Genomic DNA, 144,179 nt, shown 5'->3' with positions numbered 1-144,179 from the left:
GTGTGTGCAGTATTTGTGATCAGCTTTTCTTCTAGGCATTTAAAATCAATTCTCACTGCTACCTTTTCCTAAATTTTTTTTATGAGAAAGTAATTTTATTAAATTATAAAAGTTTCCATTTCCGCCCCTCCTCCCAACACCCTCCCACTCCCCCCAATCCCTCTCCTCCTCCCTCTCCATCCCTAAGAGCAGTCAGGGTTTCCTGCCCTGTGGGAAGTAAAAGTTCCTCCCCCCTCCCTCCAGGTCCAGGAAGGTGAGTATCCAAACAGACTGGATCCCCAAAATCCAGTATATGCAGAGGAAACCAGTCCCAGTGTCATTGTCAATGGCTTTTAAGAAAGACTCCGGGCCAGCCACATTCAGAGAATCCAGCCACATTCAGAGAATCTGGTTAGATCACGTCCTCGTTCAGTCCCAGTCCAACTGGCCTTGGTGAACTCTCATTAGATCAGTCCCCTTGTATCAGTAGGTGATAGCATCCCTCGCAGTTCTGATTTCCTTTTTCATTTTCTTCCTCCTTCTGCTCCTCATTTGGACCTTGGGGGGCTCAGTCCGGTGCTCCAATGTGGGTCTCCGTCTGTATCGCCATCCATTGTCGGATGAAGGTTCCCTCTGGTCTTGCCTTCTTTGCTCACGTTCTCTTTCCTTCTGCTTCTCCTTTGGGCCTAGGGAGTTAAGTCCAGTGTTCCAACGTGGGTCTCTATCTCTGTCTCTGTCTCCATCCATCGCCAGATGAAGGTTCTATGGTGATAAGCAAAATATTCATCAGTATGGTTATGGGCCAAGGCTGGTTCAGGCACCCTCTCCTCTGTCCAGAGAACAATCTGGGGATCTCTCCTTGGACCTGGGATCCCATTTATAATCAAGTCTCCTGTAAACCCTAAAATTACTCCCTTAGTTGAAATACATCTGGGTCAAGTGCATGACCACAGTCACGCGTGTGCAGGACTCCTGCTCATGAGGTGGGTCTTCGGCATGGTGTCTGAGCCCAGGTGGTCACTTCACTCCCAGGTACATACCCGTCTTCTTCTATTGCCCCACAAAATTACATAAGCGGTTACAGCACAAGCCAGTCAGCAGTGTCCGTTGTTAACTGTACTGAAAATGGTAAACGGTGTAGGACTGCTCTCTTTGCCCGGGTGTGAGAGCCCACAGCAGAAAGTCCTTTTCAGCCACAGGCACCCCATCCTTGTATCGCGCTGTGCTCCAGGTCTGTGACTTCCTTACTGCCCCAGTTTGCTCTCTGCCGCTGTCATCAAACACTGATCACAGCCCACTTCGGGTGCCAAAGGGTTTATTTTTCCTCGTACACGTCCCAGGTCACGGGGCATCACTGAGAGATGCCAGGGCCGGACTTCCAGGAAAGAAACCAGAGGAAGGAACTGAGGCAGGGGCCATAGAAGAACACTGCTTACTCACTGGTTGACTCTGGCTGACTCGCCATCGCTTGCTCAGCTGGGACCTCCCACAGCGATGCTTATTCAAGAGAACGCTCTACAAGCTTGCACACAGTCCAGTCTGGTTGGGGGTATTTTCTGAATTGAGCTTATTTGTGGTTGTAGTAGGGAGCTGCGGGCAGGCCTGTTTTTTATCCTGCCCAGCTCCCGCACGGCTAGCTTAGTCCCAGAAATAACAACACACAAATTGTATTCATTTAAGCACTGCCTGGCCCATTATCTCTAGAGAGTTAGTTACTGACTAACTCTCATATCTTGATATTAACCCATTTCTAATAATCTGTAGCACCACGAGGTGGTGGCTTACCAGGAAGGATTCAACATGTCTGACCTGGTGGCTGGCTCCATGGCGTCTGCCTCACAGCCCTCTTTCCAGCATTCTATTCTGTTTATTCCGCCTACTTAATTTTCTGTCCTATCAAAGGGCCAAGGCAGTCTCTTTATTGACCAATGAAAATAACACAATAGACAGATAACCCTCCTCCATCATGTGGTAACGTGTGTGTGTGTGTGTGTGTGTGTGTGTGTGTGTGCTTTAAAAAAAAAGCTTACCTGAAGATCAGAGAAGCAGAGCAGTTAACTACTAATTCTTACCTCTATGAAAATCCTCAGATTGTATGGGGTATCCTGTCTCTACAAGTCTTCAGTTTGAATGCTCCGAGCGCCCATCTCCTCCCGTCTTATAGTCCTCTCTCCGCCCAGCCATATCACTTATTTCTCCACCTCCCTAATGCTGGGATTAAAAGCCTGTGATCCCAAGTCCTGGAATCACCTTTGTGTGAGCTCTGTTTCTCTTTTAGACAGATTCAATATCGTGTAGCCTAGAGTAGCCTTGAACTCACAGAAATCTGTCTCCCTCTGTCCTCTGAGCACTGGGATTAAAGGTGTGTGCCACCACTGCCTGACTAACTAGTATGGCTAGTTCTGCACCCTGATCTTCAGACAAGCTTTATTTGTTAAATTACGAACAAGATATCACCACATTTCTTTTTTTTCCAGATGATTCTAGCCTGTATCCAGCTGACAAAAATCTAAGCAGTCTGTCTTCCTTGAAGAACCCCACCATAACACACAGTAGAGCCCAATAGTACATTCCTGAAATCTGATATAAGCACCCAGTACCATGCCTCTCCAAAGTACTGTAGAAAAGTCCAAAGTGGACAGTAACCTCCGAATTCAGACCCATAGGGAACCTCCACATAATCGAACAGTCTCAATAAATTTGTATGTGTTTAAATTTCCAGTGCATACCTTTGTGACACACATTTCCTCTAAAGATCAGCATTAAGTTTCAGACATTTCCATCTAAATTCTTAAAGAGAAATACATCTACATACCCGTATTATCTTACTTTCCCTACAGGCTACAAGTTACTTTAACATTATAAATGTGATTCCTTTCTTCCCCACACCCCAGTTCCTGAAGTTCTTCTTTGCACAGCAAACAACAGCAACAATTGAAAACTTCCGAACCACACTCAAGGTCTTCTCCTCTGACATTATAGACTCAGATGACTTTGAAATGGCTTTAGATGCTGGTCATTTCATTTATTGAGTCGATAAATAATTGCAGCTTTGTAGCCGGATGGTTGTTTAGTGCCTGGTGCACATTACCACATTGGCTCCCAGCCCCCATTAGCTCTGTGATGCTCAGAACATCACAAATTTTACAGATGGGAATGGCATGCCCAGGGGAGCAAACTGTTTGCAGAGATTTTCAGGTAGAAAGTCCTGACACTCCTGCTGCGCACCCAGTAACTGCCCTCAGCAGATCTTACTCATCAAGACTCTTTGCTTTCCATGCTCACAGAGGCCCTGTGCATCCACAGCCCACTGCCAGCCACTGCCAAAGGATGCCATGGCTTTGCCTCTGAGGGCGCTTTCTGCTTTTGTTTTTGCTTTTGCTGCCTTCATCTAGATCAGTGATGTTACATGAGATTATATAAGTTAGAATATTGCCTTTAAGTACATTTGAGCTTTATTTTAAATGAGGGAAATAAACAACGTAAGAAACATTTAAAAATGACTCCATGCTATGGTATAGAGGTTAAGGCCTGACAACATTTTAATTAGTAGCTCTGAAACGACAGCACAATTATCCTGTCTCTGAGTTGGTAAAGTTGTTCATTAAACACGGTGGATAAACAGCCCTAGCCTTGCCTAAACCTTCATCTGAAAAGCTCTCTTCCCCCGATGTTTCCATCCGCCTCTGCGGTCTGCTAGGTGCTGTTCTGTGATCTCACACTAGTGTGCACACCATGTATTTTCTTCAGCAAGTCACACCAAACCTCCCCTTCGCTTTCTCATCGCAATTACTCAAGAGTAGTCTTCATAGACGGTCCTGTCCCTGATTTCGCGCTCATACTCACTGTTGTTTCTTACTTTTGTGCTCCTGGAGGGTTTTGCCTTCTTCCAATGCCATTGAATGTGAATTCCTACACCTGAAAATGGCATCTCTGATGCTGATGCTGATGATGCCCAGGGTTGGTGCTCAGAATAGTCCTAAAGATAATGTTGACTTTGCCTGAAAGGGGCTGTTTCTCCTAATGTTCAAAAGCTTTTTACTTCCTTCTGTTTCCTGTATTACATCATCAGGCTGAACAGACATTTACAGAGGCCTGGGACATGATAGTTTTCCCCCAAATGGTGCCCCCCACTTGGTGAACTGATTCTCAAGCAAAGCTGTTTTGTCATTTCTTAAACTCTAATATAGATCAAATTTAAATGACACAGCTGAATAAAATTGAACATTTATCAAATTGGTAATGGGATAGCCACTCCATTATGAGCACCCAGACACATTAATGATAAGATTAATAATTTGGCTACATAAAAACTTAGCGTTTTCTCTAAACGACAGCAGTAACTAAATAATCCAAACAAAATTAATAAGCAAGTGTAAACACGTGCTGGTAGGTTCTGACAGATTAATGAATAAGATATAAATGTACTGGGAAGAAACAAAGAACAAGAAACAAAGGGCCCAAAGAAACTTTAATAGACACTTGTGTGTGGAAAGTGCTGACTTCCTTACTAAAATAACCCCATGCACCCCATGTGCACCTCCGAGAGCAGAGGGTCTCATGTGTGCACATTCTTCACGTGGCAGTGATGCTGGAGCACCGCCTCCACTTGCTGCTTTAGAGATGTTATTTTCCAAATCCTTAATAGGCTCCTCCCTGTCGGTCCAGCAGTCCATCCCAGCAGACTAGCCTAGCAAAGCTATGCAGGGTAATCATTTACATGGGGATTCATAAAACTCCACATGGGAAAACATAAATAGAAGACTTGATACTAAGAGCAACAATTAGAAAGTGATGGATTTTTCAAATTAATAAATGTTATATATTTATATAAATAAAGGACTAATAAAAGTGGTTGTCTAATTATGTATTGAAGAGGGACTTGTCTGACTTAATTGACGGGAATGCTTTAGAGTATTAAGAAGGCAATGCCTAGGGAGAGCACTGATTGGTTGTTGAGTGTAGAAAGGTGTTTTTAGAGTTCCTGCGGTGTAAACCTATTAGCTAGGCCTCTGCGTGTGTAGAACTGTCCATAGAAAACATGTAAATCAACATGTTGTCAGTACCTGAATTAGAAGTTGGGTTTTATTCATTTTTAGTTGTGTTCTGATCATCAGGGGCTGTGCACGTGATAAAAGACCAATACATCTTAAAAATAAAAACATTAAGGATCATGTTTCTTATTTTGGATGGAGCACTTCTTTTACTGGATGAGATATTTCTATTCCCATGTCCATAGATCTACTTTGGTTATTCCCAGTAAGTGTTTACGAAAGGCTACCTCTCAATCAGAACTCCGAGAAAGGCTTAAAGGTAGGTAGTCATTACCTTTTCCTTTAAGACTGGCCACAGAATCTAGACTTAATGTCAAAATGCCGCCCATCAGAGACCTTTATTTAACCTCTCACTCCCCAGCACTGAGACTGCCCTGCCCTCAACAGGTAAGACCTAACCCTCAGAACCCCACTCAGGGGAAACTTATTGTTCTAAAAAAGATTGCATTGAAAATGTCTTGGCTGATTCTATTAGGCTTGGAAATGGCCAAAAGCAACTTTAATTTGGACTTCTTAGGGAGACCAACTTTCTCCTTTCTCTGGTTTAAAAAGATTTTATTGTGAAAGTAACATTATTCAAAGAGTGGATAAAGAGTTTGTAAATTTCTTCTAGCTTGAATAGTAACCATGACCTTTTTAGACTGCCCCCAACTTCTTAGTCCTGCATTTCCTTGAGGCATTTTAGCAAGCAGAGGGCAGCTTCAGACAGGGTTTCTCTGGCTTTCTTATGGTAGTTGGAGTCTTGGTGTTTGTTTTTAGAAAGCTAGAATCTGGTAGCCACCCATGAAGACATCTCTAAATACTTCTACAAAACTTAAGAGTGGCAGGAAAGACTTTTACTTTTAAATAATACAAGGACTAAGTACAAATGCTTGATACTTAGCTCACAGAAGGTGAGACTATTGTTGTTGGGAGAAGACTTCAGCTCTGTACAAGGAAAATACTACAAAGGTGAATGTATCTAATTGCCTTCCACGTCGATGCCTTACTAGCCCTTAGGTTCTCAGAAAGTATTATAAAGTCATCTTCGTCATTTACAGGTCTGTCTGGCAACAAAGATAACATCCCAGGATACAGAGGAATAACAAGGGGCATCCTAAGAGCTGCCGGTTCTGACCCCACTGGTCATTATGGAATCTCCAAGCTATCATTACAGAAAACGTCTCAAGTGTGCTCAGATACACAGCTCTCTCCATTGAGATATCACGTTCACATATCTTTCTTCTCTAGTTCTGGCTCTACATGTCTACTTTTGTCCCCCACCCCCCAAAATGTGAGTGGTAAAAATTATTGCCACTGCTTAAAATTTCTTAGCCTCTCCTGTTTCTTTGAGGAATTTTAGCAAGTACATTTATATGCATCATAAAACTGTACCTTGCCAATTAACAAAAGTTGAGTATGATCTATATACAAGTTAATTATTATAACCCAAATAAACTCTTGAATCTTGTGAGTTCACCCTTGAAATAGGATGAAATTTTAAAAATATAGTCCAACTACAACATAGTTAAAAATTAGTTCAAATTTTTTGTTGGGATTAGTAGAAATGGACAAGTAAGTAGATCTACTCTGAAGTCTACAGGCACTTTTTTTTTTTAACTGGGTAAAAAATTTTTTTCTCTTGCTTGTTTTTTTTCTTGTTCTTTCTTTCTGAAATAATCTCAAACAAGATTTTTTTTTCTTTTGTCACAGAGTAACTTGTGCATCCCCCTCACCAAGTTTCTTCTGCCATTAGCCTTTTTCAAGCTTACATTGTCACTCACATATCTTCCTGCTGTCGAGTGTTTTTCTAGAAGTTTTTAGGGGAAAAAGGCTGTACAATGGTGACCCATAATCCAGAAGCATGCTAGAATTCATTTCCCAAGCAAGAAGATTCTCCTAACCAGAGAGCAGGAAGTCTTCACTGAAAACACACTATCAATCACCGGTAAGCACACTCCTCACATCTCTTCTTTCTGAGTAAAAGTCCTATCTAGAAGCACGTGAACATTTAGCTTTCGTGGATCTTCAGGGCCACATCAACCTGGAAGAATTCCTGAGGCTTTGCTGTTTTGTTCATTGTTTTTATATCTTTGACCATTTAAAGCGTACAGTTCATCTATTATATCTTGACTCTGAATCTTGGATGATCTGCTACTTTCTTGGCCAGATCTAGACCATGAGTTCTTTGGGAAAAAAATGAAAATAATATGTCCACCAAAAAGGAAGAATACCATGTCAATCTACCTCATTGCTAAGGGTCTTAATTGTTAACATTTGATTCTGCTAACAACGGACAGCTTTTGTCCAGCTGTCATGCAAATTTGTTCTTTCTAGTTTAATATCAACATATTCTAGGAGGTTCTGTGAGATTACACTGGTGTTGCCATTTCTGATCCAATGTTCAGCCAGCACTGACCCTCTCTGAAGGTCCCCATATGCATCATTCATTCCTGTGATTCACTGAGACTTTCGATTTTCATTATTCTTTTTCTGCATTTATTGCTATTGACTGACTTTTTGCTCCAAGAACAACGTCTGTTCTTCCCCATTGATTTATTCATTCCTCTAAATTTTTGTTGACTAATATGTTTAAAACATCATTTATCTTGATACCCAAATTTTTCAGTATTTAGACCTCTTTCAGATGATTCCTGTGTCCTAATTTGGTTCCCATGTTCTCTTTATTATTTTCCATTCTCTGATAAACAAAAAATCGTGTTTCAAACTTGTCCTGTATTTTCCTGTTCCAGTAATGAATATTAGAACTTCTTAAGGAGTCTTGATTCATTTGGCTAGAGAGTAATATTTAGAGGTTAGGGCATATCTATATCTGTCTATGTCAAGTACATCTGTATCTATATGCCCAAGTTCATTCTGCAGCATTCAAGTTCAATCCAATGTGTCACACTTTTCTTTTTTTCCTCCTGTCTGTATTTGTAATCATCTTCCCTAACAATGCTTTTGCTGGGTAAAGAAACTTAACTCTATTTTCTACCCTCTCTTCCAGCTACACAGGGCCAGAAGAATGTGACCAAGAAGGGCATACACTAGCTGTCTGAAGGCCATACTTCCTACTTCTTGTCTTCCTCATGCTGGCCACACCTAGAAAATCTAGTCTGGAATTCCAGTGCCTGCTGAAAGAGCCACTGCAGGGAATCAACCAACCACTTCCTTCTTCGAGTATAATTAGGTCTTCTTCTTGGTCCTCTTCACAATCAACTTGCACAGGGTTGTGAAGGACAAAGGAATACAGACCTTGATACTGAGATCTGACATTACTTATTGTTGCAAAACATAGCTCTGATTAACAAACTCTACAGCACATAATGTTCTGTGGGTTCCTACAAGGATTAAGTCTTGGGGTTCACCAAAGGATGAATTTCCACAGGGGAGAGATCACTAAGCTCCATCACTGAGAAGTGTGCTTATATTGCTTCTTTGAGGGCATCACCTTCAAGTTTAGCAGGCAAAGTATCCATAATGTTTTACGCTCTTACGTTTGCAAACCCAGTTCTAAACAAGTCCCTCAGACAACCCCAAGTTCAATAACTTGTCTAGAAATCCAGGGTGAGGGGTAAAGCAAATTGCAGTGCCTTGTGTAAGCCAGCACTACGTTTCTGAGGAAGTAATGATTAAATTGTCCCAACAAAAGCATTAAGACTTGAATTCCCCAAGATTAATATTCTTTCCAGTGTGTCTTGTTTTCTGATAAGAAAGACTAACGGGAGCACTAAACTCAAGATCACTTTCTTTTCTTCAGAGGGAGACTCTAGTCATGAAAAGTGAGTTTATTCAAATTTGCACAACTTTGTAAGACATGAAGTGACTGAATGAGACACAGTCTCTCTGGGCACATGAATCTTTTGGGCTTCTCTTCCAGTTAGGATGCTCCTCATCATTGGTGCCTTTCCCTCTGGGAGTAGGCCCTGGGGGCATTCTCTGCAGAGAGCTCTTGACACTGGGAATTCCTCCTTTTGGTTGATCAAAGCTCGACCAGTCTGACTCCACCCCAGGAAGTGGAGGCAGACACATCTGTTCAGTCTGGCTTGCTGCCAATAGAGGATTTATTCTGGGGTGAGTGGGGGAGCGGGACTTTTATGTCAGGAGGGGATTTATTGTTGGCTGACAGGGTGTGGCGAGTGTCAAGGGTGGGAACCACTTCAGCTCCTTGGCTGAATGTCTGACTTTTGTGAGGCAGAGTTTAATTTCTGTATGTGGGTTCCAAGATTTTTATGAAGGGTGAGTGATGAATCCATGAGTTTTATTGACAAACTGAACAACTTTAGGGAAGTAGAACACAGTGTTGCCCACAGGAAGATGTTACAAGAGAAGATTTGCTGGTTCCATGCAGATCAGTTAGGATCCAACAATGAAGGGAACATTGTGCAAACTCATTCATTAGTTAGCCTAGTTCCACAGATCAAGCCAGAGGAAAATGAAAAAAAAAAGCCACTTGGTGTTTGGAATTCTGGCTCTTTGCTGGGGAAGCCATTGATCATCAGAACACATTTGATTCCAATGTCTTCAAAGAAAAGATGATACCCAAAGTAAAGATGATGAAGGAATTTATCAAATTCGGTAATTTATTAAATTATTATGAGTTGAAAGGGCTATAGGACATGTTCAACATCCACAAAATTAGTCTGCGATTAAATTATTTCAGGTATGGTCATGAATTCAGCCTTGCCTCAAGACTTCAGTAGACAAACAGGAAAGAAATGCCATAGAGATTAATTTAATTTGATTCTAGACTAAGAAAGAGCCAAAACTTTGCACTTTAAGAAATCCTTTATTTCTGTCATCTTAGTTTTAAGACTATTAGAAATAGATGGATATTTTTGTAGGAATGATTTATCCATCCCATCAAAGATTTCATTTAGTACATATAAAGAACCTTTTAATCATCAATACTTAGTCATGGGTTGAGATATACATAAATTTACTTATTATTATGTACCTTGACCTTCATATACCATTTAAGCTGAAAAAATAAATCCAGGAATTCAGCAAGGTCAGAGCCCATGTTTAATTAGGTAGACTTATGCTCTCTTATGTGGGTAAAATGATGGTCAGACAGTCAATGTGGTTGCACGTCCATCTGCTGTTCTTTGCCACTGTGTATTTTTGTGCAGATTCTATCATATCTTGAAGACTTGCAGGACAGTATTGCCAGAAGTCTTAGTTGTATGAGGGAACAAAAACATCTGGAAAATAAATCATCCTAAGGGGAGTAAAGGCAATGCAATGCAGGAAAATCAACTGAGAGAGTCCGAGGGCACCCTGGAATCTGTGGCTGCTTTGTTTGCCACCTGTGAGGAGCAAACTGGAAAAGTTCACAGAAAATATTTGCTGTGGGAGAATATGCGAGTAGGAGAAGCACTTTCCATACTGGAATTTTGAGCAGAGGTAGGTGACAATGGAGAAATTGATGGCTTCAGCACCTGCTAGTCTCAGCCGGTTTGATCCAACAGCATGAGACTCCACGTAGCTCAGCTACAATGGATGGAGGCCTTGAGTGGCCTCAAATTCTGGATAGATATATCTTGTAGATTTTCTGGGCAGGATAGAATTCAAAGACACACAGAGAGAAAGACTAAATGGCAGGAATACAGCCATTCCGTCAGCATCAGCATCAGCAAGAGTGGAAAACATCACCTCTGTACATCACCACACATGCACTATTGGAAAAATTCCAGAAACACCCCAGAAAGGGGACTTTCGCAAAGAGGACTAAAGTTAAAATTGTGACTCAAGGAAGAGTCTGAGCATATTATTTCTTTCTGGTATTGCAGTATTTTAATCTCAGTGTAATATGAACTGGGAAGTGGAAATATGACATATCCACAAGAGATCCTGAAGCAAAGAGGCTCATGACTTTAGGAGAACGTCCTCTTTCTCCAGGATGGGAAGTACCAGACAGGATGACTGTACAATACAGGTAGTCTGCATGTGTTCCACCGGAGTCCAGTTTCACATAGGATGAGCACACATACGGAGTGCTCGCCATGATGCATAACTGGAGGATCTTGGGCAATGTGCTGAAGTTTCTATTTTAGTGAAGTAAGGAGAGTGAGGGAAATCTGGTACATGCATCATGAGGAGAAATTGCTTGAAAGGGATCGGATACTAAGTTAGGTGGCACAGTTTCTCCGTTCTCTGTCTAGCTCTGCTCTAACTAGCAAAGAGGGTGCAAGAAAGTAACTTCATCTGAGATTTCAGATTATCAGGTTTCAAGATAAATTTATTGAACTGAAGGCCTTTTAAATGCCCTCTTTGAGGCAGTGAGATGGCTCAGTGGGCAATAAAAGTGCCTGCTGCCCAAGTCTGACCATCTGTGTTCAATCCCTGAAATCTGTGGAAGGAAAGAACCAATGCCCAAAATTATTCTCTGACATGTATAAACATGTCATGGTCTACAATCAAACATACACAAACCAAGCGCGTGCGTGCGCACACACACACACACACACACACACACACACACACACACACACACACAAACACCAAGATACAAACACCAAATGCATGTGCACACACACACACACACACATACACTATAATCATAATAGTATTCAATAATCACCAAAAATTCAATTTTGCCCACCAACCCCGTGAGCCGTTTCTGCTTATGCTGGTGGAAGAATGCGACAGCCAGAACACGATGTCTCCACAGCAAATAGTTTGCATCAATTTTAAGGAGCTTTCTGACTGTAGACCAGTCAACTCTGTGTCCTGCAAGCACCCATGAAGCAAAGTGTCTGCATCACAGAGTAGGCATGTTTTGTTTTGTTTCCCTCTTTCTTCTACTCCTTCCTATACGCCAAGCCCTGGCTTCCTTTTGGGTCACTGAATAAATGTGTAGGCCTTCTCCAAATGCTATCAGATTGGCTAGGCACATAGTCTGTGCTTTGCATGTCCTGCCAAGATAAGCTTGGTCATTTACCTCTGTTTATTTTCATTTTCCAGACATCAGGTACTGTTTGCATTCCAGCACCCACACAGGAGTAACATCTCCCCAATTAACATGGCAGTGTTTCTGAGTGTTGCTTAACTTCAGTGAACTTGGTGTCAAGCCAACCAGAGGCATCTATCAAATAACAGCCAGGGGCACTGGTTTTTTTCAACTGTTTTCAAATTCCCCACAGCGATAATTCAAATGGAATTTTTAATAAACAATCTCGTGATAGAAAGATGGGGAACGGAAAGAGGTGGGAGGGAGGGAGGGAGGGGAGGGAGATGCACGACTGCTGTCAGAGGAGCCCAAAGCAAACCCGAGCTCCTTTCACCTAGGGCTGGGCTTTGGCGTTTTAAACCTGAGGTCATCACACCTATGGCCAGCACATGGCTAGGCTTTGGTGTTTTAAAGGAGATGGAAATATGAGTTTTGCTCAAACTACAAGTTCAGTATTTAAAAACCGATTTTAGGGTGATTCTTTTATCGCTTCAAGAACATCAGGTTTGTATGACCTCAGCTTGTAGGTGTTTATGATATCACCTTCTGGACAGGGCATTTTGGTAAAGAGTTTTGCTTGCTCAAGCATTTTCATTGGCTCCTTGATCTTGCCACATTTTCAAAGTAGCAAGCAGAGCCGATTTGTTTTATTTGTTACTGTTTTTCAGCTGTAACTAACCCTTGCATGCAGTTGGAAATCACGGTACACATCATCATCCATAAGCACACTGCTTCCTATAGCTAGAAATTCATTTTGAATCCTGTTGAAACTAGGTTGAGTGCATAGTTCACACCTTTGAAGCTAAATACTTTTCTGTTGACTGCCACAACCTCTCATTTCATGTTTAGAATGGGATGACCCCTACCATTCTTACTTGAAAATTATTAAAGAAAATAAAGACTTCATCATGTGAAAATTGAATTTTCCAGTATCTATGCAGTGAGAAGAGAAAAAAATTATATCAAAGTGAAGACAAAAGAACTTTTATTTCACAATATGGAAAACACCAATGACAGGGAAAGGAGTAAAACACACTGCCCGACAGGAAGTGCTGTGGAATGTGCTTTCTCCAGCATATCTTGTATTATGATAATTGGAGATGCATGTAAAGCTGTTGAGAATGATTTAGATGTGAATGAGGATGAAGGGTGAAATGTAATCAAGCTGACATATAATTGTATATTAACACAAGCAAGGTGGTCTAGACATGCGTGGGTATGACTGATGGTTTTCTGTTTCCATGGGAAATTAGTAAAGAAAGGAGAAAGAAAAGAAGAAACAAAGATCTTTAATTACCTGCTGTATGCCAGCCTTGTCTTGGCAATTGCTTCATTACATCTGTGCCCAAACCTTCCTCAACAAGTCAGCGTCATACTTCCTTTCAGAAAAGAGGAATCTGTTGGGAGACATAGAGCAACTGGTTTGGGATCATAGCTAGCAGATGGCACTGGTAGGACTTTAGCTGTGGCCAGCCTGACCTCAGTATTATGTCCTCTACCTGGAGTGCCTGTGATGCTTTTTGTATTAAAATCTCTCAGGCCATTCTTTCTCTTTCTAGAGAAATCACACTGAAATTCATCATCAGTGCACGACCTATGTGACTCTGAAACACTATAGCTGATATTATTCAGATGTTGGAGCATTAATCAACTACTCTCCAAATAACTTCTTTAAAAAGGTTTTTGAATAATTCTTTGAGAATTTCAAACAATTTTGAAGAAAATCATCCCCTTCCCCAACACATCTTCCCAGAACTTCTTCCCCTACCCCCCATCCATACCTCTCTCTCTCTCTCTTTCTCTCTCTCCCTCCCTCCCCCTCTATCTTGCCCTTTTCTTCTCTCTCTTTTCCCTCTGCCATCTCTTTCTTTGCTCTGCATGAGAGACCTTCCCTGGAGTATTCTTCAGATGGGTAAAGTGTCTTGTGACCACCAGAGTGGAGAGCCATGTGTAGCCAAAACACACACACACTTGTGTGGGTTGCATGATTATTTTATGTCTTAGAGGAGATTATGTCTTAGAGAATATTTTGAGGAAATTGGAAAGCCTGAATGTGAAATATTGATTTCTATGAGTTACCAGGTTGAGTGTGTGGGTAGAGCAGCATTGGGTTAATGACTAGGTGGATGTGCCAGGATGAGTCAACGGATCCATTAGAACACATTGTCACAATCCTATTTCTGCTGCCATCCCTGGAACATAAAAATAACATTTAATAAGTTTTGTGCCATGAAATTGAGAGTGGAATACTAAAGAGCTGTCATTATTTGGGGGAAACAGGAATGGTGACTGATAAGATAACTATTGCCTGAACTATTTCAGTTTGTGGAACTGGCGTAGATAAATTCTCTCCTCTATGTTCTAATTACTGTAATTTGATCATTATAATGATTATAATTTCATATTCACTGTATATGAGATAGTCTCTTAGCACTGCCTGTCATACCATAGTGAATTTGCTTGAAAGATATTTTGGGGAGAGAAAAGTATTATGTCTTATCAACAATGCCTTTAGTAGCTTAATTATGATATGCTTTCAGGACTTTTTTCTTTCAGACTTTTTATATCACTTCTTGAGATGCCGCTCTCCTGAATGAGAATATTGCACTACTAAGAGCTATGCTGAGACATTATTTTTAGTGAATTGCCAGTTACATTTCTAACATTTTATTGAGAAAAAGATTTCAAAGCAGGATAATCTGCCAAAAATGCTTGCTAACTTAATAATAACTTGCCCATATAGCATAACACTGCATATTTATGAAAGTAACAACAACTACGGACTGATTCAGAAAAGAATTCTGGGAAAGATTATGAAGAAAAGATCAAATTGTAAAACACGTGTATTAAATATATATTTTATGGTTCAAAATATGTGGATAAATAAATAAAATTCAGTTTCAATATTTGCATAAAAACCGATGTGAGGCAATTAAGTAAATAGTAAAGGCATTTCCTGTCCGGAACTGGTGTCTGGGGGGCACGAGGGAAGAAGACCCCTGCTTCTCGGTTCAGATTCTCTCACTGTTGCTGCTGGTCCCATTGAGTATAATGTTCTATACTCAAACAGATATTCAATATTATCTTTCATTTGAGTTATACACATAAAAGCTCCCCAATTTTGTCACTTCCTCACATATAACATCTCCTAAGCAGATATTTTATTTGGGTGCACAGTATGAGCAATGATGTTTGTCCAGTTGCTACCAACTTTATCTAGTGGCTACTTATTTACCTATTGATTGGAGATACCATCACAATCACATATAATTCTCACTAATTCCCTTATTAATTTTTGTTGTACTAGTTCTTTGAAGTTTCATAGGACGTGTTTTCATCGTACTAACCACGCCCGACTCTTCTCAATTCCACCCCCTTTCTTGCCCTTCAAAATTTGGTGCTCTCTTTTGTTTTTTTAAAATTCTTTGGCTTAGTTAGGACTTCAATTGCTGCGAAGAGACACCATGACCACAGCCACTTTTATAAAGCAAAACATTTAATTGGGGTGGCTCGCTCAGTTTCAGAGGTTCAGTCTGCCAGACTCTCTGGCGGTCCTACCTGGGAGTCTTGGGACGGGGTGAGGTGGAGTAAGGAATAAGGGGAAATAATGATCTGCCAGGTTAGAGGTGGCTGGGCAGAGGTGGGTTTAGGTCGGGCTGTGCTGAATCACTCATATGTGAAAGTCATGGCCAAAGACATGGCCAAAGGTAGGCTCAGGAAGTTACACTGGGCTTCATGCCCAGGCCTCATGAGGCCCAACACAGTCCATTTTCATCATGGCAGGGAACATAGTGTCATGCCTGCAGATGTGGTGCTGGGGAAATAACATCTTGAGCAAAAGAGACCCCACAGTGACACGCTTCCCCAACAAGGGCACAACTCCTAAGAGTGCCACACTCTTTGGGGGGCATTTTCTTTCAGACCACCACATTCCACTCTCTGTATCCCAAAGGGATAGCCATATCATGAAGCAAAAAATTAAATGTATTCTGTATAACTTCAAAAGCTCCTACAGTCTAAAACAGACTCAAACTTGTTTCCAAGTCCAAAACCTCTTCTGAGATGCATGGCAATCTCTAACTGTAATGCCCCTGTAACAATCAAAATCAGAAAGTAGATCACAAACTTACAACATCTGGCACAGGATATACATTACCATTCCAAAATTCAGGGAAGGGAGCATAGTGAGGAAATACTGAACAAAAGCAAGACCTAAAACCAATGGTGCAAACTCCAAACTCTGGAGCTTCATGTCTGATGTCAAAATATTCTACAGAACTCCAGCTCTGCTCAGCTTTATTGACCTCAACATGTTTCTTCCTCCTGGGCTGTTTCTACTCCCAGTTAACCGTTCTCCTTAGCAGATATTCCTGACTTTGGAATCTCTAACATTTTGGGTTCTCCAAGGCAACCCAGGCTTCCATTTTACAGCTTCTGGCACTGGCCTCTCTTCAGGGACATGCTGAGGTCCTGGCCTCAGCAGCTTTCTTTAGGCACAGAGGTAAACTCCATAATCCGTTTCTTCTAACCCTAACTCCAAAGCCAGAACCACTTGGCTGAAGCTTCCAAGTTCTCCTGCCTGCTGGGGCTGGAACATTGTCTCCTCATTCAGTTACATCTTTACCAGCTTTCTGTCCTTTCCTGCCTAAGTTTGGTTATCCTGAAGCTTTCCCTCTAAATCAGGCAGGCCTCAAAGTTAGAGATCTTCCAGCCTCTGCCTTCCCAGTGTTGGGATTAAAGTGTTCCCCACCACACCGACTCTAAGCTTTCTTTCAGTTTCTTTTCACAAACGACAGAAATCTAGCTGAATGGGATCTTGCCAGGAGGTCACCATTCCTTTCATTGCATTTATTAATTCATTTATCTCCTTGAACACAGAACTTAACTCCATTCCACTTTCTGGTGCCCTTTTTCTCCTCATTGTTTTTTCTTGCGCAGCTTGCTCCTTTTCATTATATATCTTCATTAGAGTTAACACTAGTGACCACAGATAGAGTCTATACCGGGATTTTTTTTGAGATTTCTTCTGTCAATGTAATTAATGCAAAACTCTTCACTTTAACCTCAGGCAGACTCTTCAGATGGGGCAAAAGACAGTCACTTTCTTCACCAAAATGTCACAAGAACAGTCTCTAGGCAACATACTAAAATGGTCCTCTGAAATCTCTAGAGTGAGAGCATCATAGTTCAAATAACTAAGTACTACTTTCTTCCATGTTCCTACTAGAATGGCTCATTAAGGAGTGTTTAAAGCATTCTGCTATAGAACCTTGGGTATGACAATAACACACGCACCTAAAACTGCCCCAGACAGGAACAACTGGAGGACCACCATAAACAGGCCACCCATGCACACTTAAGCTTTGCTGGGGCATAGATGATGATGGTGATGATGGTGATGATGATGATGATGATGATGATGATGAATGAAAAGTATTCCACTGTTCCCAAACATTGTTACTTCCGAAGTACCGATGTCCAAATTCCTCCAAACAAACATATGGTCAGGCCTATCACAACACCCCACTTCCTGTACCAGCTTCTGTCCTAGGGTTTTTATTGCTGTCAAGAGACACCATGACCATGGCAATGCTTATAAAGTAAAACATTTCATTGGGGTGGCTTGCTTAAAGCTCCAGAGGGTCAGTCTATGGTCATGGAGGGTGGTATGGTGTCATACAGGCAGTTGTGGTGGTGAAGAAAGAGCGGAGAGTCCTACATCTTGCAGTCAACATGACATTGACTGAAAGTCACACTGAGGGAAGCTTGAGCAAATGAGACCTCAAAGTCCACCCGACAGTGACACTCTCCCTCCAAAAGGGCCACACTTCCTAACAGTGCCACACCATTTGGAGGCTATTTTCTTCTAAGCCACCACACCCTTCAATTCAAATTTGTGCATCCTAAATATTATTGTATGTGTGGTTTTCTATGGAAGTGTGATGGACTTACCAAGGCCTACACTTCAAACAGGAAGCGAATAAACCAAACACTGCCCCAACTCTCCAGCAGCTAACAGTTACATAGCTCCAGGTTTCTGCTCCTAGTTCTCCTCTCCATCCTGAGGATTTTGTCCAGCTTGGGCCGGACAAGTCCTTCAATAGCTGTGAGTTCATATGTGCACTTTTCCTGCTGTGTAAGAACCCTATTTCTTTGCAGTCATCCACGACCCCTGGCTCTTATACTCTTTCCCGTTTCCTCTTCTGCAATGATCCCCGAGTCTTGGGAAGTCTGTCGGACAGTTTTATGGAAACTTGGCACAAGATAAAGTTGTCTAAGTGGAAGGAACCTCAATTAAGAAAATGCCTCCATAGAATAGGGTTGTAAGTAAACAACCTATAAAGCATTTCTTAATTAGTGATTGAGGGTAGAGGGCCAACACCACTTGGGTAGTGTCATCCCTGGACTAGTAGGGTTAGGTTCTATAATAAAGCAGACTGAGCAAGTCCAAAGAATCAAGCCAGTAAGCAGCACTCCTCCATAACCTCTGCATCAACTTCTGCCTCCAGGTTCTTTCCCTGTTTGAGTTCCTGTCCTTACTTCCTTGGATGATGAACAGTGATATGGAAGTGTAAACCAAGCAAATCATTTCCTCCCTAAATTGGCTTTGGTCATGGTGTTTCATTGCACCAATAGAATCCCTAAGTAAGACAAGTTGGTCCCGGGAGTGGGGTATTGCTATTACAAATCTGACCATGTTGCTTTGGGAAGGATTATGGAAAGACTTTGGAACTTTGTGCAATTAAAGCCACAGACTGTTCAGTTTTTGGCGAGCTGTTCTGTGGAAGCATGGAAGATAAGTCTGTTGAGGGCAATGCAGAAGATGGAAGCCTGGCTAATAAAGTTTCAGAGACATGTTGATAGACTCTATTGGGGGCTATTTGTTATTTTAAAGGACTGAATTTTCAATGCATTTGAATTTGTAAAGACTGTGGAATTTTTAAAAATTATTTACATATATTTTTAGATTTCTTTATTTTGTGTACAGTGTTCTGTCTGCATGTGTGCCTGCAGGCCAGAAGAGGGCACCAGATTTCATTACAGATGGTTGTGAGCCTCCATGTGGTTCCTGGGAATTGAACTCAGGACCTTTGGAAGAACAATCAGTGCTCTTAACCTCTGAGCCATCTCTCCAGCCCCAATTATTTATATTTTTAATGTGCATCTTTGGGATGAATAAGAAAGGGAATGCGTGGCTTAACAGTGATGTGGTTTTTGTGTCAGGTTGACAATGGGTCAATTTTGCTGGATTCTTTTATATAAACTTGACACAAGCTAAAATCATCTAAGAGGAGGGAATGTCAGTTAAGAAAATGCCTCCAATCTGGGCAGTGGTGGTACAAGCATTTAATCCCAGGACTCAGGAGACAGAGGCAGGTAGCTCTCTGTGGAGTTTGAGGCCAGTCTGGGCTATAGAGTGAGTTACAGGACAGGCTTCAAAGCTACATAGAGAAATCCTATCTTGAAAAAAAAAATAAAAAAGAAAGAAGAAAGAAAATGCCTCCATAGGACCATAAGATAGGTTAAGCCTACAGGGAATTTTTTAAATTAGTGATTGATGGGGAAAGGCCAAGCCCATTATGAGTGTGAATTCCTGGACTGGTGGCCTTGGATTCATAAGAAAGCAGGCTAAACAAGTTACAAGGAGACAAGGAGCAACCCAGGAAACATCACTCCTCCATGCCCTCTGCATCAGTTCTTGCCTGTCCAGATTTTCTTGAATGATGAACAGTGATATGAAAGTGTAAGCAGAATAAATTGTTTCCTCCTCAAATTGCTTTTGGTCATAGTATTTCACTGCAACAATAGAAATCCTAAGTCTAAAAAGGAATTACAATATATATTGCCTTTAAGAGCTGAATACCGCAGTCTCTAGCTCTATACTACGGCTAGTCATGAGTCATGATGTTATTCAGCATCTGCTGCAAATCTAAACATCTTGGCTCAAGATTGAAAGATGCATTGATCTATGGGTACAATATGCCATTATAAATCAGCTTCATTCTATGATAATTTAGAAAAATAATAGTAATAAGTTCTCTCCTAGACATTATACATTGTTTATACCTAGGTTCTTAACTCAGAAACAGTAACAGGGATGGGTTTCTATTTGTGAAGTAAGGATTAAATCCAAGTAGAAAGTGGTTGGTTGTCCCATAATGTTCACGTCGCTATTGCATCAAGGAGCATTGCTTGCCAGGCCCATGATTACTATATCTCTCAGGATTCATAGCTCTGGATGACTAATAATTACTCTTCTCTTTCAGTAGCTTGCATAACATCTTCCAACATTATTAAAACTAGCCAGTGGCATGAAACTTCCAGGTCCATACCAACTTGATTTTACCATGTTCTGTGATTCAGTTACATGGTGTATTCAGCAAGAGGGTCATATTATTTTTGGTATGCGGGGCACAGAACCAAGTTCCCTGTGTGTTCTCTATTATGGAATCACTCCAGCTCCCTAAATTTTTTTTTTAGAACTAGAGATCTAGTTCAATTGGCAGATGCTCGCCTAGAATGCACAAAGGTCTGGGCCCACTCCTCAACCAGGAATAGTGATACATACAAATCCCTAAGGAGGTGGAGGCTGAATTTCCTTGTTTATGATAGTCTTTAATAATAACAATAACAACAACAACATTATTATTATTATTGGGCTGGAGCGGGAGGGTCGGGAGCCTTCCTTAGATATATTAGATGTTTGAGGCCAACCTGAGCTACACGAGACTCTGTTTCAAAAAGAAAAAGATTATGCTTTTTTTCTAAAGGTAAGCTTTAGAAATAACCAGATTTTCTAACTTAAAAATGGCACTGGATGGCCAATCAGGAAAGGGGATTGAGATTAAATAGAAGACTTCAGTCTGGATTGTTGATGGTACTCAGTATGGACTATATTTGTTTCTCCTTTTCCTCTTTCCCCATCTTTGGGCTTAATTTACCAGAAGTGCCCAGGAATGTTCAATGCGCTTTTTCTATACTTGCTTGCATTTTTGCCTTAATGTCTTCTACAGAACTAGGTCCTTTTGGTGTTTTAGGGGTTTTTTCCTGTTTTTTGAAGGACTCTTGACCCTTTGATCTTGGTGTTGATGGTTTTAAGTCTTTTCCATTTTGGTTTGATTTTTGTGCATTTTTGGCTGGGGTATCTCATACTGATTTCTTCACTGGAACTTTTTCTTCAGCTTCCTCATCATCAAAATCATCATCGTCATCATCTTCGTCATCCTCATCATCCTCATCATCTTCATCATCATCCTCATCAAGTTTTACTTTCTTCTGTGGAACCTTGTTGCCTCCTCCAGGAGCAGATGGCTTTCCAGACACACTCAACAGCTTTACGTCCTCCTCGTCTTCATCTTCTGACTCTAGCACGCTGGAAGCAATCTCTTGTTTTCTTAAAGCATTTTTCTTTCACTCTTGTGATGCAGAGAACTTTACTGCTTTCTACACTTGTGCATATGCCTCATCTCTTACCATGTTTTAATACCTTTGTATCCTTAGCTGTTCAATAATTTTTTTGAATAAACCCAAAAATATGGCACTGGAGTCATACAGTGGTCTGCTACTGTAGTCCATGCTTCTCTCAGGAGGCTAAGGCATGAGCATCAGTTAAGTGCAGGAAGCAGGTACCAGCATGGGTGCCATAGAAACACCCATACTCACAACAAAACTCAAGCTGATTGCGTTTTTAATTGGACTTATCTAAATTTATGAGTTGACTTAAGGATAATGCTCTTTTTGGTACTGAGTATTCCTGTCTTTAAACTTACATTGTGTTTTCAATACGTGGTTCTTGTCTTCATATATGTCTACCATTTGTCTTAAAATTCTTACATATTTCATACATTCTAGTACTTTAAGAGATTGAGTCAAAGACTGATGAGAAAGCCTAGAGCAAATCAGTGGTTTCCATGTAAGCCTGACAACCGAGTTTATTCAACCCCAGGAACCCACACAAAGGTGGAATAGAAGAATGGACTCTGCAAAGTTGTCCTCTGACCACACACATCCAGTGACCTGTGGACACCTATACCCAGACATGTATCATGAACAAACATACACCCATACAATAATTTAAAAGTCACATTAAAAAGAAATAGAGTCATAAATCTCTATATTTAAATCTAGTTGTGAAAGTTATAGTTTTTTCCCTTTATTTTGTAGTCCTCAAAAATTTTAGATTTTCTGGTTATTTGTGAAAGTTTTCCAATTGCTCTCATGGACTTTTCAGGTAGATAGACACTCATATTATATGGAGATTGTGATAATTAATTCCATCTTTTCTATTTTTCATTTTGCTATATTTTCTTATCTAATTGCAATGATTGAGTTCTTCAAAAGTCTTTAGAGTTAAGCCATAGAGTGGGGGTTTTAGTAGCCGTGTCTGTGCGTAATTTTAAGACCTTTATAAAATGAATTATTTTTCTTGGTATGTATTATACATAAGCATTGATGTTTTTGTAACGTTTTCTGTACATTCTGATCACATTCACCCCTATTGCCTTCTCTTGTCCCTCTCCCATTCCTGCTGATTCCCTTTGGATTCCAACTATCTCCTTTTCTACTGTTCTACTTTCATCTTCCTCCCTTCCTCCTTCCATCCTTCTTGGAGCATGAACAGCACCCCAGTGGCTACACACCTGTGGAAAATGTCTCTCCCTCAATCCGAAACCACTAATTGCCTAGAAATCCTCAAAGAGGAGTGGGGACTCATGAGCCCCTCCCAATCCACGACATGATGTTTATGGTACCAAACTTGGGCATGTAACTACAGCTGCTGTGATCTCACAATCTCGCAATAATATTCATGTCTCTTTTCCACCCTTTCTCCCAACTCTTATGTTCTCTTCACTCTTATATCATGAACCTTGGAGGGGGTGGTAGAGTTGCCTCATTTAGGGAGAAGCATTAAAAAGTCATTTATTCTCATTACTTTGACCTGTTATGAGTCTGTGCAGTGAACACTGCACATTGCGAAAGGAAGTATGAATGTATGGGCATAAATATAAATATTTAGAATGCAGCTCCATGGGCATAGATATATATTTAGTAAAACAGTAGTGGCTTCTCCACTAAAGCTTTTGAACTCATCAGTCATGGAGACAGTAATGGTTCTATACATTTTGGCTATATCAACATGGTCTTTTAAAGACTTCACTTGAGGCAATATTGCTAAGAAATGATTTCAGAGATTTAGAACCATGTTTGATGTATCAAACTGAAGCTTTCCTTGAAAGTCTATTTTCAATTGGTTCTTTTTCATTCAAGGCATTTCTGAAGAGAAACTGACAAAATAGATTTTTTTAACAATTTACCAATTAATTCTCCTTTTCTTCCACTTATGATTCTTGGAAATGGTTATAACGTTCATCTTTTTATTTTGCAGTGTAACTCTCTTCCATTTTTTTTTACCTTTTCAAAAAAAATCTCATTTTACATATCAAGCCCAGCTTCCTCTCTTTCCTGTCTTCCCACACCTTCCAACTTCTCTCCTCCCCACCCTCCATCCGCTCCTCAGAGAAGGTGAAGTCTCCCATGGGGAATTAACGAAGTCTGTCACATCTCTTGAGGCAGCACCAAGGTCCTCCTCCTTGTTTCTAGGCTGAGCAAGGTAACCCTCCATAGGGAATGGACTTCAAAGAGCCAGTTCATGTAGTAGGAATAAATCCTGGTTCCACTGCTACTGGTCCCAAAAACTGCCCATGCCACACAACTGTCACCCACATTCAGAGGGCCTAGTTTGGTCTTATGCTGGTTCCCCAGCTGTCAGTTCAAGGTCAGTGAGCTCCCACTTGCTCAAGTCAACTGTTTCTGTTGGTATCCCCATCAAGGTCTTGGCCCCTTTCCTTATAATATTGCTCCTTCCTCTCTATAACTGGAACCCAGGAGTTCAGCCCAGTGCTTAGCCATGGATCTCTGCATCCTTTTCCATCAGTTACTGGATAAAGGTTCTATGATGACAACTAAGGTAGTCATCAATCTGATTACAGGGGAAGGGAAGTTTAGGTATCCTCTCCACTATTGCTTAGATTTTTAGCTGGGTTCATCCTTGTGATTTCCTGAGAGTTTCCCTAGTGCCTGCTTTCTCACTGACCCTACAATGGAGGGAGCCTCTTTCAAGGTATCTCTTTCCTTATGCCTGGAAGAACTTCAGAGTCACACCAGCCTTCACCAGAGAAACAACTAGAATCCATTCTTTAAAAAGCCTAACAATTGTAAACTCATCCCTTGCATGTGAACTTAGGGCTGACTTTGATCATAAAATAAAGAAAAATGGTATTTTGTAACTAAGTGGGGGATGCATGTCACCCAGATTAGGAGTTGCCAACTCTGTGGACTCTGTATTAAAGCATAACAATGCTAGTGCATAGTTCTGAACAGTTATGCTTGGAATTTCCAGGTGCAAGGCTCGACTTTCACAACTGTGGTTTACAAATATTCTTGACACAACCCGTTAGCATGTTTAATAGATGAGAATGTTCCTGAGAGAAGGAATTTCACAGTCAGGGTGATAATAAAAAAGCCGGGGGAGCACTAACATGGAGGAGAACACACTGTCCCTTTATGATATGATAAATACTTGCCCTCTAAAGAGTTCTGCTTGTTTTGAATCATTTAAAACTTACTTTTGATAAATAAAATAAAATAAAATGAGTAAGCTTCTTAGGAAATGAGAAGGGAAGCTCAAGGTAAAACTCTACACTGTGGCTATATTCATCACCCTCTTGTTTCTTAGTTTGACAAATGAGTTGCTAGCTAGGAAATCTAAAGAAAAAAAAAAAAAAAACTTGTCCCGAATCTATGCTCCCGTGTTTCGCCAACCTACCATAAAGCTATGCGTCTATAATACCGAGGAGACAGAGCATTTACTCAGCCATAAGAATCTGCTGGCATATGTCAATAGCTTATTAGGATGAGTGTTTTTGTCCAGTATGTGTACTAACTTGGTATCACCACAGCCATCTGAATCTGAGACTTTTCATTTTGACCTAGTGTTCAGTTAGACTCTTGGTGATGAATAGAGGAAGATTTCTACCAGGTGAAAATCTTATTTATCTATCTTAGGCTGAAAGTAAGAAATTCTGAGTGAGAGCCAAAAACCACATAAATGAAATTATATGTACTCAGAAGAATTTGTAAATCAAGTGACCGATGATTTATCAGGAGGTCCTCTTGGGGAGTGTGTGTGTGTCTTGTGTATGGTATTTAATGCTTTATAAATTAGCAAATATATAGTTATTACATATTGAAGAGAAAAAAAGCAAATAATGGCTTGGAGGCATTGCCTGAACTTGCACTATTTCTTTATATAATTAGATTTTTCTTGTTTTACTTAGCCCCACATGCTGCTAGCATGATGCAGGAGGGTCTAGTTAAGTTAGGCTGAATGCTTTTCAGTTAAACCATAACTCTCACATGTGCATTTTGTTGTGCTCAACAGTATTAAATAAATGGATAACACCTGAGTAAATCCAGAGTCTCAGAATCTTTACATTCTTGGATCTAATTTGCCGGGGGAGGTTTTTCATTTTAGTTTAATCAAGATTTTTACTGAGTTAGGGAAAGCAGTAGTTACTTAAACATAGCTTCTAAAACCAGGTTATAGTAAAAATATATAACAGTATTTATGACTGACCCATTTTTCAACCCATTTAAATCTGGAAAGATATGCAATAAATTTGAGTCTAGTTTATACACTTGGACTATTCATATATACAGTAAATCTCTTTCATAAAACTTCTTATCAGGTGAAATGTCTTTGAGAGGAAATGGAAAATTATGGGCATGGAGATAATCTATAAGACTAACAGTCTCCTCCTCTACGTTCCTATCTCCTTCGCTGCGTTACAAGACAGGACGACCGACAGTGACACTGAGCACATGCGGAGAGGGATCAAGGAGACATATATCATGAGTGCTCCTTGGAACACTTAAAGCCCTGCGGCTTTGTCATACTGCTGATGCCATTTTTCTTGGCACACTTGAGTGACAGTGAGTCTGAAGTTTATCAGTTTTCAAAGCATTGGCACCTGAACTTGGTTAGGTTTTTGTCTCAAGGACTTGCGTACAGAGAACATTTAAAATATACCACAAATATTAATACACGAGGTGTGCCGTGGCTGCTGATGGAGTGGATGAGGAAATGCAATAGGTCTGGGACACATTCTGAACTTTTCAACTACAGCCTTCAAACTGTTTATTAAAATGAAAATATCTACTATAAATCGAAAATTCTGAAAGTTAGAGCTACAGGCCTAAGCCTGGGAATCTTAATTAAAAAAAACAATATTCTTTTAGATTGATTTATTTAATTTCGTGTGTGTGTGTGTGTGCGGGGGTTTTCCTTGCATATATGTGCATGCATCACATGTGTGCCCAGTGGTCAGAAGGTAGAAGTGTGTGTTGTATCCCTTGAAACTGGAGTTGCAAACAATTCTGGACCATCATTTGGATACTGGAAACTGAACCTGGATCCTCTGCAAGAGCAACAAGTGCTCTTAATCAATGAACTATATCTCCAACCCAAAGAATCTTAATTTTTAAAATTTTCTTTGCTGATACCTTTATAATTAGTGTTCTTTTGTTTTGTTTTAAGACAGGGTCTCGGTTTGTAGCCCAGATTTCTTCCCAATTCACGATTCTCCTGCCTTTACTTACCAAGTGCTGAAAATTACAGACATGTACCACTGTGCTTAGTCTTAAAACTTCCAAAAATAATATTCAAATTGTATAAATATTCATTTTAATTTATATTACTACAAAAAAGAAAATACAGTTTAATAGTAGAGTCTGAATTTGTTACTCTAGTGGTAAAAATATCACCAAGTTGGCCAATGGAGTTTCAGATCACCATAGTGTAATTCTTTAAAATACAGATGGAAACATAAGTAATTGCAATGGTGCATCCCTCCGTTTTAACAAATGTCTAGTCTGGTTAACCATTTGAGAAAGAAAGGTGTTGTGAGTGTAATGAGACGAGAATACAGAAAGCATTCAGAGTCCAATCCTTAATGGAATGATTGCAAGACAATATGAAATGCATTTAAATTTTCATTTGTAGGCAGTAGGTGAATGTATCAAAGGCATAGCTAGAGAAAATTTAGAATTAAGTAAAATATAAACTGGCATTTTAGTGGTATGGGAGAATTATCTGTATTCTGTCAATCATGTATTTTAATAAAACGCTGATTGGCCAGGCAGGAAGTATAGGTGGGTCAACCAGACAGGAAGTAGAGGTAGGGCAATGAGAACAGGAGAATTTTGAGAAGCAGGAAACTTCCTCAGCCATTCCTGCCCAGATCACCGAAGAGGCAACATGTGAGCTGACAGCTGAAAAAGGTACCAAGCCATATGGCTAACATAGATAAGAATAATGGGTTAATATAAGCTATAAGAGTTAACAAGAAGCCTGAGCTAATGGGACAATCAATTTATAATCTTATGGAGTCTGTGTGTGATTTTCCTTGGGATTTGCCGGTTGTGGGGTACCGGGCAGGACAGATACCCCAACAAGCCGGCCCTCATGCTACATTTTAGCAATAATTCTCAGATATAAATGCAAAAGTCAGACCCTAATAAGGTTATCTGGCTTAGAATGTTCCCAGCACGAGGAGAGCAACAGACCTTTCTAGCATCTGGGGGATAAATCAGGGATGATGAAAATTTTCAAATGAAATCTTCAGGTCTTGGATGATAATGTTGATTTTCGACTTGTGGGACAAATGAATCAGAAGGATGGATGGGGACACAAGGAGAAGTGAGGGTGGTGCCATAAGACGTGAGCTGAGAGCTATTCTTAGAAGTATGGCCACGAGAGGCGTGTCTAATGGTGTATGTGGTTTCAGCATCGCACAGAAAGACCAAATGGAGAAAGCAACAGGGAATACAAACTGTAACCCAGAGGAAGAGAATGGATGTGGCTTAATGAGCTGTCCACCTTAGAAGCAAGTCGAGGCTTTGTGAACAACCATCTGAGATGTTGCCAGGTAGTAACCCTATGAGATTACAGGACCTAAGAGAAGATGTACGACTAATGGTTTGCTAAATGACCCCTTGTCAAATTGCCTCCTAATCACACATGTTTGTACCCATACACCACTGGTACTCTAAGCAGTAGTCAGAGAAAACTACCTTTGCAAAGGGTGATGCTTAATTCAGACTCGCAAGAGGGCAAATGGGCAAAGTTCTGAGAACAAGAACTGTTGCTCGACTCTAACTGAAGCCTCTGCATTACCCCTTCCAAAGCCCAGAGAACATTGAGGAGGAGGGTTAGAAAGATCATAAGGGCTGGGGGGTGGACAGGAACATTACGAAACATTCTTTTCTGGTTAAATTATGGTGGTTACAATCAAAAATAAACATCTGGTGTGGCTACATGCATAAAATCAGCATGCATGCCACACACACATATGCACACACACACACATACGCACACACACACACACACACACACATACACACACCACAACACAATGGAAACAGAAGATAGGCTAGTTATGAAGAAGGGAGTCACGAAGAGTAAAAGAGGGCCTGAATGTAACTATCAAAAAGAAAAAGAATTCAGAATATGTTTTCTTCTTGGTTCTATCACTTTCTGTTCCTTGTATTTTGCCAATGTCAGTCACACTCATTTGTAAGCTGGAGGAAGGTATAAGAGTTTTGCATTGTAGCACTGTCCTAAGGACTGAGTGAATTAAAGCATGTTAAGCTCTTAGGAGAGAGCTAACTTAGTAAATACTCCATAAATCTTGGCTTTTATCACCGCCACCATTATTATAAAACTAAAAAAGTTACAAAATCCAGAGTGCTTTGCCCTTTCATAATTTCCATGTTTGCTTAGTAATTAGATTGTATTTATTGTCTCAACTGAGCAATAATGCCTTAGCGTTTATCCTGCTCACTGCCAGACAGAACTCTAGCTGCAGCCTAAAGTCATTTCTGGGCTTTGCTAATTCCAAAGGAAATGAAATCAGCAATGACTCCATTATGCAAATACCAGTAACATTGAAGGAACATGGTAATGCATGTCTAGAGGCCGACTTCTGTAGCCCGCTTTAATAAACCAAGCCATCCACTCGTTTTCTCCTGAGCCACAATGGAGGAGTCTATGAAGTCCTCTTTTCAGCTGAGCCAGAGTGCCAAAACATTTTTCAGGGCTTGGTGACTTAGCCGTAGGCCTCCAAGAAACAAAGACTGTCACTCTCTTTTGGCCTCTATGAATTCTGAATCCTTAACCCCCTCCTTGCATTGCTTTCTGACTTGCAGCTATGAAACCGTTTTCTTCTCATGCTGTTTCAGGGAAGTGAATTAGGAAGCTCTACTGGTTAGCTTTAACTTTCAACTTGACATAACTTATAATCAACTGGAAAGAGAGTCTTATGGAGGTCTTTTCTACATTGGATTGACCTGTGAGTCTTGTCTGTGGGGGATGGTCTTAAGCTAGTTGATGTGGAAAGATTCAGTCCACTGTGGGCTGCACCATTCCCTAGGCTCCTGGTGGTGAACTGTATAAAAGTGGAAAAATAGTAAAGCGAAAGATTTGTACGATCTGAAGAGAAAGTAGAGTATGATTTTTAGACATAAAGCAAAGAAAAAACAACCTACAATCCATAACCCCAGAGAACCTAGACAACAAAGTGGACCCTAAGAGAGACAAACATGGATCAACATAGGCAGGAGAAAAAGGCAAAATCTCTTCAGTAAATTGGGAGTGTGGGGGTCATGGGAGAGGAGAGACATGGAGAAGGAAGGAAGGACAGGGAGTGGAGAAAAATTTATAGCTCAATAAAAACAAAAACAAAAGAATTGAAAATAGATCTGAGCACAAGCCTGCAACCAAGTAAGCATATATGTTCTTGGTTTTCTCTGCTCTCAGCTGTGGATGCGATGCAACTTGATGCTTAAAATCCCTGCTTGGACTTCTTCACAGTGATGGACTATACTCTGAAAATGTAAGCTGAAATAACCCCTTCTCTCCTAAGTTGTTTTTAGTCAGGGTATTTTATCACAACAACAAAAAATGAAAGTAGAGCAGAGTCCTACCTAATGACTATCTGTGGCTACATGGGAATATCTGATCTCTTTGAATTTCCTTCCCAGCTGAGGACTGTATTATTCCTCAACTGCTTTAGCTAACAGGAAAAAGGTTAAACACATAAATGAATAGTTAAAGTTCAATGAATGGGTCAATTCCAAAAGCCAATTATAATCTGAAATATCGTTTTTAATAAGGACACCCAGTACACAGAATGAACATGTAGTAAATCATCAAGTTTTTGCCAAGTCTCAACCATGAGGTGAGAGCTGTGCTCAGTGTATAAGAGAGGGTACCCGAGTTATCTGTGAGAATGAAAATGTCAGTGGCAATTCACCGTGAAGACAAGCAGAACTAGCTGTGGGTTCCATGAAGCCTGCAAGACGTTTATACCTGCCCGTTCATTCCCACAGAATTTCCTTTTACTCTTTCTTATTTAGGATACTTGTCTCATCTCTTAAAATGACTGATGTATCATATTTATTTATTTTGTTTCCTTTGAAAGAAGTTGAAGGCCACAAAATGAGAATTTATCTCCTTTTTATTAACATATTTTAGGTGTGGAATAGTGCCTGGGAAGTCCACTAATTATTTAATTATGTCCCAGATAAACTAAAGGTCCATTAGTGAGATTAATCCTGAGTTCAGTTCCTAGACCTATGTACCTACACATAGTAAAGGTATTTCCTGGTTGAAATAAAACAACAAACAGACCAAAAACCATGAAGACTATTTAACCATCATTAGAGATTGAATAGATAAACATTAAGCAGAAAACACTCGATGATAAGTAGCTTAGATTTGTCTTTTGTTTTGCATTACAGGGTTTCATCTCCTTCTTTTCAGGGACATCTAAAAATGAGACTGCTTTTTTTGCTCCTCATTGCGTTGCCATTTGTAAAGGTTAAGAAGTCAACAACAGAGGAGCAGCGGTAGCGCACGCCTTTAATCCTAGCACTTGGGGGGCAGAGGCAGGTGGATCTCTGTGAATTTGAGGCCAGCCTAGTCTGTCTACAGAGCAAATGCCAGGACAGATTTCAAAGCTACAAGAGAAACCCTGTCTTGAAAGAAAATAAAAGGGAAATAATAGAACATGCGAAGGAATTACTGCACACCCTTTTCTGAGTCCTCCCTGGAGTTAGCCTGAAATTTGAAGTGTCTTCACTGAGGCATGAATTATATCCAAATGATAGCTATGCAGAATGTGCATATCTTTTTTTTTTATTATCAGTGCCGTTGTCTATCTCCATCCTATCATGTACCCATTTGATTACCATTCATCTTACTGAACCTAAGCAGAGAGAAATGAGAAAATGAAGAAGAACAATGCCCAGAATGCACCATCTACTGGTACCGTGCCGTCCAGCTGGAACAGAAGAAAGAGCCCCTCTTGCTTGAGAAAGTAACTCAACTCTTCACCTGCAAAATCAAAGGTATAAGAAGCCTTGTTCAAATAAGAGGCGGAGGACCCTGATGTGTGGAGTATTATGCTCGTCCTCAGCATGCTTAAACCCATCTTTAAATCACAGGATATATAAGGAGCAAATTTCAAAACAAATTACTCTTGAAGGCACAGAAATTAGCAAAATAAAGATACTGAAACAGTTCGGAGTTTAGAGGAGACCAGTCATGGCATATACATCTCATTAGCTTTATTGTATCATAGTAAATATAAAAAGTGAGAGGCGTTGGGGAGTTGGGGGGCGAGGAGGGAGGAAAGACTGTCATTGGAATGTATTGTATAAGAGAAGAATAAATGGAAGCAAATGATTTTCTGGCAACGAGGCACACTTCTCAGAAGCAGAGGAAATTGTGGGTATTGCCATGGAGAAGAAGGCAGAGCACTGTGGTCGGTGAAAGGATTTACTCTGAGAAAACAACAACTCTGGAAAGTGGTGTTTGAGGGATCTGGAAAGATGCATTTAGTTTTGAAACAATGTTTGATAATGCAACCGCTATTTCATCTTCTTTTGGATATCTTTGCTCATTTTACTTTTTAGATTTCTCATGGCCTGCAAGTGTTCATACGTTTAGGTCAGTGGTTCTCAGCCTTTCTAAAGCTGCAACCCTTGAGCACAGTTCTTCATGTTGTGGTGAGCTCCAACCATGAAATTCTTTTTGCTGCAACTTTATAACTGTAATTTTGCTGCTGTTAGAAATTGCAATGTAAACATCCGTGTTTATGATAGCCTTAGGTAGATACTGTGAAAGGTGTGCTAGCCCTAGGAGTTGCGACACATGGGTTGACACGGGTTGAGAGCCACTGATACAGATGTTTACACTGTAGATTACAGTAGCATCGCTGGTATAGAGTACAGTCCAGAAAACTGAGGCTGAATCTGTGTATAGAATGTGCCAAGACCAGGACCAAAACCAACAAAAGAACCATCAGTTTCCTCTATTAAAATTCCAATTATCCAATTGTAAATTATTTATAAATTCTGAAATATTCTATGCCACAAATTTGATTTTCTTTTTTACTAGTACCTACTAATCATACAAATAATGGGTTTCATTGTAATACTGCCACACATTCAGATAATATGCTTTTGGTCATAGTCTCTCCTATTGCACTTCCTGCTCCACCCTTCCCTTTCCTCTTCTACAAGTCCTTTGCATTTTACATTTTCTGTTGCACTAACTTCCATTAGACAAAACATGAGGGACTTGCTTTTGTTCATGTGCTTTATTTTATTGAACTTATCTGTCCAGCTCCAACAACCATCCTGTAAGCAATGTCACTTTTCTCTTTGATTCAAAAATTTTTTTCTCTTATCTTCTGTCTTGTCTTGTTTTGTCTTATCTCATCTCATCTTGTCCCCTGTCCTGCTCCCTCCTTCCCTCCCCTCGCCTTCTATTCTCTTTCTATCCCCCTCTTTCCATTATCCATTCACTGTTGATGGGCATCTAGGCTGATCCTGTACCTTGACTTTTATGAAGAGTCAATCATGAACATGGGCTTGCAATCACTAACTGTTATTAATACACATATATTGGGCATGTGTTGTGCAATGATTAATTTCTTTATTTATCCAGTACCTGTTATGCACCGAAGGCAACACTAACGTAAGGTAAAGGCATAGCCCTTGAATATTTTAGAACTAGAGATCACAAAGTTAATAGCAGTGGTTAGAGCAAGGGATTTGCGGGTCTGGTGTGGGATATTAACGACATGAATGACGACCTTCGAGAGCTACTAAGTACATGTATGACCTTAGACAAGAGATTTATTATTTCTGTCAGGCAGATTCTTCATGGACGTGGGACCTAAAAATGGAGATCATGATGCCTACCTTCATAAATTTGGTGAGAATAATATTTCCCATATGTGTATATATTAAGTTTATATATATGCCATGCATTTAAATTGAGAGCCTGAAATATAGGTGCTATACAAATGCTTGTTGGTGAATAAATAAAATGGGTAATCTTGGGCAAATTATTCATGAACTTCTGTTGCTTCATCTATAAAATGTTTTAACCTCCAAACTTGTGTAACCTCATGAAGTACTTGTTAAAATAAATGAAACTAAGTTCATATTATGTTGGTGCACACAGAGAACAAGTTCTGTGTTCTATAAAACCTAATAAAGGCCCAATAAACTGTATTCATTAACAATATTATGTTTTAATAATTAGAAAACAAATGCCAAGGTACATATAACATGAGTTTGTGAAAAGGACAGAGCAGTGTGGGTGGGAGTCAAATAGGGAAGGCGTCATAGAATTGGCACACCTGTGACTTCTGTAACTCAGAGGGCCTCCACATGCCTGCATGGAGCACTGTCACCAGATGCCTATATCAAATGAAACTCTAAGTATAGGCAGAAGTTCCTGCCAAACTATAAAAGAGACATAGACGTGGAAAAGAATTGTTGCAAGTTCTGCAGGCGGGGAGTGGGGGGTCATCTCTCTGTTTCCTTTGCAAAGCATCAAAGACCATTTTGCTTTTGTGGACACTGTCTTGAAAAGCAGGCACTCATTCCTTCAGTCTTGACCTGTTTCTATCACATAGCTCCCCTTGGCTCTGGAGTTTCTGTCTTATCTTGAGTTTCTTTTTTATGCTGTCCCCCAAAGATTTCTTTATTTTATTTGTTTTGTCTTTGTTTTCTAATTTCAGCTTTTTGGATGGCCTCACTATATAACCCTAGCTGCCTTGGAATTCATTGCAGTGACCAGGATGGCCTCAGCCTCACAGACATTCACTTGCCTCTGCCTTCCCAGTGCTGGGGTTGTGTCAAGCATGTGTCACTAGGCCTGGATGATAACTTTATGTTTAATACTCATGATACAATCAACGCATGCTCAGGATAGCTAAATCAGTCAATGGATAACTCTGAAGAGAATTTAAAGGTTCTGTAAAGTTCCCCCACAAGTAAGCATTTCTAATAGAGGCAACAGAGACCCTGTCTTCATTGAGGGTAATTGCAATTAACTCTGACCTCCCAAAGCAAGCAACATTTTCCAAGCTACAGATCTGCTCCTGCTATTTATTTTCATGCTATTTTAAAACAATTTTATGTTTGCATTCTTCCTGTTCGCACCCATTTGATAGAGTAGACATAGTTCTAAGTACAGTAGGTTGGATCCTGAGTCTCTACAGAACCTGACTTTCATCTACCTTACCTTCTGCCATTCTCCCTATATGATTAACTCTTGGTTCTGGTCACAGAAAAGCATTTCATATTCACCTAAATCCTTATCTTGTTTTATTTATGATTATGCTTTAATTTATTTTTTGAGAATTTCATATGTAAATAGTATATTTACATTTTCTCCTCCTGCCTCCTCCTGACTGTGCAAATCTTCCCATGTCCCTTTGGTCTAGTGGTTCTCAACCTTCCTAATGCCTCATGTTGTTGTGGTGACCCCCAACAATAAAATTATTTTGTTGTTACTTCATAACTATAATTTTATTACTGTAGTAAATCTTAATGAAAATATCTGATGTATCGGATATCTGATATGTGACCCCTGTCAAAGAGTCATTTGACACCCCTCCACAGGGGTCATGACCCACAGGGTGAGAACTGCAGTTTCAGTCATTCTTTAAGTTTATTACTTATTCTTTTAATATTTATTACACACACACACACACACACACACACACACACAGAGAGAGAGAGAGAGAGAGAGAGAGAGAGGGAGAGAGAGAGGCGGTCTATTGAGTTCCTTTAGTGTTTTCTATATGAATATGTGTTTAGGGCTGACTGACTGACTGACTTATTGGGTAAGGAAGGAGTAACAGAATCTAGGACCTCCTACAAATTGGTGCTGGCTTCTGAGGAAGCTTAAGGCATCCAAGGGGATAAGGAGATGAAGATCCATGTGAGAGACAAGGCTAGCAGTAGCATCAATAACTGACCTGAACATTTGCATTCAGAGGAGCTTAGAAAGGGCATGGAAAGACTGGGAATGAGCAATATCCCCGGGCTTAAACATAAAGTATTTTGTGAAAAAGATGAGTAGCTCACCAGAAGCTTTAAATTCAAGAGAGACAAAATTTCTACAGATTTCCAGTACTAATGATCATGTAATATTGCCACAACTTTTTATAAAATTATTGTTGTGAAAACTGAAAACAAATATGGAACAAAGGCCTGGAACATGTAGGAGCAAACAGAGGTGCCATTTACACAGCGATTCTTGAGAGAATGAAAGCACCCTAGGTAAGCATTAATAGCCTTTATATTTTTTATGGAAACTTATCAGGATATTTTACACATAAAATAGCTGTCCTACTTAGGTTTCTACTGAGGTGATAAAGCACTCCTCAACCCCAAATTTGGGGAATAAAATACTTTTTTGGTTTACATATGATATTCGTAGTCCATCATTGAGAAAAGCCAGGGCAGGAACTCAAGCAGGAGCAGAGGTGAGAACTTTGGAGGAAAGCTTCTTACTTCCTTGCTCTCAAGTTTGCTCAGCTTCTTCTACATACCATCTCTCCAGGGTTGGCACTGCCTACTGTGGACTGGGACATCCCATATAACTCATCAATTATGAATCCATAAATGCCCTATCGATATGCTCGTAGGCCAATCTGATGAAGGTAATTCCTTAATTTCTGTGCCCTCTTTGCAGATGTCTATTAATTTATGTCAGGCTTAGAAAGACCTAACCAGGAGTTTGTTGGTCTGAAAAGACAAGGCAAGAGCGCGAGACTTCAAGGGAAAAAGAGAAACAAATTGTAAACATTTGTTTATGAAACACTTCAGGACATAGGTCCACTTCTTGGCTGAACATACATGATTAAGAATGCAAGACAATTCCCCCAAAGAAGCTGAAAGTTAAGTAGAATTTTGTCAACCACATACGTTAAAAAAAAATAGAAGTTAAAAAACAAAAGCAAATCTGGCTATGAGTAACTCAAATGAAATGGATGCAAAAGGAGAACGGAGAATAGCAATAATCACAACCAGCATATACCTGTGGAAAGAAAAGGAAAAGTGGTGGAGATAAATGAAGTGCTTCAAGGTATGTGAGTAGCATGGATACAGGCAATGTATGCATGGAAAAAGAAAACTCATCATATGACAAGTAACCAAAATCAAAGTAACCAAAGTTTATCATACATAAAATTTTATGGTAATGCTAAAATCAGAGGTTGTTTGGTGTAGGAAGTCCTTCTGTATATGTGTTGCTTTCATTGATTTATGAATAAAGAAGCTGCTTTCAGCCAATGGCATAACGGAATATAGCCAGACTGGAAGAGATACATAAAGAGAGAGTAGGTGGAGTCAAGGAGAAGCCATGGAACTGCAGCCGCCAGGGACAGGCACACTGGGACCTTGCTGGTAAGCCACAGCCATGTGGCGATACATAGATTAATAGAAATGGGTTAACCAAAGATTTAAGAGCTAGCTAGCAATACACTTGGTGATTGACCAAGCAATGATTTAAATAATATAGTTTCTGAGTCATTATTTCTTGGTCTGAGCAGATGGGAACAAAGAAGTGGCCTTCCCCCTACCACAGTTGTCTCTTTTATAATTTTTAATCCATAAGTTCACTATTTTTATTGAACTGTTTGGTAATGACCTACCAAGTTCTAATTATCCTCATAACCAAGTTGTAAAATGATTCCATCAGGCCTCTCCTATGTCATGTACATGTTAGAGCTTACTGGATTTAGCCAGTTCTTTCCTTCTCATAGAGCAACCACAATGTTGTGGTATAGGTCCATACACTTTGATTTTACCACAACATTGTACTAACAAAATCATACAGGATTTAGCATTTATGTTGTGACTCCTCCAACATCCATGAGCCTTTGAGGTTCGTCCTCTCTGTTCTGTACTAGCTGTTGGTTGTTTTTTTATATTCTGGCATCGTTCTTTTGGTGTTTAACAAGGAACCAGTTCAAGCACTTGGGTTGTTTCCAGTTTGGGACAATTAAAAAAGTCACTATAAATATTCATATATAGTTTTTGTATGTACAAATTTCTATTCCATTTAAGCAAACATTTGGAAGTGAAACAATAGGTTTTTATAACTGCGTTTTTAACATCATAAGAAATTTCCAAATTGTTTTTAAATTTCACTCATCCATGTTACAGGCACAGCAGCCATGTATGAAAAGTCTAATAAAGCCACATCCTTGCTAGCAGGTGTATGACACTTAAATGTGTGTGCAGTAGCGGCACATGGTAGCTTTTATTTCCATGTCCCTAAAGCCTAACTTTCAGAATCCTTTTAGATGTCCGATTGCCACTTGTGTTGTTTTTAGTTCAATGTTTGCCTCCATACTAGTGAGTTTTTGAAAGTTCTTCAGTAGCTATAAAGACAAATCCTTTATCAAATATGTGATCTTCAAATGCTTCTCACAGTTAGTGCCTTTCTCTTTTATTGTCTTAGATTGTGTTTTTCAACAGTAGAAAGTCTTAATAAACTTTATTTACATTTTATTTTTTTTTAGTTTATGCATCTGTTGCTTTGCCAAGGAAAATTTTCGCAAGTCAGCAACAGTCTCTTAGACATGGCAACAGCAAAACTCCCTCCCCTGATCTTATTTATGTACTTGACTTTTTTGGTTAACAAAGATGATATGATTGAAGCAAATCCACAAAATTAAAAAAAAAGCAAAACAAAATTTTAATGTTTGTTTCTTTACATAGATGAAAATGAGAATCCAGGGCACTATGGAAAGTATCATATTTATCAGTATTTTCTACAATATTTTGTCTACTGTGTATGTTTTCCCACTTCTCACATGCTTAGTATTAAAAATTAAAATCTTCTCAGATTGATAATTTATGTTCCTGGCAATGATAAAAGCCAGAAAAGTAGATGAACCATAAAAGTATGTCACACTTTCCATTTATTTTACTCAAAAAAATATCAAGAAAAATATATGAAAAAATGTGATATATTTAGATAGGTATACCATGCTGTATCTTTCTATATGTCATTTACCCTTCTTTCTAATTATACTTATTTCATTAAAAGTTACCAGTAAATAAGGGAAGGATGCATAGGACATTATTCAAGATCAAGATCAGAAAACCTGAAAAAAAAGCAAAAAACCCAAAAACCTAAGACCAAAAATCCCACACTCCCTGCTTACAAAACCAAACCAAACCCAAAACCATATTTGCACAAGATTTGATAAGGCAGTCTGATAAGATATTGCATAACCTTTGATTTCACTTACTACTTTCATTAAAGAAACAATTATAAGGACTTATTTATTTCATTTTTTTGGACTCTTGCCAAAAGGTGAAAACTAATTCTAATTCTATGCAGTTGGCTAGCAAAAGTTATTGGCATTGGCTTTACCATTTACACATCCTGTTAGCATTCAATTACAGCACTTGCAACTTTCCTCTTTGCCCATGAAATAGCTCTCTCCACACATCTAACCTCCTTATTGCTTTTCTTGTGGAATTTCTTATGTCATCCAAGTCTATCTACTGAAATTTTAATTAATTGACTAGCACTGCCAACATCCTTTTTTGGTGATGTTTTTTTAAGAAAGCCTTTGTATCAAAACATAAACAATAATCTGTAAAATAACAATGCTTCACCATTTTTTCAGGCCACTTAATAAGTAACAAATGCAATACAAAGTATGCTTAGCATCTTCACATGTGATAAATCAATTTTAATCAAGAAATGAGGTTCAAAAGTTTAAAAAAATAACATTAGTAAAAGCAGAAGACTTTGCATTAGAAATTAAGCTGTACGTTTTAAAAGCATGGACAAAAGAAATTTTAAAATAAAAGATACAATGCTGGACACTGCCAAACTTAATCTGAAGGAATGTGCTCAAAGTCTGTGTGAACATAAGAAGTAGTTGCTCTCTGGAGAAAAATTGAATGATAGGTTAGGAATTTATCCCAACACACAGGAGATTGAAATATTCCGACCTGAGTGAAGACATCCATGTCACTGTGAAAAGAGTTCCCTCTTCTATTCTTGGTGCTTTCAGAAGCCTGCATAAGTTTAGAGATTTCATTAGCTTTGAAGAAAGAATACTCATTACACCGAAAAGATAATTTAAGCAGAATATGTACCATAAAATTGTAATAATTATCTGATTATGTTATTAAGTTAAAGATACAAGACTTTAAAATGTGGAGCACTTCCATATATAGAACACCGTGGTTCCATTATTCTTCAGCTTTCCTAAAAAGTCTTCACAAATATATGATGAATTTGAATGCATAAATAATTAATCAGCATCTATTTTTGCTCTTTTTCAACAGCAAAACTTTCTATAACTTATCAGCGTGACACTAAACACATAAAAGAGTCTTGAAAAAGCTGTGTCATATGTTACAGTGAATAGATTATTAAATTTTTCCATTTTCATAATTGTTCTGGGTATTGTTTATGCTAAAGCAGGCAGAAAGATAGAAAACTATGAAGACATGGTTTTGCTAATCATTATTCATCCTCAAAAGAGTTTATGAGCAAAAACCCAAATGAAAGAGGAATACGTTTAAAGAAGAACATAGCCTAATACCAGTATGTCCAGAGTGGGATGTGGGTGATATGGTCTACAACATCACAATAAGCAGAATGTTCTGTTCTGCTTCTATTGCATAGAATTTCAGCGGTGAATAAATATTTTTTATCATTTAATTTAGTTCTGTTTTATTGTTTCTTTCTTTCTTTTGTGGTTATCACCCTGCACAAAAACACAACTCCAAATGGATCAAAAAACCTCAACAGAACACTGGATACCCTAAATCTGATAGAAGAGAAACTGGGGAATAGTCTTGAACTCATTAACACAGGAAAATATTTTCTGAAGAATAATAATTTGTAAATTGGACAACATGAAACTGAAAAGCTTCTGTATGCCAAAGGACACCACATTTGAACAAAACAGAAGCCTCAAGAATGGGAAAATATCTTTACCAATTATGCATCCAGTAGAGAGTTAATATCTAAAATATGTAAAGAATTAAAAATAAATCTGAAAAACAAGAAGACAACTTAGTTTAAAGATGAAGTATAGAACTAAACAGGGAACTCTCAAAAGATGAAACACAATTGACTGAGAAACATTTAAAGAAAGGGTCAACATCCTTAGTCATCAGGGAAATGCAAATGACAACTACTTTGAAATTTCATCTTGAACCAATCAGAATGGCCAAGATCAACAAAACAGAAGACAGGTCATGCTAGTGAGGATGTGGGGTAAGGGGAGCACTCATCCATTGCTGAAGAGAGTGAAAACTTGTATAGCCACTAAGAAAATCAGTGCGGGAGCTGTATCAGTAAGTTGAGAATAGATCTACCAGAAGACCCAACTATATAAGCCTTTTGCATATACCCAAAGCAGTCTATATCCCACTACAGAGATACTTGTTCATCCACATGCATTACTGTTTTATTAATAATAACCCAGAAATTGAAAACTTTCTCGATGTCCAACAATAGAAAAATGGATAATGAAAATGTGGTACATTGATGCAATAGAGTATTACTCAGTTGGTAAAAAAATATAGAAAAAGAATCAGGAAATATTTAGGCAAATGATGGATCTAGAAAAAAATCATCTTGAGTAAAATTACCCAGACCCAAAAAGAAAAATATGATATGTATTTTCTTATATGGGGATGTTATCTTTTAAGTCTTCCGATAGGAATGCTACTACAATTCATACAACCATGGAGGTTATGTATAGAGTCAGGCACTAGGGGAAGGGAGGATCTCCCAAGCAAAGCAGAGTAAAATGTATAGTTATGGAGAAACATCGGGGATACTAGAACAGGAGGATTACATAGGAAAGGGAAGGGAAGGGAAGAGAAGGGAAGAGGAGTGTGGTGGTTGGGATGATAATAGAGCCCATAGGTGCATATAGTTAAATGCTTATTCACCAGCGAGTGAAACCATTTGGAAAATATTCAGATGTGTGGCTGGCCTAGCTGGAGGAGTTGTGTCACTGAGAATAGGTTTTGAGGTTTCAAAATCCTGTGATAGGCCCAGACCTCAATCTCTCTCTCTCTCTCTCTCTCTCTCTCTCTCTCTCTCTCTCTCTCTCTCTCTCTCTCTCCTCCTTTCTCTCTCTCTCTGCCTACTGACTGAGGATCAGAATGTAAAGCTCTCTACTGCTTCTCCAGTGCCATAGCTGATTGTCTGTTTCCTAACATGGTGATCATGAAACTCTCTAAAACTGTAAGAAATCCCCCAGTTAAATGCTTTGTTTTTCTTTAAAAAGATTTGTCTTGGTCACGGTGTCTCTTCACAGCAATAAAACAGTAACTAAAAACAAGTATAGGGGAAAGGATATGGGAAGGGACAAGTAACAAAAAGGGCCATTTGAGGGGCCATGTGGAAAAATACCACAGTGGAAACTTCTTAAAATACATACATATATGAAGGAAATCTAAATGGAGTCACCAAATAAGAAGAGAAGACAATGCCCCAAGTAGTCATCTCTCATCACCAAATGAAACTTCCAGTGTCAGGGATGGATTACATCTAAGTGAGTTGTTGACCAGTGAAGGTTCATGAAAATCTCCAAAGAACTCAGGCTATCGCCAAAGCCACTGTTTCCTCTCCACAGAGTGTTGTGAAGGCTCTATTGATGAAGATAACACTTGCGTATCTCATTGAACACAGAGAAGTTGAGTGGTGCCTATCTAAAGCTTCCACCTCTACTTACTAGTGTTCATGGTACTGGAAGGGTCTCTGCCTGATACCAGAGGAGAACAGTAACCACCAGCCCAGTTACAAAACCATGTCATCTACAAAGGTGATCTCCCTGCATGGTGTGCTAGCACAATAGTGGCACAAACATTGTAGGAGTAACCAACCATTATCTCACTGAATTTAAGGCTTAGTTCACAAGATAGAAGCCATGTCTGATACTGCTTGGATGGCTAAGAACCTGAGGACTAGATAGGTCATGGACCTAGATGAATACCAAAACTATAATTCTACTAAAGAAACAGCAATAAAATGACTCTTAAAAACATTAACTATACCTATAGATCAGTGTCTTGATCAGTCATCATCAAAGAATCATCCTCTTGTAGTAGATGGGAACTAATACAGAACCCAAAACTGCACAATTTGTAGAAAATGAGAGACTTTGGAACACAGTCTTAAATGGGATGTCTCCAACAAATCCCTCCCCTAAGGACTCAGGGAACCTTATGGAAGAGGATGTAGAAATAATCTAAGATTCAGAGTGGGTGAAGGACACCAAAGAAACAAGGCCTCCTAGACATAACAGGGCTTACAGCCATATAAATGTGGCAGAAATATGGAAATTAAGCACAGGTTCAGCACAGATCCAAGTCAAATGGGGTCCCAGAGCTGAAATAAAAAACACAACCTCTTTCCCTAACCAAAAAAATATCTCCAATTGACAATCCCTTGCATAGGAAAAATTATTTTCTTCAATGGGATCTTGCTGGGTATATAAATTACACGTAACAGTAGGCCCCATGTCCAGAGGTAGATGGGCAACACAAAATAAACTAGAGGGTATTTCTGTATATTATTATTTTTTTGTCTCACATTGCTTTGTTTGGGCATCTTTAAATAAAAGAAGACATTCAACTGTGGACTTGCTTACAGTTTCATAAGTTTAATCTGTTACCATCATTGCAGGGAGCATGGAGGCATGCAAGCAGGCACTGGTGCAGTAGCTGAGCACTACATCCAGATCTGCAGGCAGAGAGAGAGAGGGAGAGCGAGAGGGAGAGCGAGAGCGAGCGAACGAGAGAGAGAGAGAGAGAGAGAGAGAGAGAGAGAGAGAGAGAGAAAGAGAGAGAGAGAGAGAGAGAGAGAGAGAAACAGACAGAGACAATGGGTTTGATATTGGCTTTTGATATTGATTGACATATACATCTATACACACACACACACACACACACATATATATATATATATATATATATATATAGAGAGAGAGAGAGAGAGAGAGAGAGAGAGAGAGAGAGAATGGGTTTGGTATTGGCTTTTGATACCTCAAAGCCCACCCCAAGGAGGAACTTCCTCCAGTAATCTTTTTAAATAATCCTTTTAAATAATGCCTGTCTTAACTGAGGTTTTTTATTACCATAAAGAGAATCCATGACCACAGCAACTCTTATAAAGGAAACATTTCATAGTAGTAGCTACCTTACCACTTCAAAGGTTCAGTTTATTATCATTATGATGGGAAGCTGTGGAATGCAGGCAGATATGATACTGCTTACATCTTGACTTGTGGGCAACAGGGAATCTACTGGGACATTGGGTGGTATTCTGATCATAAAAAGCCTCAAAGCCCACCCCCATGGTGACATACTTTTTCCCCACAAGGCCACACCTACTCCAACAAAGCCACACTTCCTAATAGAGTCACTAGTTATGAGATTGTGAGGGTCAATTACATTCAAACTACCACAGTGCCACTCCCTAATGACTAAGCATTCAAACCTATATACTTATGGGGCTATATAAACAATTTAAAACAAGTTTTAAATTTAAGTATATTTTGGTCATAATTTCCCCTCCATTAATGTAGGGTCAGGGTCTACCTCTGCTCTTGGGGTTCACCTTGAGGACAGTTTCTGGTCAGCCAGCTAAAACGTTCTGTTTGTTCCCGTGCTCCCTCTGCCCCACCTGGTGATTAGTGGTAGGCATTGTTTACTCTGTCTTGGGTATGGCAATTTCCCATTTGCCTAGGGGGAATTCCTTGTGCAGCAGCTAGGTAAGTAAGGATTTCCCCAAGGTTGAATAAATGGCATTCTTCTGATCTCCTTTCGAATGACCCAAGTCTCTTGTGTATTCTTTCAATCTCCAGGCCTGAGAGGTAACTCAGAATCGGGTGTTACACATTAAGTCCTTCCAGATCCTCTCCTTCTCCCCTCTATTCACCTAACTTTAAGTTCTTTCTCAAAAAACACACAAAAACCTACTACAACAACAAAGTCCTCCAAAACCAAGAAAACAAAATAAAAAGACATCCAAAATGGAAAAGATAAATAAGAAAACAAACAACAACAAAACCCTACGTCCAACAAGAACAAAACCAGCACACTGTGGAGTTCATTATATACGAATCAACTATATGAAGTTTGCCGTGGAGCGATTGATATATTGTTTGGGCATTTTTTTAAATAGTTTATTTTTTGCTTGTGTATTATGGTTTATGATTTTGTGTTTTTATTTGTATGTTTTATGTATATATATGTTTCTCTTTGAATGTGTTTCTTGTGCTCTTTCATTCTCTGTTGTTTTCTCTTAACTTTGTTTCTTTTTCCTGTTTTTTTTCTGGGAAAGGGAGGAGAGGATTTGGTAGGGGTGGGGAGGAGAAAGTAATCAGAATATATTGTATGAAAAACATTTTCTATTAAAAAAATCGAAAAACTTCAAAAGCTAAGCCCATAAGTCAAGTCCCTCACTGGCATTTAATAAATCTTCCAAATCAATGGTTTTGAACTTTATTTCCTCTGAGCGACTTCTGTTTCTCTTCAATGACTAAATTTCGAGCAAATGTACAAATAACAGAAGCTTGTTATTCAAATTAAAAATTACATTCTTTAAGGGCTTAATCCTACTCATCCTATACACCTCATGATTTTAGTGGCTTTAAATAACCCTTTAAGTGCCATGAGATGTACATCATCGCGGGTCACATTAGTGTTCTCAACAAAGGCGTGCATTATTCTCCAGCAGTTCGCTCCCAAGGTGTGATACACTGTGCTCCCTTCTCCCTCTGGTTAGCACAGCAGAGCGGAGCTGTGCCCTGGCAACTGGCAGGGGGCCACTTTTGCTTATTAGTTCACCCCCCCCCCTCGCTTTCCCACTTCCTTCCGGTCTCCTTAGAACTTCTAATTTTCGTACAAGCTATGCAGAAATCTGTAGTTGTAAGAGGACACTGTGTAACTGAGTTTAAAAAAAAAAGAACCTGTTCTGCCCTGTTCAATTTGGCTTTGAATGTGTTTCAGAGCTGTTTAAAAAAGAGAGACAGAAAAGGGAAGTTGACCTAATTCAAACTGTAAGGGGCAGAGTCTGCTTTAGATGGTTGAGAGAACTGTTTCAGTATAAATGAGGCACTGAAGATGGGATTATGCCTCAGCTAGCCCGTGGCTTCTTACATTTTCATTTCTTTTTCTATTATAGCCACAGAAATCATATACAAGCTTACAGAGGTCTCTCTAGATCTGTGGTAAAAGACACTTAGTCCATGGATGTAGGAGGACACACAAACAGATAAGTTTCTATTTAGAGTCATTAGAATAAGTAGCTAATTAAAGGCTGCTTGGCATCTAAATGTTGGTGGCAGGCTGAAAGGGCTCTACTGTGAACCAGTCTGAAGGACTGCCAATGGGCTCAATCCAGACACTTTCTGGCCTTGATTAAGATCTGGGAAGCACAACTACACAGTCCACAAGAAATAGCAGGACTCCGTCCATCCTGGGGGAAAGTAGAAAGTATCCAGGATCTTCAACTTCTCCAACTACTGTTTGAAATCTCATTTCTCTACAATAATATTTATAAAGTTGGTAGTTTTATAGTAATTTTATATATGTATATGCCATTTATACTCCAGATGTATAAGGACATCAGTCTCTTGTTTTAGAATCAAGATCATTGGTGTCTGAATTGCGTTTGGGGCTGTTGCATAGACACTTCCAGGCACTGGTAGGTAATTCCTACAAGAGGTACTGTGAGGATGGGAACTCATGAAACTTCCCTGGAACCGCCTAGTGGAGAATTTGTGATCTAATCCAGATTCTAAATGCAAATGGTGGATGGCAGAGAGAGGCAAATACTCCTTAGTACAATCCTTCTTTTACCCACCATCCTTTTGTGAGCACCCACCTTTCCAGATACTGTGGCTTTGTGGACTGATTTTATCTCTTGCCACCTTGCGTCTGGTCCATACCTAATAATTCTGCAATGTTAGCTCAGCAGTGAGCAAGGGAAAAGAGTGGGGAGGAAAGAATTTCTTTCCCTCCCTTGCTAACACCATACTTTCATTAAATTTAATATTCCAGTTACCAGGGAATATGCTCTTTCTAGAGAGACTTAAATCTGAAAAGCAGATGTCCTTGAGAGACGAGTGAGGGGAAGACATAGTATCTACAAGGTGGGGAAAGTGCCCTCAGCCCTTCCTTGAAAAACAAACGTGGTGACTCTTCCCTGTCTCAGTTGGGTCACAGTACTTGCTTTTGTGTTTCTGAAACTCATGTTGAAACTGTAGTGTCCAGGGTGATGCTATTAAGTGGGATCTTTGGGAGATGATTAGGTCATGAAGGCAGAGTCTTCAAGAATAAGACTAATATTCTTGGAATGGCATGTGTTCCCCTCCATTAACCATCAGAAGACGTGCTGTCTTTGAGCCAAGATATGTATTCTGATCAGATGTAGAATTGAATCTGTCAGCACTTGGACTAGACATTAGACTTTCCAGATCCCAAAGTAAAAAACACAATCTTATTATTTTTGTTACACAATTCCTTACATTGTAGCTACAGAATCTCAAAAAGAGTGAAGCCATCTTGTCTCATGGACAGGAAGCAACACACACTTCAGCCGGGCACAGTCGTCACTGAGTCCACGGCTCCAGTGGGAAAAGCTTAATGTGAAGCCCCCTGTTTGAAGCATCAGGTTGGTGATGGCCCCATTTGAACGGCTAAGCATCATAGTCATTTTTCTTATGTTCTGAACACATACATGTAAAACTTACTTGGGAAAAAGGCTTAGTGTTGGCTAAAGTTTAAGGGTGCAATCCGTCATAGCGGGGGAAGTGTGTCTCAAGCATGAGGCAGCTGCTCACATGGTGTCCAGTCACAACTTGGAGAGACGATGGTAGTGCTTTTCTCTCTTCTTTTATTCCGTCTAGAAGCCATGCCTGTGGGTCTTCCTTCCTCAGTTAAACAGGTTGGGAAATGCTCTCACAGACAGGCACAGGGGTGAATCTTTCAGCTGATTCTCAATTCCATCAAGTGAGCAATCACTTGTGAACATGAAAGGCTTTGAATCATAATGGCAGTTTAAAAACTGGTAGTTACATTATATGTATGTATGTGTGTATATATATGTGTGTATATATGTATGTATCTACCTGCATTTTCTAAGCCACATTTATTTGTTCCTTTCAATCAGCATGGGGAACTTTATGAACATACGAGTAACCTAATTATCTTAGAAAGAGGCAGCATGTTGTGGATAAGGGGTTTAAAAAGCCAGTTTGTTGAGTTTAAAAAGTAGGAGATTAAATAAAAATTCTTGGGCCTGGGAATATTACACTTATTTAGCACACACTAAGTCTGGTTTTGGTCCCTAACATTATGACAAACCATTGTTATTCAACCTCCTGTGTCCTGAGATGGTCACTGTTAACTGGTGGTCACAGCAGGACTAACCTCGCAGAGATGCTGTGAGAATGAGCTGTTGCACACATGAGATGTGCTACGTGTATACTGTGGTGGATGGCAGCTGATTCTTAAGCTGAATACTTCACTTGTATTCGCTGATTTCATGTGAGCCTTTGGCCGTCTCACCAACAGGTTACAAATGAAAAAGAGACTGAGACTATTTCAGAACACAGGAGTAGAGAGGACATGGGGCTCAACCCCAGCAGCTCATTAAAGATTCATTTAAAGAAGGCCACTACTAAAGCTATGATTTCCTGTGATCCTTACAAACCAATAATCAGTAAAATGTTTAATAGAATGGAAACACACCACACAAATAGAAAATGATAAATAAACCCAAATGAAATCATATTCCCCAACAAAGTACATGTGCTCTTTAAAATGCATGGCATAGTGATGTGAAGCACCATATAAACATATTTAAAACAAAATAATACAGATGCATAGTAGTCCTGTGATCATAACTTATTTTTTTTCTATTGAATGTGAACCAAGTATTTCAAATCCACCAACAGCTCTGAAACAGTTTTCAACCCAGTAGAAAATACTAAGGGGTGGAGAGTGCACAGTCTTCTGGGAAAGCATTGGACAGCGCGAGTGTGTGCAATAACACGGATGAAATAGCCTGAGTTTAAACCGCCACACATGCCTAAGTGTGTATCTCATATGATCTTGAGGGGAACTTACATAATGTCTCTGCAAGTCAGTTACACAATCCAAGTATTAGAATAATAAATAACAGTAAGTAAAATTGTCAAGAGGATTAAGTCTATATAGCCTGGCAGAGCACAAGTGCCTGGAAGGCTCGCTGAAGCTCAGCTTTCCTTCTTGCATTCTCTTTCCAGTTGTTTCTGACCTCATTCTCACTTACCAGACTTTTGAAGTTTCTCAGAAATTTTTTTGTTTTCGAATTAAGTATGCTGTCTTAGCATGTAGGTGTTCCTGGGTTCAGGGAGAGTAGCCCAGTTAGATATCCTTATGTGTGGGAAATCTCTCAGGTTAGATAAGAAGTCTTAGCTGGGGGAGATGGTAAAGGCAACGATAAAACTAAGCATGGCATGGCGGTGCACACCTGTAATTCCTTCCGTTGAGACCTGGAGGCAGGATGGTCCAGAGCAGTACATCCTTCTGCAGTCAAAGATCAGGTGTATAAAAACAAATGAGCTCACAGTGATGTCATGAGAAAGTTCCAGAAGATAAATTACTTGAATGCCAGTATTTAGAAACATTCTCAACACTCAGAAGAAAAAATAGTTTGTATATTTAAAATTATTTATTAAGTCTTTGAAAGCTGGAAGACTAAATCTTCAAGACATAAAGAACACTATTTTATCTGTACACTTGTGTGTTACTGAGAACTAGTTTATGGGAAAGTAACTTAATGATGTTATAATTTAATAAAACACAATGTTTAATCAAGTAAATTAAAACAGAGATTGGTATATTTTTCTGTTTTGTCTATGAAACAGGTAGTAACAGTTCGGACAAAGTCATCAAGTAAAACTTGAAAACAATTGATGACTTTTTATTCTTATTGGTCTCTTACCATAGACCAATATAAATATTAAATTCTCTTTTGAAAATGTTTTCTTATTGCTCCAAAAGAGAATCATTTCCTGACTTTGTACTTTAATATTTAACTTATTTTCACTCTTCTTTAAGCATTATATTAACTGAACTCACAGTTGTTGTGTACTGCACTGGTGTTGTTTGCGAGAAGTTATGTCTAAATAATGAGTAGGAGTGATCAAATCACCAGGCTATCTCACTACTTGTAGTTCACCTTGTCAAAGTTTCTGTTTTCATGTGTTTCCATGTCTATTACTAGATCCATTTCTCTCCATACTATGAGAATCAGAATCCCATGCCATGATAATGGTCAATATTACAGAGAAGACTAGTCTGCTTAATTTATTTATTCTGAGAAAACGATTTATAAAGAGTGATGCTCAAAAATATCAAACTAAATAATGAGATATTTATGCTTAGCAATAAAATAATATAGTTTTAAGTGTTGAATACTGGGCTAGGCAGAGAAGGTGAAATAAAGGTAGACATTTGATTATTTTGAATGTTCTGTTCTAATGAAGAATTTAATCATAGATGATGAGGAAACTAAACACAGTAGACGACCATTTGAGTTGGACTTCTCTAGCAGATGGGTGTATCTTGGTGAGGAAAATTTTGACTCATATCACTTCCTCATGTCTGTACAATGGGGAAATGTTGCACTTGAAGGTCATAGTGTGACCTCTACCTAGAGGACATCTAATGGTTGTTAATTAAAAGTGAACAAGACAGAATAGTTTAAACATGAATCACATGATTAAAACTATGACTCAAAAACAATAACTTGTAAGAATTGATGTCATGATCTTGACAGTTTGAGGACCACTACCGTATTCATGACACAGACCATGATGATGGATAGTTGGGCTGGAATAGACCCTAGAGTCATCCAAAGAAAATCCTTTACTACCAACTGATTTGCAGTAATGTCTTCTTGACAGATCTTTCTTTAAAAAAGTTATTTTCAATGCTGAGTAAAAGAAGCCTGAATCAAAATATTATATGCAGCATGACTGCTTCATTTAAAGTACATAGAGGGCAAATTAGTTGATAGGTCTATAAGTTTGGATCAAGGGGCATCCTCAAAGTAGAGACTGGAAACTACAAAGGGAAGGCATGGCATGCTGAAGCAAGTGATGCTGTTTCTTGATATGCGTGATCTCTAGACCCAACTGATGTGGGCATTTAGGTGTCCTAAAATTATGAGCTATATACTGATTTGTGCATTTTTATATATAGATTACTCTTCAAATAAGAGTTAAGAATATATTTACTTCATTTTGGATTTTTTGAAAAGAGTAAGGGGAAAAATGAAGAAAAAAGTCATTAATTTTGGAACTCTGAAATATCTGTTGGGAGAATTTTAGACATTTGTTGTAGAAGGCTGCTTGTTTATTCCCGGCTGCTCAGTCCTGAAATAACCACAGAGAAACTGTATTAAATAAATCACTTCTTGGCCCATTAGTTTTAGCTTCTTATTGACTAACTCTTACTTCTTAATTTAACCCATTTCTATTAATCTATGTAATGCCACGAGGCTGTGGTTTATCAGGTAAAGTTCTAGCGTCTATCTCCAACAGGACTACATGGCTTTTCACTGACCCTACCTTCTTTCTCTCAGCATTCAGTTTAGTTTTCCCCACCTACCTCTGTTTTGCCCTGCTCTGCTATAGACCCAAAGCAGTTTCTTTGTTCATTAACCAATAAAAGCTATACATAGACAGAAGAACCTCCCACACCATTTCCATTTTTTTGTTTAAATAAAAAGGAAGGTTTTAACTCTAATATACTAAAATTATATATATCAAAACCAGTATCAAGCAAGAATTACAGTTACAATATTTATATCTACTTTATCTTTTACCATAACTAAAGAAAACTATATTATTACTATCTATTCTTCAACTCCATCAAAGACTCCAGAAGGATATATTACCTAAGTAAGCAGAAAGTGCTTTGTAAGCAACTTTGAAAACTCTAGAATTGACAGAGACATCTCACTGCCTGCACAGTCACTCCAAGTTCTTCTGTATCATTGGGGCATCCAATCTTCAGCCTACAGGCCCATAGTATCCAGCAGACTTTGACTTTTCCATGGATCAGGAAATTCAAAGATCTGTTCTGTCTTGTAAAAACCATCAGTTGCTTTCTTCTGTGTCCTGAAGAATATCTGGCAGACTTCTGTAGCAAGAACCCCAAAGGATCATCTCACCTTTAGGCAAGTTCAGCAGTCATTTCTCTGTGGGTCCTGCATGTCCAGTTCATACAGCATAACATCAAGCAGTCCAGGCAAGAGCAGTTTTTTATCCAAATGGCTAACCAACTCCATAAGGAGCTTCTTCGATGCCCATCTTCCTCTTGAAGAGATTGGTGCTGCCAGAAGCTGATGTGTCTCATTGCCATGAAAAGTCCTAAGCTCTTAAAATATTTTAAATGCCATATTTTGAAGGTCTCTGAAAGATTTGAAGAATACCTATCGAACCGAAATATATCCTATATATCTAGAAATGTGACTAACAGGACTACAAGCTTGACTACTATAGATGATTATTTATTAACCTATGTTTCTTAATTATACATTTTTAAATTAGCTATACAAACACAATAGCTTAATCAAGAGCAGGAATATACATATAACAAAATTGACCTTAAATTTGTATCAATAAACTAATATCCATACCAATGCAAAGTATTCATTTCTATAGCATATTCCCCTTTAAATGTAAACAAACCTTTACAAACAATCATTAAGGGAATTTGGGCATAGTTCACTCCAAACTGCTTCCTATTTTTTGTAGGGTAAAATAATTTTTTGAGGGGTGTTCAAGGAGACCTTTCAGGGTTTCTTGCTTCATCAAACCACATTAGTCTGGAAGAATTCCCCAGGTTCTCATTCTCTGTGGAAACAAAAGGAAAACCCCTTTTCCAAAAAAAACCATACTCTTAGACCCAAATTTTGAAGTCAAGATACCTTTAGAGTATAAATCTTGATTTAGTTTAACAGTCTGTACAATGAAATATCTCTCTGTACTTAGCTCAATCACAGTCAAAAAACTAATTCAAAGAAAACAAAATAGTATACATAATTCTCTATGTATTCTCCACCTTCATGTGTCTTCTTTTTCTTACTCTATTACTTTTGCCAGACATTTACTCTGTCTCTTAAAAGACTTTGTTTTATTTTATAAAACAATTTACTTCTTTTTATAACTCTCCATGCTCTTTTTCTTCTCTCTGCCAAGCCTATGTACATTTATCCAACACTGTGGCCCATTTAGAGGTCTTTTTCATTTCAATTTTTCTTTATTGAGTATCTGTAATCTTTTTATGACAAGGACAGCTTCTTAAAATGCTAAGTGCTTCTTAAAAAGCTAAGAGGAGGTATCGCTAGGGCAAATACGGCCCTGCCTGCTTGATCTGCCCAGTTCAACATGGTGGAAGTCTGTTCACTGCCTCTGAGACCTAGCTGTCCTCACCATCTCAACTCTGATAACAAGTTGTCCCATGCTGCCACCAAATAAATCCAGCACATTGCCCAGAAACCCATTAAAATGCTCAGCCTCCTGAAAGGGCTAGAGTTCATGCTGACAGCATGGCCCAGAAAACCACTGTTTCAAAACCATGCTGTAACATGAAGGGGCCTACTTGTTGGGGATTCTGTCCTGCCCAGTTCCCCACAGCTGGCCAGGTCCCAAAGAAAATCACACAGAGATCTCTATAAGTTATAAAGATGATTGGTCCATTAGGTCATGCTTCTTATTAGGTCTTATAACTTATTTCAACCCATTATTCTGATCTATTTTAGCTATGTGGCTCAGTACCTTTTTCAGTGGGGCAGATCACATCCTGCTGCTTTGGTGATCTGGACAGGAGTGGGAGGGATTAACTTCCTCCTTCCAAGAATTCTCCTGTTCTCCTTTCATCATTTCTACTTCCTGTTTGGTTTCCCCCCCTATACTTCCTGCCTGGCCAATTAGCGTTTATTTAAAACATGATTGACAGAATACAGACAATTCTCCCGCACCACTTTCCCCTCTTTTTTTTTTTTTTTTTTTTTTTTTTTTTTTTTTTGAAAAATCTCTTGCCTGTTAAAATCTGGAAATGGATAAGCAGAACTGTCAAATCTTGCCAAGACAGGGTAAGAAGGTTTTGAAAAATCTCTTGTCTGTTAAAATCTGTTGGTTATTCTAGGCCTTAGTCAAAGTTGATTGCTTCAATGCTGCAAACATGACTTTGGTGATTGCCCAGGTAATCACTGTCTCTGTGATTTGTTGCATGTTTTGGAAGTTGCTTGAATGCACTTCCTAATTACTCAGGTAACATTATTTCCCTTCTCGGATCTTCTATGGGGTTGAAGACTAGATAAATGTAGCTACTTTCCTCTCATGACTTGGCCAAGTTATTTATTATGCGAGACTTAGGCTAGTTAGGATAGGATATTTGTTCTTATTGCATATAATTTTGTAGTAGATTTAGAACTCTCTTACTTAAACAAAAGGGGGAGGTGCTGCACCTCCTGCTCCTTCAGCCAATAGCCGCTGAAATACCAGCCCACTGGGGCGTGGTCTAATTCTTTCTTGGTTCTGGCGCTTGGTTCTGGCTCCTTTTCCAGCGACTAGGCTCCTTTTCTGATGGTTGGTATTTTGTAAGCTTTACCCCCAACAATAAATACCCCTTTAAATCCTAACTGGTGTGGGATTGTTTCTCGCATTACCATGCAACTTTATTTCTCCTTCTGCTGATCAGGAAAACCTCTCTTAAAAAAGACATGGCTTAACTCTGTGGTTTTTGTTTTCTTTCTTTTTTCTTTTTTCTTTTCTTTTTTTTTTTTCCTAGAATTCCTTCCCAAACTCTCTCAGGTTTTAAGTAGATTTTAGTTGACCACTGTGGCACACCAATTTGTTGACACTGCTGTCCCCTGTCACCTCTTGTTGCAACCATGGTCATTCCCATCATGTTCTTTGACATCTTGTCCTATGGCGAGCCCTTGGGCTGTGTCTCCTTCAAGCTATTTTCAAACAAAGTTTCAAAGACAGAAAACTTTCATAGTCTCAGCACTAGAGAGAAAGGATTTAGATATAAGAGTTCCTCCTTTCACAGGATTATTCCAGAATTCATGTGCCAGGGTGGTGACTTCACATGCCATAGTGGCAATGGTGGCAGATTCATCTATGGCAAAAATTTTGAGGATGAGAACTTCATTCTGAAGCATACTGGTCCTGACATCTTGTCCATGGCAAATACTAGACCAAAAACTAATGGTTCCCAGGTTTTTATCAGTACCACCAAGACTGAATGGCTGGATAACAAACATGAGGTCTTTGGAAAGGCATGGACTTTGGAGAAGCCATGGAGCCACCTCCAGAGGCAGAGATGTTGAAACTTTGCTAGTAAACCACAACCGCATGGTGATGCACAGATTAACAGAGATGGGATAATTCAGGATATAAGAGTTAGCCAGAAATACGCTTAAGCTATAGGTCAAACAGTATTGTAAATAGTACAGTTTTAGTGTGATTATTTGGGGGCTGAGCAGCTGGGAACAAACAAGTGGCCTCCTATAACAAACATTCATAATTAAAATCATTGATATATACTATTTTATAGATGATTTTCAATAAGAAACATTGTCTTGTGTCAGATAACATTTTTCTAAGACATAATTTATTCATGTACCACACTTTTTAAATCGCTTATATTTTATTAATGGAGATGTTTGGTAAAGGATGATAAAAGATTGCTTTACTGTTTATTATCAAGCAAAATTCATGCACAAATATCTCAGTACAAATGAGGAATCTGAATCCAGTCACCAACTGCCACTTGCAATCTGCCAGCGCTCCTCTCAATTGGCTAACAGACCAAAGAGAGATTCCTGTAACATTTCCCCCTTTTGTCTAATTAAGAAAGAAAGGTTCTAACCTTAGCATAGTAAAATTATATGCAATAATTATTACCAAGTATTGTCCAGATCATAAGAAATGGTAATAACCTTAACAAAAATGAAACTACATACATAAGAACAATTATTAAGTAATACATTCTAAATGTTCAGACTAAAAGCAGTTGTCAAATTTATAGAGAATACTCTGATAGCTCTCCTCTCCTGAAGAGTGCAAAATGTTGTTGTACCTCATATGCCTTTTGCCAAAATTCAAGAGAACTGTAACTATAACTGTCTAGTCTTCAGCTCCATCAAAGACCTGAAAAGGAAAATAATATTTCCTGAGTAAACAAGAAGGACAAGCAAGGAACTTCCAAAAAATGTGAGAAATGACAGAAACAGCTGGGTGTCTGAACAGTTACCCAAAGTATCTTTAAATGTTGGGGCATCCATCTTTGGCTGACAGACATTTTTTTCAGAAGCAGGAAATTTTGGAGGACTGTCCAACCCTGCCTCAGCAAAGTTCAGCAGTCACCTTTTTTGTGTCTTGCTTGTCCAATTTGGACAGCATACTGTCAGTAGATAAGGTAAGGACAGGTATTTTTTTTTTGGTGTTTTTTTTTTTTCTCAGAAGGCTAGCTTGTGCCATGAAGAAAGCAGACTCCTTATGAGTGTCTTCAATGGCCATCATCATCTTTAGAAGTAGATCATGCTGTCAGGAGCAAGCATGACTCATATCAAGAAAACTCTGTTAATAAAATATTTTAAATGCCATTTTCTGTATAACTTTGAAGTGTTCGAAGATTACCTATCTGTTTGAAGTATATCTCTATATACCTAGAAAACCTAACATGATTATAGGTTTGATAATTATGGGTGACTATTAACCTATATTTTTTTATTATCCTATATAGTTTTAAGGACTGTAACTTCACATTGCATAAATAAACAAGCTACATAGGTATGAGCTGTATATGTAAGACTTTAAGTAAAAATTGAAACAGAAGTACAGTATAAGAACAATAACCTCAAATTTGTAACAATTTACAAAAATATCTTATACGGAAGCAGAAACAGATATATGGTGTAACAAAATAACTTTAAATTTGTATCAATAAGCAAAAATAACTTAAACAGAAGTAGAAATGTGTATACAGTATAACAAAATAACCTTGTTTGTATCAATATACAAGGATCCATACCAAAATAAATTATTTAAAAATAGTAGTTTTTTTTTTAGTTTGAAAGTAGATTTTATAATCTATCTTCATATCTTATCATTTTTCTTTTCTGAACAAGATACCTGAATCTACTCTTTTGTTCAGCTCCATACCCTATGACAACTTGTAACCAATCCCCTTACAAACTGACAAATATCCACAACCCTGGAAAAGACCAAACACCACCCGTCCCACCATTTGGGAAAGTGGACACCATAGTCTTAAAATTAAAACTACTTTGATCTGTGGCTGTGGCAGCTTAACAGCCAGAGTGGGGGTTCAGAAAACACCCAACCTTTGTGAAGCAGACCAAGGGGTTTGTGGAAAGGTGTGTGCTCTCCACCCGACCACGAAGCCGTGAGGCAGATGCACATGCTTGAGCTGCATAGAGGTGGCTGCGCCTGAACTTGCTTTCATGTTCTTAGCAATGTCCTGTGTTGGGCAAAAAATGACAAACGATAATACAAGATTACTTTGCTTCTCTTAATTTGCTAGCAGACCAGTGACAGGCTTCCCTTAACAGATGTTTACATATCTTAATTTTTAAATTCATGCTTCCACTAGAGATCTCTGAGTAGCCTTAAACTCATTATTTAGACCAGGCTGGCCTTTGACTGAGAGAGAGAGCTGTCTGGCTCTGTCCCCAAGTGCTTGGAATTAAACTCAAATTCCATCATGTCTGACTCTGTGTGTGTATGTATGTGTGTACGTGTGTGTGTGTGTAAGCACTCTTGTGTTTAAAATGAATAAAGCACTAATTATATACATTAATGAGATCAGTGTGAAATTGTCATACATATGTACAGCATGTTAAAGTAAAACCATTTTATTCTATTTACCTCCAGCCTTCTGAATCCCTAAGACACTATTTTGCTTTCATTTTTAATAAATTTTAATTTAATTCAAATTTAAAATTTTTGAAAATTTTATGCATGAGTATTGTATTTGCACCATGTCCATCCTTCCTTCTCTTCACTCCTATTCTCCTGAATGCCCCAACTCTTTCTCAAATGTGACCTCTTCTTTAATTATTATTTTATACTCCTCTCTCTGTCTCTCTGTCTCTCTCTCTCTCTCTCTCTCTCTCTCTCATACACACACACACACACACACACACACACACACACACATACACTGAATTTACTGAGTTTGTGAGTTTGTTTAGTGTTTCTCATAGGAACATATAGGTATGGGAGAGAGGGCTCAGCAGTTAAGAGCACTGTCTGTTCTTATAAAGGTCCTGAGTTCAATTCCCAGTAACCACATGGTGGCTCACAACCTTCTGTAATGATATCTGGTGCTCTCTTGAGGAAGAGGCCTGGTCAGTCATCCTCATTAACTTAAACCATGAAACCCAATATAAACAAGCTCAAGAGAACCGCCATGTATGGGTTACCCATGCCTGCTTCAACTCAGCTAAAATAATAATAATAATAATAATAATAATAATAATAATAATAATAATAATAAACTCGAAACTGGATAACCTGTCAGAAGGCTTTTCAGGGGGTGGTTCTCTTTCTCTCAGCAGCCATGTATTGCCTGTAGCTCTTTATTTAGTGGTGGGAACTTGTGAAATCTCCCCCACCCACACTGGCACGTCATCTGGTGTTTTCCACATCCAGGCATCATTTAGGCAACTCTATCGCTGAGGCATCGTGGGTGTAGCTTTCCTGTCACATCTCGAAGACATTATCTTGAAGCAAGTGCCCTCCATTTCTTAAAATCAGCCTGCCCTTTATTCCATGATTTTCCTTGAGCCTTAGATATACACTTTACAATGTAGATGTATCATTCGGGGTTGGAAACTCTTGTGGTCACTTATTTTCTGCATTTCAAACAGTTGTGGACCTGGATCTCTGTAATAGCTTCCAACTGGTACCAAAAAAAGACCCCGTTTCAGAAGACAACACAGGTTTAGGCATAAGCCTTAGAGAAATCAAGCTGAAACTGAGGCCTCTCTGGACTGCCTCTCACATTATGAGAAGGTGCTATACAAGTTGCCAAGGGAGAAAAGCAATCAGAAGTCCTGCCCAGCTGGAAAACCTGCGGATTACAACATTGACCTCATGATGGACCTGACAAGGTATCCCCAATGGTGCATTAGTGGCTCTTTGTCTTAGGGATAACCAAGAGCTGTCTAATTGCACTGAGGCTCAGTAGGACGGGATTCATTGCTGGTCCTTAAACCTAGCCAGATATCCATGTCTAGGGAGGCTGGTACCCTCGAGCAGACCTACTGCCATTTTCCTAAACCAATATAATTTATAACTGTGTTCTAAATACATAGTCATATACCCGCAGATAAATATATCTCTTACTTGGCTCTATATTTTAATGTTTAATAAATATATCCACAATACTCTTCTAATATTTGTCCAAAACAAATACCTGTAGCTTCACACTCAAGGTATTGAGAGAATGTTTTTTTTTTTTAAGTTTTCTTTCTAGATCTGAGCTTATTTACTGCAACTCCTCAAACACTGAACATTTGCAGCATCCCCCGACGGCAGGTGCCTCTCTTCTTCCTTTACAACCTCTGTTGTTTCTAGTTCAGCCTGACCTGGGTTATGTAGCACTAGCTGTCTCCGCCTTGGTTTCTGGAATGCCTTTTCCCAGGTCTGTCAATGTCCTGCTGGCCCACCCTGCCCAGGTTTGTCTCAGAACTCTTGGACTTGCAGATGCCTACTGTTCAAGGTTAGTGTCTCTTGCTTCATTCAGACTTAGAGGAAATGCTGCTTCCTTTAAGAGCATGGTTCTGTTTCCCAACTTACTCTTCTGGTATCTAACTGAGCCCATCTATCTTCAGGATTCAACTTTTTGCTGGACTTTACAGGCTGAGGATTCACATATAATACTCTGGGCAGGGCAGAACAACTGTGTCATTTGAAACAGACCAAATGATAGTTAATCTTCTGCAATTATTACTGATGAAGCAAACGTAGCTCCCAGGGGCTACTCCTCACAAGTCACCAACCCACCCATGTTAAATAATACTAAAAATTCTTAGCCACAACATTGTAATAAATCACACTCTTTGTAGTTTGTGCAGAGCATCTGGCTTGGAGGCGAGCGTTGCCATTTCGGTGTCTTCTAAAATTGTACAAAAACAAGCACACTTTCTATTTCTTCCACTGCATTGGTTTCTATTAGAAAACATAAGAAGTGGCCCTGCCCCTCCCCAGCGACAGCACACAGCAGTGCACCTTGCCTGGGCAACACATTCGAGCTGACACTGTAGGCAGGGGCAGAGAGGAGCCAGGCCTGCGGGAGTGAGAGCAGGAGATCTGCCCCACCCATTCCCTCATATGCCATGGGATGCCAAGGGTAAGGGAGATAAGATATACCCTCTATCCTCGACCCGAGAGTGTGAGAGCAGGACAGGCCCTGCTCCTTGCTGCCTGCTCCACTGTGTGAGCTAGTGGGAGCAGCACTTGGGTGGTGACAATGAGAGACAGTTGGCAGGCTGGCCAACCCAGCTACCACCCAGACTCAGGATCAGGACTATGGCGTAGCCCACCCCAGCATCCACCTCACCTGTGAGCTGTTGGAGCATGTAAAGGGGCACAACCTGCAGATCCAAAGCTACAGGACCTCCATAACACAAGGCCAAAACAGGGTATCCAACAGGAGTTCCAGTGAGAGCTTACTCTTGATAGTGTTGCAGAAACCAGAGGCATTTAACCAGACTCAATGACCATTTGCAAGTAAAAATGCATGAACCAAAGGGCATACTGTGTGATTCACTGGGCCACACAACAGCTTCCCTGCTTTATGCTTTTTTTTCCTTTTTCTTTTACTTTTAATCTTGTTTTTTTTTTGTTGTTTTTTTTTTTTTTTTGAGGGGAAGTTGCAAGGGCAGAGGATGGAAGTGGGGGACTGGGAGATGAGTGGGATCAGGATGCCTGATGTTAAATCCACAAAGAATCAACAAAATGTTTTTAAAAAAGAAAGAAAAGAGAAAGGAAGAGACAGAAAGAAAATAGAAAGAAAGAACAAGAAAGAAAGAAAGAAAAAAGGAAGAAAGAAAGAAAGAAAGAAAGAAAGAAAGAAAGAAAGAAAGAAAGAGAAAAAGAACAAACACAAAGGCATGTCCACTGAACTTAACGCCCCCAGCATCCTCTTCGAAGGCTTTGCGCTCCTCTAGGTAGGGGTTGGAAGGCTGTTGCAGTCAGGTGTTGTGCTCTATCTGTGACATAGGACTGTAGTGTACTGCAGCATGCCAGGCAGTCACTGAGGCTCGCGCCAGGAGCATTAGAGCCAGGGCAACAGGCGGCAGATGGCTCAGGGCTTTATCCTGGAGTTTTATTGTGCGGGTGGCAACCCTTGCTTCCTGCCCTCTGTTGGTCCTGATCCTGTACCTCCATTCCGTCTTCCTTTTGCTCATCCATTGTCCTTTCCCTGCTGTCACTTGTGCTGGGCTTGGGGAACAACGTTGCTGGCACACAGAGCTTTGGAGAGAAATGTGAGCTGCAAGCGACAGCGCGTCCTTCTGTTTTCTCGTCCGAAAGCCATGTCTCGGAGCTGAACTGGCTGAGCTGGCCAGTGCTAGGTGAAGACCCGCCAGAGTTCAGGAACAGGCCCATGTTCCCAGGCCCTGGTGCTGCAGAAGTGGGGCTTTCTCAAGAGGGGGCACTCTGGGAGGGCGGGGAGGAAAGGGGCCCTTTCCGAAGCAGATGCTCCTGGCTTTGGAAGGAAAGCCGCTCTCAGAGGACTTCAGCAGGCTCGCAGACAATCCACAGCTTTGGAAAGTGACAAACAAAACAGTCTCTTAGTCCTGTGCATAAATGTAAGAGGCTTGTCTTAAGTGTGTGTGCAGGACTCCAGCGGACTGAAAATGTTACCGAAGTCAAAGTGAACCATTGTTTAGGTTTTAATGAAGGCAAGCAATTTTTAACAACAGAAGTTCTGTTCTGCAACCCCCCTCTTGTCCCCCACACTCAGCTCCTCTGTCCCTGCACCTGCTTCATTTTTGGCTTCTTGGCACTGATGTTGCCAGAGACATCAGCTGGCAGTGGCAAACCGCTAAAAGCTCCCCTGCCATGCAGATCTGCAAATGCCAGCCATTACCCACTGGTGCATGCCCGCTTAGGAAGACCCCCTTCTCCCTCCATCCCCACTCCCCTCAGCCCCTAGTTTAATTTCCACACCATAGTCAGTGATGCCCACTAAGCAGTGAACTAGCCTTCTGCATGCCTGCCCCTTGAGTATGGCTTTTTCTCTTTTACTCCATCTCTTTGCTGGGATCGTTATATTTTGATCTGGGATGTGCAAAACACGTAGAAGATGGGACTGTTTCTTCTATCCAACAAAGAGAGGTTGACTCACTCACAGGCTCTGTCCTCCATCCTTGGCAGATGGTGGGACGCTTTCTCGAGGTCTCCCTGGCTTGAAACAGCCTTTTTGTTTTTGTTACTCATTGAGAGGCAGTTGCCCCGAATTCACTGAATAAAGACATACACTCTTCGGTTTAAGCCCCAAGAGATAAATTCTGACTGAGAGTTGGGGGCTGACGGACAAGCTGGAGCAGCAAAGGGGTTACTGGAGTTAAGTATTCAGCACAAGGCTTTGCAGTTTCAAAACGGGCGGCTTTAAGTTCCCATTCACCACGGCAGTTCAGGCTGCGTACTGAGAAAGTGTGAGAAATCTGTGAGAAATTCCACATATATTTATTTTTCTTGGAAATTAGAGAATATCTTCACAGTGTACACTCTGAAGGGCTTTTGTTTTGTTTTGTTGTGTTTTTAATGATCTAAACCATCTGGGGAGTTGATAAAGAATGTGATTTTCTCAAGCTGAGCTAGCAAAGACGATTGCTAAATCCCAAACCTTTATCCAGCCTACAGATAAAGCAGGGTGGGAGAGTTTCCCTTCCAGATCCAAACACTAGGATCCCACGGATGCCAAGTGCTTTAGTATCTGGGTGGCAAAGAAAATAGACAGCTGACTAGGGGAGCCTGGCCTGAGACTAGAAATTGTTACTATTTTTTCTTCTTGTTGTTGCTTTAGATTTGTGAAAGTCACAAATTTCCAGAAAATCTGTCTGGAAGAGAAGACACTATCATGTTTGTCTAATATCTTTCTGGTCTTTTTTTGATCCAGGAACAAAAAAAAAATTATGAAAATACTTTTTTTTAACCATTTTTTAAAAAATTTTCTTGCAAAATCTGAAACCCCAAATCTTTCTTACTAAACAGTGTCTTACACAGGAAGCCCTACAGAGAGTCCTTGAATTGTAGAAGCCAAAATATGCAATAAACTGTTTTTTAAAAATTATGGTGTGTGTGTGTGTGTGTATGTGTGTGTGTGTATGTGTGTGTGTGTGTGTGTGTGTGTGTGTTGTAGAGGGGTAAATGACAACTTGCGGGAGTTAATTCTCATTTAACCGTGTGGACTCCTGGGTTTGAATTCAGATCTTAAGGATTGGTGGCTAGTGTTTTTTATCTAATGAGTCAAAACTCTGACTGTTAGGATCCTGGCGAAGACCCACAAAAGCCCACCATCCATGTATGCAATCAGCAAGAGGGTTTTTTATTATTCCAGCACACTGGGATGTCGCCATATACAGAAACAAGGTGGTGAAGGACCCCGGAGAGGGACTTGTGGGCTCCTTTATCACACAACAGAAGGGGAGTTTCTAGGGCAGTTAAGTCATCTTAGATATGACTGACTAAGCAAGCGGCAATCATATAATTGGGCTCTAATTGGCCAGGGCTAGTCAGCGGCTGGTCAGGGTCACAGTTTTCCATTTTGGGACAGGCCTGGACCTTGTCCTCAGGCTTAGCCTGGTACTGCATGTCCCAGGCCTCCTCCTTGTCGGGGGTGGGGGGTTGGGATTGTCCTTTGTTCCTGGCTCTTTCAGAAACTGCCTGATCCGTCCCAGGAAACAGAAACTGAGGCCTGATCTCAGAGAAGACTGGGCCGCCCATTATGGCATCTGCTTGGTCCTCTCCTGGTCTTCTTTGGAATTTTTAACAGATCTCTAATCGTTGTTCTATGGATTTGCACCTCAGCATGCAGTCCTCTCCTTCCCCAAGTTCAGCTTCTTCATTTGTGTTGGTCTCTTAACACAAGTTATCCTTTGAAGTACAAATAGTGCTCTAAGTTACCACTTAACTATTACATAAATGATTCGAACCAAGAAGCCAGGCAGCATGGCCGGGCTTAGCCACCAAGCACTGTTCTCACGACAGGCTTTCTGGGGATCAGTCAGTCAGGAGCTATTTGACGCCTACCACATTCTACTTAAGCCTTGTTCAAACTTAGGCAAATTGCACCATAATGGGCATCTCTGTATTTCTGGTTGAGATGATTTTGTGGCTAAGAATTTGGTTAACCCGGATGATTGAATAGAGGTCTGTCACTGAACGTGTGAAGTGAATATGAGTAAAGCCAAATGCTTGAACAAATAAGGGAAAAAAAAATGAATTTGGTTAACTGTTCAAAGGTGTCTCTCACTCTCTACCCAGAAGGTTGAAAAAGAAATGACACTGAAGAAACTCAGGAGTCTAGAGCTAAGGGTGACTGTTAAAGTCAGTTTGCTGGAAATAATCATAGAATAATAAATTTGCAGCAGTAGGAGAGACTTGTCAACAATGCTTTATTTCACAGGCCTTTTCTTATGACACCAAGTTGGAGAACTTCATTACCCTCACTCTCAACCCGTGCTATGATGTACTTGCGGTCCCGAAGAAGGCATCAGGACATGTGGATAGGCACAAGAGAGCCAAGTGCAGACCCAGCACTCAAGACCAAGTCCATCTGGCTCTCTGAAGCCAACCTTCTTCATATGTAAAGTGGAAATGATGAATTAGCCCTTGCCAGATTAGGGGTTTATTATGAGAAACTAATTAGATAATCTTGATGCACTCTCGAACCACCTTACAAATGCTGGTTATTGTAACTCTTATTTGGGTGATAATGCATTGCGAACCACCCATGACTTTGTTGGGTATGGTAATTATTATTAGAACTGTATTGACAAAGCCTTCCAGATCTGCCCTTCCTCCTCGCTCCTTAATTCCAACAATGTTGGATCCAAACAGGTATGACCCATGCCTCTTCCTCCACTTCTTACAGCCTATGTTAGTTAAATTCCATTGATTTTTAATTTCTTCAGACCGAAGAATGTATGGCAGCCTACTATTCAGAATTCTGATTTGCTAGTGACTTTTAGTGCCATAATAAGCAACAAATACAATAACTCAGATATATTTTACTGGTATATTTCATTCATACTTCACCTTTTTCCAAAGAGCAAAGAACATACTAAGACATTGTTATGTGAATATGAATACTCTAACAACCTCAGATGTAGGTGTGGAATAGGAGGAGAGCTGATGGTGGCTCCCTGAAATGGAGTCCACAGTATCACCTTGCATTCTTTCTAGGGATGATTACAAATACAACTGGAAAGTTCATCAGGAATAGAATGTAGTGTTCCTTAGATAAATGCACCAGTGTCAGAACCTGTTGTGAGGAGGCTGCCTGTTCCTTCACAACAGCCCAGACCCAAAAACATAACTCAGAAACTATATTACTTAAATCACTGCTTGGCCAATCGCTTAAGTGTACTGCTAGATAGCTCTTACTTTTAGGATTACCCCATCTCCATTATTTTATGTTTTACCATGAGACTCACAGGTTCCAGCTTGCAGCTCGCATCTTTTCCCTCTGGTGGCTACATAGCATCCCTGACTTCTCCTGGTCTCTCTCTATATATCTCTCCCAGCCTGGCTGTGTTTTGTTAAGCCATTGACTGAAAGCAGCTTCTTTATTCATTAACCAATAAAAGCAACACATATACAGAAAGACCTCCCACACCAAGAACCACATAGGAGAAACAAACACATTCTGGGTATAACTATAGAGAGGAGTTTCTGGAAGTCTCTTGTAGGTGGGACACTGAGTGATAAAAGAAGCATTGTTCCTACAAGTACCTTTGTAGGTCTTATGCAGCACTTCTCAGGGTTGCTTAAGCCTCGAGAGCACTTAACATTTGGGATATTAAAGTTACACAGTTATTGTTGTTAAGGAATCACTGAGAAAGTTGGGGGCCCTCAGTCTTGCTGAGTAGGACAGAAAGGCTTCCTGTAAGAGCTGAAACTCTGATTTTCTAGTTGACTCAACAACTATTTATCAACCAACAACTGTGTAACAACAAATGTTGATAGGTGATCAGTACAGTGAGGAGGGGAACGATTTTTGTCTCTATAAGTAAACGAGGCTAGAGAGATGGCTCAGCGGTTCACAGCATGTACTGATTTTCCAGAGAACGTTAGTTCGGTCCCCAGTACCTAAGTCAGGCCTCTCACAATTGTCTGGAACTTCAGTTCCCAAGGAATCTGACCTTCCCTTTTGTCCTGCATGGGAAACTGCACACACACCTACCACACACACACAATAATACAATATAAACACATGAGGTACTTATGAACACTTTTGTGAGAAAGACACCCTTCTGTTGATGAGCCATTACTCTTGTCATCATCTCCAATGATGACCCTTTAGAGACAGACAGCTGGCTTCTCATCACTATCTGGAAACACAAAATAGTATCATGACCCATGTATAACAATCCAGCTCTTGAACAAAACTCCCAGAGGCCTTGGCGAACAAACTGAGTAAGCAATGAGTTTCTAGAATGTCTGGGAATGCCTCCTAACATTTTAGACCGAGGGAATAGTGGCTGAACCAGGAGAAATACCTAACAATTTGACTTCTAGGAAGGCCAGTAAATATAACTGAACTCCAATGGAAATAGTAGGCCAGGGGCTAGACCCAAAAGTCATCTTTTACATGAACCTTGTGTTCTTATTTCTGAACAACAGAGATGAGAAAGAGAGTCCTGTTGTTAAGGGCAGCTGTCTTGATGTTTCTGTTGATCTAGCTTTGGAAGTACTTCCCACTGGTCACAGACTATAAGGTCAACAAGCAGAGAAGAATCCTGTGTTCCCCATAAATAATAATCATCTGATATATATATAATTTGATGTCATATATATACAATCATTTGCAAAACAAGGTAGACAAGAAATGGTCCTCAGTCAGCACTTCTCTGACAATAAGAGCTCAGGTGATCTGCAATGGATGGCTTAGACCTAAGGGGAAAACACAGAAGCAGTCAGTTGTCACTGCATTAGTGTGAAGCTAGGAAGAGCATGGAGACAAACTTCACTCTGAACAAGGGAACCAATGTGCTACATAAGGACAGTCACAGGCAAGAGAGCAGTAGGGTGGAATGGATCACAGGAAGATTTGATAACAGCTGGAACCTGGAGAAAGGGAAGGAGTTTTATTGAAAGAATACCAGGTAGGAATATACAGAAATATTCTAGAAATATTCTATAAAATAATAAGGTATCTCCCTCTCTTCTTCCCTATCTGTCTATCTGTCTGTCTGTCTGTTTATCTATCTATCTATCTATCTATCTATCTATCTATCTATCTATCTATCTATCTACCTACCTATCTACCTATCTCTCTCACACACAGAGAAGAGAGTTGTTGGGAAATATGAAACTTTTGAGATGATAAGTACAAATGGATGCAAAAAGACAATATTTATTCATCTTCATAAATAACCTGTATGCATCTTTCAAAAGCACATTACAGAAAGAAATTTCACAAATAATCTTCCAGAGAAAAAATAGTAACTTATTGCCACATGAATCAGTGCTAGTAAATACATACGCACACAGACAGAGACAGACAGACAGATGGACATACAGACAGGCACACACACATATACTCATAGATGAAGGCACACAGGCACAAAGACACACACACAAGCATACACACAGAAGCACACACACAGGCACACACACACACACACAATAGGACAATGACTATCAAGAAGTTGAATGTGAAGAGACCACATTAATTGATTAAATGCAAACATGACTAGTAGTACGAAATGTTATGTCAAATCAACAACCCTATGTTTTGGAAGCTTTCCTCATTTGATGTTCCCTCCTCTTAGATAACCCTAGCTTGTGTCAAATTGACTTTAAACTTCCCAACACAGTGTCTGAGGTTATTTCTGTACACAGGAGAATAAGCTTAGCAAATGGTCAAAAAGAGAAAGGAAGAGACCTTCCATGACAACAGCAGTCACTAGCTCTTCCTCACACAGGTGCCTTCACATGTACTTATACACATGCTAAATTACACAAATTTAAAAACAAAACTTTAGAAATTTGATATGCTAAAGTAACTTACATTATAAATTCAACAATTCATCATATACTAAAATAAAACCCAAGCCTGTTAATATATCTCACATTCCTGAAGACATATTTTGTGTCTGTCATCATTTGTGCTTACTGGGTGATCTCTGCTAAATTTATAAATGCTTTTGTCTTTTGTGCCTTTTCTCACGATTGACTGTTTCCTTCATTAAGTTTCGTGGACATTTGGCTGACTCTTCCACTGTACACAGTGCACTTCAATAAATGTTCTTAATTGTGTTTTTTTTTAATTTTATCAGAAGAACTTATGAATTGTTGGCACCATCACATACTCTTACAAAAGAGAAATGGTTCTTTGCATCTCATTCCCCAGGGAGTTCCTGGTTATATCTTTTTATGTGCACCACAGTGCACAGATTTTCATGTAAGGCAACCTGATAGTCATGCCTTTTATAACATAGACTAGATACCTGGCACTTGCTAAATTACTTTACTTATTGTGCACAGAGGGCTGTGGGAATGGACAGCAGTGACAACTGGTGTTTAACAAGTCCTTCCACTTACGGATTCCCAATTGGCAAAGCCGTGAGATTATTGACTGTGGATGAGTGCTTGTTCTCTGACTATAGCTTTCTCAAGTGCCACTACTATGCCTCCCTAGTAGGAACAGATGTGGGGCTCTCTCCCAGACTTTTGGAGGCAAACATATAGCTGTAGATGGTCAGGATGATGGTTTCTGTTTAGGCTGTATAGTTTTGATGAGTGGAAATATTACTAGGATATTCTGCAATCCTCAGACTGACATGGGATTGTCGTTAGCAAAGACAGCCTTTACACAGACACATAGCTGCAGACTCCAGAGCAGCTTCAAAACAGGCTGGTTGCCCCTGGATACAATATCTGGTTGCTCTAGAGACAAATACATGAGGTCATTTTCCCAGGTGCTGTTTATTGATGAGTCAAGGTCAGAGTTTGAAGCAACTTTAGGAATAGCTCCCCGCAGCACCGTACCTTTTGGAAGGTACTCCCCAACCTCAAGGTTCAGTCTCCTGTTTATTGTCTGGGAACCCTCACCAACTTAGACCTACATGCAAGGCCATAGTTGCTCAGTGGCCGGTGACTGTGACATTTCCAACCTATCAAGAAGCTGAATGTGAAGAGACCACATTAATTGATTAAATGCCAACATGATTAGTGGTACAAAATGTTACGTCAAATTAAAATTTTAGTTAAAAATAAAAATCTAGCACTTGTTTTCAGGTGCTTGCTTTAAATACATACAGGGATATATTCTCTAAAACTGACATCTGTTCTATGTTATCTGAAAATTCTCCCATAATTAAAGAAAACAACATAAATGGCATATTTTCATGTATGCACAGAGACACACAAAGGCACACACACACACACACACACACACACACACACACTGATATCATCTTGTACTGAATTAACAGTAATTCACCAGGATGGCAGGAAGTCATAGACCCTAGAGAGGAATCTACAGTACCATTTTGTCAAATTGATGAAGAACCCAACCACCTTCCAAATTCTTACCCTTATCCCCATAAATAAGTTCAACTTGCGTGCCCCATTCAAGAAGCTACTTTTGTTTCAGTGGCTGAAGTCTTTTGTTGAGAAACATAGTCCATCCAAGTGAAGAGAACAAATGACTGGAGAGCCGTTGACCAGTAGGGTACCAATAGCACATCTTTTATAACTGAGACTCAGGGAACATCTCAGAAGAGGGGGTGGAAAGATTAGAAGAGCCAGCTGGCCACGAGAACGGCTGCAAAATTAGCATTTTATGGATATGACAGGGATGTTGTACTCATGACCATCAACAACTGTGGCTGCCTGTACAAGGTCACACCAGTAAACAATCCAGCCTGGCTGGGAGGACCCACCCTATTGCAGGAGCTATAGGCAGCCAATGGCTGCTGAGGGAGGAAGAGGCAGCCGGCAGTTTTCTTCAGGGATGAGAACATTGTATAGCTCAAGTCCAAGTGGTCAGTTCTACACCCGTATCCATGCAGGCAACATTAACCAAACACTAATTAGACACCGTAGGTCTCACATATGTTTTTGATGTATATTTATAACTATAGACAAGTGGACAGGGATTTGAAGGTAGATGGGGAGTCATAAAAGAGTTGAAGAAGATGGCGTGGTTATGAGGAAAAAACATCGCATGCCATAAATTAAAAAGAAAAGGTGAGTGTATGTTTATAAAGTAACATAATATATTCATATTATCCTTAAGTTTAAAAATATCATATGTTTGCCTTCGTTAATGTTGAAAAGAATACACCGACAAACATAAAGGTAATTTCATTATTTACAAGTATATAAAATACAAAATTATTCATAATGATTGATTAACAAGGATGTTTTGTTGATGTTTTAAATCATGCATGCATTTTGTAACGTTAAAAAAGATTAAACTTACTTATCAATCACATGTAGTTCATTAAATAATTTTGTGAGAAAAACAAAACAATACAATAATCAAAAACCTTATAATCAAAAAACCTCTTAACACTGTGATAAGGATGCTGCCTACAAAAACTATTGTCAACCAGTTAATGAAATAAATAAGGAACCAAGGTCCAAGTTTGTCGGTCTCTAGCATCCTTTCCCCTAACCTCCCAGCTGTTTGTGCTGCTTGATGGAGAACATGGATTGTCGCTACAGGAGCATGAAACACAAGGCACACTTCTGCTTGGTGTTGGTTCCTGAGCTGAGCTTTAGAGAGGCATAAAGAAGGACCTGGAAGGGAGCGAGGGTGAGACAATGGGGAAGATGGCAGATGTTGCCCACCTTCCTAGGGTGTTTAAATGGGACAGGACACAGGCCAGGTGTGAAGAAGGCTGGTGTGACAGAATCTCCTGCAGCTCCTGCTGACATGGTGCAGAATGAACTAGAAGGCCTAGTGAAAGGAGCACGCTCTGTGTGTGTGGAGAAGGAGTCCTGGTGCTGCTCCATGACACCAGGAAGACGTCCAGGGACGTCCTGGAAAAATTAGGTGCAGGGTTTTGTGTTAACGAGATCCACATTTTCATAGTAAGAGTGTCAAAGAAGCAGGGCACTTGTTTGCAAAGCATGGTTAGATGTAGGCTTGTTTATTTTTTAAACAGGCCAAGCAAAGTAGAGACCAGAAAGTAAAAATTTCATTATAACTAAGCTTTCAAATCCATTTAGCTACTACACTGTGCTGGAGATCACCTCATTCTTTACCAACCCAGCAAACTCAACTAGATCACTTTCACTTTTTGCTCTCTGGAGGGCCTGTGGCAGCAATGGCTTTGGTGGCTTCTCAGGTCCTGTACTCCCGTCTTCTCTTGCTAATTCTCACTCCTAATCCTTACCCGTACACTCCTGCATCATCGGGTATACACCCAGTTTCCAGTGATTCACACCTCGAATCTGGAAGTGCTTAGCTGCTGCAGAAAACCATGAGTCTTAACTGAGAGCCTGGTGATACTGTTTCACTCCTCCTGTTTCATTCTGTCAACGTCACCAACACAGAGACGTTTCAGACAGTTGGAATGATTAGGCAATAGGTTATAAAGCTAAAAGAGACATCAGTGATAACCTATTTTTTATAGACTTTTGATGTCAAGGTTCAAAAAGATTAGAAAATTTGTCCAAATCCAGAAGTTTCTAAGACCCCATGTGAACGAAGGGCATAGCTCTAAGCTAGTCCTCTTTTCCCTGTGCCCATGAAAGAAGAGAATGGAATGTCCAACAGCCCCTGGAGGAAAGACTTCATCATACTGCTGTCTCCTGATCCTTGTTTTGCTTGAGTTACCTTTCTGAATGGAGGACAGATCAAACTTCCATGTACGAACTATATACATGCTGTTCAGCAGGTGTCATTTCTTTTCATTGTGTTAATAATGTCATAAGCAGGGAACTGCACACAGGAACTAGGAAGACTCAAATGTAATGGGACCAGATAAAAGTAAGCCTAGATTATAGTTAACCATTGTTACATTAAAAACTGTCAAGAAAATCAACAGTCATGCCCTCATGATTTAAAACAGTTGTAAAATGCCAATAAATAAGAAAGAGAATTCATGAGAATAGTAGAAGTTATCCTTTCAGAATGCATGGAGAAAGGCAGGATTGAAAAACAGTAAATTACTTGGAAGAATGTATCTAAATTTTTGAATAGCCAAGTGGTGGTGGTGCACATCTTTAATCCAAGCACTTGGGAGGCAGAGACAAGAGGATCTCTGTGAGTTGAAGGCAAGCCTGGTGAATTTCAGGATATGCTTCAGTGCTACAGAGAAATACTGTCTCAAAAAACCACAAAAAGAAAAGAAAAGAAAAGAATTGAACAATGAACAGTGTGTCCAAAATGTAGATGACCATAGCTGCAAGATGGGGGTCTAAAGTACTACTCCTTCAAACACTGTATTCCACAAGAAAAAGAATAAAGCAGACCTAACCTTTGACATATGATGCAATGTTTTAAATATATATATACCACATAATCAGAATTAGGACAAGAAAATGAGGGATATATGTAGTAAAAGGAGCAATGGACCACTTCCCACTGCCCGACTCCCAGCTGCCCTGGCTAGCTTTACCCAAAATAATTACACAGAAACTGTGTATTCATTTAAACACTGCCTGGCCCATTATTCCTAGCCCCTTATTGGCTAACTCTTACATCTTGATTTATCCCATTTCTAATAATCTGTATTGCCACTTGACTGTGGCTTACAGGCGTGAGTCTAACCAGCGTCCGTCTAGGAGAGGAGAGCCATGGTGTCTGCCACACTGTCTTCTTCCCAGCATTCTGTTCTGTCTTTCCCACCTATCTAAGTTCTGCCCTATCAAAAGGCATAGGCAGTTTCTTTGACCAATGAAAGCAACACATAGAAAGAAGACCCTCCTACACCAGATATAGATAAGGAGCGGGTGATTCAAAAGGCAAGGGCAGTAGTGAACAATGAATGAAGTACATCGAGGAAAACATAAACTGGCAAAGTAAGAAGCAAAATGAAGCAATCTCTACAACAGTAAGAGACAGAGACAAAAACGCGGCAGTGCAGATCTTGGTGGATGATTCGTGAATCGAAACATGGAGACTGTGGTGGTTGAAATGACATTGGCCCCCATAAGCTTATTGGGAAGGGTCCAATTCGGTGGTGTGACTTTGTTGGAGTAGGTGTGCCACTGGGTTTTGAGGACTCCTATGTTCAAGATATAACCAGTGGAGGAAGAAAGGAAGAGTTAGAGAAGCCATGGATTCTCTGCCTGAGACTGACAAAGATTAGAATCTCTGGTAAGCCACTGCCACATGGCGATACACAGATTAATGGAGATGGGTTAAACCAATATGTAAGAGTTAGCCAATAAGAAGTTAGAGCTAATGGAAAGCAGGGCTTTAATTTAGAAAAAAAAAGATATACCCAGTGTCTCAGTTCACTTCCTGTTGTCTCCAGATCAAAATGTAAAACCCTCTGTTCTTTCTCCAACACCATGTCTACCTGCATGCTGCCATGTCTTGCCATTATGATAATGAACTAAACCTCTGAACTCTAAGCCACCCCAATTAAATGTTTTCCTTTACAAGAACTGCCATGGTCATGGTGTCTCATAGCAATAGAAATTTTAAATAAGACAGATAATATAATGCAGTGATTATTCTATTTGTAAGAGATGAAATAGAACATTTTGTGTGTCTAATAACTATAACATAGAAAAAGAGGATGGATGTGCTTAAATTGAGATTTTTCTCATGGTTTTTTTTTCTATTGAAAAAGGTAAGCAATAGGAAATAATCTTTTGTGTTTCTTCATGAAAATTGAAAAACATTAAACTAATAGAAATCAACTTGAAATGGGGCTTTTGCTGACACTTAGGAGGACCTGTATGGCATTGATCTGATCTAGCACAGTCATCTTGGCAGGGCTTGGAGGACTCCACCTCTACCCTTGCCCAGGAAATGCTGCTCTACCATGGTAGGGCCTTGGAGGGTCCAAACATTGTTCTCACCTTTAGCCTATGTTGCTGCTTCTAGACTACTCTACAGATACCTAAGACTGCCGTTTCTTTCTTAAAACGCACTGCCTTCCCTTCTAAACAAGTTCGGGTTTTACAACAAGAGTTCCCTTTCTGGAGCATGGACTGTAAAGCCAGTACCTGTCTCCAAATGTGACAGAAAGCCACATTATCTGGAGTGTGCACAGAAATAGTGAGCAGGGATCCAGCGTAGTGGTGCAGGTCATGGGCTGGTGCAGGGGACACCTCACGGGCTGGATGGAGCCATGAAGGAACCAGAGACCAGATCTCACACTCACGTTCCTCTGCGGAACTCTGAGAAACCCGTGTCTTGTAGGTGTTAACTCGGGCTTCCAGACTCTTGTCCAGTATTATATTCAAGACAGGGAGAGAGACCATGTTTAACGGACCATTGCTAGTTTGATTTGCATGTTTAGACACTTGGTATGTGTCCTAGCTGGCAAATTCCTTTCAGCATATGCAAAAATCCCTGCAAGAAAAGACTACAGATTCCTTTTCCAGAGTCTTTTAGCCTAAATGACAAGATGCTTTGTGCATGTCCCAACTCAAATTAAACTGAACTGTTAAAATGAAATAAGCTGGAAAGTACAGTGATCTTATGAAACAGTGGAAGTGCTTTACCATTTTCATAGAAAACCCTCAGGGGAATGAATGAGGTCATGTTTTCAAAAACTCCTTGAATCACTTTTGAAAAAGCATGAAGCGATGACCATGGAGGTACTACTGCTCATTCCAACAGTTTTCAATGTGACAGTGGTTAACTCTAGCCTAATCTTACTTTAATCTGGCCCCAGTCTGTTCGAGTCTACCCATTTCCTACGTACAGTTCCCTGTGTAGCACATTATGAACTCACCGGGACCAGACTCAAACAGAAAGAGAAAAGTGTAGACACGTGACATTGGAGGCAGCTCAAAGGCTGAGCATTCCCGGAGGCTAGATATTCTCACATAGCCCTGCAGTGGGGAGACTGCAGCCTGAGCTTCCAATAAGCAAGAAGAAAATGGCTGCAAGGCATCCTGTGACCTTGAAGTTTGGGAAACCTCACTTAGTCTGCGGTTGGAACCCAAGGACAAGACAGGAAGAACTCCTTTGTGCTGTTTTACCCACTACAAGGAAATTAGTAAAGGTGCCAGAAGAACTTTAAGTTCATGGATTTGAACATTGGATCTTTCAGAAAAAAGTTTTTACTTTTTTATGCTTTATGAAACTGAGTCTAATATCTTTTCAATGCAGATTTATACCTTACAAAAGGAAGTGAACTTCTCTTTTCCTATTGCTGATTATGACCTTTTGATTAATTTTTAATATATTTTAGAGTTTATTTTTTAAAACATTTTTAAAAAACTCACACATGCTGGAACTAACCAGACCCAACCTTTCCACATCTCAATGGACTTGTGTGCAGTCAGATTAGCTGTCTGCAATGGATGCTATGAAGCTTCACATTGGATTTTACACTTTTGTATACTATTGAGTGCATTTTTGTGCATGCACCCACCACAAAATAACAAAAATAAATCTGCGGCACAGTTAGACACAGAAAAGCAATTCTTTCTATCGTATTTCATAACTCATATCCATAACTGCATCTCTCCTCCCTCACTCCAATAGTTAATCTTTTTTGTTCGTCTTCCTACTTTCATACTTTTTCCTTAACAATAATATAAATTCTGTTGCTGTTCTTTTTCCTAGAGGCTACTTAACCTTCGCACTTCACATGGTGCTTGTCCCATAAATGTCCCATCATTCTGTGCAGGTGATACAGGTCCAGGGAAGTGTGTTTCTGCAGCCTGGATCCACTCTGAGAAACAATAGTGTTTTCTCTACTCTTTCTCAGTGTTCATTACGAACATAACAAAAATGTATCGGGCCATTTCTACTTGAACATGTACAATTGATTTTTGTGGTAATTTTGATAACTTAGTTTATATCATTCATTTAAAAACTCACCAATAGTTTCAATATCTACAAATTAAAATACAATATTAAATACTTTTCCCCAAAGTGTTTTGACAATTGGAGTGTTAATGTATTTCTCACTTTTTAATGAGATCACTGTACTTGATCATTCATTTCATTTTTAACATCTTTGTTTAATTGTTGACAATCTCATACATGTTTGTAATGTACTGTAACATACCCTCCCACTGACCTCTTTTATGCCCTCTTATGCTTGGCTCCTAAGAGCCCCTAAGAAGGGGGTCCCCTGGTTCCTAATATTATACTTCTTAATTTCATTTCTCAGGGTATGTGTGTGTGTGTGTGTGTGTGTGTGTGTGTGGGTGCATGCGTGTGTGTGCGCGTGCATGAAGATCTCACGCAGACAGCCCCAGTCTGAGTGTTTTTGTGATTATGTCAACCTTATCATACCCAGAGGACAGCGTTCCCCTGGACTCTTGTCTATTCTCCAGTGTTTACTCTCTTTCTTTGGTGTTTCCTGATCTTGGAGGGGTGATACAGATTCCCTGTTCAGGACTGAGCATTCAACTTTTACTTATTCTCAGCGCTTTGAGTTTGTATGAACCACTCCCCTGCCACTGCAGAGAGTTTTATCTGCCCAAAATTGTATTTCTTCCCATTCATACACCTCCCTCTTTCTCAGCAAATGGGTGAACATGGGCTACTACGGTCACTAATTCGATGACAGCGATACTATTACCAAATGAATGAACTAAAGACACATTTAGTTTTCACTTTCAGTTCAATCTCATTTATATAACTGCGACTTTGTAATGTTTCATGGTAATTCTGATCATTTGTCATCAGCTGATGATCTTAAAATTCTTCTCATATGATTACATTCCAACAAGATTTGCTTAAACAAAGGAATCATTACTCCTGCTGACAGAGCATTCTAAAAGTCCTCTTACATTTCCCATTAATTACTGCTTTTCAAAGACTTGAGGGAATAGTGTAAGCTCCTAACCTCAGCTCCCATGTCTGTAATTGGAGTGGTGAAACCTGACTTACACACATGTTTATCACAGGCACTAGAGGAGGCATACACGGGCATCATCCAGTAAACAGCTTCGCCGTCTTCCTCCCTGTCCCTCTACTTTTCCTCAGCAAAACTCTCTCTTACAAAGGGGAGAAACTCAGTTCAATTTTAGCCCATGCCTTGAAGAGTCAAATTGTACTTTCCAGTAAACATTTATTATTTCTAAATTGATTCCCTTTGCAACTGGTTGGACGATCTAGTTATCTATCAATTTGGGTGAACAAAAAAAATGGTTTTTCTTTTGGCTTATTATCCTTATTTCTGCTTTAGTCAAAAGGAGAAAGACACAGCTTTTTCTTCTACAACAGATGGGAATAGCAATTAGAGGCAGCTATAATCCTGACCCTCAGTAGCAGGCAAGTCCCACTGTGCAGAACTGGAATGGAAGATGACCTGGAAGTCACAGTAAGTGTAAAATTGCCCAAAGCAATCCCCTCTATTAGAAGAAAATCCACCAGGTGTCTGCTCTAAAGTCAACCTGGAAGAGCACCCAGAATTGCTGCTACGTGGTGTTTTCATTTTGTTATATTTAGTTTCAGTAGATGCCTGCATTTTGATGCTACCCTCCCCCACTGTCTCTCATTTCCCCAGCAAAGCACTAAGTGCACCTTGAACTACCCAAGTTGTCTTGGCTATGGAATGAAAGTCCTTCCCCAGTCTCTTGAAGGCTGGCATTAATTCCATAAGTGATTTTCTATTGATTTATGACTTTAGCAGACCCTGGGCATTTTTTGCTTTCAGAGAGGACTTTCCAGTTATGGGTACATCTGGAAAAGATGGCTTGGAAAGCATCCATGTTCTTTTGTGAAAATTCCTCATCATATTACCATGAAATTATAGGCGTTATTCAGACCCAGTTTGGACATCTGCTAATCTTAGCCAAATAATTGTATTTTGAGTTGATCACAAATAGAAGATAAGAGCACAATGCTGTTTCTATTTCTAATGAACAACATTGTGGTTGATTCAGTTGAAGTTTATATTGAATACTGACCTGACCAAAGAGAGAGACTGACAGATCATGTCTTCCCACCTGTATCTGTGTGGTAAGCAGGGAGAGAGAGATGTTCCACTCTGGACCTTTCTGTGTACTCAACATTTTCAGAAAATGAAACCTTATGTTTTCACCAAGATGGTTTTTATTTTTAAATGTCTTATTGAGGGAGTGGTTAATTTTTCTACATTGATATGCTGTATATTTTGGATCTTTATGTAGAAGTAAAGGAATATGTTTAACTTGTCCATAATTTAGCCTAACTTCAATAAAAAACAATTGGAGAACAAGAATGTTGTATTTGCAAGTTATCTAATGTCATTTGTATGTGTGTGCAGGTTTGCACAGACACATAGACACATATTTTCTTTTCTTTACAATGAAGATTTACTTTTCAGTAAAATTTAAATATTCAGTGCAGTTTTTTTTTAACTATACTCACATACTGCATATTAGACCTCCAGAACATTCCTCTGTATAACAAACTCTAAACCATTTCTAAGCCTCTTCCCGGACCTTGGCAATAAGCGTATCTCCTAAAGTTTCTGGGACTTCCATTTCTGTAGATTGCACATATTGCTGAGATAATGTGCTCTTTGTCTTTCTGTCCTGGTTTGTTTCTGTTAGCATATATATGTCGACCAGACTGGCCCCAAACACAAAGAGATTTGTCTGCTTCGGCTGCCTGAGTACTGAGACTAATGACACGTGCCACTATGCTGCTAAGATTTTCTATGTTTAATGCAGAATTATATGTTATTGTTTATATAGATATACACTGCATTTTCATAAGTCCTTTAACCTGTTCTTAGATATTTATAATATTTCAATAGTATGAAAAATACTAAATAAAAAAGTGTGGGAAAACCTATTTTTTCGCAAGCTGTTTTTATTTTAATTCATATGGCTGTATTGCTGGACCCAAAGACAGTTTTGTTTTTAATTTTGGACAGACCCGCTCCTGTTACAACAGGACAGCTTTTCTGATTATCCATACTGGCTGTACCAATTTACATTTCCAGCAGCAATTTGCCAGGGTTTCCTTTTCTGCGCATCCTTGACAACAATTTGATAATAGACAATTCTAGCAGACAAGGACAATCCACAAGAAATAATGATGTCAATGGCTTTAGCCAACTTGCAATAATCTGAGTCTCTCTGTGACTGGACCAAACAAATATGGTTTCTCATATTCTTACTTACGTTTTTCTGGGATTCTATCATAAAATTTATAACCCTTATTGCATTGTTTTCCCTGATTCTTGATCCTAAGGCAAGTGACTAGTCCGGAGTACTTCTGCTGCACAAAGGCTCGGCCTTTCTAGTTTGTAGTAACTATACAGGGTGACAAAATAGGATTCTTTCATGGGAACTAATTTGTCATACTTAGTAAAGTCAGAGACAAAAAACAATCGCCTCTTTCTGAATAGCAACATTTTCTGAGCCAGTTACACCCGGAGGACCACGGTTCCAGGAGAGGAGCTGGGAACTGTCCTTGCAACTCAAATGTCTCTGCTGGTTTTGTAAGAAAAGGCCACTTTTCTATCGTCTGCTTCCAGTACTGGGGGTTGATCCTGAGACCCTCATGCTGGCTGAGTGTTATACCACTGAGCTATATGTCAACCCGATGTGACTTTTTGCCTTAAGATAGGGTCTCACTAACCTATCCAAGTTTTCTCTTGGCACTTTGCATCCCAAACAGTCCTTGAACTTGCAATTCTCTTGCCTCAGCCTCCCATGGAGCTATAATTATAAGCCTATATCACTGGCCCTGACAGTAACAAAGTTTATTGGAAAACAGAAATGCCCATTTATTTACTTACTTGTTGCCCATGGTTTGTTCTTGGGCCACAGAATGCTACTGGTTGAGAGATTAAATGGAACACAAGCTCAGAATAGTTAATAGTCCTTTATTTTAAAACGCCAGCTCTCTAACCTAATGTATAGAAGCCTATTTAATTAAATTATTTTGAAACATGTATAAGTCATAAAATATATTTTAAAAATCCATAAAAAGAAGTGACCATCCAGAGACTAGATTGTCTTATGAAGTCAATATTCCAGGGTGCATATGCAAATGGAAAAAGAGACCCCAGGAGCTTTGGCAGCAGTACCTGCTGTTTGTGAGCACAGTGGTAAGCAAGTGGCTGTCCCTTAGTCTACAGGACCGCTTACCTCAAGAAAATGCTCTTGGCTTCAGCCATTCTGACAGAGAAACACATAAATTCACTTCCCAATAACCAGATTGGTTGAAAAAGAAAAACAGCAACAATCCTTGGAAACAAAATGAATGTTTTGTTTTAAAATTTATCTATATTTTACTATCTATCCCTTTAAGTGGCTTTGGAGATATTTAAAGTACTGGGGCAGACGGAGGCTCCATCTTAAGAAAAAAAATACCCCACAAATCCAGCATGTTAGGAGTTCAAAAGGTCTGCTGCTCAGTCACTATTAATCTCTCTATACATATTTTATTTGACCTTCTGTAAATATTGTTATTGTAAAGTGCTTTGGACAGGCTAATGGATTGTAATGTTTTGTTAATGGAAACAAAGACAATACTGCAGAAGGCAAACACATGATGGAAAGAGGGGTGGGGTGAAATGAAGGAAGAAGACAGGGCAGAGTCTGAGTTGTCTAGGGGAGGCGAGACCGGGATGGACATTGCTTGCAGCTGACTTCTTCATTAGCAGAGCTGGGGGACGGTCAGAACATTGAAAAGATATGGCTAGTCTTGGGAAGATTGTCAATCCATCATGTTTCTCCTCTCCTCTCCTCTCCTCTCCTCTCCTCTCCTCTCCTCTCCTCTCCTCCTTTTACTCCCCTCCCTTCCCCACCCCTCCCCTCTCTCAGCTTAAAAAGCAAGCACAGTGATGTTATTTTTCTCAGTATACTGCTCTTGTTCACTTAGAAGATTGTTATGCAAGTCTCATTTGGGTTTGGATAATCAGAATAACTTTAACCATAGTTTTGGTGTCCCTGCAATGGCATCATGTTCCTCTAAGGTGGATGCACCCAACAGGTTGCCTTCAAGGATGTAGGTACCCACCTCCCTACATCTCATCACACTTCAGCAGCCCTGCAAAGCTGTTCCCTAGGGATTTCTGAGGTGCTATCTGTGTCCTGTGGACTCCTTTACTGTTTTATTAAAGAGGGACATTGTTGGGACTGGAGGGTGCATTTCTCCCTCCCTCCCTCCCTTTCCCACCATTCTGTCTTCCTCCTTTTCTCTCTCTTCCTCTTTTGTTGTTGTTATTGTGATTCCCACCGCAAAAATCTGCCCCCAGGACTGTCTGAGTCCACACTGGCTGCTCTGCCCATGGTGCAGGTGTGCCGGAGCCCTCCTCTGCACGGTCGCCACAGCAACCCGCCACTCTAATCTGCTGAATATGAAAAGAAGAAACAGAAAGAGAAAAGCCATCCACCCCCTTCTGCTCCATCCATGAGTCCAAAAGAAGGATAACGTCTCCAGGCATTCCTGATAATCCCCAGCCATTGCCCTGGCAACAGTCACAGGGAGCTGGCATGGCCTGTGGAGAAAGCAGTCCCTGTCTCTAGCTCAGGCAGACTCCTCCTCCTCTTCTCCCACCCCGAATCTCCTAATAGCCCCTAACAATGGTGCACCCCACTTTTGGCCCACTGCCTCATGCCCTCCAGCCTGCCAGTGGGCCCTTGACACGGAGTGAAGAAACCCACACATTTTTCTCCTAATGACAGCGAAAGGATCCTTGCAGGCACACATGCTTCTGCGTGTGTACAGATGTGAATACAGACATGTAAGAGTGTGCCTGTGTATAGGTTTAATGAACTCTTCACCCCTAGTCACCCTGCCGATGAACTGTGTTTACATGCTGAATGGAGAAACGGAGACTATTTCTTATCAAAGCTAAGAGCTGGGAAAAGCCACCCCTTGCAAACCGCGTTCTCTCAGCTGTGCTGGCTGAGGAGGTCTGCAGAGCCCTTTGCTCTGAGCCTCGTACCCAGCAGTGAAAGCTCTCATTTGTCTTAAGGCCGTCATGTTGATGCAGCTGGCTTTGACACTGCTTACCTCAGCAATTTTTTTTTTTTTGGTTGAAAGACAGAAGGCTTCCTTGTGATCCCAGCCTTTTCCTATCAAATGACACTCAGTCAGGGTTTGGGTGACTTATTTACTGGCACTAGACCAGTAAAAACAAAAATGAACGTTCACAACTAATAAATCCTCATGCTTAGATAGCTAGAGCAACAGCGGTGGGATCCCACCAGAATGCTCAGCTGCTACCTCAGGGTCCCAGGCTGTGGAGAACCTACGAAGTCCGGGGGAGGAAAGGGAAAAAGTCAAGGGGCAGAGGAATTCCATAGAGTGGGTTTTGGAACCTTTCATCTTAAGTTCACTATGTGCTTTCCTGGTTGGAGATTCGAGAGGCTGAAACAAGGTAGACGGTGTTTGCGTCACCAGGATGAGACAGCTAAGTTTGCACCTTGACCTTTCTTTCTTGAAAATCAAACCACACCCATTCTCAGCAAGATGAAAGAGGCCAGCACAAGGTTCTGGACAGCGCAACCACAGCTTTTCAGAGAGCCGAAAGGAGTTGCTTTTATAAGGGGGCACAAGGTCAGGAATGTTTAGCAAACGAAGAGAATGTCATCTACGCCAGAAAACTCTTTAAGGACGTTCCTTCTCCCAGGCCCTTGTGCCAAGTGAGGCCACCTCTGTAAGGCAGAGCCACACTTTTATTTGTTTCAGAATTGATCTGTTGTACAAAAGCACATTTTTATCTTAATTCCAGAAGAATCCCAACCTAAAGTATTGAGTTCAGCCAATGTGTCCTTTACTTCTTCGACAGCCTCTAATTCACTGACTGTCCACCCTTCTTTGATGGTTAGGTCTGTTAAGGCAGCTGGCATTATGTAACAGTGGAAACCTTCCTCATAGGATTTAATCTGAGGGCAAAAATAGAGATAAAAAGCTGGGAATTTTTTTTTTAAACTGTAACCCAAACGATCTTTCTACATGTTGCTGGACAGTTGACTTTTTAGAAAGGTGACCGCCATTGGTTTTCTTCTTTCCTTCTGATTTGGGTTTTGGTTTCTTGATTGAGAGATTACCACTTACTAATGACATATTAGGACATAGCCACCCCGTGGTTCTACTTGTTTGTACAATGCCTTTGTTCTGTGTTGGTACCACTGTTGTAGAGTTTGGCTCTGATGTCACCTGAGTACAAGAAAAATACCTATTGCAGTGGATAACGTGAGCTATGTTTTCCCAGAACATCCAATAAAAAGGCTTACTAAAACTCTCTCAGAGCTCTGCAAATTCATTATTTTTCAAAGTTCTGAGAGTGCCACTTTGTAAACCTGGCTAAGGTAAGACTAGATCAACCAGATGTACACAGATTTCTAGTTCAGTCATCTTCAAGCATTTAGAATGTGTGCTTTCCGCCAATGAAGCAGCTGTTCCAAACGCTTTCATAAGTTCTCAGGGGTGTAATATAATCTCTCTGTGACTGAACATAAACACACACCTTGCCCTCTGTGTGTGTGTGTGTGTGTGTGTGTGTGTAAATGTATGTGTGTGTGGTACCTACATACAAATATCCACATTCATGTGCTGGATCCAGAGAAGGCTGTCAGATGTCTCCCTTTATCATGCTATGCCTTATTCTGAGACAGGGCTTCTTAGTGAACAGAAAGCTTGCCATTGTTATTAGGCTGGCTGTCAGGATGGCCCTATTTCTGTTCCCCATGCCAGGCATTTTACCTGGGTGCTGGGATTCAACTCAGATCCTCGTGTTCACAGAACACTCACTCCTAAGCACAGAGTCACCGCCCCAGTTTCCGGGATCATTAATTTTCTGAATGTAGAAATACTTAGAAAATGAGCTATCATGAACTCAAGTAATCTTCACAACTTATATAAGTCCTCTGCTCCTCATTGTGATTCCACTACATTCATTATTTTCTCATTTTTAGGGTGCCTAATATATGTTCCTATATTCATAAGTGGGGAGAGAGAGGCATAATATTTAATTTCCAGTTTTCACTGAGTGCTTACTTTAACTGAGATGCTACTTTAGCATTTCCAGAGTATTAATTCACTCAAGTTTTACAACAGCTCTGGTGGGCAAATAGGAAGCTTTGTCCTACACAGGAGAAAAGGAATCAAGGTGCACCTGACAATGTTACTCACCCCAAACCACATGTTACAGTATTTATAATGACAGATTTCAAACTAGAAAAACAGTTAGCACTATGTACTTTTTCATAACTTGTGCCTATTGCCTACATTTGGTCCTCTTCATCTCATAATATTTGTCATATCTTTTGCTCTCTTCCACATATTATAGTGTATGCATATATGTATTTGATTATACATGTATTTGTGGCTAGATTTCATGTATGAGGAAGAACATGTGAAATTTTTCTCCTAAGATTGCAAGATATTGTTTAATTTCATTCATTCTAAATCCATTCATTTTCCTGAAATTTTGTTCCTTGATTTCATTTTTCTTTGAACCTGAATATATATATATATATATACATACATATATATGTGATATATATATATAGAGAGAGAGACATATATATAGAGAGAGAAAATTTTCATTAGCCATCCTAATTGCTAATGGACAATTAGTAACCATTATTCACTGTTGGTAAGGGTGTTAATTAATACAGCCATTGTGGAAATCAGTTTGGAGATTTCTCAAGAAAAAAATTAAAAATAGAGCCACCATATGATCCTGTTATTTTGCTCTCAGGCATACACCCAGGGAACTCCACACCCTGTCATGAAAATATTTTTAACCTCTAAACTTATTGCTACTTTATTCAGTATAGCAAAGAATTGGAATCAACCCAGTTGTCCACCAACAGATGAATGGCACATTTTAAAACAATGTAAACCTAGTTTGGAGCCATGTAATAGTCAGGAAAAAAGTTATACATAGAAGAATTGTGCTAGAGACTATGAAGAAAATTACTCTGGCTATGATTGAGCCACAGGGAGAAGACGACAATGGCATTAAAAGAGCTCCCTCTCAAGTAGGTAGCATGTCAGTCTTACTTGGCTAACGTAGGCAGGTTGTGATGAAAAGACCTGTTCAATAGCAAAGGGAAAGCCATGATGGAATCATACACACGGTGCTTTTAGGAGATAATGTCTCTACCAATGCAACAGATCACCAGAGATAAATTGTTGTGGTAGATGTGGCAGTTTTCTGATGTAGATGTCATTGCCAAAGCCAGGTGAGATGCTGCTGTGGAGGTTGCTGCTGAAGAGGCAAGGAAATCAAACATGCAACATTTAAAAATATTTAGGATGCAGAATCCATAGAACATTGTCCCTAGCTAGTTCATACATAGAACTTCCCAAGAGAAGAAAGGAGACCAAGGTTTAGGATGGACGACCACTATAAGGTGACACTCAGGATGTCAAAGATATTTGGGAGAGAGGAGTTGAGTTTATAGTGATTACTGAGGGAAGAATCACACCGACCACTTAGTGGAAGACCAGTCTGAGACCCAGAAGAGAGATTTTGTGTTCATGAATGAAAGGAAATATTTTATGAGGTAAGAGCACATGGAAGCATCAAGGGAGAACAGACACAGAGAGGAAAACATGGGGGATACGGAAAAACATGAGAAACCCAAAAAGCAAGCAAGCAAATAGACAAAACAGCCAATGAATAAATTCGGGATAATATTTTAAAACCAGAACTAAAAAGCCTTTTTCTTACCTAAGGAACATTATTTCCTTGTTTCTTCCTCAGAGCTAATCTCTATTTTGAAACCACCAAACAAGTCATTGCTAGTGATGGTCCTAAAACTTCAACACACACACAAACACACACACACACACACACACACACACACAAGAAAGAAACACTTAATGACATCATGGCGCTGTCAAGCTTTTGAAATGTAACTATCCAGCTCTGTAGAGGTCTTTAAGAACATTCTGTTGCCTGAATTGATAGTGGGTACTGTCAATACCGGATTAAGCAGCAGCATTTCATGCTAAGCACAGTCCTAAGGAAGAGACCTCATGTTTCCCAGTTAAATCCCTTGTTCTAAAGTTGTTTTCTAGGAACAAAGGGGCCATCTTCTGTTTCTTATTCAGCTGCTATGGGGTGGGGAGGAGGCATTGAGGCAACTGACGAGGGGCACATCAGGGACAGCACACTTCGCTCAACCCCGTTTAGCAGTCAAGGGACTATGAACTGAGTGCAGCCTCTGAGGGACTCAAGGGAGGAGGAGCAGACCGACAAAAACAGGGAATGCTGATTAGACTGCTCTACCTAAGAGAATGACGGCGAAGGGAGGCACCTTCTCGCTGTTATCAGCGCTGGTAATTGTTTGCACTGTGCTCAAGTTCTCCCTTTGGAACAGACCCTTAAGATACTTTTCTTGATTTTGTGGCTAGAAAAGAAACAAACCACTGGCCCTGGAACAAAAATATGTGTAATCTTTCATTGGACTTTATAAACATCACATTACCTGGGAATGGCTCAGGCAAATGCACACTAGGCAGGAGAACAGATAAGCCCCCGCTCTGCCTCCATAAACAGGGATGTGAGGGATCTGTGGAATATGTTAGAGTGGTTCCAACATAGGTCTCTTGAGTAGTAAGATAATGGTACCTATTGGGGATGATTCCACTGCCGACGAGATAGTCAACATTATTTGGAGACATTTAGGGTCATCATACCTGGGGAGACTGCTAGGCGGAGACCTGGGCTGCTGCCAAGCACCCTAGAATGCACAAACTACAAAGAACTAAGATGCCTAAAAATTCTCATGATGATGAGGTTGGAAATTGCCTTCAAGTCAAAAATACGATGAACCCATGAATTGATGCTGACACTTTGAAAAGAAAGAGACAGGCTTGTCTTATTTCTCAGTGGCGGACCACTCCTTCAAGAATCATCACTCCTGGAATAAGAGATGGCTGGTGAATAAAGGTGTCATCCTTGTGTGCTCATTGTAGCTCACTTACTTCATCACAACTGAGGGTAGCCACACTTCCTCTGAGCTCCCACATAGCATCGGAAGCAGTGGTGAATCTTTACTGTGAGACTGATGCTTTCCTTGTAGAGAGAGTGCCTAGGAAAGCTGCAGGGTCACAGGATCAGTGATTTTGTACATGAGTAAAGTGCTAGGGAGTCCCCCTAAAATACGGCTGCTCATCAAATCTCTAATAACAGACTCAGAAAACCTGGTGGGGATGTAAAAGGAGCTGGCATTCAGCAGGAACTACTACTCAAAAGATAACCTGTGCCTATCTAATATAAGGAGGTCACCAGTAGAACACTTAACATGAGAGCAGTCTCTCCTTGCTGCTACACTGGTGTCTACTGTACTCCTCACACTGCTAAAGCTAGGACAAGGGGTTTTTGAGGTACACTTTCAGCCTGCCTAGAGAGACCCAAATATACCATGGCACCCAAAAGACACATGGCATTTCTTCCTAGCAGGATAAAGCAAACTGCATCTATTACGGACAGGTCTCCTTTCCTTCACATCAACCAGAAGGCTAGCCCACGGACTTTAAGATATTGGATTCAGAAGCCAGTCCTGGGGAACGTTCGACTGAGTGCTTTTCACTGTAGGACTTACATGTCTGGTTGAACAAAATAAGACATTTTTTGGGTAAATATGGACGTAAATGTCATTAAATTCTAAAAGTGATGATGGATATGTTAATTAGTTTAATTGTACTGATTGCTTCACAGTGTATTTACACATTCAAATGTCACATTGTAAACCTTAAACATCCGTGTTTGCTAGATATGCCTCAATAAATCTTGGGAGAAATGGCATTAAATTCGTAGTGAAAGAATTAATATACCCAGTTCTTTTTGATTTTTCTGATCATAAACTAGTTTCAATATGAAGTAGCAATAAAGAAATTAAAAGCCAAAGGGCTGGACTGGATTTAAATTCTGACTCTGCTACTTATAAACTACCTCTGAGCCATCCTTGAAGAAAGAAAGGAAACAGAATAGATTGAGTTATCCTCCCATTGCATCTTTGTTCTCATTAAATTTACTGAGATATAATTGACACAAAGTAGTCAAGCAATAAGTTTTAACAGATCCACACACTGATGTCTTTGTTTCTTTCCTGTTGTGAAAAAAGAAGCCTGATAAAAATAAAGCTTAAAAGAAAGAGTTTACTTGGCTTGCAATTTAAGGTGACAATGTATGGCTGCAGTGTTGTCAATGTCGCAGGACCATGAAACAGGTAGTCACCTTACATTCACAGTCAAGAGTCAAGAGCAATGAATTAATGCGTGCATTTTTGTGCTCAGCTCACCTTCCCTATTTTTATATAGTCTAGGATCCCAATCGTGGACAACACTGCCACCACAATGGGCACATTCTGCTGTGGAATAATCCCTTTGCACACAGCGAAGATTTGTCACTGTAATTGGTTTAATAAAGAAGCTGACTGGCCAGTAGCTGAACAGGATAAGGTTATGCAAAAGAACCAGACTAAGGATGCTGAGAAGAAGGGTGGAGTCAGAGGAGTCACAAGAGACACAGAGAGAAGCAAAATGGCTGTGCCATGTTAAAAGAAGGTGCTGACATTTGGCATAGGGTAGATAAGACCCTATGGGTTAATTTGAAATGTAAAGGTTAACTAGTAACAAGGCTGAGCTATAGGCCAAGCATTTTAAGTCTCTGTGTTGCTTATTTAGGAAATAGCGAGAGGAAAAGAAAAGTCAACCTACAACATCCTCCCACTTCAATTCATACAATTAACCAATCCCTGACATAGGTGTCTATCTTTCCAGATAATTCTAGACTGTGTCAGGTTGACAATTTAATCTATCACTAATAAAGATAATGAAAATATGATCTCTATAATTCATCTGCATCCCTTTGGGATTTTGTGATGAAGTACCAATTCAAATTTTTGTTCCCCCATCATTGGAATGTCTTAAATAAGTTTTTTTAGTGATTCTTTCTATCAGTTCTTTTTTAAAGTCAGATATTATTTTCATGTATGTTCTCCCAGTATTTGGCATATATTTTCAACATATATTTTTTTAAAATAGAAGTTTTTAATTTTGATAACTCAAATTTGTAAAGTTTTCTTCTTTTTTTGGTGGCACATCTAAGAAGAATTTTCAAACTTGTGCTCACAAAAATTTCCCCTATTTTTTCTGATCATGTGAGAGTAGAGCTGATATAATCAATCTATGATTAGAAATATCTTTTTGGCTCACAGTTTTGGAGTTTCAGTTAATGGCTACTTGACTTCATCGCTTTCAGAACTGTGGTAAGGCAAATCATCATAGCAGAAATGTAGAAGAGGAGGTCTGTTCAGTTCTTGAAGGTCAGGGAGCAGAAGGAGAGAAGAAGCAGAAGGTCCACTATCTAATTTGGGTCAAGATCCTAGTGACACATCTTCCTTTCCTTGGGCTTTATTTTTACACGGTCTACAATCTCTCAATGGTATCACAGACTAATGATGAAACTTTAGACATGTGAGCTTTGGGGGTGCATATTACATGTAGAATTTCTGGACTCTACTCTGGGTATTTGTTAATACAACCATTACAGTGTCTTTATTATTAAAGATTCCTGACGTATTTGGAAATTAAATAGCCCAAAATAACCATGTTTGATCTTTTAAATTTGTCTGTCCCATGAACCTTGCATTTCTATATGAATTTATAACCAGATTTTATTGCACACAGAAAAATTCTGTATCTTGATGGAGATTTTCTTGAGGATATAGATCAATTTGACAAGGTGAAACTGATAACCTGTTCAAGCTCATCTGTGCAGTATAAATTACTGTGTTCTTTCCCTCATGTTCTTATTATAGGATTTCTAAGAGCAATTTGGTCTCCAGTACCCAGAATTATGTGTGGTGTGTGGTCCTTGAGCATCTCTTCATAGACTAATAATACATAAGAATAAAACCTTACTGTCTTTCAGTGCATATTCCTGCCTGGTAACAACTTCCTTTTTAAAAGCGTTAGGATGGCTTCACGCCATTTCTTGAACCCCCTTCATCCTCAAACCAAACCCATTCTCTAAACATCCCAAGTTCTTTTTGGCCTTGTGCCATTTCTCTATACCGTCACTGCTTCTTGCAAGCAGTCCTTTTCTCTTTTTCATGATTCAACTCATCTTTCCAGACATGCATCAGTTGTCTCAGGACTTGAAGGCATTGTATTGACAGCTTGTTGTTTTGCTAAGTTTTAATAGGATGTATATTACACTGCAGTTATATATTTGCATGCCTGTCTTTTTTTCCATTCTCTGTCCCTGTTTCCCAGAAGAATATATGACTCTTTTCTGTTTTACAGAAATTTTACTTTTTGTAAACAGCATGTTCATGCTGATCATAAAATTAAACAAATAGTTTGTGCTTACTGAATTTATATTGAAAAGTAAGCAAAGTTTCATCCCACATATTACAATTAAAATCTATTCTTGATAAGAAAGCATAATTGCTATTTGTATGGGGGCACTGTCATTTTAAAAATAAGTTCAATATTTCTATTTTGGTAGTTGATGTGACTTTTGCCACTAAAGTTTTCGCTTGAATAGTAATACTTTGAGACAATAAAAAAACTCTTAATTTCTATCCAGCATGGAAATAAAACCAAGACAGAACCAGGAAAACATCTGGCATCAGGCTAGGAGGGGAACCCTCTCTTCTGCTCTTTTGGCAGCAAAGGCCAGCTCAGACAGGAGGCAGCTCAGCAATAGCTTTCCCTAAGGTTTTGCCAAAGAAGCCCTTAGCAAGATAATGGGCTATTTGTTAGGGAACTGCTGAGGGATATGAGCGCAACCCAAAGGAGGCACTCAAATAATTCTCTGCAACCTCAGTGGGCCACCACAAGTCCCCATGGCCAGGAAAAGAGTGTTTTCAGTCTGTGGAAACAACCCCTAGCCAAAGGTAAGAGTCTCTCTAGGGAAGAGTCAGTGGAAATACCTCTTTTCTGTGCAGAAGAGTTCAGCTGACATGTGTTTGTGGTTTACCTAAAGGTGAGGAAATTCTTCTTAGGACCCGAACACTAAATAATTAGCTTTCCCAGTGGTAACTTTAGAGTTAGAACAAAATGTTTACTGTAAAGAATATGGCATGCTGTTTTGAAAAGAGAATTTTCCCTAATTCAGCTCTAGAAAAATTATCCTCAATCCAGATGTGAGCAAAAATAAATTGAGAACATAAAATATTTTAAGTCTAGTCCCATGATAGGCCAAGCTCAATATTATGGTGAACCAGGGTCCCTCTTTGGAGTAAAGCATTTTCCTGCATGAAGTAAATAACTTCTTCCTAAGCATGAAATGTTGCTCTCGAGGGGGTATTTCAGTTGCCTGAAGTTTCTGTAAGATTGAGATTGTTTGGGCCAAATTTGACTTGAATCTTGTTTCTTTTTCCATCTCCCAGGCTCTAGTCTAAATAACATTTAGTCAGTGCTTTCAGGAAAATAAAAAAGTCCTGTTCAATTTGATTCTTCATGAATTCAGATGATTTCACTAGAACAAAGGCTAACCAAAGGAAGAAAGCAGGTTCTGTTTTTTGACTTCGTGAAGATTTGAGAGATCTGTGTGAAAAATATTCAAATGTTGAAACAGAGATTATTAAAAGAAGGTTTGGCAAGTATTTTAACACCCAGAAAATTTGAGAGCCTTTCTATCTAGTGTTTCTTCCTGGGAGAGAAGACAAAATCTGAAGGGCGAATGAACATTAGCTATTGCTGGCAAGCTCCCACCACTGAAGACACTCATCAGCCACTGGAGCGAGCTTCCTCTGCTCACCCTTCACAAAGAGAGGCAAGAGTTTCAACTGGAACCTGAGTATATATGATAGACAAATCACCAAATTAACCATTTATGTTGTATATTTTTAAGGCATGTATTTTATGTATATGAGTGTTTGCCTGCATGTAGGTCTGTTTACGATATGAGTGCCTGGTGATCAAGGAGGCCAGGAGAGGGCTTAGGGACCCCTGAAAAAGGAATTGCAGATGTTTGCGAGCCTTCTGGTGGATGCTAAGAACTAAATCCAGGTCTTCTGCAGGAGCAGTAAGAACCCTTAACCTCAGAGTCTTCTCTGAAGTCCCCATAATGTGTATTTTAAGAAGCTATTACACGTGTGAATGTAGTGGGGGAGGCAGGCTACAGAATCACAATCCTCAAAGTGTAATCAACACAATAATACAGAAACCTAAGAAAATATCTTGTTTTTCTCCCAGAAATAGAAAACCCTCAAATTGTCATTTTCCATGTTTTGATAGATACAGAGAATCTCAAAATAAAATTTGAAGGTCTAAAGTTTGAAGCTTAAGAAAAAATATTAGTTATATTCACTTATTCAAATTATTTTTCTTCTATTTTTATATACTTTATTGGGAGATATAGAAGTGATATGGGAGGTCCTTTTGTCTATGTATTGCATTTATTGGTTAATGAACAAAGAAACTGGCTTGACCTGATAGGGCAGAGTAGATCTATTTGGGGAAAACTAAACTGAATGCTGGGAGGAAGAAGGCAGAGTCAGAGAGAAGGAATGGTGCTACAGCCAGAGACAGACTTGCTTAAACTTTGCCGTAAAGCCACACCTACGTGACAATACACAGATTAATGGAGTTTGGTTAATTTAAGGTATGAGTTAACCACAAATATGCTTAAGCAGTTGGTCAAACAATATTACAAATAATATGGTTTCTGTGTGATTATTTCAGGGCTGAGCAGCCAGAACAAACAAATGGTTTCCTACAACATAGTCGGTTCTCAAATCAAGATTATTTTAAATCAACGGCTGTGTATAATCTTGCCAGTTTTGCTTTAAGAAAGGGGAATTAAGGCTAAAAGGAAAAAAGGGATTAAGAGGGGGTAAGGATGGCAGGGTAGGGTAAAGGCAGGTATTTGAGGAGAGATAGCAACACTAAAGGTTTTTTAAACACCATATGGAAACACACTCCTGTAGAGGGTTTCTATAGCATAAATATAAATATACATAGAGTTTAAGTTGATCTACCCTAAAATGAGGGAGTGGGCAGTGCAACCTCTTAGACACCATAGGCTATCAAATAAAATTCCATGGCCAGGTATGTGTTAAGTATTTTGGAGTCGTTGCTAAGTGGAATCCTATAGACCTCCATAAGCATGATATGCTCTTACCTTTACTCATGGTTAACCTTCAGGAATGGTATTGCTGAAGGCATCACATTCTTGAGTCGGGTAACATGATGAAATCAAGCTGGTGTGGACCTGGAAGCTTCACCCCTCTGGCTAGGCTTCACAGTGTTGGAAGGTGCTATGCAAGCTACCAGAGGAGAAAAGGAATCATTGTTTCTACTCTGCTGTGAACTTTGTGAGATACAAACAGGTTGGCAACACTCCTGCAGCAGTGGCAAGAATGTTACAGGAGTAACCAGCTCTTTCTGAATGGATTTAAGGTCTGTTATATAATTCAGAATTCATGCTTCTCTCAAATCATAAAGAAATATTTGCATACTGTCAATTTTTTCTACTCTATTTTACATGTAACTATAGTCTAATTACTTCATTTCTATTGTTCTTTATACCTTAAGATAAACTATTGTTCTACACAGTACATGATACATTTATCAATTTGTGCCTATTATTACAATCATTATTATTATTTATTCCATCTCTTCTAGTTTAGTTTTATCCTTTTAATTCTTTTTAGGTCTGACTTATTAGGGATAAATAATTTAAATATTTCATTGTATAAATATTTTATATTTTTACTATACCTGAATGATCATTTTCTTGACTATAATACTTACATATTCTATCAATTCTTTTTTATCTTTCCTGTTAGAATTTCTACTGGCTGTGTGTAATATTTTTTATTACCCATTTTGTCTCTTCTCTTTTGAAAGTCCTGCCTTCAAAACTACAAATGTTTTTTATTAATTCTCATTAAGTTACTAATTTTGAAGATAAGCATTGAGCATTTTACAGTCATGTAAGCAGGATCCAGAAATAGATTTCCACAGTTCTCTAAAGTCCCTGACCACGGCACCTTCACAGTCAGAACCTCCCTTCTAACAAATCAGCAGCTGTGTATGTGTTTTGCTTTGAAGTTTCGCCTTTTCCAGAATATAAAGTAGCATCTTGAAATAGGTGTTTATGTTCATTTTTCCCCAGAATAATGCTATTGAGACCCATTCTTTTTGCATTTCCTGACAACTTCTTTGCTCTGTGAACTGTTATGCCTCACTATGTCACAATTTGTTTATCATTTATAGCTTCATGGCTATGTGTGTTGTATCCATTTTGTTGGTGCTTGTAAATATGTCTGTTAAAGTTACTACAACACATGTATATACGTGTATAACGATATATTTTTTTATTTCTTTTATTTCTCTTGGCCCTAACTATAATTTTATTAATGACTAATAGAATGTAGCATCTTTTTTGTGTGCTTCTTTGTCCCATATTACCTTCTAAGTCTTTACAATTTCTCTGCTCACATTTAAACAATTTTATTGTGTTACTTAGTTACAATAGTCCTTTGTATATTCTGGGTATGAATTTTGGTAATATGTGTGCTTTACAATTATCTCCTAATCTATGGCTTGTACAAATTGCCCATTTCATGGTAATATCTTTTAAGGAGTATTGTCATCTTTTTCTTGTGAAATAGGATTTTCCTTTATTACCCAATTGGACTCAAACTTCAGAAAATCTTCTTGCCTGCGATTCTGGACTGTAGGACCTCAGGCTTCAGGCTTGTGTCATTATGCCTGGATAGGAGATTTATGGTTTGTGTCCTTTTCTTTATTTCTTTTCTTTTTTGTTGTTGTTGTTTTGGTTTTTTTTTTTTATTTGTTTTCAAGATAGGGTTTCTCTGTGTAGTTTTGGAGCCTGTTCTGAAACTCCCACTGTAGACTATGCTGGCCTAGAACTCACAAAGATCTGCCTGTCTCTTCTCTGCCTCTTGAGGGCTGGGATTAAAGACACCACCACCCAGTGAGATTTGTGATTCTAATGAGGCTTAATATCCTCAGTATTTTCCTGTGTTAGATAAGTTTTCTTTTTGTGACAAAATACTTGAGCATGATAAATTTTGAAAGAAGAGATTTGTTTTTACTCACAACTATAGTTCAACCTATAGTTCTTGATGCTGTTGTATCTAGGTGCATGGTGAGGCGGAACATGATGGTAGCTGACAGGAAGGAGGGAAGGGATGCGTGTGCACGCGTGTGCGCGCACACACACATACACACACAAAGAGAGAGAGAGAGAGAGAAAGAGAGAGAGAGAGAGAGAGAGAGAGAGAGAGAATTAGACACAGAGAGATGGATATTATTCAATATTAAAGACACAAACTTCAAGGACATATTCCCAAGGACCCATTTCCTCGAGTTACCTTCTAAAATTTCCAGAATACTCCAGAATAGCAGCATCACTTGGGAAGCAAAAATATTTTATAGCCGCTAACATTTTCCTTAATATTTTATGCTTAGAAAATATGATTAACAAGATTCTTTTCTAGTTTTTAAGAATTTATAATCTAGTTTCTTTAATAGTTTAATCTATGTCTAGCTAAGAACTGTCTGCCTGACCTGAAACCACAGATATTGTGTACTCTTTTCCAGAAGCTGTTTTCGATATTGCAGCGTCCTCTGAGTTAGTGTTTCATCTTATGGGAGATGAGGAGTCAGGCAGTACCGATGCACTGCTCCTCATCTTGTTGTGAGTAAGTCACTACGGAAGAGACCCAGATGGTATTCAAGGAGAGAGAGAGAGAGAAATGCAGATGGAAGGCCAAACAATGTCATCGAAGTCCCAAAGACTGCCTTAACCTTAAAAACCGATTAAAGTAACTAATTACTTGTTTATAAAACGTAAACTTTTTTCACACCTAGGCATCTGTGTGTGTGTGTGTGTGTGTGTGTTCAACATTATAAAGAAAGAAAAATTGTCTCCCCCATATGGATCTATATTTTCCCTTAATTTATAGAAATACTAATTTTAAGTAATAATCATATTTGTTTTAAGTGCTTCAACATCATTCTAGACTTTAATAGAGATTTGCTGCTTTTTTTTTTTTTTTTTGTCTCTGCCTACTGTTGCTATCAGAATGACCACCGGATGGAGGAAGTTTCCTGTATCACACCTAACAAAAATTCCAGAACACCCTATTTAAGTTTCCCAAGGGCTTGAGGGTACAGCAGATCTAGGTAACAGTGGCTACAAAACAGTGTGTGTGTAAGCTGTTCTCACTGACTCTTTTCTCGTTAGGGTTGTCTGTGGGACATATCCTCTTAGTGATGCTGAGACCGGCCTCACCCTGTAGGACATTCCAACTGTCCTACCATGGAAGCCTTCCTCTCTACAATGCCATCTTAATAAAGTCATCCCAACATTCAGAAAGGAGAAACTGTTTCTTTACACTTTAAACAACTGTAGCTTAGAAATTAAGAAGATTAACAAGACTCTTGTTTTTAAGAATTGATACTGTAGTTAGAGTCAAGAAAATAAGACAAGAAGCCAGAAAGTCGAGAGATCTCAGGGCCCTGCTGGGTGGATTACATCTTGGCATAACATGAAGTTTGCGGGACATCGCCTTACTGATAAATGTGGGCCTTGTTTCCCTGTTTCTAGAAGTCAGGTGTTGACAGTGCTTTTGTACCACTTATCCTGCAGTCAGATCTCATGAATAGTCAAGCAGGGCCTGAAGTGTGTGTGTCTCCCCCCACCACCACCACCCTCTACCCCCCCACCCCCCCACCCCACCCCCCACAGCGGAGCCTCTGCTGCTCAGGACTCTCTCAAGGTATGAGAATGTAGGCAAGTCTGTTTTCTCCTGGCTTCCACAGAGCATTGGTTCATTTCATTCCGGGTGAGGCTTTTTCCATGCTTGCTTTTGCTTTGTTTCAACTGTTCGTTCTGCTGAAGGTGCCTTTATGTTGGTTGCAGATCTAGACAAAGAAAACTTTTATGCAAGTAAACAAAACAGATTGTAGTGAGCCAGGGTTTCTGTGCTGGACGTATTCCTTAGACTATTTCTGAGCAGTTATTTATGGGTGTCTGTTTATCCCCTGGAGCCTGACTTCACCTCTCGGGGCAGTGAAACCACTCTGTGTTCAGTGCAATGGTCTGCCATCCCTGGGGATGGCTGGATGTCAAACATTTACCCCTGTGGGACTCAACACAAATCGGAGATACACAGAGAAAATAGAAGTAAAGTACAGGGCCGGCAGGAGCGAGCAACATTTCAAGGGAAATGGATTTTAAAGAAAACAAATGAAATACAGAGATAGCACAGGCTATCTTTCTTTATGGGACAGGGAGGGGAACCCTCTACAGTAGAAAGTAACGTCAAGCAGAGGAGGATTTTCACCTTCCTGCTTTCTCAGTAACCACACCCACCCTTCTTCCACCTGGCTCAGTACCAGGCCCAGAGGGAGACATTTTAGATTTTTATTCTTTTAATTGGAAAAAGATGCTACACCTTGTCCTTCAAACCTGCATTGAGAGGTAGTGAGAGGGGGTTCAGAACTGGGTGGTGCGGGGGTGGGGGGAGGGTGGGGGGGAGTCAGAGAAAGAGAAGGAGAGAGAGCAGGAGAGAGGCAGAGGGGGCAAAGATAGAGAAGTGAGGGAGGGAGGGAGGAAGGGAGGGAGGGAGGGAGGGGTGAGAGAGAGAGAGAGAGAGAGAGAGAGAGAGAGAGAGAGAGAGAGAGAGAGAGAGACCTAGCTAAGTATTGGTTTAGCCCCAGTGCAACTCATAAAACTTTGAAATCAAACTTGGCATTCAGCTTTGTAGATAATCACACTGGAAGAATCCAGAAAATCGAAAGTTTACTGTCTTGCTCAAAGTTTTTCATTTCCAGTTTTTTATCCCCCTCGTCCCTTCCGCACCCAGTTTTCCTTTGATATTGAACTTACTGGATTGTCAGGTACAAAACTACGTTTTGCAGGCTATGTCAAATCATGCCAAGTTGCAGAAAGGCTTATAAAATAATTGTGGCCATGAACAGCAAGGAAGCAGAACAGCCACTGACGCCATAAAGGGAATACTACACCGAAGGCCAGGCTTGAAATAAAGTCCATGTGACCCATGTAACATTAGACGCTTCTGAAATCTAGAAGACAAAGTACAGGCATGTTTGTTCATTTCTCTTTCCCTGGACAAGGGATTTTAGTTAGCACTCGGGACGCAGAGCGCAGGAAAGTTCGCTGAGGCCGCGCTTTCCGATTCAAAACTTGTACACTGCTGAGAAGAAAGACAAGGCCATCTCTGCATAAACATCAGAGTTCAGAGCGACAGCAAATTTCAGTGGAGCCAGGCATCCTTGTGCGAGAGCTCTAGCAGCTCACTTGTACTGGGAAGCAACCCCAGGCTGCCCTGCCTTTGGTGAGGACAGCATTGCCCTGCGGCTGGGTCCAGCACATTCAAAAGCAAACACTGGGCAGCTTCACCTTCTTCCAGTTTGGCAAGGAGAGCAGAATCCACAAAGGAGCATTACTTTAGTTGTGTTTAGAAATGTAAGTCCCTGCAGACTTAAGAGCTGGTGCCTGTGAGGCCCCTGCATTGTGAGCCCTCTGCAGCAGGCCCGGCTTACACAAGCAGGCTTTGTTTTAATTAGCACAGAAGCAGCCCTCCCCTCCTCCTGCAGGGCTTCCAGTTTACAATTGTCTGGGAACTCCCTCAGCCCAAAATGGTTACTAAGAAAATTTCCACAGAAATCCAACGAAAAGGGCCAGGCCGACGCTGGGCTTTTAAAAGAACTTTTCCAAATTGAGTCTTGAAGGGAAGTTGTCAGCCGGACTGGAATGCTTGTTGGAATGGATGTCCACTCCAGGGAGGTTAACTAGGTGGTTCACTTCAAAATAGCAGCCAGTTGTCCCTAGCTCTTGCCCCTAAGGGAAGAAAACAACACGGCCTCCTTTACATACTGTTAAGGAACTGATTAAAAGTGACAAAAGCCAAGTGATTTAAAAATAAGGATGATCCTAGTTTTCAAGAGTGACTTGAATCTGGATGCAAGGCAATGAAGGCCAGGAAGGGCCAGCTGCATGCTTCTCCATGCTGCACCCCACCCCCGCCACCGCACGCACAGCCACCAACCTTAGAGAGTTTGGGGGCCTGTGCCCTGAGTGGTGGAAATGGAGGAGCTGTGTTCAAAGAGGAGCTAAGTCGAGGTGGGCCTGGAGACCTGTGGCAGTCACGGCCCATGAAGAAGGTCTTCTTAGCTTTGGTCAGGAAAAGCGTTTGGTCCCTAGCAGGCTGATTGCCGGCTGATTCATAGCACCATGAGCATTTCTGGGTTTTGTTTGTTTTTTTCCCCCGTTTTCATCAGCAGTATTTTCAAATTGAAACTTGCAAAAATGTACACAAAGACAAACCTCATCAAATACGTACATATTTTAAAACTCACATATAAATTGCAAATGTGCTTTGAGATCTATGTGTCATCAACATAGTCGCGTGATATGAAGTATAGTTCATTGATTCACTTGGAAAGCTAGTACACTTTTTTAAGTATTCCAAAGGATAGTTTCATTTCTTTACTAAATTTTTTAGGACTTGATTCCTTATTGCCCTGCTCTAACAATTCACAACTCAAACTGAGTTATTAAGCTCTCTGATCTTTAGCTAAAATTAAATACTTAAGTATTTTGATTTGTATCTATTAATATCTATAGAGCTGAAGGAAAAAAAGTATATTTTCTATGGAATTTTTAAATAATTCGTTCCATTTCTGCCAGTGAATGAGATAGTAGCTTGGTGCTGAGCACCACGTTTGGTCAAAGGTGAAATCCAGAAGTTCTCGTATGCAGAGGTTGCCAGATGCAGATTTATACAAGGCAAGTTGCTCCACCATGGCTCTGTCAATTAAAGAAAAAATATGAAACTAAACCACAGGTCTTTGATAGTCCATATGGGTTCTTCAGAAACAGGTAACGTAGAAATCTGGTTTCTGATTGCCCTCACATGAAGAAGAGACCCTGAAAACAGAAGCAGTGTTTCTCTGTAGGTAGATTCTGTCTACCGTAGATGTCACAGAGACAGCTATAGTGTCTGGCTATTCTGGGTCTTTCTGACCATTTAGCATGGTGGCCAGAGGGCTGAAATTAAAGATCAATCAATGGTCAGAAGAAAGAAATCTTATATCTCCATCAAGAATGAAGCATCTCATGCCTGCCTTAATATTAATGGGTGCTATTCCATACAGAGTTGGTCAAGATTGCAGATATGAAATTCTTTATCCTGATACCTTTGGAGAAAAGGATCTCACAGTGAAGTCTTAGAAAACAGCAATCAGGATGCAAAGTTGTAACTACAGAAGGAAGGAGCCAGTTACATAAGGATCCAGCACTATTTTTCTAGGTGAATAAGAAACATTCTTTCCTTAAGCCTCATTTTGCCATCAATAAAGTAGCAATGATAAGTGCTACGTCTCAGGAAGCACATATGTCCAGAAAGGACAGTCCTGACTCAGCTCAAGCTGGACTACAGGAGAATTTCTGATGGTTAGATAAAAGGCAGCTTTCTTCAGAAATTAGGGGAATGGCTTCCAATCCCAGAAAAGGAGTGATTTCTCTTGCCTCTGAGAAAACGGATATATGACTGTGTATTGACATTTGCCTGTGGTGCCTAATAGTATATGAAAGCCTGTGCTATCCTTGAGGCTCCCTCACAGCCCCTTCCACGGGTACTTTTTATACACCTCAAAGCCCATGCTAAAATCCTGACTTGTTTTACCCCTCCTTCCACTATGCTAGCCCCCAGGCTGATCCAGAGTCCCACTCCCATTATAGCAGCAAGGGTTTTCTTCCTGTCCTGCTTTTCTTTACAGTTTTCTCTCTTCCAATGCTCTGATTTCATCCCTGCTTCCCTAGCCTTGGCCATGTCCAGTCTGCTTCTTTGTCTCTCTGTTCTGAGCTCTTCCAGGTCCATCTGAATGTTCTGCCTCTCATCCACAATAAAAATTTTCCCCCATTCATGAAGCTGCCAATTCAGTGATTTCTTCTCTGCTCCCCGCACTTACAGTAAGATCACACTGTTAAGGAAGAACAATAAAAATGATAAAACTGGTTATGAGAATGATAAACAAGAAACATTTATTAACGGTGTGACAGGGCAAGACAGTGCAATAGTTCTTTCCGCTTATGTTCTTGCTGAGGACATTTTAAATTTAGCTAGAATTTGATCTCCATGGTAGAGAATTCCACAAAATATTAAGAACTGGGATCAATGTGCTTCAGGTAACTTATCCCTCACCCTGTTAAACTGCTTGCTTGTGCAGAACTTCCCTGTAGCTGATGAGTAAGATAACAGGATGTGAGTTTTACCTTTAAAAGCTCCTTGCTCTAAATGTTCAGGATGACATTTGGCTGAATAAGTCTTTTAATTGGCTATAAACTGCATTTGAGTGATCATCTCTGGTGGGTTCCCTGTAACATTTTAGAGGTTCCAGTGAGAGTCCTCCAAACTGGACCCCAACTCTTGGGGACCTTGGAATCCCCAGGAGTGGGGAAAAGTATGTTGTCTGAGAATAATCTTAAGGGATGCCCACTCTGAGATCTTCCAGGGTCCCAGGAAAATCCTCTCTGACTGTTCATTGCTGAGAGCTCCAGAGAAACCCTGATGACACTACCCTCCAAAAAAAATATGGTAAATTGAAAGTCATCTGTTCTGAACATCACTGTAACTAACTTTGATCTGTAAGAAGTACCACCTTAGTACATGAGATAGGAGGTCAGACACAACCATAGACCCTGTGTCTGGGATACATGCGAGACATCACTAGGCATCCCTGCTCTGTTCAGGTATATGAATATATGTTGTCCACCACTGGTTGTCTTTACAGTGTGTCTTTCTGTCTGACTCTGTCTCCCTGTGTTTTTTTTGTGTTTCTGCCAGTTCTATTGGTTGAAGAAAAAGTTCAAAAATGGAAGGGTTATTACAGTACCAAATATTAATTACAGTCACTGCTTCTCCAAAGGTAGCATATGGCCTCCTACAGGGTCAAGAGCCATTTGGGGTGGCCCATCTTCATGCTGTGGTAACCCCCCATTTTCCCAAAGCAACTATGGCCACACCTCAGCCAGTGCCTCAGCTTTTGACTGCTGCTGTTGCTATGGTATTCCAGGACGCTCCCAAGTCTCGGTAGTTGCTGCTAATTTCCATGTAATAACCAACGGCATTTTCTGGTGTGAGACCTCATGTCCCTCCTTGGCTTTAGACCTGTGCTCTCTTGCTGAGGACTTCAAACCTTTTGGCCAGACAAGGCCAGAGCAAACCCCAAACTATCTCCAACTGTTCTCTCAGACACACCAGAAGAAATTGATGTCCATTCCTGTTCTAGAACACTCAGATTTAGCTTGTTTAGTGAGTTGACTCCTGCTGTAGCCCTGGGGTCATGGTTTTGTTTGCTGTGTGGAGATGGGAAGGGCCTCACAGTACTCACAGGGAAGAGAAATAGGTCCCTGAGCTGTGTGCTCTGTTCCTTCCTTTGCCTAAGCTGAGAAGCTGGTTGGGACCACATAAGGGAGAAGTAATTCCTCCAGGGGGATAATAATGTAGAAGTTTAACTTCTTCCTAGTCCATAGTTTATGACTTTTTCTCTACTAGTTGATGTAGGAGGATCATCTGTCTATGTGTTACTTTCATTGGTTAATAAAGAAACTGCCTTGACTTTTGATAGGACAGCAGCTTAGATAGGCAGAGCAGACAGAACAGGATCCTGGGAGAAAGAAGCAGAGTCAGACAGACGCATGAAGCTCTGACCCAAGATGGACATAGATTAGAATCTTCCCATTAAGCCACCACCTCATGGTGCTACACAGATTATTAGAAATGGGTTAATCAAGATGTGAGAGTTAGCCAGTAAGAGGCTAGAGCTAATGGGCCAGACAGTGTTTAAAAGAACACAGTTTCCGTGTAATTATTTTGGGTGTAAACTAGCCAGGGAGCCGGGTGGCGGGAATGCAGCCCACTGTTTCTATCACTACAACTAGTAACTTGCATAGTTGGAAGACCACCCAAAACCTCCTTTTTCAGAAAAAATGCATGCTATTACCAGCCAATTAGAAACTGTTTTAAAATAAGAGATCAAATAAATAAACAAACAAATAAAGTAAAATAATGATTTTTTTTTAACCAAACATTTTTGGGAAGATTAAAAACAGCAGCCAGAAAATCTGCCAACTTATCCATGGCATGTCAGATTATTCAAGGACCTGATGAATTGCCTACTGCATTACTGGACAAGCTTTTTGAAGCATACCAGATATTTACTCCCACAGACCCAGATGCCCCCCCAAACCAGAAATCTACTAATACTGCTTTTGTCATGCAGGTTTCCCAGACATAAAAGGAAAGTTCCAATAATTAGAGGAATTTAAATAGGTCTCAACTTTTGGGTTTGCTCAGAAAGTTTACCCCAGCTGAGATTCAGCTGAAAAGAGAAAGGGAAAGAAATGCTTCATTGTGGTGATGTTTGCAAAAATATCCTTTGTAGAAATATGCAAGAGAGGAAATGGGGGAAATAAACCAGAAGAAGTAATTCAGTGACTTGCCAGCATCATTTGATGAAGCCCTGAGTGCAAATCTGTTAGAATTTAGACAAAAATCCACAAAGTACCCTGATCCAGTGTGTTGATGGTTTGTTTCCTCTTAGCTCTGAACACTGAGAAGAAATGTGGATAGGCAACACAAGGCCTGCTAGAGGCCTTTAAACCCTGGGATATGGTCTCAATCAATAAGGTTCTGCTATGCATCCCTCAAGCCATATACCCAAATACCCCATCTTTTGAAGGATGGCCTCCCATGGAAGGCTAAGTCAGAAAGCTGCAGAAGTGATCTCTGGAGTGTAGTAGTTTGCCATCACTCTGCCAGCCCATTCACCTCAGATAGCCACTTCTAATTCTCCTGTTCAGAAGCAAGGATTCAAGGAGTTGTGGGTGATAATGGAGACTTTGAATAGTTGTATCAATCTGTTTGACTATTCTAAGTGGTGTGGGAGATCCGTCTGTATATGTGTTGCTTTTATTGATTATTGAATAAAGAAACTGACTTGGCCTGTGATAGCGTAGAATAGAGCTTGGCAGGAAAAACTAAACTGAATGCTGGGAGAAAGAAGGCAGAGTCAGGAGAAGCCATGTAGCCAGCCCTGGCAGAGACAGACACAGGGGCATACCTTTACCAGGTAAGCCACAGCCTCATGGCAATACACAGATTAATGGAAATGGGTTATTTTAGGATATAAGAGCAAGCTAGAAATATGCTTAAGCTACTGACCAAAAAGTATTACAAACAATATGGTTTCTGTGTGATTATTTTGGGGCTGAGCAGTCAAGAATAAACAAGTGATCTCCTCTACAACAAATTGGTGCACTCTAATGTGTGCTAGCTAAATCCACATAAAACCTGAGAGGGCTTGGAAAGAAATTCTAAACACTAAAAACAAAATTTAGCCACTTTTTTGGGGTGGGTGGTCTCTGTTTGCTGGCAGCATGCTGCAGCTCCTTTAAGAGAGGTCTTACTGATTCAGTGGTAGCAAAAACAATTGTAGTTTCAAAATAGAAGCCTCCTGGACTGTGCTGCTAGCACTAACTCTAGCTCTTTCAGGAGGCCAAGCACTTGAATGGGATTTGTGGGTAGCTTGCTGCAAATTACTTGGTGGCAGAATGGGCCAACTGGTTACCTGAGTTGAGGTGATGAGAGCGGCTCCCACCCAGCACTCTCAGAGGTAATAAACAGACCTCTGCCATGATGGACTGGGTAGAACCAAAAGGCTGAGCAACCTTAATCCCAGCCAAGCTGCTTTAGTACTTTTAGAAGTGGTCCTGGGCAGAAAAGGATTACAGATGCACAATAGGACAGTTTCAGACTTAAAAGACCTCTAAATGAGACACAGTGTGTTTAAAAATTATATGTAGGCTTGGCAGAGAGAAGAAAAAGAGTAAAGAGACAGTGAATATAATATAAAAGAATAAAGACAGTCATAGATTAAAAAAGTAAAGATAATAAAATAAATATTAAACTTGTAGAGAAAGCAATAAAGTAAGAAAAATAAGTCCCAAAAGATGGAAAATACACAGAGTCTGAATTATGTATATTATTTGCTTTCTTTGAATTTTTTAACTCCAGAGAGACATTTGATTCTGGGGACTGCTAAGATAAACCAACATATATGTTTTAAAGGTTTCTTGACTTCAAAATTTGAGTCTAAAAATGTATTTCTTTGGAAAGAGGTTCTTCTTTTGTTTCCACAGAGATTGAGAACCTGTTGAATTCTTCCAGACTAATGTGGTTTGATGGACCAGGACCCCCTGAAAGGTCACCATGAATCCACAAAAAGAAAATACTTTGCCCAACAAAAAACAGGAAACAGTTTGGAAAGAACTATGCCTAAATTCCCAAATATTGTTTATAAATATTTGTTTACATGTAAAGGGTATGGATAAGCTATAAATATGAATACTTTGCATTAGTATAGATCTTGGTTTATTGATACAAATTTAAGGTCAGTTTTGTTATATATACATTTCTGTTCTTGACTAAAATATTGTGTTTGTGCAGCTCATTAAAAATTTAATGTATAATTAAGAAATACAAGTTAATAGTCATCTAAAATAGTTAAGCTTGTAGTCATGTTAGTTAGGTTTTCTAGATATATAGAGATATATTTCAGTTAGATGGGTATTCTTCAAATCTTTCAGAGACCTCTAGAATATGGCATTTAAAATGTTTTAAGAACTTAGAACTTTTCATGACAATGAGACACATCTGATCCTGGCAGCATCAAGCTACTTCAAGAGGTTGATGGATATCAAATAGGCTCCTTCTGAAGTTTGCTAGCCATTTGGGCAAGAAATTGCTCTTTTCTGGGTTGCTTGATGTTATGTTGTATGAACTGGACATGCAGGGACTGCAGAAAAATTACTGCTGAACTTGCCTAAAGGTGAGACATTCCTTCAGGATTTCTGCTTCATGAAAGAGTCTTCTAGACATTCTGCAGGACACAGAAGAAAGTGACTGACAGACTGCTAATATAGGTGGAAATATCTTTGAAATTTCCTGCTTCTTGGAAAAGTATTCTGGATACTATGGGCCAGTAGGCTGAAGATGGATGCCCCGATGGTACAGAAGAACTTTGAGTGACTGTCCAGGCAGTGAGATGTCTCTATCAATTGTATAGTTTTGGAACTTGCTTACAATGTACTTCCTATTTACTTAGGTAATATTATATTCTTCTGGAGTCTTTGATGGAGTTTAAGAATAGATAGTTATAGTTTTCTTTAGTTATGATAAAATATAAAATAGATATAAATATTGTAACTATCATTCTTGCTTAATTGTAATTGCTTTACAATATTAAAGTGAAAACCTTCCTTTTTATTTAAATAAAAAAGGAAAATAGTGTGGGAGGTCATTCTGTATATGTGTTGCTTTTATTGGCTAATGAATAAAGCAACTGCCTTGGCCTGTGATAGGATAGAATAAAACTTGGTGGAGAAAATAAACTGAATGCTGGGAGGAAGAAGGTGGAGTCAGGAGAAGCCATGTAGCCCCAGTGGAGACAGAGAAAGGAACAAAACTTTACCCTGTAAGCCACAGCCTTGTAGTGATACATAGATTAATGGAGATGGGTTAGTTTAGGATATAAGAGCAAGGTATAAATATGCTTAAGCTATTGACCAAACAGTATTGCAAATAATATGGTTTCTGTGTGATTATTTCGGGATCAAGTAGCCAGAAATAAACAAGTGGTCTCCCCTATAACAATTCTAAGCACACAGGAAGGTAGGATTTTATCCTGTTGAGCTCTGGGTTCCCACAAAACAACAAGGAAAGTGTTGAGTTGGGTCATGGTTCATGATTACACTTTTCACCACAACTTGAAAGCTTTGTTTCAGTATTTCTGAAAACATTTCCTCCAATCATAGTATATTCTAAGATTGTTCAGTGTGTAGTTTTCATTCTCAATTTTGCCAACCTTGTGCTTCACAAGTGTCATGGAAATCTAGTTCTGGAGAATGTTAGTGAAAATATATGAAAAATGAATATCAGTACATTTCATCTATATAGACTGTTTTCAACCATTTGGTATGGTATAGTAAAGAACCTTAGACTGGGTGATTCAGGAACAATAGGAAGTTATTTTTCACAATTCTACACAGTAAGGATTCTAACATCAAGGCACCGTCAGATTCAGTGTCTCCTAATGGCCTGCATCTTACCGGTGATGCCTTTGCATGCCTTTATTTAGTGTTAAGGAAAGACTCTCTGCACTGTTTTTAAGTGGCACTAAGGTTATTCATGAGGAGAATGGCCTAATGACTTAATGAGTTCTGAAAGGCCCTACAGCTTCCTAATTCTACTTGTTGCTTTCATGCTAGATTTAAACAGGAATTTGGAAGAGGAACATAGACATACAGAATATAACATAGTCAAAATCAAATTCAGCAGATGCCCAGATGTACCTCTGAAACTTTAACATGAGTGTCAGACTTTAACAAAGGGAAGTACTTTTCTGAGCATTTGTTGAATTGATTTTGAACGGAACGATGCGTTTCAGAGAACATCTTCTAAAGACACAGTGGATCACAATGCGAGGGAGCTCAACCTTTTAAAATCTAAGTTCTTAGCTGTCTGGCTGTCTCCATCCATGGTAGGAAGTTGGTGACATCTGTGTTAGCCTCTAAAATGACTTCACACAGATTAGCAGGTGGAAAGTATCGGAAAGAGCACAGGTTCTTCAGTGATCATATAGGGAATAATCTCTTTGTTGAGGAATATTGGTATTTGTGAAGTATTAGGATAGCGGAAGGAAAGAAGGGGATCATATCTGACCCAGGTTATCACAAGCCTCAGTCCAGTTAATACCCAGAGAAATGGACCAGACAACAGCTTTCCAGAAGTGCCAAGGACTTAGAAGGGAAAAAAAGGCAGTTTTCTACCTTGAAATGGATATGATCCAAGCAGATTCACATCCTAATACTTATAAAACTTTTACGGAGTTCATATGTTCTCACTGTGGAAGATTGTTTTCAACATAAAATAGAAATTATTTGTCTTTCTACTACTTAGCTGCTTGATACCCTTCTGGCCCTTCCCTTCATATTTATGGATATATATATATATATATATATATATGTATATATATGTATTTGTATAGTTTATATATATCTTTGCTATTATCCTTCACAATGGCTACATTGTGATCCATCATGCAGTTAATTTGTAATTTTTTGGCCTGGACATTTCAGATTGCTTCTAACTTTTCATTGCTAAGAAGTCTATAGTGAATAACACTGCACATAAATCTTTATCTGCACTTGTTTGTTTCCTTAGGATGATTTTTACAGAAGTGGAATTATTGTATCTAATGACATAGATTTTTTTCCCCAGAGCTCTATGCACACTAAAGCTTAAGAGTTTGCCAAATAGATTATTTATTCTGCTATATAACCCCACAATGTATGAAACTGGGGCCTCTGACTAAAAGTCTAAATAGGGAGTCCCTCCAAACTTGTGAAGATAAAAAATGAGCTTGTCTAGCAGGACAGTCTATGTTGAAGGCTTTTTCCAGATGTATTTGCATGTATTCACTTATAATTCTGCCGGTGAAGAGACACTTTGCAGTCTGTGAGTAGGAGAGGTGAATGGTTAGCTTTAATTCTGACATTTAGATCTTGGTCCCAAGAACGTTGTTTTTCCATGAGCTACACTGGTGTGCACTGAAGTGTTTTCCACAGACACAAGTGCTAAGTGCTCCTGCCTAAGCACATGCAGTGATGAAATTCTGGAGACCTGTGTTGGAAGAGAATATGCCATTTCTGTCCATCCTTCTGACCACGCCTTCTGTTTCTTGCCGCTAGTACATGCTATAGCTACCATGGGGTCAGAATCCCATACTAAAGTCTTTGAAGCCACGAGGCAAATAATTCCTCCCTTTGCTTTGTTTGTGTCTGGTATTTTGTAATATTGCAAAGTAATTAATGCATAACTAACATGGGGTTTCTTCTCTGATGACTTTATTGGTAGGTAGCCTTTGTTTGTGTTCTATTTATGCATTCCCTTGGAATATTGTCTCTATCATAGTACCAGACCACTCTGACGCCTTATAGACCCTCTTTGCTCACTTTCTAGAACACACTTTTGCACATTAACCCCTCTTTGTTCACTTCCTAGAACACACCTTTGCACCTTTGCACATTAACCCTCTTACCTCATTTAAGCATCTGTTTAAAGATCACCTCTAAGTGAGAATACATCCTGACATCCTGAGTGAGCTTAATTCTTTCCTTACATTGCTTGATTCATTTCTGGAAATATCATTTGACTTAATGTCATGCATTTGTTTTCCTATTTTCATATTGTCATTCCCTCTCTTTTACTACAGTTAAGACATACTGGAGGCAGATTTCTGTCTGTTTTATCCACTATCATGTCCTAGTGTGCGCACGTAGCAGCTCAATAGAGTCTGATGAAGCAATAAACAAGTTAATGTTTCCCTACCTCTAGATTCCTTTGAAAAACAGCTCCTACCTCTCCAATTTTCTAATGAAAATAAGCTTAGCCTTCCATCCTTATCTCTTTTCAATGAGGTGCTCCTTTTCCTGTGGGACTCAAGGTTTTAGCTGAATGGAAGGCCACTTAAACAGCTTTTAATGAGAGGAGTCATTTCCTGCCTAACATCTCATCTGCAAATTAATCTCCCACTGAGCAGAAATATGGACACAGCAATGTTTTCTGTTCCACGTTTCCTACATCTGCCTGGGCTCAGGGTCCTATTATTTCCTTATCTTGTATGTGCTATCAAAAAGCCAGGCTAGAAGCTAGCTGTAGAATGATCTCTGGTGACAGGTATGCTTGGGGAGTTGAGCATGAGGATCTGGTGAAAATGATTCATGGTGAATGGAAAAAGAATGATGGATCTCTCTTCCACAGAATAACACTATTAAAAGGCACCAAAGGCTGTCCCTCAATTTCTCCTATTCAGAACAAATATTAAAAATTCATAACACAAGGCATTACAATTGTCTGAAAGCTCATTTTAAGTTTGAAGAACTTGCTCATTCTTGTGATTGTCAATTTTTCTCTGATAGAAATTGAAGCACAGTTAAAGAAACTCAGGGAAAGAAATTGGGGTTCAACCAGAAGATCCAAAAAGCAAAGCAGCCAGCCACTGGCTCTTATCTCTACCTCAGTCCAAAATGGCGGTCCTGCCTCCAGGAAACTTCAGAATAAGACTGTGTCTGAGAGCTGTCTCCTCCCATTTTATAACACTCTCTACGGCTGGGGTTGAAGGTGTGATCACTGGGTTTAAAGGCATACAACACCTGGTTTCAATGGCAACTAATGTAGCTACTGGGATTAAAGTTGTATGTCATTGCTGACTGGTCTGTAAAGCTGGCAGTGTGGCGATCTTACTTTCCTGAAACCCAGGCAAGTTTTACTTATTAAAATACAAGTGAAATGCCACTACAACAAATATTGAAAGATTTTATATAGTCAAATTTTAAGTTTTCACTTCGAAAAAACAAAGAATGCTGTAACCCTGGAGAAGCATCCCTTCTAGTAGTAATTTTTGCAAAACATTCCTCACAGTGTATAAAGATATGTAACTGTGATTGGTTTAATAAAAAGTTAAATGGTCACTAGCAAGGCAGGATATGTATAGGCATAATTTTGGGACAGAGTGAGTTTTGGGAAGAAGAAAGGTGGCATTGCCAGCCAGATGCAGAGGAAGCAAGACATGCAGGAGAGGTAAAAACCACAACTCTCATAGCAACACATAGAGGAATAGAGTGCACTGATTTAAGTTATGTAGTTATATATAACTTTAATTTATATAATATTATAATTAATATATTAATTAATGTACTAAATTTAAGTTAATTTAAGTTATATAGTGACACAAGCCTAAGCTATAAGGAGAGCTTTCGTAATTAATATTAAGTCTCCATGATTTTACGAGCTGACAGCTCAAAAAAAAATCTAGTTACAAACAGTTGCTGGGGAGAGGTGATGCTGCCTTCTCCAGCGCAAACATGCATGCTTCCAGGCTGCTTAGCCCCCATCACATCCTGTTGTGCAGCCACTCTGAGGTAGGTTATCAGTGTTTGCTTTTCTCTGTCTCTATTCTATTTGTGATACAGTCAGTGTCCAGACTTCCCGACCCACTTGACAGGGAGCCTTCAGCCCTGAACAGGTGATGTGATAGAGATTTTCTCAGTTTGGGCTTCTTGCTGTGGAATTAGCTTTGTAGCCTCTCTTTGTCCTATAGTTCAGGAATTAATACAGTGTTTCTGAAGTTGTCTAGCCAAAGAGAAACATGTATCTTTGAACTGGATTGCATCCTCTTAAATAATCCAAATTTTATGGAAGGAACTGTGCCTGTATTTCCAGATGGGGCCTCTGTGGTTTAGTGGGGTGTTTCCTGATGCATTGACTCCCTTGTACAAAGAAATCCCACGAGTAGTTCTTCTCTTCTCTGGCCCCACCACACGAAGAGACAACAAGGAATTGTAAAGAAAGAGGTTTTCAAAGGGCAGTGAAGAGTTCAGCACCTTGACTTCCCAAACTACCAGGAACCTAATTCCTATGTTTCTTGTTACGGTAGCACTGACTGACTATTAACCAACGGTGGTCAAAGATTATTTATATGATCTTGAACAGAGACTACAAGAACATAAAGTCAGCTGGTGAAGACTGAGTTATGCTCAGGTCTATTTCTGTTCAGTCAAGGTTTTCTTCCACCATAGCTGTTGCTGATTTTTAGTCCTAAGCATTCTTGCTCTGGCTCATGTACCTGCTCATTTGTTCCTAAACTGCAGGAAAGCATGTAGCATGCATCTGGAGGCATGTGCTGCCTGCACACCATTGCTCTGGGAATCCCTGTCATCCCATCTGCCATGAAAACGGTGGTGCTGTACTCTTGTGCCTCGTCCTTGAGAACTTTTTCCAGCTCTGAAAAGCATTTCCTTCGTTTGAAATATTCACCTAAGAAAGCCCCCTCTAATTTTCCAAGGCTCCTTGCAGTGCAGTTTCATATTTAGCCCGACACCATCGTAAAGGCGCAGCCACTACCAATGTCTTCCTGGTCAGAAGCCACCCAAGTCCACTTTCGCACACAGTTCTTCAGCCTGAACTTGCCCGGCCTGAATTTTGCTTTATGTGCCTGGTTTTCCTCTCTGCTGAGGTGGGTGTCAGGGAGGGGAGGTGGGCAAGGGTTTAATTTCTCAGCATCTTCGTTCTTCTGTCAGTATCTTTATCAGACTCTTTGAGGTCTTGAGGTTTGCACTGTTTATATTTACTTGTGGTTTGTTTGCTGTGTAAGTCAGCATTCCAGTTCCCTAATTACAAAGTTGCAAGAGCTGATACGAAGACAGGATCCAGTACACCAAAAAGAGAATGTAAATATTAGCGTAGGATCATGTGCTTTCCCTACCTCTGGAACTAAATATTAAGCCAAGGAAGTCAGAAACGGGACAGAATCTCAGCTTTTAGCAGAATTAGATTTCCAGTAAATACTTCTGGCCTTTCCTAGTTCCTCTGATTTTAGTGAAATGCTATTACACACTCAATGCCAGATCAATATGAGCTTTAATAATAGTTAAGAGAAAGGGTAATTACAGCCTGAAATTTTCAGCTGAAGTTTCCACTTAAAGACACTCAGCATTCAGGAAAATGGAATGTCCACTTTGATATTCTCGGTTTTTAAACCCTTCCCAAAGCAATTGAAATTTACATTGTCTTTTAGCTACAAATGACAGAGTTGGTTTCAGGAAATGATCACTGGTCAAAAGTTTGGACAACTTCTTGAGGTCCTTCCCCACCCCTGTCTACCATCTGTTCCTTTTTATAAAGTTTGAGAAGCCATGACGTGTGAGCTTCCTTACAGGGCATTTCAAGTGGCCCCCACACCAGAACAAAAGCTTAAGGAATGAGTCATCCATGGCAGCAAAGAGTGTCTTTCATTGGTGACATAATCATTTAATAAGGAGTATTTGGAAATGACTTTTCAAATCCTGTCCACTTGATTGAAATTTGTCCCAAACCAGGGACAGAGGTCCAGTTCTGCAAACAACACACCGATGAATTTAACAATCACAGACATAGAAAGACAAAGCAGAGCACAGATAAAAACATTCCCAACTTTCTGATTTCTTACCTGTTTGCTTTGTAACTTTCTCCTTTAAAAATTAATTTGGAGCTGGCTATGGTGACACACACCTTTAATCCCAGCACTAGGGAAGCAGAAGCAGGTGGATCTCTGTGAGCTCAGGGTCAGCCTGGTCTACAAAAGTTCCAGGAGAGTTAAAGCTGTTAAAATCCTGTCTCTAAATTGAAAAACACAAAACATAAAACAAACAAACAAAAAAAATCAACCAAACCAAAAAGAAAAAAACAATAAAAAATTAATTTGGTATGTGTGTGTGGGGGGGGGCCTGTATGGACTGCAGAGGACAGCCTCCTGAAGTCACATACTTCATGCCCCTCTGTGGGCCCTAGTGATGGAACTCAAATCCGTCATCAGGCTTGGCAGTGAGCTCCTTTATCTGCTGAGCCATCTCCTACCCTGACTGGCAATCCAGCTTCTGATTCGTCTTTAATGCCTATTGACACTGGCCCCTGTGAGGCCCAGGTGTTGACTAGGGGTTTGGGGTGTGGATGCGGAGCTGCAGATCTGCCCTTGCTTTTTTCTAGAGCATCTTTGGTGATTACAGAAGACTCACTTGACCGCAGTTAGTAGACAATGGCAGGAACCCCATCCGGGAGCCCTGTGCTTTTCCTGTGTTGTCAGATTGAGATCTCGGTGAAGAAAATAATAAAACTCATACTCTACTTGACTGCAGCATGTTAGGGGTCTCAGGCATAGGAATAGAAAGCTTTACAGCTCCCACCGAGAACATCACGGCACAGCAGCCACACCGCTCAGTATCCTCAGGTGCTAACAATTACTGGCTGTCCATCATATACTATGTAAAACAAGCAGCCCCTGTTCTTCAAGCACCTGTGTACGAAATGCTCCACGTATGTCTCCTAGGTAAAAAGTCATGTTTATGTTATTTTGTCTGAATTTACCACAGAGTTGAAAGTAATCACTTAGTCTACACTCTCCTCCATTTTCTGTAAAATAGTCTACTTATGTTATGAATCAATGGAAGTTATTGTATTTACAATTCACAAATTGAATTTGACTTTAGCTTCAACTATGTTCTTTCTGTAATATGATAGATTTTATTTAATGTTTGCTTAGAGTAAAAAATTGGAATATCATTTTGAATGCACGGGCTGATTAATACATGATTACTGATGAATTTGAAGTCAAATAGTTCATTCAACTTTAAGGCAAGAAATCTTCAAAGCAAAAATTTCAGAGTTTGTGGCTTTAACTCAAAATGGAACTAAATTTAATATCAAATTAACAGGTCGTTTGTTGTGTAATGATGTAAAGTTCCAGTAAAACTCATGGCTCATGGTGCCTTAAAATACACTTAACACAACATTTTGAAAGGTAGAAATTTATTTTCCTTCATGGGCATTCAGAAATTATAGTTGTGTGAACACAGGAGTATAAATAGACTCTTTCTCCTGACTAGAGGTGTTACCATCCACCTGGCTCACTTCCTTCCCAGGTAATTACACAGGTCTCTTGAAATCACCCCTGGTGTTTTAATTAGACATAATCTTCTTTGTTTCCTATTGAAAACGGCTGCTTCGAGTCTTGCTTTGGGTGACTTTCAAATCACAGTCCCTTCCCCAATGTTCTAGGAGTTCTTGACATTTTATTAATGAACACCACGAGTAACGCTGAGCCACCTGAAAGGGTTAGGAAGGCACAAAGTCTTATCATCATTTTTGCACCGCCCCACTGACATTGCCCCAATCTTCTGCAGGGAGAGAAGGTGAAAAGGAAAGAGCGCACAGACTATGCTGTCCGTGTACCATGGCACTTCTCTTCTGGAACCATCTCATCCATCTCCAGTAGACTGGGAGAGATTTGCACTGGAGAGTTGATCACTTTACCAATGTGGCGACTCTTTTCTTGACAGTGCGCCAAATGTGAATACCAGAAAGCTCTGTGAATTATCTCAGTCAGCTTAAAAGGCTATTTTAACTGGGGTGCCAAGAAAGCACCAGAACCAAGAGGAAATGGCCCCTTAAAAGAATCTAGTGAAGCAGCACCCGAGAGGCGCTTTTTCGCACAGAATCTGAGGGGCGCTTGCTCGCATATGGTGGTTTTCCTGCAATGTTCTCCCAGGACTGTTCAGATGTAAGTTTTCTGGTTCTTTAAGGTTATGAGGAAACTTCTGGAACTGTATAAAATTTGTTTATAACCTCTGTGCTGAGGCTGCTTTGGAGTCATTACTCTTTAACATATTCTGTTTATAGTTTTAAAGGCAGCTTCCACAGAGGGCATGCATACTAATTATAAATGTATACCATACACTTGTACATTTGCTTGCTGTCTTTGCAGCTACTATGACTTCTCACTTGAGCTGTTGGAAACCAGATCTACTCCATGGTCTCTGGCCTGCTCCTGGGTGGGGGTTTTAAGATAGCCTCTCTCCTTTCTCAACTCACTGTCCCCAAATATAGCATACGCCCATAGTTGCTGACCATAGTAAAACTCAATGGTCAACACGAAAGTCATGGAAGTAAGGATGGCATTTGGTGTATTTTCTTTAAACTTGACAACTTACAACCTCCCAGAGAAACTATGTATGTATATGTATACACACACACACACATACACACACACACACACACTCACACACAGAGATATGTGTGTACAGTACTGTCCATGCACCTGAACATAAGACATATTTCCACAGATTCTTTTCTGTTCCCTCTTTCTTCTCCCACAGCTCAAGACTTCCTTCTTTATTGGGTTTCCATCAATTCCCAAGTCACTCTAGAAACTATATGTATAAATTTCTGTATTTTACACACTTTATTTTCATTTTCTTGTCATTTCTCATTTGACACATTGCCCTTGAACATAACTTTCTGGTCAAGATTTTCTTAGTGAATGGCTGTCTTAGTAGAAATAAACTGAGTTCTGGTTAGACAAGAACCACGGAGTGATTGCCGATAGACGTAAGAGTCACTCCAGAGGGAGGGCAGTCACAGTTGTGAAGGTTAGTCCTCAGACTTCAGTCAGGACAGAGGCATACCGTGAACATCCACAACCAAATTACCCAGATTTCAAGAGTGGGGAAACACTAGAACTTATTCTAGTTCTACACTATCTGCACTCACAATCGGAACTCAAAACCAAACTAGATAGAGACCATAATGGGCAGCATTCAGCAGTACCCATCAGAACTAGTAGAAAATGTATTTCCCTAGTTAGAAACTGGGGAAAACCCACAAATGGAGTAGTAACTTCTCTGTGAGTCTAAAGTAAGCTCCACAAAATTCTGTCTCCTGGAAGAACAAGGAACCAGGTTTCTCACAGAAATTAGTCTGGTTGGAGATGCCAAGAAATGTCTCAAGTTGGAGGATTGAAATAGACCAGGACCAGAATATTTTTTGAACAATAATCTCTGCCTTGATACCTGCCTAGTGTTTGCATTATTTTCAGTTGCTGTTTAATGAACCCAAGTTTTAGATATGGAACACTTTCACATGACATTACTGCGGAGTTAAACAGCCATACTTCAGAGGAGGTAACTCAGCAATGCACTGTTTTACAGCGACAATGAGGTGAGATCTTCTGGAAGAACTGCACTTCCAGACGATTTCTCTTCCAGAAACGTTTGCATTTAGAGAAAGAGCTAACTGCTAAAAAATTTAGATCTTCCACCAATAAATATGTTATTAAGTTTTCTTATTTTCTGCTGGGAAAAATAGAAGACTATTCTTTAGTTTTCAAGCTGGGATTAAAGAATGCTTAGTCAAAGATGAACATCATTATTAGAAGAGAGCTAAAAATTATAGATGCATATTCTGGGAGGGTAGTGTTGGGCATTGCAAAGCTATTGTTAGTTACCTCGGTCAGTCAGTCCAGGTAAAGCCAGAGAAAGTCAAAGGGTGAAGGCTGCAGAGCTATGAGGTATTGTCATCAACCTCTGAATACTTTCTTCTGTTGTTTAGTGAAATCTAAACTTCTAGAGCCAAGAGAAGAATGGGATCGTTACTCTGGTGACCAAGCACACACTGCAAATGTTTACACCATCAAATGCAGAGCCCCGCATTCAGCCACGATGCCGACACCCCTGTACGGCACTCTCCACAGGCCTTGTCATTAAGTGGAGGCCAATAACAACACAGAAATACATTTGAAGAAAACAGACATGACTGTCATGAGTTAAATGCTTCCCCACACCTCTGTCAAATGACCTTTTAATTCACAGTGTGAGCATAGCTGGGCAGCTGAGAATCCCACATTTCCATGGAGAGGCACTTACTACTTGGGAGGTGGAGCGGTGTCGTGGAAAGAACATGATTTCACTCGTAAGCCTGGCTTCCCATGCAGCTCATGCACTTAATAGCTCATAAAGCTCGTCCAGTTACTCTCTTTGTCACTGTTTCCTTGTTTTAAAAGAACCTACGTTGTGGTGCTCGGTGAGGACACGGCAGAGCAAACATTTGTAGAATGTGTGCTTTGGAAGCCTTAACGACTACACCAACATGGATGCTTTGACTTCATTAAAGTTGGCCAGATGATTTTTACCTCATTGATGGAGCTGGCCTTATTTGCCAGTGGTAGAAACACACAAGGACTTGTGACAGTCTCAGTGAATGTAATTGAGCTGGTTTAATAGTCCCTTAACAATGATTATTTATTTTATTATTATTTATCATTTGTTGTTTTTAATTGAGCTATATATTTTTCCACTTTCCTTCCTCTGCCCTCCTTTTCCACCCTCCCTACCCTGCCCCTCAACTCCCAAATTACTCAGGAGATTTTGTCTTTTTCTATATATATTTTATTATTTTATAAGTGTTTTGTCTACGTGTATGTATGTGCACTAAATGAGTATGCGTACCTGCTACCTGAAGAGATCAGAAGAGTGGATAGACGTCCCTGGGACTGGAGCTAAGGATGGGTGGTAGGAGTCAGGAGTAGCAAGTCTCTCAGCCTACGAGTCCACTCTTCAGTTCCTACCCAACAGTCCCGTTTGGTAGCTGTCTACACTGCTTTGATTGGTTGTCCCATTCCATTTGAAAAGTCAGTGATCACTAACCTTGCTTGATGATCTTTACAAGATCAGTGGTGTTTACAGTAAGCCCAATGCACTTAGTGAACAAATAATGATGGAATCTATATAATCTTATTACTGTCTGACAATGTTTTAGCCTAAGAATAGGACTCATTTCTCCCCAAGAACATAGTTCATATGTAGATGGATGAGTAGATATGAACAAAACATTACACAAACAATCAAAGTCAAATTTCTTTTTTTACAAATTTAACTTTTCAAATAAAGATATAAAATTGTACTTATATATAACAGGGCTTGAAATATATTGTGAAAATATTAAATCTAATTAGCAAAAACATTACAAAGTTATCATTTTGTGACATGAATACTCATTACCACTTTCCTAGAACTTATCAGAAATATAATAATTATTAACTATAGCCATCATGCTGAAAATTAATTCTTATGAACTAATTATAAGCTTTTAACCTGTTTTATTTTTATTTGGTTTTTATTTGTTTTCTTCCTTTCCCCAACATAATAATTTTATTAATTATTTAGGAATTTCATACAATGACTCCAATGACACTTGTTTCCCATTCCTCCCAGGTCCACCCTCCCATCCCTGCACTCCCTGCCCCCAATAGAACCCTAAAACACCAAGTTCAATTTGTGTTGCCCATATGCTCACTGGAGCTTGATCAAACTCCCAGTGACCAGCCCCGTACAGTAAACTGAGTCTTTTCTATCCCTCTGCCAGAAGCCATCAGCTGTGAAGAGCTACACTTCAGCATCTTCATCACAGTTATCAAGGACTCTCTTCAATAGATTCTGGACTGTTTTTGTTTGTTTGTTTCTTCAGTGGAGGGAGGTTGTCACATAGAACATAGTAAGAAATTGTGCTACTCTAGCAAGGTGTTGGTAATAGATTTTTTTCTAAGGTCTATCTAAGACCTTAATACCCAGAGAAGCTGCCTTCGTTTCCTACTATTGAATCTTAAATCCAACTAGATAGCTGTTGCTTGCAGCCACCACGTGAGGACTGTTTATTGCACCTTAAGGGTTATCTTGTCATACTGGCCATAGTCGTAGGTTCATGGGTGTTGCCTCTGGGTAGGACGTCTTTTTTTTTTTTTTAAAGTTTATTAAATTATGAAAGTTTTCATTTCCACCCCTCCTCCCAACACCTTCCCACTTCCCCCTCCCCCTCCTCCTCCCTCTTCATCCCTAAGAGCAGTCAGGGCTTCCAGCTCTGTGGGAAGTTCAAATTCCTCCCCGCTCCTTCCAGGTCCCTGAAGGTGAGTATCCAAACAGACTGGATCCCAAAAATCCAGCATATGCAGAGGAAATAAGTCCCAGTGTCATTGTCAGTGGCTTTTCAGAAAGGCTCCGGACCAGCCATATTCAGAGATCCGGCCACATTCAGAAAATCTGGTTGGATCACATGCTCGTTCAGTCCCAGTCCAACTGGCCTTGGTGAACTCTCATTAGATCAGTCCCCTTGTATCAGTGGGTGATCGCACTCCTCGCGGTCCTGAGTTTTTTTCATGTTCTTCCTTTTTCTGCCCCTCATTTGGACCATTTGGGGGTGGGTAGGACTTCTTAACTGCTTCATTCCCTTGGCAGCTTGCAAAGTATTTTCTGTTACCATGGAAAATAGACTATAGGCAGGAGGCTTACAGATGAGATCCAGCTCAAGTCATCCAAATCCAGTATCCTAAGTGTGTGGTGCCTTCATCAACAGGGTCTTACCTTCATTCTCTGAGAGGCACCCAAGGGTGAATGCAATAGTCTACTTTGTTTGCAGTCCCTTGGATGACCCTGAACAACCATTCAACAGGAGGCTTCTGTGCCCTGTACTGGGGTTTTTGTTAGTGCAGGGCTCCCGTGGAAGCACTGTAAGTGGCATAAATTCCTTTAAGATGCATACACACACATATCGCTTTCCTGCATTATGCATAATTTTAGGTAAATATACAACAATATGATCCCTCAAAGCTTTATTACACAACCTTGATGCTATTTGTCTCTTGTCCCTCCTTATACTTCTGTATCGACCCCCCCATGAAGTCGCCTTCCATTTTCCCATTCTAAATCCTAACCTAATACCCACAGACAAGTGTAGATACCACCCCTCATCAAAGAAACCTCTTTTTTTTACAGGAAATAGAAACCATCACTGAGAACCATAACTGCTGAGATCAAGGAATTGTGGGAAGGCAAGCCCTAAATGTATGCCATAGCCCCTGCATCTATTGCTCAGCAAACACCACAGAATAGGGGCCAGGAAGACTTTTGGGGCCAGAATATCAGAAGTCTGTGGTGAAACAATTTTGCCTGGAAATGACTTCATAAATGAGACTGGAACAATGGCAGTTTCAGTGGGCATGTTAATGGGAAAGATGGAGAATTTCATGGGGTGACATCCCTAGGAAAAGAACTACAGACAGCTGCTGGGGAAAGGAAGATTAACCTCTCCAAGGCTGAGCCCCTTATTGGTTATCCAATCCAGTGTTCAGCTCTGAAAGCATGTACATAAAAACAACAAAGATGGACTCATAATGTTGTATCTATATCTCTGTGCATGTAAATATATATACACTAACATATATACTAATGTTTATATGTTAATGTATATGCAATCTTAATAATCAAAGATAAAGAGGCTATCAGTTTGAGAGTTTGGGGGAAGACATTGGAAGGGTTGGATGGAGGTACCTGGGAAGGGTTGGAGGGAGGAAAGAGAAAGAGGCAGTTATAATTCTATTCCAATATATGTTAAATTTAGTAAATTAAAATAAATAAATGCTATTGAACTAGAAAATTGAGCTTAAGAATGCAAAAAAAAGGAGAGGAAATTACTTGAAGACCCTCTATGTACCCATACTCTCACTTCATCCTACACAAGTAGTCCAATCACACTTAAAATCAAAGCATGTAAAACGTCTTTGAGTGGGGTGGCTGTCTGAGCTAAGGGTAAGAAGTCCTACTTTTAAACTGTGAGACACACGACGACACAAATAAATTTGAGTATAACAGTTACAAGAAAATCATGTTTAGATGCCAAGAATTTTGTTAATACATGTTCCTTTTAAAACCGTTACAATTCGACTTAAATTATCTAAGCTATAAATTGGGAGAATGACAAAAGTTCCTTGCGAGGAAAGAATAGATAAGTCATTCTAAGACACATGGTGGGATGGGAAAGACAGACAATGGCTTTAAAGAAAGAGCCTGTGAGCAGTATAATGCCACTGACAACAGCCACCTTAAATTAATGAAAAGCAAGAATTCTTGTATTTCAGAAGCATTGTTAATCATATAACAGAAATTAATGCACATCTATGCTCATATTTAAAATTTTCTAAACATAATTAAAACAAAATTCTGAATATGAAAAGAAAGATAATTTAAGGTAATATAAATTACAAAAAGCAAAATGAACAAACAAAAAACCCAATGAAACAAAAGAGATTTCTCAACTTTAGCACTAGAAGCCATATAACAATGGAATCTTTTTGGAATGGCTAAGCAGAGAGAAATGAATTTTCAACATGGGATGCCAAGCTGGACCTGTAGATTAAAAGAAAAGAGTGATTTCGAGATGTTCCATGTAGTCTTGGAGAAATATTCTTCAACACTGGCTGGAAAATAATCAAAATGAGGTTCAAACACAGACTGGGGTGTGGCCCAGGAAACAATAGAAGAATCCTAAATAAGCAATAACATTATAAAATAATTCTGAGGATGAATTCTGGAATTTAATATCAAAGTGGATTTAATAAAATAAGAGTGATCAATAAGTGGCAGGAGGTGGGAGACTGGTGCTGATCCAACTAAATTGTGTTGAGAGAGGGTTCTTTTTCCGTCCTGGCCACCCAGCTAGCTTACACCTGAAATAATCACACAGAAACTGTATTAATTAAACTGCTGCTTGGCCCATTAGCTCTAGCTTCTTATTGGCTAACTCTCACATCTTGATTTAACCCATTTCTAATAATCTGTTTATCACCATGAGGTTGTGGCTTACTGGGAAAGATTTATCACGTCTGACTTTGGGAGCTCCATGGTGGTTCTCCTTCTGACTCTGCTTTCTTCATCCCAGAATTCAGTTCTGGCTTCTCTGCCTACCTAAGTTCTGCCCTATCAAGCCAAGCAGTTTCTTTATTAATTAACCAATGAAAGCAACACACAAACAGAAGGACCTTCTACACCAAAGTTGTGCTAAGAAGCAGTGCTAGGGATCTTCTGTTGGCTTTACTTTGTAAAATCTCCTCTTCCCCAGCCACCTTCTGTTCTAGATGGCTGACTTGAGTGTATTACATCATCATGATTCCCAGCTTCTGTTCAGAAGCTGGGCTGGTTTGTTATATGTCAACTTCATACAAGCTACAGTCATTTGATAAGAGAGAATATTAACTGAGAAAATGCTCTGATCAAATTAACCTGTTGGATAGCACATGGGACATTATTTTTTAATAAGTAATTGACATAGGAGGACCCAGCCCATTGTGGTAATTGTCTTCCCTGAGCAGGTGATCCTAGGGTACACAAAAATGCAGGCTGAGCAAGTCATAGGGGGCAAGCCAGTAAGCAGCATTCCTCCGCTGCTTCTGCATCGGCTCCTGCCTCCAGGTTCTGACCCTTTCTGAGTTCTTTGGCTTCCCTAAATGAACTGTGATTCAGGTTATATAAGCCAAATAAACCCTTTCAGCCTCTAGTTGCTTTTGGCCGTGGTGTTTTAACACAGCAAAACAAACCTTAATTGAGACAGAATCCCTGATTGATGAGAAGGAGGGAAGAAAGAAAAATCAAGAGAATTTCTAATCCTTTCTGTATTTCTAGTGTTCGCCTAAGTCTGTCTATTCCTGTCAGTATGTAGGTACTGCTAAATCAGGCAAAGAGAAAGAAAGAAAAGGAAAAAAGGCTTGTCTTTTTCTAAGTCATCCCTCCTTTACCTGAAGCTAGAGTGGTGCAATGTTCAGCGGTGATTTACTCAGGCTCTTTCATACCTCTGTGCGATCTGTCACCTTCAGAAATAGCTTTGAGATAAGTAAACCCTGTCCACATGATCTGCTCTTGAACAATCATTTCATTTTGACCCTTGACTAAAACAAAACGGTAAATATATTAAGTTTACACATTTTAAAGCTAAAAATGAAAAAAATTAATGAGGGGTCACAAGGGAGGGTATGCAGCAATTTATCCACTTAGAAAGACAAAGAAGGATAGCAAAGAATCTTAACAATATAATCTAATTCAATAGGACACAGCAAAGAAAAAATCCTAGTAAATTCAAAGCTTAAAATATCACCATAGGAAGGAATTAACTTGTGTCCTGGTGCTGGTCATGGTAGATTGTTCTTATTGGAGCCACCATTGGTTAACATTATAAACACTGGCCAAAAACAAAGTAAAAACAATGAATAAAACTCAAACCGAAAGAAACTACAACTGAACAAAACAAAAACTTTCACCTTCTAAAGGCAAACAACAATATCCAAATCAGATACTGAATTAGATAGCACATTTTAAATTTCCTTAGCACACTCAATAAAAAGTAGTTTCATGAAGCAACAGTCAATTGATTTGGAGAATTACCCTGCAATGTGTACATGTAACAACATAATACTTTATATACTTGCAATAAGGAAATATATATTTGATCCCTGCTCCTGGATGCAGCCACCAAATTCCTAAAATTCTTAAACGCTTGAGTGATGTGTCTTTTTCTACTTACAAAGTGACTACCACCACTTTAATAAGGTCTGTCTGCATCAGTCTGTTGAGGCTTGGTTCCCCACTGGAGGTGGTGAGAGACAACCAGACTTTTAAGAGATAAGAAGAGCACATGGAGTCTCTGAAAAGGACTAATGCAGTTCTCATGAGAGTAGACTGTTGTTATCCAGGCCTGGTGCTCACTCCATTCTGTTACATACATGTTATTTGTCCTCACAGGCACACTCTTCTGTGTTTGCCTGTCAATAGTAGTATAGGAAACTATCCTTTCTGGCACTATCCACCCTTCAGGAAAGGAAAACAGAAACAACAACAACAACAACAACAAAAAACTCCTCTGTTATTCATAAGTTAGCCAGTGTCAGGTAGCTTATTTTATAAACAGAATATGGACTAAGATAATAAAGAATGAGTAAGAGTTGCTGAACTTGAGTTCCTGGGGCCTAGCTCCCATGTCATCAAGCCCTCAATCCTAACCCAGCCTCCAGGAAAGGAAGCAGGGCTGAAAGCTGAGTCTGTTCCCACCAGTTAGCATAACTACATTATCAAGACTTTTCTGTAAAAATCTTAAAAGGATGGGCTTCAGGAAATTTCCAAATTGATGAGATCCCTGGGGCGGAGGCAAGATAAACCATTGCTAGAGAGAGCGAGCAAGGTCCATGGAACTCTGCTTTGTTCTCTCCACCTGGCTATTATCTGCATGCATTGCAATAGCTTTTGCTAAGTGAGGTACAAACATAAGTAAAAGAATGTCCACAAATCCTATGAGCTGTTCCAGAATTAGGTTGTTTTCTTGATGTTTAGTCTTTTTAATTCTTTTCATTCTAGATACTAACCCTCTGGAAGATATATCATTGGAAGATATTGTTCCTGTTCTGTAGGCTGCGGATTGCTTGAATGATGGTGTCCTTTGCTGTACAGAAGCTTTCCAGCCCCGTTAGGTCTTCTTTATTAATTATTGGTCTGAATGTCTGTGCTATCTGTGTCCCCCTGTTCAGAAAGCCTCTTCCTGTGCCTATTCTTTACCTTCTCTTCTATTAGATTCATGGTATCTGGGCTTACTGTGAGGTGCTTGATTCTGATTGATTCAAAACCAATTCTGAGTTGGTTTTATGCAGGGTTATGGATATGGATCTGCCTTCTTTGACTGTATTGGTTGTTGAAGATGCTCCTTTATTTAGTGGATAATTTTGGCTTTGTTTGTTGCTTTGAGGCAGAGTCTCTGTACCTATCTCAGGCTGTTTTGGAACCCCTATGTAGACTCACTACACAGACTCTGTTTAGTTTTTTTTCTAGATGACCCATCTATTTGTAAAAGTGTGATAGTGAAGTTAACCACTATCACTGTGTTACAGTGAACATGTGATTTAGTTGTAGTTCTTTTGTGAACTTGCATGTCTTTGTGTTGGGGCATAAATATTTAGACTTGTTATAGCATCTTTAATAAGTAAACTGTGTCCTTCCCTATATCTTCTTCTCAATTTTGGTTTAAAAACTATTCTTGTTAGATATTATAAAAATTATGCCTGCTTACTTCTTGAGTCTATTTGCTTGGCATATTTTTATCCATCCTTTTTCCCTGAGTGATATCTATCCTTTATGTTAAGGTGCATTTCTTGGATACAGCGGGAAGCTGGATCCCGTTTTCTATTGCAATCTGTTAGTCTGTGTCTTTTTATTGGGGAATTGAGACTATTAATATGGAAAGTTATTATTGGGCATGTTTATTAATACCTGTGGGGTTTTTGTTGTAATTATGATGTGTTTCCCCTTTCTTTTCATGAACTATTCTGGGATTTATTTAAAATTTTTTTTTATCCTCTTGGGTGTAGTTAACCTTCTCTTCAGACAGTTTTGCTTCTAACACTTTCTTTAGGTCTTGATAGGTAGATGAGAATTTCTTAAATTAAATTATTTTTATTGTGAAATGTTTTTCTTTCTCTGTTTATTATGACTGATAGTTTTGCTAGCTCTAGTAGTCTGCTCTGTCATCTGAATTTCAGTGTCTCCAAAGAGAAGTCATGTAGGCCTGCCTTTATATATGACTTGGTCTTTTTCTCTTGCATCTTTTAATATCCTTTCTTTATTCTGTACATTCAGTGTTTTTATTATTATGTGGTATGAGAAGTTTCTTTTCTGGTCCTGTCTATTTGGTGTTCTGTATGCCTCTTACACATTGATAGACATATCTTTTTTAGATTAGGATAATCTTCTCCTATGATTTTGTTAAAAATGTTTTGTGTACCTTTGACCTGAGTTTTTTATTCTATATCTACTATTCATAGGTTTGGATTTTCCATAGTATATCAAATTTTCTGGATTGTTTTGTGCCTGCATTTTTAATTATCCAATTTTTTACCTTGTCTTCAAGACCATATCTTTTAATATGGCGGTGGAACTTATTACAGACCTGCATTTCCAGTTTTATTTCAATTTGGATTTTATTTGTTTAATTATTATATTCTGCTCTAATGTCTTGATCATTTTTAGTATTTCACACTACTCTTTGTGTTTCCATGACCTCTTTAAGGCATTTATTCAAATTCTTGAACATATTGTTTTCTTTTCTTTTCGGGGGTGGCCTTTGAGACAGGGTTTTCCTATGTAGCCCTGGCTGTTCTGGAGCTCCATCTACAGACCATGCTGGCCTTGCACTCAGAGATTCATCTGCCTCTGCCTCCTGAATTCTGCGATTAAAGCTACCACTGCTCGGCCTTGAAACTATTCATAGTTGTTATTAAGTCCTTGTCTTGTGTTTCACTTGCATTGCTTGGTTTGGAATCTATAAGTACAAGATTTGTGGCTTTGGGAAGAGGCATATTCTCTTGGTTTTTCTTATTTGTGCTTTTGTCCTGGGTTCTAAGCATCTAGAGTAATGATGTTTGTGGTATCTGTTGGTGTAGACATCTGGTCTCATCTTCGTTGAGTGGTTGTTCTGCTATTTTATTGCGATTTCCCACTCTGGGTCATAGCCAAGTGTGTATGCTATTGAGTCCCTGTTAGAGAATAGTTCTTTGGGTCAACACAGAGTCACAAAAGAATGAAGGTAAGCTAGAAGGAATGGCTGAAAGGGGTGATGGGTAAGTGATAGGAAGACTCTTTGTCCTTTGTCCAAACTATGAAGCCACATACCAAAGAAAGCAGAGATGGCTTGGAGGAGGGCTTGGAATTTGCTTTAATTTGTATGTTAATTTGAAGTACCTGTAGAATCTAGTAAACTAGAAAAGGACCAGAGGTAGAGATCAGAGGAAATACCATAAGGAAAGGGGGAGAGTAAAATACAGATGACTTAAAGGGGAAAAATGGAAACAGATTAAATGAAGAGGTGAATGGAAAGGCAAGGTAGAAGAGAGGGAAGGGAGAGGTGACTAACACGATGTATGCTTTGAAATGCTAAATAGAAATCTGTTTTATACGGTTCTCTCTCTGTGTGCTTCTCTCTGCCTCTCCCTCTCTCCTTTCCTCCCTCCCCCCCCTTATTAAACAGTATCATTGGAGTCACCCTACACATGGAATAAGCCATAAATAACAAAAACCAAACAAACAGAAACAAAATAAAAACCTAGCAACTTTTGAGTTGTTGATTGGGAGTCCTGAAGGTCCCACAAACCAGGCACCATGTTGCTATATCTCTTGATTGCCCACAAGACCACCTTTATTGCAGGTGTTAGACATAAAAGCATGCAGTGGTGCAAGACATCGCCCAAGATTCACCATTGCCCTGCCACAGCACCTGGATAGAAGGATCTGAAGGGCAATTACAGAAGAATTTTGGGCACCCATCTTGGGGACAGGAGATTGAATCTCTGAACCTACATTTTATCTTCTAATAAATGAGTACACCGAGTTAATTGCCGAGAAGTAAGATGTCTTTGAAGTTAAATATTCTGTGCTTTCAGGTGATGCTAGGTAGTTAAACTGATTCTTTCCCTGAAATGTAAAAGATAGGCTTCTGACCTTAAGAGAGGAATAAAAAAAAAAAAATGGGAAAGAGGAAGGGTGGAACATAGGAGTGTAGGTGGAACATAGTTATTTTTTTCGTTTAATTTTGAAATTTTTCATTTCTTGTTATCAACCCATAATTATAGCTTTGACTGTAGCACGTGGACGCCCTTACTGCCACAGCGTATCTTTCTCAATCTCGGTTGGAAACGGTTAAGGGAATTGCAGTCATTGGACTTTGGGTTTGTTGCTAACCTCCCTCAGCAGTGGGCTCTGGCTTTTTTACTCAAAGCTGTTTCTCCTCCACGGTCAAAACTATTAAGTGACTTCCAAATGTATTCCTGCTAAAACCACTCTGAAGGTGTTACATGTAAACAAATGAGTGAGCCACATGGCAAAGCATCCTGCTAGACCCGTGAAGAAAAAAAGATACCTCTGTAGTTGTCAACCATGCACACTTTAGACCAAGGCTCAGTTTTCAAAGTGCTTTCCAAATCAATATTTGCCAACCTCTAGGGAGCCTTCTGATATCTCACACAATTACACTGCACACAATACTTCAGTCGCTGATGGACTATGTGTTCATCTGTGGCCTTCAAAGGTTATAATGGAACGGAGAAAGCATCTTGCCTGGTGATACCACCACTGCCGTATTCACAGCACAATGCATTGCTCTCATGTTGGCGGTGCTGCTGATGGAAGCAAACCTCCTTGATGAAATTTGCATACAGGCATGATAGCATAAACAATTGTGTATGATGTGCAATACTGGGCAATAATATAAATGAATACTGCACTTTGTGCATTTATCATACTGCATACTTTTTAATGATGTTTTGGTTTGCATTCTTTACACACACACACACACACACACACATACACACTTACTGTAAAGTAGTACACCATGCTACAGAAGAACAGTTCCACCTTTCTGTATTAATTACTTTCCTTTTGCTGTGAGAGAATACAAGGATCATGGAAACTTATAGAAGAGTTATTTGGTCTTATGGTGGTTCCAGAGGGAAGAGTCCATTTGGGCTGGGTATTATGGCAACAAACAAGCTGTTAGACCCTGTCTTCCAGTGGATATCCACACCTGACCCAGGCGCGCGACTTCCCGAACTCGGGCCCATGAGAATGGACGACTGTCCTGAGGGTTAAAAACAGACACACACAAAAAAGAGACTTTTGCTCATTTACCAAGAGTAAATGGCAACTTTATTAAACTCAAGTCAGGTATTTATACCAGTGGGCAACCAGGATCAAAAAGGGCAAGGCCTCCTCCCAACAAAAGCAGGAAGGAGAAGATTAAAGGCCCCAGTAAAGGAAAACTCCTCCCACCCAGAGGGGGCTGGGGAAACTGGCCTCTGTGGGAGTTTTTCCCCAGGCAGGTGGTCGAGGGTACAAGGCAATGTCAGACAGGTTAGATGGGCCTTGGCACCTGAGCTTCTTTGAGGCAGGTTGAGAAATTACCATTTTAAAGTAAAATAGATCCCTCAGGCTAATGTACCAGGCTGTAGCAGAACCAAGGACGGAACTAGCAGGAAGCTTAGCTGGTTAGCGTAAACATTATTTGCATCCAGTATTTTGGTCTCAAGGATCAGGGAGGACAGGGTCCCACAACAAGCAACAGTCATGGAGGTAGGAACCTCTCTCATTGACCCACAAGCAAAGCAGAAAGAACAAATTGGAAACAGAGCATGGTTTTGAAACCTTAAAGCCTTTCCCCCAGTGATACACTCCCTCCCAGCAAAACCACACATTCTAAGCCTTGCCAAAAGTGTCAACATCTGGGGTGGGTCATTGGGGGGCAGTATTCAAATGTAAGAGACTATTGGAGACAGTCTCATTTAAATCACTATATTTTCATGTCTGTTGCTACTTGATTGCATGGAGGCCATGGGGGAACAGTTGCTTAGACCGCTGGGCTAGTGTGAGTACACTCTATAATGTTCTTATGGTGATGAATGTCTCAGAACACATCCTCATTGGTGAAGGCTGCTTGGTGGTACAACACGGCAAGGTCACCTGGAGTCTATGTCTGGAAGCAAGAAAAATATTGTAGTAATGCTGTCAACTAACTCAGGCCTGATTTGACATTTGCAAACCGGCTCCTTAATTTCTCCTTTCTGGTCCAGGATCCAACCCAGGGTCTTATGTTGCATTTACTTTTAATGTCTCTTTAATTTCCTCTAATCAAGAATATTTCTCATTTTTTTTCTCTCTACATTGACACTTTTGAAGAGTACTGGCCAATTATTTTGCAAAATGTTCCTTAATTGGTATTTGTCTGATGTTTTCCCATGACTTGATTAAGGTTATGCAATTTTGGCAACAGTATCACATGAAGAATGTACCGTGCGCAGTGCATCCTATCAGCAGGTATATGATGTCAACGTGCCTTATTACCGGCAATGTTAACTTTGATCACTTGATTAAAGGCCTGTCTGCCAGATTTCTCCAGTGTAAGGTTTTATTTTTCCCTTTATAATTAATAACTATCATATGGGGGAATACTTTGAGACTGTCCACATATCCTGTTTCATGTCATACTTTTCACCTACGGATTTTAGCATCTATTGATGATTTTTATCTGGAACAATTGTTACTGTGCTGTTTGACTTATGGTGTTTTCTGTAGCTATTATTTCTTCTCATTCACTGGAATTTTGCTGGCTTGAGTACTTGTCTGCAGTTCCGTCTGTTTGCTGAACTGATGATTTATATATCCACGAAGTCATGGATATGTGTTTTATTTCATGGCTAACATTTATCACTCTCACAACATTTTATTTTCTCAAAATTTTTCATATTTGGCTAGATACTGACTGGTTTTGGTATACTCCATTTTTTTGATCACTTTGAACATTTCTTCAAGTTTTGGTATACAAGATATGCTAAATTTATCTGAAAATAAGTAAATAAATCACCCAATTGAGAGGCTATAACATTTAAAGGCAGAATCTCAAATAAATTTATAACAGATGAACAAATGATTTAACACATGATTGGGATCCCCAGGAGAGAAGGATAAAAAATGAAGGGAAAAAATCTGTAACAAAATTAGTAGAAGTATTTCAAAGCAGTCTAGACTCAAACATAAAACATAGTCTTAGAACATTCAAGAAACACTAAGCTTAGTATTTACTTAAAATGAAAAATATTCTTATGAATACTATGGACATGTTTAAACATTTAATAAAAAATTAAAGAACAACTAAAGAAAAAGATGTTTCAACATTAAACAAGCAATGATGGTTCTACTGGCCAAGGTTGTGAGAAAAACTAGAAAGGTCAGTAGAATGGAATTTTTAAGGTATTGAAGACAAACATAAAGTTAACCAACCTACAACCTTATACCTAGTATCACCCCCCCCAAAAAAAAACACATTCTATGTGAGAAGTGAAACAGAAACAATCTTGTCCAGTCAAAACTTTGTGAGCCATAATAAATGACATGCCCATTGGTGCAATAGTGGAACAAACATCACAAGCATTGGGAGTAACCAACCCTGTTTCTATTGCATTTATGTTCCTCTCAACAAGATTAAATCTAGATCCAGAATCACTGGGCTAAGAATTCATAGCTAGACCTATGGATTCCATAGTCCAAGTCCCTAGGGGAGAATCTACTACTTTAATAAAGCAGAATATTAAACTGACTTTTGTATTTATTTTTGAACACATGGATTAATTCATTCCTCAATTCTTACCAGAGAAGTTTTATTATTATTGCCTTTATTATTGTTGTCATCATTATTATTTTGAAGTAGATGGGGATAAAGAGAGATCCACAACTGGGCACAATGCATAAGAGACTGCAGGATACTCAGCCTTAAATAAAATAAATGTAATGTATCCTGCCTCGTAGGACTCAAGGATTATTGTAGAAGAAGGTTGAAAAGAGTATAAGAGCCTGGATCAAAGAATGACTACAAAAAAACTGTGTCTTCTGGACAAAGAAGGGTAACCACACATGTAAGCTCACAGTGGTTATGACAGCATACAGAAGACCTCTGGAAACTCAAGGCAGACTGAATTCTGGCATGATGAGGGGAACTGAACATGAAACTACTCTTAACAGAAAGCTATTGGTGACTATTAGTTGCTGGGAGAAGGAGAGTCAGTTTTCTCTATCAGTATAGCCCTGGTAGATCAACTATGTTCCAGTGGAAGCCTACATATTTGGAGATATTTGGAGAGTACAAATTGGTCATGATAGGTTGGGAAAAAACAGAACACAAAGATTGATGAACAATGAAGGGGGCGTGGATCTAGATGACAAGTGCTGGGGTGTGAACATTATCAAAACACATCGTATGATATCCTTAATGAATTAGTAAAGGTATAAAAAGAGAATCATCTGTAGAGATATTAAAGAATATGCACCTTAAATAGAGAGCAAAGTATATCTAAAACATTCTTGGAAGTATGGTGATAGTAAAACCTTAGTATCAATGTAACTACCTTCAAAAGTTAAAAAAAGACAATTTCTCCTAGAGAACATGAGGCAAAGATTCACCATGTGTTTATGTTTGTATTTTCTAAGACAGCTATCAGAAAGTCTTACAAACTTAGTAACTTAAAAACACACATTTGTTTTTTTATAATTCTGGGTTTCAGAAACATAAATATTACCAGAGTAAAAATCAAAGCATTGACAGGCCTGGCTCTTTTGGAAAATAATGTGGGATTACCCTGTGTATGCCGTGAATATGTTTTATTACCATTGGTTAATAAAAAAAGCTACTTTGGCCTGTGGCAGGGCAAAATAGAGCTAGGTGGGAGAACTAAACTGAATGCTGGGAGAAAAGATGGCAGAGTCAGAGAGACGCCATGTATCTGCCAAGAAGAGAGATGCCCTGGAAACTTGCTGGTATACCACAAACCTCATGGTAATACACAGAATAATAGAAATGTGTTAATTTAAGATGTAAGAGCTAGCTATAAATACTGTCAGCCAAACAGTATTGTAGTTAATATAGTTTCTGTGTGATTATTTCGGGTCTGGATAGCTGGGAACAAGCATGCAGCCTCTGCCAACAGGAGAATGCACATATGCATTTTCTACTTTCTAGAAGTAGTTGCATTTTTAACATCTGATGCTTCTCTTTGATCATGTCACTTTTCTCCTTCTGCTTCTAATGTATAACCATCTTTCTTTCTACAGTCTAATTTCTCTCTCCATCCTTCCAGGGACAGTTGTGATTACATTAGAATACACCAGCTAATACAGGGCAATCTCTCCATCTTATGAAATCTCAAGATATCATACCTGCAAAATCTCTTCTGCTATAACATTCACAAAATCTGGTAATCTGTGTGTGACATTATTTAGTCTACAACAGTATAATATTGTTTGACTTGCTCAGTCTCTCTCTCTCCAAATACATAGTTTGAATATGTATCCAAATTATATACACACACATTTAGAAATTTAGAGCAAGTGAGAAGTTTGGCAATAAGTAGGCAGACAGGGTAGGAATGGTTAGTTGGTGTGCTGGCGGTCACTATGCAGTAAAATTGTAGTAAGATGAACAGATAGCATAGAGGAATGCTGGAATAATTATTTTCACAGCTAGACCCATTTCATCTGGTGCCTGTGTTCAGAATATGACCACAGAATTAGTGGTGTTTCCCATGTTGGGGGTAAGCTCAGGTAAATAAGAACACAAAGACTTGGTTCTGACTAAGTCATCAGCACAGAAGTGTGCTTCACTCTAATGGTGTTTAGAGCATGCATGGAGAAGAGAGGTGTTGCTCAAGTATAGAAATACTCAGTAGATGACTAAATGTCCAGGGACTGATTTTAATAAACTAAATAGACCAAGATGCTGTTCATTGGTATCAGGAATAGACATAAAGCAAACATTGCTGAAAGGTAAGACTACCAGTCTAAGTTGGACTCAGTGGGGTTTAAGTTGTCTGTGCAAGAGCAAAGTGGTTCTGTGCAGTATGGTTCAGGCCCATAAAGGGTGGAAAGTCAGAATAAAGTAGACACGAATAATTTGTAGATACTAATATAAATAAGGAGACTAAAATATGAGAAGCAGCAAATTTCAAAAATCATTTAAATTCTTTTAGAAAATGTACAGTGTATCTTTCTCATACTTTTGGTTCCTGAATCTATTGCTCAGTTTTTATGTGAATATATGATATATGATTTTTACATTTTGTAGGCATGGACACAAGTAAATACACTCATCTACCTCATTTTCTCAACTTGATCATTAGATTTTTAATTTCAAGATGTTATTGTGGATGAAGCAAAGGGTGACTGTATATATAGATAATATATAGATAGTATTTGATTTTTATCTACCAGTTTTGTCAAAATTCAGTCTATGCTATCAATTATGACTCTGTTTTCTGAAATTGCTGATAACTGGCTATGGCCCAGTTTTATAACATTAAAGACTTTCTTCTTTGTCCACCTCGTTTTAGGAAGAAGACTTTAATGTACAAGTTCTTTAATTCTCTTTTATACATCCCTGCTTTTCTACCTTTAGTTAGGGTGAGCATATTCTGAAGGTGACAGAACATATACTGGGGGAAGAAAAGAGTAAGAAGATAAGAGGGCTGAACTAGAATGACTGTCAAAGACGACTATTGTATGCCAGTATACAATAACAGCCCAGAAAAAAAAAATGGGTACAGTCCTAGAAACATACATCCTAGAATCAATGACGAAGACAGAGGAAGCCAGAATGGGACAATGACAAGAAATATGAGTCAGCAACCAAATTTACCAACAAAGAAAAAGCTTCTCATAAGAGAGATTCCTGATGCCTAAATGAAGAGTTAGTGTCAATCCCCCAAATATGGGAGAAAATGGAGCAGCGTTAACCTGATATTGAATGCAGAGGGGACCATGAGAAAAAGGGAAGAGATCTCAAGGGAGGGGAAAGAGAACGTAATAGAGTATGTGACATGAAAACAGTGTGTGAGTGATCTGGAGAAGCACAAAACCAGCCAGGGAGGGAAGGAGGTAGGGAGGAAGGCAGTGCAGGAGAGGAATGAATGAGATCAACGTATATGGCATAAATGTATAAAATGTTGCCACAGACACCATTACTTTGTACACTAACCTATACTAGTTAAATAGGTAAAAAAAAATTTTTAAAAATCAGAAAAGAAATCTACAAGAAAAGAACTCACTATCGAATATTCCTAGTGACCGTAAGCCACAAATCCTCAACAAAACACTAGCAAAACAAATTAAATATTTCCTTCAATGCAATGGACCACACACAATGGTCATTGCAAATTGTCTCTGGTCTAGACAAAAGGTCGAAGCAATAAATATGATACATCTCCTTAGGAGAATGAGGCTACAAACTCTGCATTCTTCCTGGTAGAGTCAGAAAAGAAAGTACCTGAGAAATGGAATTTCAACACCTTTTCATCTGGAAACATAATAAAGGCTACATATGATGCCCACTGTTAACACCGCACTCCATGAGAGAAAGTTGGAGATTTTCTTTCCAAGATCAGGAGCACATCTGCTTGCTACTTCTGGTCACTATAGCACTGAGCACCCTAGACAGATCAATTCTTCAAACAATGGATAATGACCTCAAACTAGAAAAGGAATGCAGATGCCATATCTCTCTTAGAAAACTCTAAACATACTAAAGAATTTAAATGAACAAATGCCTTTATTAAAGCTGAAGGGTATAAAATGAACATGTAAAAATCTTTGTCACTGGGAATGCTACGTAACAACAACCTTTACAAAGTCATCAGGAAGATATTCCCATTTCTAAAAGCTTTTAAAAAAAATTCAAAGAACCACTAAACCTAGTGATAAATTATTAAAGAGTTGATAGATCTATAAACTGCAAAACATTTATGAATGAAATTTAAAAAGAAGTGAATAAATGAAGTAATGAGCAATATTCATGGATTATAGTAATTAATATTGTTAAAGTGTAAATACTGCCTAAGATGATTTATTGACTCCATGGAAACAAATTCTAGTGGCATTTTCCACAAAATAGAACAGCAATACCCACATTTATAGAGAATTAAAATAATTCAAAACAGTTAAATCCAACTTCAGCAAAAATACAAGAGCTGAGGCCAGCCTGGTCTACAAAGGAAGTTCTAGAACATTCATATATATATATATATATATATATATATATATATATATATATATATATATATATATATATATACATACCTTGTTTTGAAGAACAAAAAGAAACAAAACAAACAGACATACAAAAAACAGAAAAAATATAAGAGCTGAAATCAGCTTATTCCTCAAGTTCAAAATAAATTATAAAGCTTTAGTAACTGTTTGTATAAGCATACACGTAGGCCTATGGAGCAGAATAAGTATTCTGGAAAGAAAGAAATGCAGTTAAAGTCCATAGAGTTTCAGAAACTTCGAGAACACGCAATAAAGAAAGGACAGTCTTCACTAAGTGGTACTGAGAAAACTGGAATTCATTGTACTGAGAACAATGAAACTGGAACTTTATTTCACTATATATATATATATATATATATATATACACACACACACACACACATATATATATATATCTGAACTCAAAATGGAGTAAAGACTTAAACATAAAACCCAAGAATACAACTGCTGAGGGTAATCATAAGGGAAAAGCTCCCCTCTGTGATAGCAGGTGGTGGTTGCTGGGATCTGATACCACAGGGGCACACATCAAAGGCAGAGGAGACAACCATGGAGCAAAAGGACATGCTATGCATGTTATATACCTGATAAGAGAAATTCATATCAAATATATGTAAGGAGAGCAAAGACTAAGTTGCAAGAGCAGAGATAGCATGGTCCAGTGATGGGCAGCAGCATGAAGAGATATCTGTCTGTCAGGAGACCCAAGTGACAAAATAAAAGAGGGGGCCATCTTGATTAATACCTATTATGAAAAAGATGAAACAGAAAGTGGGGAGAAAGGGAGAATTTTAAATTACTCGTACAGCCATTCTGAAAAACAAAACGGAAGGTTTTGTAAAGAAATTACAAACAGGATTCCCATCTAATCCAGCCACTTCCTGTCTGTGTGTGCAAAGGAACTGAAATCAATGCACGGACAAATATCTCTGATTCCATAGCAACCAGATTCTCAACAGCGGGATAAGGAATCAACAGAGACATAGAAGGATAATGAAGGATATGATAATACTATTTAGTGAGAGAAAAAAGAAGTCCTGTCGCAGATAAAACAGGAGGTCATTCTGCCAAGTGAAAGAAGCCAGACACGGGAAGACAAATGCTGCCCAGTCTCACCTAAGTGAGGGCCCTAGAAGAACTGAATTTTAGAAGCAGACTGGCTGGAGTGGTGCCTGAATAGGGCGGGTGAGCGGGAAATGGGGATATGTAGTTTAGGGGTACAAAGTGTCAAACCCTATGAATACATTTCGGAAACCAACCACAAAGTATGGTGAACATAACTAATATAGTGTATTGAATATTCCAGAAATAAGAAAATGGATATGAGGGTGCTAGAGAGAGGGAGCCATGGTTAAGAGCACCAGTTGCTCTTCTACAGGTCCAGAGTTCAAGTCCTCGTGCCTACATGGTGAATTACATCTGTTCATTGCCCCGCATGACCCCCTGAATTCATGCTCATAAATACATATATACACACACACTCACATATTTAAAAATAAACAAATCTTAAGAACAGAAACACCAAAGGAATCTGAAATATTATCATATACATACAAAATTAAAGTGGTTAATTTTGGCATCGCAGCAGACATCAAGCAACACATCACACCGTATACCAGAAATACAAGCAACTGTTATTTGTCCTATACCCTCACGATGTTGGGGGCAGGGAGTAAATGAAAAAAACGTGGAGGAAGTGGTCAGGAAGTTAGGCAATGCCAATCGTAGAGGGAATCAAATTGATTATGTTTCCCTTTAGGAACCTGTTCTAAGACTAATTGCTTCTTTATGTAGGATTCTAAGTACTAACCAGAAATGAAGTAAATAAGGGCAAGTTCCAATCTTTAATAAGCATGATAGGATTAATATAATCAATTTTCACACCATATCCCAAAAGCTACAAATGTAGAAGGGGCAATGAACTTGAGCAAAGGGGAAACCCTTGTCTAAGGTCTGCTAGTTACATGCTTTCTGACAAGTCTACTTCTCTGGCCCTTAGCTCTATCATCTGAAAGCTGGAGGGAATAAAGGGAAAGACACAAAAACTTCAGTTTTCATTTGTTTGTTTGCTTTTGTGTTTTTGAGACAGGGTTTTGCTGTGTAGCTGGGTCAGGAACTCACTGTGTAGCCCAAATTGCTCCTGAACTTTTGATCCTCTTTTGATCCTCCTCCCTCTACCTCCCAAGAGCTGGCACAAAAAGCATGTGGTACCATGTTTCACCCTAAGTATGGCGTTTATTAAAGCCTCTTGCAATAATAAAATTGCTGTTTAAATGAAAAGAAATGTGATATGACTCAGTATAACCGTGGTTGCATGACAATCTCTACCTAGTTCCTCCGCTTTGAGAAATGTTTCTGCCCCCGGTGCTGTAGCTTAGTACAGAATAGGTTATTTCCCGTTAAGATTTTGTGTTGTATTTTAAACCAGACCATTATAAAGGTAAATTTAAGTGTGACATCTCAAGTTGCCAAATGAGCGGCAGTTTGGGGTTTCCTTTGCAGCGCCAGTGATTAGTTTCCTTCGCTGTTTAGGTGTCAAATTCTGCGATGATCTCACTCCCACGAGTTTACGTGGAAAACCCGAAATAGCTTAATAAAAAAGTGTAGGTGCGAGAGAAATTTGGGCTCCTGCAAGGTGTCAGGGAGGCCTGAGACAGCTCTGTGAACCTGTCTTTTAAGCAACACCTACAAAGCTTCACAATACAGGTTCTCAACTGTCGCTTCCAGGGACGCCTGGACGGACTGTCTCCCAAGCCTGTGCTCCTCCATCCACGCTAAACACTGGCCCTCAGTTTATTTGTTCACTGTCTGACTAGCAATAGGTCTGTTCTCAATTTGTGGTCAGCTGCATGGGTGAGCTCAGCATTGCTAATTTTGGAAGGAATTATTTGAGGTGGAACCTTTGACAGGAACTGAGTATCAAAACCTGAATTCCAAGTGAAGTTATCTGGAATTTGTTATAATGGGATTTTTCCAAATCAGGATGCTGTCATTGATGTGTATCCGATGAGCAAATGCTGAAATAAAGCTTTGTTCCTCACGGTTATGCCAATAGCGGGTATATGCAAAGTCGTGTTGGGCATGACTACATCAAGAGGGAAGTGTGGCTAAAACTGAACTTCAAGGAATTCCGGTTCTAGACTGTGAATTTGCAGCAACAGCCCCGCGGGTGGGAATGAAGTGCTTTGAGCTGATTTCCACTAGAAAGTTTCGGCTTATTAGGGTTTCCGTGGGAGACAGAGGTTTTTCGCTTCCTGTTTGGGTACCGGAAACTTGTCTGGTTTTCCTCTGGTTGATCGAGTGCAGATACGCAAAGTGTTCCAGACACAGCTCTGAGCTGCAGAGACAGAGAGCTGCAGACCCAGGGAGGCCAGCCTCTCCAAAGCGTGGATTTAATTAGGCTGCATCCTGAGCAGAGTTTAGAGCTGCCCAAAGTTTACTCTTTACTTTTCATTCCAGGATGTTGCAACCGAGGAGGAAGAAGGTACTCCGTTTCTCTTTTAAAGGCCATGCTATTCCTGCAAATCAGTGGGTGGGGAAAGAGGATGTAGCCGCCTATCGATTAGTCACTGAATAAAAGATTGCTAATTTGAAGCACAGATCTGATTTAATTTCAGAAGTTAGAAGTAATGTTCGCGTCTCTGTCACAATATGCTCTCCTCTGGGATGTGAGTCAGTGGTGGAATGCTTGCCTAGCATGTGGGAGCACAAGCAGAATTTCAAAGGGTGGGGAGGCGGATATCCTGGATTGGAACTGGGTATGGGACTCAGGCCACCCACGTGACCTTGTGAGCGCTGTGAGAACTTTCGTTTCTCTGTTCTAGCTTCAACAGTGGCAAGGGTGTGCTATTGACGTGGTGCTGGCCAACCAGCCAACTTATAGCTTATATTCACAGCTATAAAGAAATGACCATAATGTCCAATTTTGGAGTCATGTAAAGATGAAATAATCCAATATGCAAAAACGCCATTTTGGAAGAATCTGAAACTCTGTTTCTCCCACCATGAAGGTTAATAATCTTAAGAAAAATGATATAGTTTTGAGTTTTATTTTAGAAAGGTACATGTGTTTATAGCTACTTCTGATTTACACTATAGTATTAGTGGGTCCTATCACAATAACATTTACTTCAAAATGCCACCGCACAATTTATAAAACGCCATAACAGATTTCTCCTTTTCATATTAAATTGGTTGAGCAAAATGCATTTATATTAATTGATTATGGCATTCCCTGTTACTACTTCTTGTCAGCACATGCTCTGGGTTTATCACAGAACTGAAGATTTATTTATGTTTTTAAAGATTTATTTTATTTATTTGTGTGTACATACATGAAAATGCCTGTGGATGCCTCCAGAAGCCAGAAGGCCCCTGGACCTACAGTTCCAGAGGGTTGTGAGCTTGGTGAGAACCAAACTCTGGTCCTCTAAGAGAGCAGTAAATGGTCTTAGCCCCAGAGCTCCTACTGTACTCCTAGAACTAAGGAAACTTCATAAGAAGGGCTTAATTAATAACTTATAGGACATCTATAGGAAGTCCGTCTTTGCTTTTCTGCTTTGTCTGATGAGAAAAAAAAAATCCAGTATTAAGAGAAGATAGTCTGCAGCGAAGAAGCAGAAATCGTGGAGTTCTTTGTGTTTATGGTAAATTCAGATGACATCTCTTCCCACTCCTCAGTGGGAGACATAGTGTTAAACCCCACCCCTACCCACTCAGTTCTTGGCCACACATAAATACACACACACACACACACACACACACACACACACGTCCATACATACATATATATCACACATACTCTCTTATCATCTTATGTGCTTTACAAAAAGGAATGGGAACAGAGAAAATAAACATTTAAATTTTCAAGTTATATGAGATGTGTACAGAAGAATACAATTTGTAATTGTATCTTTCGATTGGTCGAATTATAATTTTGAGTCTCTTCCAATGTGGATTTTCCAACTTGATACCCTGGAGTATGCAGTGAGTGAGCAGTACCTAGCTCAAAAGAAGAGAGAGATTTTCTTATTTTGGTAATTGAATATCCTCGTCATATGTCTTGTCTGTAAAAAAAGCATTCGTATTGTAGAAAGGACAAATTCTACACAGTGCGAAAAGAAACCATCTAGCACACATAGACACATATTTTTACATATTTATTTCTAAATGTACAAACAGGATCTGCTCTACAAAATGCTCCAGGATAGTATTTCTTTCAAATTTATGTAATCAGCCATGTTGCAAGATGGTATTTAAAGCAAACTTAAAGATGTGTCGTCCCTGTTCTCTACTCTCAATCTCTCTCCCCATGTAGACCAATAAAGAGTGGAGACAAAATGTATCTAAAGTCAGACAATAGAGTATGAAATACCTTAATGCTTAGGGCACAACCATGACTAAGATATGAGTTCCAGCAGGAGAGAACATCTGTGTGAATAAAGCTCATTTAAGGATTGGGGCTCTGGCTACTCAGTTGGATCTACAACTTTCTAGGCAAATTTCCATGTTACAGTTCATTAAAATTTAGTTGTTGGTGGGAGCTCTCAAAAAAATGTTCTTCCTCTTTCTCTCCTCTCCTCCATTCTCTCTCCTCTTCTCCCTCTCCTTTTGCTGCACCCTCTCCATTCCCCTCACCTTGCTTAATGGTCTTTTGGCTGACTGGGTCTTGTATTTGGAGTGTTAATGACAGGCATCACCTTCAACATATGGTTACCTGAGTCCCGATTCAATGCGTTCAAAGCAAGATGTGTGTTTCTGAAGACCTTGCTTTGCCAATAGTTGCTGGCAGAACATCTCAGTTGACTGCAATCAAACCCTAGGATCTTTTAATGGTGAAACTGAAGTTTAACAAAGGAAAGGAAAGGAAAGAATATAAATCCCACAGATCACTAGACCCATACTGGACTTCAGCCCATTGGTTCATGGTGTGGGGTTCCAGCGATGCTTACTCTAGACATTAGCCAGAGTTTTCCAAAGATAGAGATTATTCCAAAATAATAAAACTCCATGGCCTGGCAGAGGAAGGCTGACTCATCTTTTATGAGGAAACTAATACTTTTCTGAGTTATTAAAGTTGTTGCATAAGGTCACAATTAGCACATTCGCTGGCTCTAATCGCAGAGAGATAAGATCAAACATCCCACAGAGCAAGACAGATGGTATGTGCTGACAGAATGGCTGGTGGAGTCTGAGCTAGGGTGGGAGTATAGTGCCTGCTACCTGTGCTCTGGTTTTTGGCAGGCACCACTATGGTTTTAATAGGCTTCGTGCTCAAGCTCTGAAAGCACTTCTTATAGTTTTACTGCTAGAAGGATCTGGAAAGATCCACCATATCAGAGGCCAAGGCAATGATGAAGAAGCTGGAAAAATCTACCAAGTAACATTTAAGGCGATGAGGAAGATCTTTCAAGAAGACTAACTGATAAAATAAGATGCGGAAGGACAGATGACTGGAATACAGCTAACATGTGGGTACTTTTTTTAAATAAATCACCACGCTTTATTAGATTTTAAATCTGGGGGATGGAGAGATACCTCAAGGGTTAAGAGTACTTTGACTCTTATAGAGCATCTGGATTTGATTCCTAGCACAGACACAACGGCTCACAATAATCTTTAACTCCAATTACAGGGCATTGATCACCCCCTTCAGGTTCCTTGTGGACATGAGCCATACATGTGGTGCACAGTACATGCAAGCAAAACACCTAAACATCTAAAAATAAAATTATACCCAACTTTGTATACTTCTATTAGAAATCAGTATATTTTTCATGCTTGGGACTGTGTTTGCTTATAAAATATGTATAGATTAAGTTAGTGGAAGAAGAATATTCTTCTTAGTCTTCATAGGATTGCATTTGGGAAGAGAATACAGAACAGTTTAATTGAATTCAAAGACTAAAATGGTAACAACTCAATGGGCTCTGGGTAAATAGAGAGCATCATAAACCACAAGAGAGTGAGCTACTAGCTCAGTCTGTTGTATTTTGTCCTTAAACTGAGCTTAGTAATTACATTTCAAATTACTGTGGGAGAAAATGAGAAAGAGAATGAAAGATGAAGAGAAACCTGTGAAATAGAGACTACTGATCCATAATGTCAGTGATACTGGCTGTCTAGTCCTCCACAGACAATTTCAGATCTGGTTCTGAATGTCATTTATTGGCTTTGCCCCCTCTCCTTCTTTTTAAAAACCGAAAATCTACTGATCAGAGGCTAGGGATGTTGGCCAGTTGGTAATAGTGCTTGTCTAGCATCTACAAGTCTCTGGGTTTGATCTTCAGGATCATTTAAAATCTGTCAGGATAGTGGACTCCATAATCCAGCACTTGGGAGTGGAGGCAGGAGGGTCAGAATTTCAAGGTCATCCCTCTGCTGCAAGTGGAGTCTGAAGCTATAGTCCCTATCCCAAATAAACAAAATGAAATAAAACAAATCAAACAAACAAACAGAGCAAAAACACGAATCATTGCTGAAAATGAAGACCCAGAAAAGGGCCAGGATGACTGGAGCTGGAAGACCCAAGTTCAATGCCAGGAAACCATATAAAGAACGAGGAAGAAAAGGAATTGAAAAAAAGATGTCCTCTAACCTAAGTACGTGTGGTATGGCATGTATGTAGCTTACCCCCATAATCTACTTATTTACGTTATTTACAACTAATATTTATAAAACAAGGACTAGAAAAAATATTTTTAAATGCTGCTGTCATATTAGTAGTGTGCATAGCATAGAATCCCATCAACACAAAGTTCAAATCCAGGTGAAATGAGCCTGTGATGATAGAAATCAGATGATGGAAGACCTCTGGATTGCAAGGACGAGTAGGTGAGGAGTGAATTCGCGAGGGTTATGGAAACTTTGGTGTATATCTTTACTAGGGTAATGGGTAGAGGGGGGATACACAGGCCTAAGACCTGATTGACCTCACTGGTTGAAATGCACAATTTACTGACTACAGCCATATAACTAAAACAATTGAAATAATAAAAACAATCATTTATTTCAAGTATCTATGCACCTGCACATTATAGTATAATGTAAACCAAGCAAGGTAAAGTATTATTTACAATCACTCAGAACAGGAAATGTGAACTGCTCACAAAGGCACTCTAGTTACATTGTAAAAAAGGGTCCTCTTCACAATGAACCTTTGCTGAGAGGATGTTACCGTTGTTGTTGGAGAAGAGTGGGAAACAGAGGTTAAAGTTAGGCCATTGGAGACCTTGGCATGACCCCATGTTTTTTGTTTTGTTTTGTTTTGTTTTTCAAAGTAATTTTATTAAATTATAAAAGTTTGTTTTTGTTTTTGTTTTTGTTGTTTTGTTTTGTTTTTTACTTCACACATCATTCTGGGCCTAATTTCAGGGCCTTTCTGACAGTCATCTTCTAAGAAGTTAGCCAATGCCTGAAAGAGCTAGCACCTAAGCTTCCGCACAGGTTGGGTAGTTCCTAAACCAGCACACTATGCAGCTGTATGTCTAATTATCTAATTATATCTGTA

Source organism: Myodes glareolus, chromosome 3 (assembly GCF_982192425.1).
Source record: "Myodes glareolus chromosome 3, mMyoGla1.1, whole genome shotgun sequence".
Lineage (NCBI taxonomy): Eukaryota > Metazoa > Chordata > Mammalia > Rodentia > Cricetidae > Myodes > Myodes glareolus.
This window is presented reverse-complemented; position numbering follows the sequence as displayed.